Below are 144,179 nucleotides of genomic sequence, written 5' to 3' on the forward strand. Positions count from 1 at the left end.
GGCGACAGTGCCCCGGGGTCAGGAAAGCGAAGGCTTCTACTCACCTGTCTTCCTGCTGAAAAAACCGAATGACTCCTACAGAGCAATCATAAACTTAAGAGACCTAAACAGACATGTTTCTTACAAAAAATTCAAAATGGAAACCATCAAATCCACAATCAATCTGTTGTATCAGGACTGCTATATGGTGACCCTAGACCTGGCCAACGCCTATTATCACGTCCCCATCTACAAAGAAACTCAAAAGTACTTGAGGTTTGCGATCTATCTGTGCAGCCGTCTTGTTCATCTTCAATTCCAAGTACTTCCATTCGGCCTTTCATCTGCCCCTCGGGTGTTCACGAAAGTTATGGCGGAAGTATCGGCCTACCTCCATCAGCAGGAGATCCTGTTCATCCCCCTATCTGGACGACTTCCTGATAGCTGCTCATTCTCCGGAAAACCTTCTCAGCGACTTGCAGGTAGTCAGGAACACGCTTTAATCCCTGGGGTGGATGTTAAACCTAGAAAAATCGGACCTCATTCTCACCCAGAAGAAAGAATTTCTAGGGGAGCTAACCACTGAAGCGATAACACCAAATTATTTCTGGGAATACAGGCTACATTTTGAGACCTTTATGGTCGTCCGGAGACCTTCCTGAAAGAAATTATTTGCTGGTAAAAGATCGCGGCCGTGTACTAGGCCAGGCCGCCAGACCCCGGCTTGGATTTCCGGCACCCGTGGCACTTCTATCTCCACAAAGAGTACTCTGCAGGCACGAACAGGACCTAGCGGAGACCCGACAGGCGAGACCAGCACAGAAAAGTTCTAAACAACGCTAGGAAGACTCCGAGAAAATATCAGTTGTGGCCTGGTGAGTTGCATTAAGCCTCGGGCAAAGTTACTACCGAGAGCCGGTAAACCTCCGAGCGACACCTCCTGAGGGCCTTAACGCTCTTCCTGCTTCCTATATAACCCAGAGGAGACTCTGCGTTCCTTTTAAACAGAGTATCACGAGGGGCGGAGCTAACCAATGGCCGGGTAAGACGTGCTTTACCTCGGCTCCCGACCGACTCCAACTTTAAAGCCTGACAGGACACCATCCGCCTCGCTGACCACATGACAGGTCGCAGGAGAAGACCCTCATCGACGCCCGCTCCGACACGCCGCAAAACGGGAGCGATTTCCCGCTTCTTCGTCCCCTCCAGCCAGACAGACGCTGACCGAGGGGAAGACAACTCTCCCAAGATGGCGGCGAGACAGGTCAGAGCGGCGTCCCCCACGCACCATGAAGATGCAGGCCCACAAGCCCCAGAGTCACCACAACAGCTGAGGGGTACACCTACCGGTTCGCCGGTATCCTATGCTGCGGCAGCAAGCTCCGGCTCGTCGGCGGCTTCATCCCCGCCATACACAGGGTCGTTTTCAGCAGCACCTCAGGGACATTCTTCTAGAGGCCGCTGCTCCCAGACCTCGATCTTGGAGTCAGGGGCATCCATAACCCCACAGAGAGAGGATGAGGACTGGGACTGGAAGGTTCACCTCAAATCCCTCCCCACCAGGCATGAAATAGATGCCTTATTTTCCAGGCTGGAAACTTCTCATAAAAGAGATATGGAGGCCTTGCAGCATGACTTAAAGCAGGTGGGTCAGAGGGTAGAGGAGGCAGAATCCATGCAGGAACAAGTGCTGGGGGTCCTGGAGTCACACCAACAAGTCATCCAGACACACTCTGCGCAGATCCAAGATATCATCACACATTTAGACGATATTGAAAATAGAAATAGGAGGAATAACCTACGCATTAGGGGCCTTCCTGAAGATATTTTACCACAAGATCTTGAGAAATGGGCCACTTCCTTCTTCAATACATTGATGTCCAGAGAACCAGGACAATCTCTTGAAATAGATCGTATCCACAGAGCCCTTGGTCCTAAACTAAGCGATCCTAATCGCCCCAGAGATGTCATATGCCGTATACATTTCTTTAAAGATAAAGAGGCCATCCTGAAAGCTGCCAGATCTGCAAGCAAAATCATGCATGCTGACAAAGAAGTCATCATTCTACAGGATCTAGCCAGGCGTACCCTGCAGCTACGCAAAGCACTGAAACCGTTACTGACAGCACTCAAAGCCAAGGACATTCCTTACAGATGGGGATATCCATTTCAATTGTCCGCTACTAAAGAAGGGAGGTCAGCTGTATTCAGATCCCTTGATGACCTCGCCAACCTCTGTGCAGCGTTTGATATCCCGCTGCTGGAGTTGCCGGATTGGCCTAGTCCGAAGCAACCCATTCCCATCCCACAGAGGGAAAGATGGCAGACGACCTCACCTAAGCAGAAGAGGACCTCTAGACGTGAGCCTAACCCTAACGACTGACTGTTGGGACATTCTCGCTCACCCACCTGAGGGGATCTACACCCTCCTGTTGCCTTTATTGTTCTATACTGTTATAGAAATTATGTGCATATCATTTTCTTATGTATAGGTCTCCTAGACCTATACACACACCTGTCCTGTTATATATTCAGCAAATGTTATTTCTGCGTTATTATAAGTTGGAGTCCAGTAAGGAGACGGTTGGTCCTTGCTTTCTCCCCACCCCACTTAGGGACCGCAGCACACACCGCTGCGAAAGACCTCAGTTGTCACCTAGCACCCTTGGAACCGACGATGTTGGTTCTTCCAAATAAGATTTATTTGCTTTATATGTGCACTGCTCTGTGTTTAATTGTTCCCCTTGTTGTCTTCCTTCCCTCATGTGTCCTTCCCCATACTCCTACTACATCTCAGATAGTACTGGCAGAATATGGGAGATTATGCTTCCCTCTCACTAATATTCCTCAAAATGGCACCCATATCGTTTTGCACTTTTAATGTCAGGGGTTTCAATAAACCCGAGAAACGGAGTCAGATCCTATACAACCTCCATAAGAAGAGAGTTATGATTGCTATGATACAGGAGACTCACTTTAAAGCAGGCGCCGTTCCCAAATATGCCAACCGTTATTATCAGAATTGGTTTCATGGTCCTAATCCCACTAGCAGATCAGGGGGAGTCTCTATAGGACTCCACAAATCATTCAGCTATACAGTTTTATCCTCTGAGATAGACCTAAAGGGCAGGTTTGTTTTCATTAAGCTCTCTGTGGATCAGTCTGTCATAACTATAGCTAATGTCTATTTTCCTAACCAGGGACAAACAACTTTTGGATCCAAGATCCTGAAAAAACTATCCAAATTTGCAGATGGATCCCCAATCATACTTGGAGGCGATTTCAACCTGGTGATGGACCCACTGCTGGATTCCTCATCTGGTAAGTCCTCGATCTCCCCGAGTTCTCTGCGCAGTTTTAAATCCGAGCTCATGGCACTTCGCCTGGTGGACCTATGGCGCATTTTGCATCCAGGTGTCAGGGATTATAGCTTCCACTCTCCAATCCATAATAGCTATGGTAGACTCGATCACATATTTATATCTCAACAGCTGCTGGACTCTGGGCCTAAATGCTCTATTGACACTCGCCTGTGGTCTGATCATGCACCGGTGTGTGGCATTATTTCCTCCCAACCTTCTTACACCCGGCCCTTCTCATGGAGACTGAATGATAACCTGTTATCAGATGTAGCCTGCCTAGCAGACATTAGGAAAGCTATTACCAACTTTACTAATGATCATCTAACGGATTTGACCGCCCCCCCTATTAAATGGGAGGCCCTCAAATGCGTGCTTAGAGGGGTGTTTATTTCACATGGATCCAGATTGAAGAAGGAACGGTCCCACAAATTGAAATCTCTTATATCTGACCTTGCCATAAAAGAAAACCTAAACAAAAATTCCCCTTCTGACAACCTAAAATCAGACATTTCTCTAGTTCAACACCAAATATTGCAGATCCTAGACCAAAAATCATTATGTTTTAGAGATAAAATTAGACACGGGTTCTTTGAGTATGGTAATAAATGTGGAAGCTGGCTAGCTAGGGCCTTACATCCCCGAACTGCTCTGACTCACGTGCCATCAATTAATACAGGTACTGGAAGCTCTGTACACAACCCAGTAGATATCACAGCGGAATTTCAATCCTATTATGCATCCTTATATAATTTACCAGCATCCGCTCTCTCACGAGAACCCCTTAGTGATGAAACTCGTGAATACATAACCCAATTTGGCCCTACACCTATATCTGACGAGGATACAGCCACGTTGGAAGATGATTTCACCCTCCCTGAGCTAGAGTCAGTGATCAAGAACCTGAAGAATGGGAAATCCCCAGGCCCTGATGGATTGACCTCACGGTTCTATAATATTCTCCGAGAAGACCTTACACCCCTATTGGTTGAAACCTTTAATTCCATCGCACCAGATTGTCCATTTACACGACAGGCACTCCAGGCACATATCACAGTCATCCCCAAACCAGGCAGGGACCCAGCGTCATGCTCTAATTACAGGCCTATCTCCTTGCTCAATGTGGATCTCAAAATGTATGCCAAGCTTTTGGCTCTGAGGCTCCATCCCCACATTCCAGGTTGCATACACAAAGAGCAAGTAGGATTTGTACCTAGACGAGAAGCCCGAGATAATACACTTAAAACGCTAGGGTTAATAGCGAGAGCACAACAAACCAAAATTCCACTATGCCTTCTCGCTGTAGACGCTGAGAAGGCGTTTGATAGGGTGAGCTGGCGGTTCTTAGAGGAGACCCTACGCCACGTTGGCCTAGGAGACAAAATGATCTATAGGATATTAGCTCTTTATTCCTCCCCTTCAGCCTGTGTTCGTGTTAATGGACTTCTTTCTGCCCCTTTTGAGATCCGGAATGGAACACGTCAAGGGTGCCCCTTGTCCCCCTTTTTATACACCCTTGTGATGGAATCCCTGGCTAATGCTCTTCGGGCAAATCCCTCCATCGCGGGTCTCAAGCTGGGCAATAAAGAGCACAAACTGTCCCTGTTCGCAGATGACCTGCTTATTTACTTAACCTCTCCCAGGATTAGCCTGCCCTCGATTCTTCGCGAATTTGATCTTTTTGGGCGCCTTAGTAACTTCAAAGTTAATGTGCAGAAATCAGAGATTTTGAACATAAACATGCCCCAACGGGAAGCAGATTCCTTAAGGGACTCTTTCTCCTTTAAGTGGACCTCCCAACATATTAAATATCTAGGAGTACATATCCCAGCCAACTTGACACATGTTTTTAAACTTAACTATCTACCTTTGCTTAGAGCTATTGAATCCAGTTTCCATAAATGGACTTCACTCCAGATTTCTTGGTTTGGGAGGATTAATGTGGTGAAAATGGACATTTTACCGCGTCTTCTATACTTGTTTCAGACGATCCCATGCAAAATCCCTTTAACCTATTTTGCTAAGATCAGGAGAATGGTATCGGTTTTTGTATGGAAAGCACCCAGAGCTAGACTAAGTTATAGCTTAATATCTCGTTCTAAAGCCCGGGGGGGTACGGGACTACCAAATTTTAGCTCATACTATAAAGCGACAATCATGAATTGTGTGCTTGATCTATGTCACAACCGCTCTACTAAACTATGGGTAGAAATTGAGCATGAAATGGCTCCACATCTAGCCACTGGAATCTTTTGGTTGTCCCCTACCTCCTTGAATTCATTATCTAATTCGCAATCCCCGATGCTTCTATATTCCTTGGCTAGGTCCTGGGCTAAATTTGCGGGTAAACTTGGCCTTATACATTCTCCTGGTCCTCTCACGACACTCACGGGTCATACAGATCTCCCCACAGGCTTGAGTCAACTCCCAGCTTTAGGAGACCATAATAGACAACCAATCAAATTAATAGACATATATAAACAGAATGGTTTACTCCCTTTGGAGGATCTTTCCCACATTATTCCTGCAAGCCCTGGGCGTTGGCTCCTCTACTTTCAGTTGCGAAGCTTCATTAAATCCCTGATACCTGGATCGCGGTCATGTCCCCCCTTAACTGAATTTGAAAAGATGTGCACAGCGAGGTCAGCTCCTGATCATGCTATTTCTCATTTATATGCCATGTTGAACTCTGGGGAGAAAGAGGACTCTTCCACAGATACCCAGGGAACTAAACTCAAATTCATGTCTGATTGGGAATCGGAACTGGGAGCCACCTTCTCTGTAGACCAATGGTCCAGATCTCTCCTCTTCACTCACAAATTAACGGTGTCTTGTAATTTACAGGAACTCAACTATAAAATCCTTAGCAGATGGTATAGGACCCCAGTGCGATTACACCAATTTTATCCTCAGGTATCTGATGCATGTTGGAGATGTCTTAATGCAAGGGGATCCATGACTCATATTTGGTGGGACTGCCAGGGTGTAGCCCCACTGTGGCAGGAGATCTTTGACTTATATAATTTCTTATACAAAGCCACTATTACACCCTCACCTGCGTTAGCTCTTCTATCCATGTTCTCAGGGCGGATCTCACAGATTAAGAAGGGAGCCCTCCGATTATTTATCCTAGCTATGAGACAGATAATTCCCCGTCAATGGAGGTCTACAGAGAGTCTTTTGAGAGTGACCTGGTCTAACGCCCTGGACTCACTAGTTCATATGGAAGAATTAAGCGCTAGGGATTTAGGATCTGCTACAGCCTTTAGGGGGACTTGGGACCCATGGAATCAATTTCGTACCTCCACATCTTTCCATGATTGGTTGACAACAGGTATTGTACCCGGTAATAGCTCCTAAATACTAAACTAAGTAGAATCTCCTATCCTGTCCTATACACCTCTCCCCCTCCCCTTCCCTTGTGTATATGTCTTGGTTTTGGTCTGTCATGTCTTGTGATGTCTTCCCGGTCTTATGTGGTTATTAGTCTGGAAGTTAGAGAATAAATGCCGTGTATGCTCTTAGATTCATTTATGGAAGCCCCAACGGCACTAATACTTGAAATTTTGTTCCATAAGACTAATTATTGAATGTAATACTACCTCAGACTTATTGGTATGTTCAGTTTTTGACCTTGTACTTTACTGTTTTGTATACTCATTGGATGTATTTATACATTATTCAATTATACGATTTAATAAAATAATGATTGAACCGTAAACAGAGTATCACGGTCGGCGTGACTATCACATACGTGACACAGAGGGAGGGAACAAGGAAGGCCCTGCCCAAGTGAGAGGGAAGGTGGTGACCCCTGACTCACCTAGCGGCTGGCACCTGACTGCCCTGACGTCCCTAGACGGGTTCCTCACCCGTACGCCGATCACGTGCCTAAAGCCCTGGCTTTCCCTAAGCTGAGCCCTAGATAGTGAACAGGGCGGTGGGAACACTAGTCCGCACCACTAGCTCTAAAGGAAAACACCAAGGGAAGGACAGACAATACAAACTCAACATATAATCCCAGATGGGCGACAACAGGAGACAACAAGAAGCCCAACAGGGATCCGGAGGGTAGCACTCTGGAACGACAACCAGGATTCACAACTCCAGTGGGTCAGTATAGATGTCCAGGCAGGAAGCTCTATAACTGGCAACTAGAGAAGAGTGAGGGGAGAATATAAGGAGGTTGGGAGTGGCAGACAAGAAACAGCTGAGGAGGAGAAGCTACGGATCCCTGATTGAGACAAAAAGGATAGCAAGGCAAACACAGAAAACAATCACTAAGAAACAACGTGATCTTTAGATATAGAGCGCGCAGCCACCCGCTGCGACCTCCTGACCCCGGGTATAACGGAGTCAGACGTGGCTCTTGATACCCTCGTGACACAGAGACACAGATAGTGAGATCTGAGATCGCGGTCCGACTGGGCTCAAAGCCGCAGTCTAGATTCCTGGCCACATTAACACTGCTCCCACCAGAATACATAATCGGATAGATCCGGAGGTGCCTTGACTATCTGGAGAGGCAATGAACTGTTTGTGACTACCTGTTACTGCTACCTAACATCCCTGGGAGAGAAACTGATATTGTGGCCTGATAAAGCCTGTGACTCCCGTCCTAAATACAAAGCCCTGAGCTGTGTACAGAGATACTATTGAGCAGAACTAATTGCAGGCCCACAAACTGCCTGGAAATAATACAGTTGAAACAAGGAAGATCCCAGCTTTTTTTTTTTTATAATGTGAAGAAATACCAATGATGCCTGGCCTCTGACTTAACCAAGTACATACCCTCTCATGTGCAAAAAATAACATGTACTAAAACAGCAGTCTTCTATATCTCCTCCCACATAGAAGTTCCTTAAGGACTGATTGCAACTAACACCACTTGATAACAGCGTTTCCTCGATTGGGGGGGCGGAGCTAGCTGCAGAACTGAGAGGAAGCATCTTGGAAGAGCTCTGCAAGCAGTTTGAGAAATATGGAGTTAATTCAGCACATCATAGACTGATTCTGTTAAAAAATACAGATTCTGGTCCAGGACACTGCCTGGAACCCAGAGAGACAACTTTTGTTGGGTTCTGAGGTGATTTAAAACTGCGGCCTACACCACACCGTGAAGCCTGGGACTCTGTTTAGGCGCCTAGCCTCAAAAGACAGGCTGATTTCCGGTGGTTCCCGGTGCTTCTGCCGCTTAGGAGCACCAGTGGTCCTCCAGGACTGCCTTATTACCGGCGGAGATCCTCATTGTAAGGGTAATTTCACCCCGTTTGTGAGGACAAGACCTGAAGAATGTCGCGGCGCATAGTGGAGGAAAGATACCCGCCCGGAGCGCTCACCACCCGACTATCACCCACCCCAAGCTGACCGGATGGCAAGCTAAGGTCAGTGAACATAAGCTGCCGCTCCAGAGACACACAGTGGGTCCTCTGTATACACCACATTGCCGCGGGTGTCCAATGAGAAAATTACTCAACATGCCTCGCATCTTGAACATACGGTTAAATATCAACAAAAATAAATGTACGAGTTACGTTTGCACATTGATGACCTTGAGAATAGATCCAGGCGAGAGAGGCACCGCTGCAAACAGTGATCACAAGCTGCCGCTGGATCGCATAAGCATCGCATAATCACCACATCGCTGCGGAGGTCCCACTGCTGGCTAGAAACACAGCACAGCAAAGTAACTGCAGAGGTGACTCGCTGAATGTGACTCCCTGAGCGCTCTTAGTATCGGAGCTGACAGGCGAGCAGAGGCGGCCAAGCGCATAACATAATAGCGCATAACACAATTGACACTGGGGAATCTGCTGGATGTGAGCCTCAGTGTCACTTACATAGACCGGCTTCAGCGCTGTGCAGCAGCGCTAACATCAAAGCGCTCATAATAACAGCATTAGCACCTAGTCAAACAAAGCTAGTGAAAAGTTAATCACCCACTCACATCAAATATCGCTGATTCTGGGGGTTAGGATAACATCAGATCATTCTAACCAGCCACAAGATCTACATTACTTGCCTCTGCTTGGTTTTCTTAAACAAGACAGACCCCAGCTCTTGACTGTAATAATGTGAAGAAATAATAGAGATGCCTGACCACTGACTTAACCAAGTCCATACCACTGTCACAACTAGACAGCTGAGAAGCTCTGACAGGAGCTTTCCAGATCCTCCTCCTTGAGTTTCTTTGTTTTGGTTAAGTTCCTCATCTCGTTAGTCTATCTCAGCTGTCATGCAGTTGGACTGATTGCTTCCCTTTAAGTTCCTCCCCATGATGCATTAGGTTGCGGCTTATACAACTTCCTGGAGTGTGTGTGCATGCTGTTTCTATTCCTCAGTCCTCTGCAAGATAAGTGCTGTTCCTTTATTTGTGATTTTCTGTCTGCTGGATTTTCAGGTGACCCTGACTCCCTCCGTGTCTTGTGTAGGGAGTCGGTGGTCGTGTCCCCTCACTATTGTAGGGTCTTCAGGTATTAAATAGCCGAGGTACGTGGATATGCGCCCATCCACCTTTGGGGTGTTCGCATAGGCTGAGCAATTAGGGAGAGTGGCAGTTCTCATGTAGGGGTCTCCCTTTTGTTCCTTAGTTGTGGATCCAGTGAGTCATTAATTGTATTGCATTGTCTTGTTTCCTGTACACCATCCGTGACATTATAAGCCGCCAAAACCGTCTCAAGCATGGATCCGGTTTCACTTTTGGCTGAGCGCTTCCAGGGTCTTTCATTGGAGGTAGCTGATCTCCGTAAGACTTTTTCTCAGTTTCAAGTGACCGGTTCAGCTTGCGTTCATGGAGTTTGTTCTGAGCCTAAGATCTCGCTCCCGGATACGTTCTCCGGGGGTAGTGAGTATTTTGTGCGTTTTAGAGAGGCTTGCAAACTCCATTTTCGCCTTCTTCCCCATTCCTCTGGTGATGAAGAACGGAGGGTGGGGATCATTATATCGCTGCTCAGGGGTAACGCTCAATCCTGGGCCTTTTCGCTGCCGGAGGGGGCACGGCCCCTCTGTTCAGTGGATGAATTCTTTTTAGCCCTGGGTCAGATATATGATGATCCGGATCGTATTGCTCTGGCTGAGTCTAGACTACGTCTGTTATGCCAGGGTAAACAATCCGTAGAGATATACTGCTCAGAATTTCTGAGATGGGCAGCTGATACTGGTTGGAATGATGCTGCACTCCGAAGTCAATTTTGCCATGGTCTTTCAGAGGGATTGAAAGATGCATTTGCCTTTCATGAGAGACCTACCTCCTTGGATTCTGCTATGTCTCAGGCCGTTCGTATTGACAGGCGTCTTAGAGAGAGAGGAGAGATCTCTCCTTCCTGTCATACTCAGTTCCGGGACAGTGCAGCTGTCTCTTTCTGTGCGCAGGGGTCTCAGTCGCTGTCAGCCCCTTCTGAGCAGGAGCCCATGCAGCTGGGGTTGATTGCCTCTGACAATACAAGATTCAGCCCGCATGGGAGGGTTTGTTTTTGTTGTGGAGGTATAAATCATTTGGCAAATGTTTGTCCCTCTAGGAGATTCAGGCAGTTTTCTGGGAGTAATAAAGAAACAAAAAGGAAAAAATCTTTTAAAAATGTTCCGTCTGTTACTATTGGCAGGGTTGAGGCGGAAATTGAAAGGTTTTCCGTTTGCTTGTAGTTCCCGTTTTGTCCTGCCTGCTAGGGTGGCGCTAGAGAGCAAGAGCATTTTATGTGAGATTTTTGTGGATAGTGGAGCAGCTGTCAATCTCATTGATAATCAATTTGCAATAACTCATGGTTTTCAGGTATGCACTTTGGGAAAGGATATTCCTGTTTTTGCTATTGATTCCGCTCCACTTTCTCAGAAATCATTAAAGGGCATAGTTCACAATATTCGTTTAATTGTGAGTGATGCTCATGTTGAGGATGTGTCATGTTTCGTCCTTAGCGGTTTGCCTACTCCTCTAGTGTTGGGGCTACCCTGGCTCACTAAACATAACCCCACCATTGATTGGCAAGCGAGGCAAATAAATGGTTGGAGTGACTTTTGCAGAGAGAATTGCCTCATGACATCTGTTTCTGAGGTTTCTACTAAGACTGTACCACCTTACCGCTCTGAATTTTCGGATGTCTTCTCTGAGAGTGGAGTTCAGGATTTGCCCCCGCACAGGGAGTACGATTGCCCTATTAATCTCATCCCAGGCGCCAAACTGCCTAAATCTCGTTTATACAATCTTTCCCAACCTGAGAGGGTCGCTATGCGTGCTTATATCTCTGAGAGTCTGAGAAAAGGACACATACGACCCTCGAAGTCACCTGTTGCCGCTGTTTTTTTCTTTGTTAAGAAAAAAGATGGTTCTTTAACCACCTCCGGACCGCTGTACGCACAGACGCGTCCTGGAGGTGGTTGATTCATTCCGCCTGGACGCATATACGCGTCATCTCGCGAGACGCGAGATTTCCTGTGAACGCGCGCACACAGGCGCGCGCGCTCACAGGAACGGAAGGTAAGAGTTGATCTCCAGCCTGCCAGCGGCGATCGTTCGCTGGCAGGCTGGAGATGTGTTTTTTTTAACCCCTAACAGGTATATTAGACGCTGTTTTGATAACAGCGTCTAATATACCTGCTACCTGGTCCTCTGGTGGTCCCCTTTGTTTGGATCGACCACCAGAGGACACAGGCAGCTCAGTAAAGTAGCACCAAGCACCACTACACTACACCCCCCCCTGTCACTTATTAACCCCTTATTAGCCCCTGATCACCCCATATAGACTCCCTGATCACCCCCCCTGTCATTGATTTCCCCCCTGTCATTGATTTCCCCCCTGTCATTGATTTCCCCCCTGTCATTGATTTCCCCCCTGTCATTGATTTCCCCCCTGTCATTGATTTCCCCCCTGTCATTGATTTCCCCCCTGTCATTGATTTCCCCCCTGTCATTGATTTCCCCCCTGTCATTGATCACCCCCCCTGTCATTGATCACCCCCCTGTAAAGCTCCATTCAGACGTCCGCATGATTTTTACGGATCCACTGATAGATGGATCGGATCCGCAAAACGCATCCGGACGTCTGAATAAAGCCTTACAGGGGCGTGATCAATGACTGTGGTGATCACCCCATATAGACTCCCTGATCACCCCCCTGTAAAGCTCCATTCAGATGTCCGCATGATTTTTACGGATGCACTGATAGATGGATCGGATCCGCAAAACGCATCCGGACGTCTGAATGAAGCCTTACAGGGGCGTGATCAATGACTGTGGTTATCACCCCATATAGACTCCCTGATCACCCCCCTGTCATTGATTACACCCCTGTAAAGCTCCATTCAGATGTCTGCATGATTTTTACGGATGCACTGATAGATGGATCGGATCCGCAAAACGCATCCGGACGTCTGAATAAAGCCTTACAGGGGCGTGATCAATGACTGTGGTGATCACCCCATATAGACTCCCTGATCACCCCCCTGTCATTGATTACCCCCCCTGTCATTGATTACCCCCCTGTAAAGCTCCATTCAGACGTCCGCATGATTTTTACGGATCCACTGATAGATGGATCGGATCCGCAAAACGCATACGGACGTCTGAATGAAGCCTTACAGGGGCGTGATCAATGACTGTGGTCATCACCCCATATAGACTCCCTGATTACCCCCCTGTCATTGATCACCCCCCTGTAAAGCTCCATTCAGATGTCTGCATGATTTTTACGGATGCACTGATAGATGGATCGGATCCGCAAAACGCATCCGGACGTCTGAATGAAGCCTTACAGGGGCGTGATCAATGACTGTGGTGATCACCCCATATAGACTCCCTGATCACCCCCCTGTCATTGATTACCCCCCTGTAAAGCTCCATTCAGACGTCCGCATGATTTTTACGGATGCACTGATAGATGGATCGGATCCGCAAAACGCATCCGGACGTCTGAATGAAGCCTTACACGGGCGTGATCAATGACTGTGGTGATCACCCCATATAGACTCTCTGATCACCCCCCTGTCATTGATCACCCCCCCTGTCATTGATCACCCCCCCTGTCATTGATCACCCCTCTGTAAGGCTCCAGACATTTTTTTGGCCCAAGTTAGCGGAATTATTTTTTTTTTTTTTCTTACAAAGTCTCATATTCCACTAACTTGTGTCAAAAAATAAAATCTCACATGAACTCACCATACCCCTCACGGAATCCAAATGCGTAAAATTTTTTAGACATTTATATTCCAGACGACTTCTCACGCTTTAGGGCCCCTAGAATGCCAGGGCAGTAGAAATACCCCACATGTGACCCCATTTCGGAAAGAAGACACCCCCAGGTATTCCGTGAGGGGCATATTGAGTCCATGAAAGATTGAAATTTTTGTCCCAAGTTAGCGGAACAGGAGACTTTGTGAGAAAAAAATTAAAAATATCAATTTCCGCTAACTTGTGCCAAAAAAAAAAATTTTCTATGAACTCGCCATGCCCCTCATTGAATACCTTGGGGTGTCTTCTTTCCAAAATGGGGTCACATGTGGGGTATTTATACTGCCCTGGCATTCTAGGGGCCCCAAAGCGTGAGAAGAAGTCTAGTATTCAAATGTCTAAAAATGCCCTCCTAAAAGGAATTTGGGCACCTTTGCGCATCTAGGCTGCAAAAAAGTGTCACACATCTGGTATCGCCGTACTCAGGAGAAGTTGGGGAATGTGTTTTGGGGTGTCATTTTACATATACCCATGCTGGGTGAGAGAAATATCTTGGTCAAATGCCAACTTTGTAAAAAAAAATGGGAAAAGTTGTCTTTTGCCAAGATATTTCTCTCACCCAGCAAGGGTATATGTAAAATGACACCCCAAAACACATTCCCCAACTTCTCCTGAATACGGCGATACCACATGTGTGACACTTTTTTGCAGCCTAGGTGGGCAAAGGGGCCCATATTCCAAAGAGCACCTTTAGGATTTCACAGGTCATTTACCTACTTACCACACATTAGGGCCCCTGGAAAATGCCAGGGCAGTATAACTACCCCACAAGTGACCCCATTTTGGAAAGAAGACACCCCAAGGTATTCCGTGAGGGGCATGGCGAGTTCCTAGAATTTTTTATTTTTTGTCACAAGTTAGTGGAAAATGCTGATTTTTTTTTTTTTTTTTTTTTTTTTTTCATACAAAGTCTCATATTCCACTAACTTGTGACAAAAAATAAAAACTTCCATGAACTCACTATGCCCCTCACGGAATACCTTGGGGTGTCTTCTTTCCAAAATGGGGTCACTTGTGGGGTAGTTATACTGCCCTGGCATTCTAGGGGCCCAAATGTGTGGTAAGGAGTTTGAAATCAAATTCTGTAAAAAATGACCTGTGAAATCCGAAAGGTGCTCTTTGGAATATGGGCCCCTTTGCCCACCTAGGCTGCAAAAAAGTCACACATCTGGTATCTCCGTACTCAGGAGAAGTTGGGGAATGTGTTTTGGGGTGTCATTTTACATATACCCATGCTGGGTGAGAGAAATATCTTGGCAAAAGACAACTTTTCCCATTTTTTTTTTATACAAAGTTGGCATTTGACCAAGATATTTCTCTCACCCAGCATGGGTATATATAAAATGACACCCCAAAACACATTCCCCACCTTCTTCTGAGTACGGAGATACCAGATGTGTGACACTTTTTTGCAGCCTAGGTGGGCAAAGGGGCCCATATTCCAAAGAGCACCTTTCGGATTTCACAGGTCATTTTTTACAGAATTTGATTTCAAACTCCTTACCACACATTTGGGCCCCTAGAATGCCAGGGCAGTATAACCACCCCACAAGTGACCCCATTTTGGAAAGAAGAGACCCCAAGGTATTTCGTGATGGGCATAGTGAGTTCATAGAAGTTTTTATTTTTTGTCACAAGTTAGTGGAATATGAGACTTTGTAAGAAAAAAAAAAAACAAATCATCATTTTCCGCTAACTTGTGACAAAAAATAAAAAGTTCTATGAACTCACTATGCCCATCAGCGAATACCTTAGGGTGTGTACTTTCCGAAATGGGGTCATTTGTGGGGTGTTTGTACTGTCTGGGCATTGTAGAACCTCAGGAAACATGACAGGTGCTCAGAAAGTCAGAGCTGCTTCAAAAAGCGGAAATTCACATTTTTGTACCATAGTTTGTAAACGCTATAACTTTTACCCAAACCATTTTTTTTTTACCCAAACATTTTTTTTTTATCAAAGACATGTAGAACAATAAATTTAGAGCAAAATTTATATATGGATGTCGTTTTTTTTGCAAAATTTTACAACTGAAAGTGAAAAATGTCATTTTTTTGCAAAAAAATCGTTAAATTTCGATTAATAACAAAAAAAGTAAAAATGTCAGCAGCAATGAAATACCACCAAATGAAAGCTCTATTAGTGAGAAGAAAAGGAGGTAAAATTCATTTGGGTGGTAAGTTGCATGACCGAGCAATAAACGGTGAAAGTAGTGTAGGTCAGAAGTGTAAAAAGTGGCCTGGTCTTTCAGGGTGTTTAAGCACTGGGGGCTGAGGTGGTTAAGACCTTGTCTGGATTTCAGGGAGCTGAACAGTATCACTATTCGTGACCCTTATCCGCTTCCTCTGATCCCTGACCTGTTTAACCAGGTTGTTGGGGCTAAAGTCTTTTCCAAATTAGACCTAAGAGGGGCATACAACCTGGTCAGGGTCAGAGAAGGAGACGAATGGAAGACGGCTTTCAATACCCCTGAGGGCCATTTTGAGAATTTGGTTATGCCTTTTGGTTTGATGAATGCCCCAGCCGTTTTTCAGCATTTCGTGAACAGCATTTTTTATCATTTAATGGGAAAATTTGTATTCGTGTATTTGGATGACATTTTGATTTTTTCTCCTGATTTCAAGACTCATAAGGAACACTTACGTCAGGTCTTGCTCATCCTGCGGGAGAATAAATTATACGCGAAACTGGAAAAATGTGTGTTTGCAGTTCCAGAAATTAAATTTCTGGGGTTTCTTCTCTCCGCTTCTGGTTTTCGCATGGACCCCGAGAAGGTCCGCGCTGTGCTTGAGTGGGAGCTTGCTGAGAATCAGAAGGTGCTGATGCGTTTTTTGGGCTTTGCCAATTATTACAGGAAATGTATTTTGAATTATTCCTCTGTTGTTAAACCACTCACTGATATGACCAGAAAGGGGGTAGATTTTTCTTCCTGGTCGGTAGAGGCGTGTAAGGCCTTTTCTAATATCAAGGAGAGTTTTGCTTCCGCTCCCATCCTGGTACAACCTGATATTTCGTTACCCTTCATAGTTGAGGTTGATGCTTCTGAGGTAGGGGTGGGTGCGGTCTTGTCTCAGGGTTCCTCTCCTGCCAAATGGCAACCATGTGCCTTTTTCTCGAAGAAACTCTCCTCCGCAGAGAGAAATTATGATGTGGGAGATAGGGAATTGTTGGCTTTTGAGGAATGGCGCCATTGGCTAGAGGGAGCCAGACACCCTATTACCGTGTTTACTGACCATAAAAATCTGGCCTACCTGGAGTCAGCCAAGCGTCTGAACCCGAGACAGGCCAGATGGTCTTTGTTCTTTTCAAGGTTTAATTTTGTTGTCACGTTCCGCCCTGGGGTTAAGAATGTGAAGGCAGATGCCCTGTCACGTTGTTTTCCGGGAGGTGGGAATTTTGAAGACCCGGGTCCCATTTTGGCTGAAGGTGTGGTGGTCTCTGCTCTTTTTCCTGAATTGGAGGCAGAGGTGCAGGCAGCCCAGTCAGAAGCTCCTGATCTTTGTCCTCCTGGGAGGTTGTTTGTGCCTCTCGCTTTGAGACACAAGATTTTTAAGGAACACCACGATACGGTCCTTGCTGGGCACCCGGGGGCAAGAGCCACACTGGATCTCATCGCTCAGAGATTCTGGTGGCCTGCGCTTCGTAAGTCGGTTGAGGGTTTTGTGGCAGCTTGCGAGACTTGCGCTCGTGCCAAAGTCCCTCATTCACGGCCATCAGGTCCTCTCCTTCCCTTACCCATTCCTTCCCGTCCTTGGACACATCTGTCCATGGACTTCATAACAGACTTGCCTCGTTCCTCGGGGAAGACTGTGATTCTGGTGGTGGTGGACCGTTTTAGCAAAATGGTGCATTTCATCCCTTTTCCTGGTTTGCCCAATGCTAAGACGCTGGCGCAGGCATTTATTGACCACATTGTCAAATTGCATGGTATTGCTTCAGACATAGTCTCTGATAGGGGCACGCAGTTTGTTTCCAGATTCTGGAAGGCTTTCTGTTCTCGCTTGGGGGTTCGGTTGTCATTCTCTTCTGCTTTCCACCCGCAGTCGAATGGTCAGACAGAGCGCGTCAATCAGAATCTGGAGACATATCTGCGCTGTTTTGTGGCGGAGAATCAGGAGGATTGGTGTTCTTTTTTGCCCCTTGCTGAGTTTGCTTTAAATAACCGTCGTCAGGAGTCCTCTGATAAGTCACCATTTTTTGGTGCATATGGGTTTCATCCGCAGTTTGGGACTTTCTCGGGAGAGGGGTCTTCTGGTTTACCTGATGAGGACAGATTCTCCTCGTCTTTGTCATCTATTTGGCAAAAGATTCAGGATAATCTAAAGAGCATGAGTGAGAGATATAAGCGTGTGGCAGATAAGAGACGTGTGCCTGGTCCGGACCTGAATGTTGGTGATCTGGTGTGGTTGTCTACCAAGAATATCAAATTGAAGGTTCCCTCCTGGAAGTTGGGTCCTAAGTTTATTGGGCCTTACAAGATCCTGTCTGTCATCAATCCTGTTGCCTACCGACTTGATCTTCCTCAGACTTGGAAGATCCATAATGTTTTTCATAAGTCCTTATTGAAACCTTATGTTCAACCTATTGTACCCTCGCCTTTGCCTCCTCCTCCGATTATGGTTGATGGAAATCTTGAATTTCAGGTCTCTAGGATTGTGGATTCTCGTCTTATCCGCGGTTCCCTCCAGTACCTCGTTCATTGGGAGGGTTATGGTCCTGAGGAGAGGATGTGGGTCCCAGTGACTGACATTAAGGCCACTCGTCTCATCAGGGCTTTCCATAGGTCCCATCCTGAGAAGGTGGGCCCTGAGTGTCCGGAGTCCACTCGTAGAGGGAGGGGTACTGCCACATTTAGACAGCTGAGAAGCTCTGACAGGAGCTTTCCAGATCCTCCTCCTTGAGTTTCTTTGTTTTGGTTAAGTTCCTCATCTCGTTAGTCTATCTCAGCTGTCATGCAGTTGGACTGATTGCTTCCCTTTAAGTTCCTCCCCATGATGCATTAGGTTGCGGCTTATACAACTTCCTGGAGTGTGTGTGCATGCTGTTTCTATTCCTCAGTCCTCTGCAAGATAAGTGCTGTTCCTTTATTTGTGATTTTCTGTCTGCTGGATTTTCAGGTGACCCTGACTCCCTCCGTGTCTTGTGTAGGGAGCCGGTGGTCGTGTCCCCTCACTATTGTAGGGTCTTCAGGTATTAAATAGCCGAGGTACGTGGATATGCGCCCATCCACCTTTGGGGTGTTCGCATAGGCTGAGTAATTAGGGAGAGTGGCAGGTCTCATGTAGGGGTCTCCCTTTTGTTCCTTAGTTGTGGATCCAGTGAGTCATTAATTGTATTGCATTGTCTTGTTTCCTGTACACCATCCGTGACAACCCTCTCATGAATAAGCACAGCATGTTTTGAAAAAAGCTGTCCCTTACATCTCCTTCAACACAGAAGCTTTTCTAAGACGGGCCACATATTACATTAATCTACAGCAACGTCTCTCTATTACTGCTAATACAAGAACATGGGGAAACCAAGAGGATTTACAGAGGAGAATAGACCCTCTAAAACACCGAAAAAATCCTCTGACTCTAATAAGCCTCTAACCTCAGTCCCATTAGAACCCGAATATGCAAGCGGGACCGTGAAGAAAAAAAAGCAAGTTCCTTCCTCCCCAAGGTATGGGCTCGGGGTCCGACAGTGAAGAGGAGGCCTTCTCCCAAGATCAGGATGATCTAAGAAGATACATCAAAACATTACCTACAGCAGAAAATATGAGGGACATGTTCAAAGAACTTACAAGCACTTTAAAATCCGAACTCACGGAAATAAAATCGGATATCAAACAAATATACTCCAGAGTCAATACGCTGGAAGAATCTAATGAAAAAATCAACCAACATGCCTCACATCTTGAACAAACAGTCAAATCCCAACAAAAAGAAATGTATGAACTAAGTTTACATATTGACGACCTGGAAAACAGGTCCAGACATAACAACCTAAGAGTGAGAGGCCTATCAGAAGAAGTGGAGGATAAAAACGTCTCTGAAGTCCTGACAAAGATCTTCTTGGCAAGGAGAGTACCTACGATCTGGGGATCGAGAGGGCCCACAGGGTCTTTAGTCCCAAAAACACACCTAAAGATGCCCCCAGAGACATTCTTTGCTAAATTCTGAGCTTCCGCATCAAAGAAGAAATCTTGAAAAAAGCCTGCCTTGCTAGTAGTATACAATACGAAGGAGGAGAGATTTCAATCTATCAGGATGTCTCAAAATTCACTCTGGATAAAAGAAGACAGCTGATGCCCTTTACCAGAGCCCTCAGAGAAAACGGCATTAAATATAGGTGGTTATATCCATTTGGGATCCTAGTAACCCACAATAGCAGACCTTTTACTATTAGGTTACTTGATGAACTCTCTTCAGTTCTCCCAAAGCTGAATATCGGTCAAATTGAGATTCCTGACTGGACCTCGGGGAACCCTTCAGAAGTATTTCCTGACCTACCTAGAGTGGATAGATGGGAGAAGATCACCACCCCCAAGCAAAGAAGAAATGAAGAATACAAACTTTCTCAACTAAGGGCCCCTAGGAAGAACGTGAGAGGGTTCACACCGGGCTGATGATAGCCCCATATCCTTTTTTGCTTAACTTGCTTTAGTTTGATTCTGAAAATGGGGTGTATGACGCCCAATGTGATTCAAACTGTTTAAATGTTACATTGTTTACTTATGTTGACTTGGTTTGGTCAGTGGTCTTAGTTTCTGGCAAACTAGATCTGAGATCACTCACCTACTTGGCATTTCAAACTGCTAATCTGTAGTTTACTTGCCTATTCCTTGAATTAGACATTATCTTTACGCAAACAAATGCGGTAAGACTCTTGCCAAGATCATACGTAAGGAGAGGGCCATGACAGGTATCCACAAAATTAAATCAGAAACAAATACCAAATTTTTTTAATCCAAAAAAATAGCTGAGGTTTTTAGGGTCTTCTACAGCAGACTCTATAATCTTCGCAAGGAAAAGGACACAGGACTAACACCAAGAGATCTAATAAAAGACTACTTAAAAGATATACAGTTCCCTACCCTTACAAAAGAACAAATTGACAAACGTAATGCCCTGTTCTCCCTCGATGAGATCAAACATTCCATCAACTCTCTAAAAAACGGTAAGAGCCCCAGATTGGATGGATTTTCCTCTGGTTATTATAAAAAATTTAGAGACTTATTGGCCCCACATCTGGAACACCTCTTCAATGGAATTTCCTTAGCTACTCCTTTCAGGCCCGAATCTATGCTTGCGCATATCTCTGTCATTCCAAAAGAGGGCAAAGATGATACTCAATGCGCTAATTATAGACCGATCTCGTTACTTAATAACGACCTCAAACTCTTTGCTAAATTATTGGCAATGAGATTGCAAAAACTAATGGGACACTTGATAGATAAGGATCAAGTGGGTTTCATTCCTGGAAGAGAAACTAAGGACAACACCATTACAGTTTTCCATATCATCCAAAGTGCCAAAATTAAGAATACCACCCTCCTACTGATAACAACGGATGCAGAAAAAGCGTTCAATAGGCTCAATTGGGATTATCTACACAAAGTCCTGAACAAATTAGCCCTCCCAATAAATTTCACTGAGAAAATAATGTCCTTATATACCCACCCTTCAGCCTGCGTCAGAGTTAATGGGATTCTTTCCAAACCTTTCAACATCACTAATGGCACCAGGCAGGGGTGCCCATTATCTCCCCTTCTCTTTGTACTCTGCTTAGAACCCTTCCTAGCAAAAATTAGATCCAACTCTAAAGGCCTTCGCACTAAAAACAAAGAGCATAAAATTACAGCCTATGCAGATGACACATTATTTGCTTTAACAAACCCATTAGATTCCCTACCAGAACTAATTAAGGAGTTTGAGGCATTTAATAGGGTCTCAGACTTTAAGATTAATTTGGACAAATCTGAACTGTTCAACGTTACCCTAAACAATAAAATATGGGATAAAGTAAAAGATTAAGCCCTTTAAAACCAGCACCACAATTCTTTAGATATCTAGGGGTCAAGGTCTGTCTTGATCTTGCAGATGTTTACAGAAGTAACTTTATCCCACTTCTAAAATCTATCAAAATACAGTTAAAAGAATGGGATTCATTATGGTTGTCATGGTTTGGTAGAATCAATTTAATAAAAATTATGATCCTACCTAAATTCCTTTTTCTTTTCCAGACCCTCCCCATAGAAATTCCCAGGGCATTCTTTAAAAAACCTAAGAATCTTATAGCGAAATTTATCTGGCAAGGGAAACATAATAGAATTAAATATAACACACTGACCAGACATGGGAAGAACGGAGGAGCAGGTCTACCTGACATTAAGAACTACTACAAGGCAACCACTTTGTCTAGATTACTAGAATGGGGTGTCTTTTCAGCAAACAAAATTTGGGTAGATATAGAACAAACAAGACTGTTCCAAAGTTAACCTCTCTGCTTTGTTGTGGAAGACCCCTCAATATCTTAAAAACCTTAGTACAACCCAAAATATGATCACTAAACACTCATTAAAAAATGGCATAGTATTAATAGATCCTTAAAACTAATCTCCAAGTTTGATACAAAAACCCCTGTTGCCAGTTTCATCCCTTATACTTGGCATACGCTGGTTAAAACTTTAAAGGAGAACAAACAGTTGGGGAAAACCCATATAGGAGATGTCTTTAGAAACAATACCCTTATCCCCCTAGAAGACTGTCGTAGACTATTTGGACGTAGGGCGATCGCCCCTAAAAAATATGCAACTTTATCTAAGCTGCTGACCAATTGTTTTAACGAGCAGACTGAACCTGTTGAAGATAACCTTTTGGCCTCCTTGTTGCACAAGAATACAATAGGAGATCACCTAGTGTCCAAATGTTACAAAGTGGTCAGCAAAACAGATAGTTTGCCCTCGTATATAGAGAATTGGAACAAAGAACTTAATTCTCTATTCAATAATACGGAAACAGAACACATTTTAAAAAATCCCCTTACTATCTTTAAATCCTACCTTTATCAGGAAATGCAGTACACGTTAACAACTCGCTGGTATAAAACTCCGGCCCTAATGCATAGGATCAATCAGGACATATCTGATTGTTGTTGGAGATGCAAAACGGACACGGGTAATTACACACACATCTGGTTTAGATGTTCACGCATCACCCCTTTTTGGGAAGCAATAAATAGAATAGTTAATGAGGTATTTAAAACAAAGTCCAAATTCACAGAAAAATGTATTCTGTTTTTACATATTTGATATTGGTCATGTGGACATAAAATCAGAATTGTGTATACACTTCCTAAATGCAAAGATACTTATACCACGAAACTGATTGCAAGAAGACCCACCGACAGTCAAAGATTGGTTTCTCGAAATCCGGAGAATACAGGACTTTGAAAGACTCAGATGGACTGTTGCGCAAAATTTACAAAAATATAAGGTTATATGGAGTGCTTGGATGGAATACTTGACTCCAGAGAAAGTTTCTCAATTTTTGTCAAGTTGACAGGTTAAAATGTAAAAATTATTTTGCTTTATTTATTATTTAATGTAATTATTCACAAATGATTATTTTGACTGGTACCTCCTTTTCCCTCTCCCCTTCCCCCGTACCCCTCACCCTCCTCAATTTTCAACCCTTCCCCTTTCTCTCCTGTTAACTGTATTACTATGTTACGGTTTGTCCAATAATTTTATCACATCTATTTTGTTAGGAGTGAATTAACTCCAATTGTTTACAAAGCAATTTTTCCTTCTATAAAAATTAAAGTTTACAGATAACAGCGTTTCCTCACTGTTGTTACTACAAGATCATGGGGAAACCAAAAGGAGGAAAACAGACCCACTAAGACACCGAAAAAATCTTCTGATTTCAAGCAAACCTCTAAACTTGGTCCCATTAGAAGCTGAATATGCAAGCGGGGCCTTAAAGAACAAAAGCAAGTTCCTTCCCTCTCAGGGCCTGGGCTCGGGGTCTGACAGTGAAGAAGTCTTTTCCCAGGATCCGGAAGACCAAGATGACCTGAGAAGGTACATTAAAACATTACCCACATCAGAGAATATGAAGGACATGTTTAAAGAACTTACAAATACTATAAACTCTGAACTTGCCGAAATTAAATCTGATATTAAACAAATATACTCCAGAGTCAATATGCTGGAAGAATCCAATGAGAAAATTACTCAACATGCCTTGCATCTTGAACATACGGTTAAATCCCAACAAAAATAAATGTACGAGTTACGTTTGCACATTGATGACCTTGAGAATAGATCCAGGCGTAATAACTTAAGGGTTAGAGGCCTTACAGAACAAGTAGAAGATAAAAATGTCTCTGAGGTTCTGACACAGATCTTTTTGGAGCTTCTTGGCAAAGAAAGTACCTATGATCTGGGGATAGAGAGGGCCCATAGGGTTTTCCGCCCTAAAAACGCACCAAAAGATGCCCCCCGAGACATTCTCTGCTATATTTTGAGCATCCGCCTTAAGGAAGAAATATTGAAAAAAGTCTGTCTTGCTAATAGTATAGAATATGAAGGAGGAGAAATTTCAATTTACCAAGATGTTTCAAAATACACGCTGGATAAAAAACAGCTGATGCCCTTTACCAGAGCCCTTAGAGAGAATGGCATTAAATACAGGTGGCTCTACCCATTTTGGATCCTAGTGACCCATAACAGCAGACCATTTACTATCAGGACACCTGATGAACTCTCTACAGTTCTCCCGAAGCTAAACATAGGCCAAATACAGGACTTCGGTGAACCCTTCAGATGCATTTCCTGACCTACCTATACTGGAAAGATGGAAGAAGCTCACCACCCCCAAGCAAAGAAGAAATGACATATATGATCTCTTTCAACTAAGGGCCCCCAGAAAGAATGTGAGAGGGTTCACACCAGGCTGATGATAGCCTTATATCCTTTTTTCCTACTTTGTTCTAGTTAGACTTTGAAAATAGGGTATATGAAGCCTATTATGTTTCAAATTGATCAAATGTTCTACTATTTACTTATGTTGACTTGGTTGGGTCAGTGGTCTTGGTTTCTGGGAAAACTAGATCTGAGATCACTCACCCACTTGTTTACTCCTTGAATAGGAAATAAGTTTACTTGCTTGCCTACATACACAACTGGTAATCTTCTATCACTTGATTAGTTTATAGTCATCCCCCCTCCCCCAAGTGGCGTGGACTTTAGTACCCTAAACTCTGCTCTGCTGAGAAACTTGAGGTGGCTTTCCCAGTAGACCAGACACAACTTTTTTTTTTTTTTTTCTCCTCCCTTTCTCAGTGCTATACTCTGATATTGAGGTGTACTGAAAAATGTTGGTTCATATCAGTTCAAGTTTACACCAGTCAGTAAGACTTAAAGTTATTGTCCTTTTACCTCACTTACAATGACAGAGCTTACTTGTTACATATAACGCAAATGGTTTAAATATTCCGTCCAAAAGAGGCATTATCCTGAAAATATTCCACACAAAAAAGATAGATATACTTTTCATACAGGAGACCCACTTTAAAAGATCCTACACCCCCAGAACCAAACATCATTATTACACGCAATGGTTTAATGCTTGTTCGCCTACCCAAAAAAGAAAAGGTGTTTCCATAGTGTTTAATAAACATCTTAAGTTTACTAAAACAGACATCTTAGCTGATCCTGATGGTAGATTTATATTCATTAAAGATAAAATTGGGGAGAGAATGTTCATCTTTGCCAATATCTATGCCCCAAATGACAAACAATCCTCCTTTTTTTAAGTTGGTATTTAATAGGTTAGATCCATTCTTGGATGGGACTCTGATTTTAGGAGGAGACTTTAACGTTGCATTGGAACCCAACGTGGATACATCCCCTGGTAAGTCCAAAGTTCCATTCCGCCGACTCAGAATGATCAAACAACTGTTTCAGCAATACCAATTGGTCGATGCCTGGAGGGCAATTAACCCAACAGTCAGAGACTTTTCATACTTTTCTAAGATGCACCAGTCCTATTCAAGAATCTACTACATATTAATTGGCCAAAGAGAATTAGGTAATATTAAAAAGATAGAATATGAACCAATGCTGTTATCTGATCATGCCCCCCTCCGAGCAAGTTTCCAATTTGGTCCATGCTTTAAAACACCTGGGACCTGGAGACTTAACGAAAGACTATTAGCCAAAAAAGAGAATGTTGACGCTCTCACCTCCCATCTGAACAATTTTTCTAAAGAGAACCTTGGGGATCATGACTGTGATATGCTAACGTGGGAAACACATAAAGCAGTCCTTAGGGGTCTTTTGATACAGATGGGAGCGATAGATACAATCCTATCAAAAAACTGGAGATGCTTCACAAAGTGTCTCTCTGTAAAAAAAAATGGAAGGGGAGTTAACACTACTAAAAAAACAACTTAAAGAACTACTTAATAACCACTTCCAAAAGTTCCTATTCATGTCCAAGTTCAAACATTATCTCTACGCAAACAAATGCGGTAAGACTCTTGCCAGGTTCATACAAAAGGAAATTAAGTCAGAAAGAGAAACTGAAGTGTTCAAATACCAAAAAATAGCTGAAGCTTTTAGAGTCTTCTATAGCAGACTTTACAACCTTCACAAAGAAAAAGATAAGAGCTTAGCTCCAAAAGACCTTATCAAAAGATTACTTGAAAGATGGGCAGGCCCCTAACCTCACAAAAGAACAAATAGATAAGCTTAATGCCCCGTTCACTCTTGATGAAATCAAACACTCTATAGATTCTTAAAAAAATGGTAAGAGCCCAGGGCCAGATGGGTTTTCCTCTGGCTATTATAAGAAATTCAGAGATTTGTTGGCCCCACATCTGGAACACCTCTTTAATAGAGTTTCCTTAGCTGCTCCTTTCAGGTCCGAGTCTATGCTTGCTCATATTTCTGTTATCCCAAAAGAGGGAAAAGATAGCACTCTATGTGCAAACTATAGACCGATCTCGCTACTCAATAACGACATTAAACTCTACGCCAAACTATTGGCAATGAGACTACAAAAACTAATGAGGCATCTGATTGATAAAGATCAAGTGGGTTTCATTCCTGGAAGAGAAACTAAGGATAATGCCATTAAAGTTTTCCACATGATCCAACATGCAAAACTTAATACCCCCCTCTTACTTATAACAACAGACGCTGAAAAAGCCTTTGATAGGCTCAATTGAGCCTATCTCCACGCAGTTTTAAGTAAACTAGCCTTTCCGACGAATTTTATTGAGAAAATAATGTCCTTATATACCTCCCCTTCAGCCTGCATCAGAGTCAATGGGATCCTTTCAAAACCATTCAATATCTCTAATGGTACTAGGCGGGGATGCCCATTATCTCCCCTTTTATTTGTCCTCTGCCTAGAGCCCTTCCTTGCAAAAATCAGATCCAACCCCAAAATAAAAGGTCTATGCACTCAAAACAAGGAGCATAAAATTACGGCCTACGCAGACGATACCCTGTTTGCCTTAACAAATACGTTAGACTCTTTCCCATAATTGATTAATGAGTTTGATTCATTCAACAGGGTCTCTGACTTCAAAATTAACTTGAATAAATCTGAAATGTTCAACGTTACCCTAAATAGCAAAGTATGGGAGAAGGTTAAAAGACTAAGCCCCGCAATCCTTTAAGTATCTAGGGATCAAGGTTTGTCGTGATCTTTTGGATGCCTATAGAAGCAACTTCATCCCACTTTTAAAATCCACTGAAATACAGCTAAAAGAATGGGACTCATTATGGCTGTCCTGGTTTGGCAGAATTAACTTAATAAAAATGATCTTGCCAAAATTTCTGCACCTTTTCCAAACCCTTCCCATAGAAATTCCCCAAGAATTTTTCAAAAAAACAGAGAACCTCATAACGAAATTTGTCTGGCAAGGGAAACAAAACAGGATTAAATACAATACATGGGAAAAATGGAGGAACAGGTCTACCTGACATTGAAAATTATTATAAGGCGATCACTCTGTCAAGATTGCTAGAATGGGGTGTTTCCCCAGCAAACAAAATTTTGGTAGACAGAACAGGACTGCTCTAAAGTGAACCTTTTTGCCATGTTGTGGGAAACCCCTCAATACCCAAATAACCTTAATAAAACCAAAAACTGATTACTAAACACTCATTAAGAAAGTGGCATAGTATCAACAGATCCTTAAAATTACTGCCTAATTTTGATATAAAAACTCTGATAGCTAGCTTCATTCCTAACACTTGGCATACGCTGGTAAAAATTTTAAAAGAAAACAAACAATTAGAGAAAACCCCTATAGGAGATGTTTTTAGACACAATACTCTCGTTCCTCTAGAAGATCTCTGTAGACTGTTAGGACATAGGGTGATCTCTCCCAAACAACACACAATACTATCTAACCTTTTGATTAAATGGTTTACTAAGCAGACTGATCCTGTAGAGGATAATCTTCTGACCTCTTTGCTCCACAAAAATGAAACAGGTCAAAAATGCAATTAGTCAATAAAACAGATAAATGGAACAAGGAATTTAACTCGCAATTTAACAATATGCAAACAGAACACATTTTGAAAAAATCCCTCACTGTCTCTAAATCTTATCACTATTAAGAAATGCAATATAAAATAACAACTCGCTGGTACAAAACTCCAGCCCTAATGCATAAGGATCAACCAGGAAATATCGGATTGTTGCTGGAGATGTAAAAAAGAAACTGGTAACTACACACATCTGGTGCAGATCCCCACGCATTATTACTTTCTGGGAAGCTATAAATAAGATAGTAAATGATGTATATAAAACGAAGTCCAAGTTCACAGAAAGATTCATATTGTTTAACATATTTGATGTTGGCCATATGGATATAAAATCCAAACTGTGTATACATTTCCTAAACGCTGCAAAGATCCTTATAACCAAGAAAATGGTTACAAAAAGATCCGACGGTTAAAGAGTGGTTCCTGGAAATCCAGAAAATACAGGACTTTGAAAAACTTAGATGGACTGTTACACAAAATCTGCAAAAATACAAGGACATATGGAGCGCTTGGTTGGAATATTTGACTCCAGAGAAAGTTTATCAATTACTGTCATACTGATCTGTTTAATTGTACAAAACATTTTGTCCAAAGTGATAATACACATTGTATTAACTTACATATGAATATTTTGACTGGTACCTCCTTACCCTCTTCCCTCTCTTTCTCCCCCCCCCCCTCTTTTTATGTTCACTCTTCCCTTTTCTTCCTTGTTGGTTGCATTATTTTGTTCTTGTCTTGCTGTAAAGCATTATTTACTCTTATAAATAAAAAATTTACAAGAAAGAATTTCTAGTTCTCCTGGATTCCGGTGTAATGACATCTTTTCTCCCAGAGAGAAAAATTCAGGACCTGAGATAAAAAATACTGTCATTCCAGTCGTTACCGAAAGTCTCCTTCAGACAAATTATCACTATCCTGGGGCTGATGACTTCAACCATTCCCTCCGTCAAATGGGCACAGTTCCACAGCAGACCTCTACAAAATGTTCTTTTATCAACCTGGAACAAAAGCTCCCTTTCCCTGGACAGAAAAGTGTCACTCCCATTTCAGATCAGAACGACTTTAATCTGGTGGTTAAAGAAAGATCACTTGACTCAAGGAGTTCAATGGAGACCGCAGAACCCAATTGTGATCACCACCGACGCGAGCAGTTTAGGTTGGTGGCTCACTGCGGAGACCTGGTTGTCCAGGGAGTTTGGAAGCAATCGGACCTTCCAACGTCTTCAAACATGAGGGAACTTCAAGCGATTTTCCTGGCCCTAAAAGCCTTTCAATCGACCATACATCAAAAAGACGTACAAAAAAAATTCAGACAGCAGTGGCCTATGTAAACAAGCAGGGGGGCACGAGAAGCAAAAACCTCAGCCAGACTACTTGCCTTTTGTTCTCCTGGGCACAGGTCTGGATAAACTCGATATCAGCAGTCCATCTCAGAGGAAAAGAAAATCAGCTGGCAGACTACCTGAGCAGACAACCCCTAAAGTCAGGAAAATGGTCCCTGAACAAGAGGGTCTTTCAACTTCTGTGCGAAAAGTGGGGTACTCCAATCCTGGATCTTTTTGCCTCCAGAGCGAACAGGCAAGTAGAACATTTATTTTCCCTGTCCTTTCGGGACAACCCAAACGGAGTGGACGCATTATCGAATCCCTGGCCTCCCCCCCCCCCCCCTATATATCTCTAATCCCCAGAACCCTAGCCAAAGTAATGGAGGACAGATGCGAGATAATCTTGGTAGCTCCATTCTGGCCAAGGAGGACTTGGGTTTCCCCTGTTGTTAAGCCTAGCCAAAGGGAACTTCTGGACGCTTCCTCGAATCCCGGACCTTCTTCTTCAGGGCCCTGTCTATCATCCGGATGCACGGCAGCTGAATCTGACAGCCTGGAGACTGAGCATTCCCTCCTAAGAGCTAGGGGTCTATCAGATGCGGTAGTCAACACTCTTCTGTATATCCGCTAGCCGATTACCTAAAAAATCTACCTTAGGGTCTGGAAAGTCTTTTTGCGATTTTCAGAGCATTGCTGGGATCCTTCAGAAAAAACTGAAATTAAAACAATTCAGGGGGGGGGGGCGGAGCTGACTGCTGGGCTGAGCAGACGCATGCTTGAGGAGCTCCTGCTCTATAAGTATTTTTTTCTTACTTAAACTGCCCTTATTATCAAATCTGAGGCATTTTCAACATAAATAAGTGGGGCTGACACTCGGGCACCCTTATTTCATTATCTTTATAGCCAGGAACATCGCTACATAACCGGAGGCCTGAACTTAAGCTGACACGGGTGTGAGCGCTCCCGGCCGGGAGCCGAAGCCTACAAAGAGAAAAGAGTACCGCTTACTAAGTTTGCAGGGCTATGCAGACTAACCGCACCTGAGGCAGACACCCGGACCAGCGATAACCAGGAACTACCCCCTGCACACGGGGGTCAGCGTGATATACTGCGGGAACAAGGCCGCGATCGTGACCGGTGAAAGTGGTTCCGGCTGAGAGCCGATGCCGATCAGAGGAAGGTTGTGCCGCTCTATTGAACCTGCAGGGCTCTGCAGGCTAGCGGAGATTGAAGCAGGCACCCGGGCCATCATAAACCAGAAAGGCATCCTCTACCAAGTACCTAAGGGGGACCAGTAAAGGCTCCGTTGGCACCGAGATCTAAATTGAGCCGGGAGCCGGGGCCCGAACTTCCGGTCTGGGCCCGCAGCAGGCTTAAGAAGAAGCACCGTATTTTAACAGCAGCGGAGCCAAGAACATAGCCAGAGGCTAATATTATTACAGAAGACTGCTGCGGAAACCTCCTATTCCCCACCTGCGACCCGCAGCAAGCGACTTCTAAAACTCTATCAGATAACAAAGGGCACTCATCATAAGAACACCGGGGGCCTGACTGCTGCAGACGCCGGGGATTGAAGTTCCGGTTTGAGGCCGCTGCAGGCCGAGGAAGAAAGGAGTTCCTACATTGTACCGACAAGGCTCTGCTGTCTCTGGGCCATTAACAGGGACACCCGCAGCAGTGGAGGGACGCTCTTTCTCCATCGGGACCCCGCACCATCACAGGCATTAACAAGCACCAGCACCACTGACATTGAGGTGCTGCAACATATCCCTCCAGATAGCCTCTGCTAGTGCCGTGAATATCGGAGCCTGAAAAGCAGCAGACGCAGGGGACTGAACTGCCGATCTGGAGCTGCTGCCAGCAGGAGAAGAGAAGGGCGGCAGCATCGCATCTACTGAAGTACTGCAAAATGCAGGGGACTGCCTGAATCAACCGAGGTAGCAGAGTACTGCGCACTTTCTACCAGAGCCCCACTGTAAGCACGGCCAAGTGCTCAAGTAAACGGGATCTTGGTCCGCAAGTAATAGAGAGTGCCACCGGCCAGAGAAGAGAGGAGTTTCCGCACTAGCAAGCCAAAGCCGCCTCTAATTTTATAGAACCAGAGGTAGCAGAAGACTGAAACAAACACCAGAGACATATCTGAGGCTATCAACAGCTAATTTGTGACTGAAGCAGCTACCGATCCATAAGAGAATCATCACTTTCAGCCTGAGATCCACTACATGGGACACCCGATCTGCCGGTAAGGACAAATAGCCTAATACTTACATCGGGACCCAGACTGTGGTGGGAGCAGGGCTTTGAACTTTGGGTCTGAGCGCTGGGCTGATTGAATAAGAAATACCAGGCTGTTGCACATTGCTGCCTGCAAACAGGAGGGATCCTTAGCGCTTGTGTGGGTCCATAAACTCAGGACCAATACATATAACATATAGCTAACCTTGTGGGTGAAAGACAGCAAAGTCACAAGAGTGCAGCTGGTACCTGAATTGATCTCACAGCTGACAAGGGGTGTCTGCTATCTATAAAGTGAGCGCATCATCATCACCTGCTCACTGTTCTGATAATAGACTGTACAAGTTCACCCTCAGTCAATCTCACTTAGACAAAGTTTTTAACACCTTCTATTTAACTCTGACTAAAGAGGAATACAGAGCCCTAGCTGCAAATTACTAGAGGGCGTCATACAGAAGTTCCGCTAAGTGATATTTTGCACTATTTTCAGCTCACGGTTCTTAGCTTTTTGTACCCAGCTAACAGTACTCAACTCTTTGTATTCAGCCTATTGTACTCAGCTCATTGTACTCAGCTTACGGTACTCGGCTCATTATATCCAGCGCATTGTACTCGGCTCCTGTACTCAGCTCATTGTGCTCAGTTTACTGTATTCAGCACATTGTATTCAGCACATTGTACTCGGCTCACGAACAACTACCTCAAGTCCTAACTAAAAAGTGAACGATTAAAACTGCTGATAACAGAACTGCGGCTGCGCCCAGCCTCAGCCTAAGCACTACTGAAATGTACATTTTTAACAGTAGAAGGAAGAATCAGCATCAAAATACAAGTCTACATACACAGCTGAATCAACTCTTCTATGTGACAATAGCTGTAGGATTTTATACCCGGCGCCTGTAAATCTTCAACATGGGCAAAAATAAGCCAACAATGGAAGCCTCTAGCAAAAGTAAAACGCCAAAGAAAAATCCAGAAAATACTAAGCAGACTGTCATTAGAGCTGCTGAAGCCATAACTAGTGGATTAGAAAGTGAAGAAGAATGTGAAACAAATACTCTCAATGAAGTAAAAAACTATGTTAGGGCCCTTCCTACAACGGAGTGTATCAAAGGGCTGTTCAAAGAATTCTCTTCCACCATTAAAGAAGAACTTTCTGAAATAAAGGCAGACCTGCACCAAATTGCTTCCAGAACCAATGCGGTTAAAAAAATCAACAAACACATTAATACAACATGCTGAACATATGGAAAAATACATCCAAAATCTACGTAGCAAAATGTATAAACTAAAGCTGCACTTAGATGACCTTGAAAACAGGTCAAGAAGAAATAACATAAGAATCAAAGGACTGCCTGAGACCGTTCTTGATAAAGACATACACTCTGTGCTGACGCAGCTTTTTAACGAATTACTGCAGCAAGATGAAAAAACTGAACTTTTCATTGAAAGAAAATATTGAGTCTATAGACCAAAGCATATACAAACTGACATTCCTCGCAATGTTTTGTGTTATCTTCAAAGTTTTAGGAGAAAAGAAAGTATCCTGCAGTGGGCCAGAATTGCCAAGAAAATTGTCTGGGAGGAGAGTGAAATATCTTTTTATCAAGATATCTCAAGATTTACCTTATATGTCAGAAACTTATCACAACCACTCACAAGAGAACTGAGGGATAAAGGTATTAAATACAGTTGGATTTTCCCGCTGGGACTACTCATTACCCATCAGAGCAGGACATACACCATCAAAATACCAGATGACATCCCTCCTGTTTTACAGAAACTGGACCTTACGAAGATACAAATCAAAGACTGAACTATAATGGATGACAATGAAGTCCCTTTTCCTGCCCTCCCACAACATGAAACCTGGCAGGTGGCGACTCCAACACAATCCAAGAAATAAAAAACATCTGAAAAAACATTTCCTAAAACCCCTTATAAAAGCCAGAGGATGTTGGTTGGAGATTGATGCAAGATTTGACCCTTACTACAGTTGATTGTTCTACCAGAGAACTTATTTGATAAGTTTTACTTGAATGATAGTGGTACTATCATTTAAATGGAACTCTAACAAATGCCATTTCAATGTTACTAGTTTGAAAATTATTGCACTTTCTTATTCATTGTAATGTACCCATGTTACCTTAACGCTGAAACAATTTAGTATTTTTTCAATACAGGCAACGGGGACAATATGTCCCTAGCTTACACCTTTTACAGTTCAGAGTATTTTATTTACTTGTGACCCTTTTGCAATCAGACCCCCTTGATGGTTTGATGCAGGACGGTCACCACATTCAATTCCTTTAGGAGAATCCCCCCCCCCCGGGATCTCCTGTGAAACAAGCCGTTACGAAGCCAGGCCCTTTTTGGGTGCATTTGCTAGCCCAGACACTGCCTGAGGCTTTTCTTAGTTATCACTGCTGTACAAGAAGCTCATGCTTGAGATGTACAGCCCCAGCAATTCTTTTACAAATGTTACTTTGCTTTATCTTGCCTTTCTAGTTGAATTGAAGTTATGTGTCACATGTGGAAAAATTATTGTTTTCTCTAATTCATTATGCAGGACTTCGTAGTCGTGTCTTATAACGTCAATGGATTCAACAGCCCTCAAAAACGGTCACAGATCCTGAGATACTTAAAAGAAAACAAGGTAGGTATTGCCATGATACAGGAAACGCATTTCAAAAAATCTCTTACACACCACAATCCAAAAATAATACATATACAATATGGTACAATGCCAGCACTCCAATGAGGAGAAGGAAGTGAGTGTCTGTCCTAATAAACAAAAATCTAGACTTAAAGATAAGATAATCGATGAGGAAGGAAGGTTTATATTAATAAAAGGTTGGATTAAAAATAAACTTATCTCTATAGTCAATGTTTATGTCCCAAATGTAGAACAAACAAGATTTTTGAAACCTATCTTTAAAATAGTAGACTCGTTCCAGGAAGGAACTTTGGTTATGGGAGGGGACTTTAATGTTACCTTGGAACCCCACATAGATACTTCTAGAGGTAAAACTTCATTCTCATACAATAAGCTAAGAATAATTAAAAAACTACTCCAAGAAAGACAATTAGTTGATGCTTGGAGGTATAGTAATCCAAAGAAAATGGACTATTCATACTTTTCCACAGTCCATAATCAATATTCAAGGATAGACCAAATTTATATCAGACAATATGACCTAAATATTATACACAAAGCTAAATATGACTATTTCTTACATTCAGACCATGCCCCACTTTTTATTAGTTTAAATATTTGGGAAGACTCTCCCCAAACTTTTAATTGGGGACTTAATGACTCGTTGTTAAAATCTGATGTGGATGTTAATTACATAGCAACCCAAATCAAATACTTTTTTGAAGAGAATAAAAAAGAAGATGTCTCATGGGCGAACGTTGTGGGAAACACACAAAGCAGTCATTAGAGGTCATCTAATGCAGTTGGGGGCCAGGAAAAAGAGAGAGAGAAAACAAAAAATAACAGACTTAACTTCCAAAATACAAAAACTTGAGAAAACACACAAAATGTCTTGTGCCAGAGAAACGGAGAAAGAACTAATGCAACTCAGAATGGAGCTCAGAGAAACCTTAAATTATGAATCAGAAAGGTACCTCTTTATGAATAAATATAGGCATTTCATAAATGCAAATAAATGTGGAAGGGATCTGGCAAGAATGATCCAAAAACAGAGAAACAAAGCCATTATTCATAAAATTAAGAACGAGAAAGGTGAGATGGAGCAACTAACGGAAAAAATAGCTATAACCTTTCATAACTTCTTTGAGAAGCTTTATAATCTTAACGCCAATGGTTCGGTCCCTGTTACATCTGATAAAGATATACAAGATAATTTGAACCAAATAAAGCTGCCTTGTCTTAATAAACTACAAAAATAACTATTATCCGCCCCTCTGACACAAAAATAAATTGATGAAGCAATTAGTAACCTCCCATCTGGTAAATGTCCAGGTCCTGATGGATTTGGTATATCGTACTATAAAAAATACAAGGAAATTCTTATTCCCCATATAATTGATTATTTTAACGAGGTCGGCCTAACTGTAAACTTCAAAAATGAAACACTAAAGGCAAACATCTCATTCCCAAAGAGGATAAGGACCCTACCTTGTGTCAAAACTATAGACCAATTTCATTGTTAAACAACAACCTCAAAATATACGCAAAAATATTGGCAAGTAGACTGCAATTTTTTTTATCTAGTATTGTTAATCCTGAGCAGGTTGGTTTCATGCCAGGAGGGGAGGCCAAAGATAATATAATTAAAAGCTCTATTTGCTATAGAATATAGCAAAAAGAATAAAATACCCACTGCGTTGATTTCTTCTGAAGCATAAAAAGCCTTTGACAGGCTCAATTGGAAGTTTCTTATGGCCTCTCTTTCTAGATTTGGACTCCCTGACATATTTATTAAAAAGATCCAAGCACTGTATACTACACCTACTGCCAAGGTGTTAGTTAATGGAATAGCTTCACAGCCCTTCGCGATCCAAAACGGCACAAGACAAGGTTGCCCACTGTCCCCAATACTATTTATATTGTCCTTGGAACCCCTGCTTGCAAAAATCATGCAAAACGAGAAAATTACGGGCCTAGAGACCAAGAAAATGATACATAAAACCAAAAAAGAATAAACCCAGTTGCAAAAGCAGATAGCGATACTGAACCCCCAGCCTGCTGTCACAAAGATTGAGAATGACCTTACCAAAATCATATTGAATAGAGATCCCCTTCAGCATGGAGTTTCGAGATTTTATTTAATCATGAATAGGGTCGGATCACCCCCACCGTACCTCGGCAGTTGGTGGAATGAACTTAAAAAATCCTTTAATGAAAAGGAAACACAAATGATTCTGCAGTCTTCTATACCAAGAGTGACCTCGACCAGACTCCAAGAAGCACATTACAAACTTGTTACTAGATGGTATAGAACCCCTGCATGTGTGTATATATATATCCCTCTACAGAAACTATCTAGGGTCGGGAATTAACCGGGTGCTGTCATAGGCTCAAAGAAAACTGATTACCGGGAAGTGTAATCCAATCATTCTTTCTCGCTTATGACAGCACCCCTGGAGAATAGGCAAGAAAAATAAAATTTTCGGGTGGGACCACAGCCTGAAGTACTTTACGACCACATGAAAGACCTTCATTAGAAGGTAACTATAGTCTATAATGCCTAAAAAAAAGTATTTGGAAAGCTCCAGGTAGCTGCCTTAAAGATCTGCTCTATAGAGACTGAAGCTCTCACTGCCCATGATGTGGAGACTGATCTCGTAGAATGAGCCCCAACCCCCGAATAACTCCCTTAGAAGAGTAGGCTAAGGAAATGGCCTGTCTAATCCACCTAGCAATAGTCTGAGAGGAGGCTGCCGATCCTTTCCTTGCTCCCTGAAACAAAATTAACAGACATATGGAGGATCTCCAAGGCTGAGTGACCTGTAGATTATTGTAAGATACACCTCCTAACATCCATACAGTGGTATGCAGACTCCTTATTTTTTGGGGAAGCACAGAAGGAAGGCAACACGATCTCCTGAGAACGATAAAAACGTGAAGAGACACTTGGTAAAAAAGAAGGATCAGGCAAAATCACTACCCGATCCTCCAGGATCACCAAATAGGGAGGGTCAACCGAGAGGGCAGCAATCTGACTGACCCTTCTAGCCGAGGTAATGGCCAGAAGGAAGGCAAGCTTAAGGGTGAGCAACTTATGGGAAATTTTATCGATAGGCTCGAAAGGGTCAGAAGTGAGAGCAGAGAGGACCAAGTTTAAATCCCAGGGGGAACTCTATGTTTACATACCGGAGATAATTTAGACACTGCCATTAAAAATCTTTAACTTGCTAATCTGCTAACTTGAATTCAAACAAAGCGCTTGAGGCTGAAATCTGGACCTTCAAAGTGCTAGGCCTACGTTTTTTTTCTTCCACCCCTCTTGTAGGAAATCTAACACAAGCGGGATGTCAGGCGGTTCTAGCACATCCACAGTTTTTTTTGCGAATCTGAAAAAGGTGCTCCAAACCCTAAGGTAGATCTTGGAAGTGACCCTTTTCCAACTGGCCAACCACTACTTCCTCAGAGAGACCACTTTTCTTTAAAATCTCCCTTTCAATAACCAGGCAGTCAGGTGCAGATTTCTCACCTCTGGGTGAAAAAGTGGGCCATGAGATAGAAGCTCCTGGGATTCTGGAAGTACCCAAGGTGTTGCTATTGACATTTTGCGGAGCCAGGAAAACCACACCCTTCTCGGCCAAAAGGGAGTTATCACTATTACCGTGGCCTCCTCCTCTCTGATCTTCTTGAGGACCCTTGGAAGGAGCTTTAGTGGGGAAAAGGCATACAAAAGACCCTGCCTCAAAGACTTGGCCAGAGCATCCACTGCTCTCGGATGTTCCTCTGGAGAAAGAAAAAAAGAAGACCTCTACTTTTCTGTTTGACCTGGTGACAAAGAGATCTATCTCCGGAGTACCCCACAAAGCTGCTACTTTGTTGAAAATCCCCTGATCTAGGGACCACTCTCCCTGGTATAGCTGATGACGACTGAGGTAGTCTGCTTTCATATTGTCTGAACCTTTTAGATGAACTTCAGAAAGAGATAATAAAGAAGCTTCTGCTAGGCTGAAAATCTGATGAGTGAGAGACATTAAGCCCTGAGCCCTTGTCCCTCCCGGTCGGTTTATATAGGCCACTGCTGTCGTGTTGTCTGAATAAACTTTTAAGTTTCTGCCCCTGATGACCAGAAGACTCAGTATCAAGGCTATCCTGATCGCATCCAACTCCCTGAAATTGTGCGACTGGGAAAGAGATCTTCTGATCCAATTGCCTTGCAACAGCAGGGACCCCACATGGACTCCCCAACCAGAGGGGCTCGCATCCATGGCTAAGGAGAGAACCGCCTCCCTTGGTCCAAGGAACTTCTCTCTAAGTTCTTTAAATCCATCCACCAGCCCAAAAAATCTAGGGTCTGAGAGGACAGAGACATCTCCCTGTCCAGAGAGGGGAGACTCCCATCCCAGTGCTGCAGAATATGAAGCTGAAGAGACCTTGAATGATACTGGGCGCATTCCACTCCTGAAATAGCGGATGTCATGAGACCCAGCACCGACATAGCCTCTCTTCTGGTGACTGACTGAGAGGAATGAAGAAGCTGAACTCTTGACGTGATCAGTAAGCCTTTCTGCAGGGGTAGTAGGCACTTCTGGGAAGTGCAGTCCAGAATCATTCCCAGAAAACTGCATCTCTGGCTTGGTCATAGACTGGATTTTTCTAGGTTTATCTCCCATCCCAGCCTCTCTAGAAGTTCTCTCAACCAGGCAATCTGACCCTGAAGAATCTGATCTGACCAGGCCACCAGCATAAAATCCAGGTCCAGGTATGGTATAATGATGATCTCCTGCTCCCTGACGTGGGCCATCATTTATGAAATAATCTTTGTAAAGACCCTCGGAGCCCAAAGGGTAATGCTCGGAACTGAAGATGCAGAATTTTCTTTTCTAACTGGATCGCTACCCTCAGAAACCTCTGGTGGCTGGGATAAATGGGGACATGATAGTATGCATCTCTCAGGTCTACTGTGGCCATGAAGCAGTCCGGGAAAAGATTGTTCACTACCGATTTGATAGACTCCATACGAAATCTCTCATACTGCAAAAATTGGTTTAAACACTTCAAGTTTATTATGGTCTGAAACCAGCCATTTGATATTTTGACCAGAAAAAGAGTCCAATAAAACCCCTCTGTCAATTCCTGCTCTGGGACTCTTACTAGCATGTTTTTCTCTATCTGGGAAAAAACCTCTGATATGATGGCAGAATGTTTTGCGGGATCTGAATGGAAATCTGTAATTACAAATTTTCCTACTGGAAGACTTTGGAATTTTAGTTTTAGGCCCTCCCCTATCACTGACTTTATCCAGGGGCTGTTGGAGATCCTCTGCCATTGATGTACAAAGAGGGACAGACAACCCCCAACCGGTGCCCTGGTGGTAATGTGACTGCTTTTCTGAGGCATCTGACACAGAAAAAAAAAAAACGCTATTCTTCTTGATCAGACCTGCAAACTGTCTTGCTCTTTCTTTCCCCTTAAAGGACCCTTTGTTAAATCTGGGACTGAAAGATCTTTTGGGTGGCTGACTATCAGAGGGAAAGCCCTTCTTCTTGTCTGAGGCCTTTTCTAATAAATATCAAGAACAGGCCCAAACAAGAATTCTCCCTGACAAGGGATAGCGCACAGTTTTGCCTTGGAAATTGTTTGCCTTTTGCCTTGGTCTCCGTTCCAGCCCTTTAACCAAATAGCCCGCCGGGTAGAGTTGGATAAGGCTGAGGCCCTAGCGGAAAATCTCAAGGTATCCGCAGAAGCGTCAGCTAAAAAATCCAAGGCGTCGTTTATAATAGGGAAGAAAGAAAGTAATTTCTCCCTAGGGGTACCCCCTCTAATGTGAGCCTCTAACTCCCCCATACAAATTTTCAGGGACCTGGCAACAGATGTAGCGGCAATGGCAGGTCTAAAAGTTGCAGCAGAGGCTTCCCAATTCTTCTTTAAAAAAAAACTCTGCCCTTCTGTCTATTGGGTCCCTGAGTGAACCCATATCCTCAAAGGGGAGAGCGGCCTTTTTGGACATTTTTGCTACAGGGGCATCCAGCTTTGGGGCTCTATCCCAAGGTGAAGACAATTCCTCCTTGAACGGATACTTCCGCTTCACTGAAGAGAAAAAGAAGAATTTCCTATCTGGTCTTTTCCATTCTCTGGCAATCACCCCCTGAATGTTCTTATGCACATCAAACACCTTCCTCTTCTTGGGGCCTAACCCTTCAAACATTGAATACTGGACTGAATGCTGTGGCTTCTGATTCTCCAAACCCATCGTAGCCCTAACCGCCTTTACTAGGGAGCTAGTGTTCTCCACATGAAAAAGTGGTCTCCCTGCAGCCTCTTCTTCAGAAGAATTGTCTGATGACCTCCACTCTCCTTCCTCCAGACCCAAAAGTATCTCACTGTCACTGGAGGGGGAGTCCTTAGCAGCAGCAGAAGTAGTACTGGGACGGTGCTTTATCAAACCGATAACAGACTCTCTGACTTCTTTACATATCATTTGTTTAATGCTGTCCATTAAAGACGGAGTTTCCTCCTCCATTAACTTGCTGATACATTATTGACATAGGGGTTTTGCTCAAGCAGAAGGAAGCTTCTTCTTACATACATCACATCCCCGTTTCTTTACTCTGGAGGGGTTCTTAGAAGACTCCTTTGATACCTAAGCAACAAAAAATACAGATGAGCATATAAATAAATAATATTCATGCTGGGGTAAAACCCCTCTTACCCCACCCTGGTACCGATGTATAATTGGTGGTCTCAGTGGGTTCTGCGCGCTGAGCTTGCTCCATGTATCACACAGCCTGAATGGAGGTACTGCACAAGCTCTTCTCACCCAGCGTGTCAGTGAGCTGACTGGGCCTCTCTCCTCGGCGCGCACAGCTGGCATCCCTCCCCTTCCGGTCCATAGCATAGCTTCCTCCCACTGCCGCAACCTGGAAGAAAAGGCTGAAGCACCAGCCAGTGAACGTGCGTGCCAGCGGCCGAACATGGCCACAGAGGTTCGCAGGAGCCCAGGAAGGTTAGGACCCTCTCAGGAACCAGGACGTAAGGGGTAAGGATAGAGAAGAGAGCCCAGACTTTTGCAGCTGCTCCCGGGGGAGAACTTACGCTGCACAAGGTAACCCTCCACACACTGTTTCAATAGCTGGGGCCCCCAACAGCTCTCTCTGCTAACTCTTCTTCCAGCGGATCCGATTACCTCCAGCCCCTTAGGACAGGAAACCGAACTGGAGATAGAGGGGATGGTTCCTAATGGTAATATTTGAGACTGTGGTCCCGACCAGGTCCTCCCATGTAGTTCTGGGCTGCTTTCTGACCTTTCTCAGAATCATCCTTACCCCACGAGGCGAGATCTTGCATGGAGCCCCAGACTGAGGAAGATTGACAGTCATCATGTGTTTCTTCATTTTCTAATAATTGCGCCAATAGTTGTTGTTTTCTCACCAAAGCTGCTTGCCTATTGTCCTGTAGCCCACCCCAGCCTTGTGCAGATCTACAATTTTGTCCCTGGTGTCCTTAGACAGCTCTTTGGTCTTGGCCATGGTGGAGAGGTTGGTGTGTGATTGAGTGTGTGGACAGGTGTCTTTTATACAGGTAACAAGTTCAAACAGGTACAATTAATACAGGTAATGAGTGAAGAGTAGAAGGGTTCTTAAAGAAAAACGAACAATCATACAATGTGATTTTTCTGGATTTTTTTTTATTTTATTAGATTCTGTCTCTCATAGTTGAAGTGTGCCTACAATAACAATTACAGACCTCTCTATTCTTTGTAGGTAGGAAAACTGGCAAAATCACCAGTGTATTAACCCCTTAAGGACTCAGCCCTATTTCACCTTAAGGACTTGGCCATTTTTTGCAAATCTGACCAGTGTCATTTTAAGTGCTGATAACTTTAAAACGCTTTGACTTATCCAGGCCATTCTGAGATTGTTTTTTCGTCACATATTGTACTTCATGACACTGGTAAAATGAAGTAAAAAAAAAAATCATTTTTATTTATAAAAAAATACCAAATTTACCAATTATTTTTTTTAAAAATTGCAAATTTCCAAGTTTAAATTTCTCTACTTCTATAATACATAGTAATACCTCCAAAAATAGTTATTACTTTACATTCCCCATATGTCTACTTCATGTTTGGATCATTTTGGGAATGATATTTTATTTTTTGGGGATGTTACAAGGCTTAGAAGTTTAGAAGCAAATCTTGAAATTTTTCAGAAATTTTTGAAAACCCAATTTTTAGGGACCAGTTCAGGTCTGAAGTCACTTTGCGAGGCTTACATAATAGAAACCACACAAAAATGACCCCATTCTAGAAACTACACCCCTCAAGGTATTCAAAACTGATTTTACAAACGTTGTTAACCCTTTAGGTGTTCCACAAGAATTAATGGAAAATAGAGATACAATTTCAAAATTTCACTTTTTGGGCAGATTTTCCATTTTAATAATTTTTTTCCAGTTACAAAGCAAGGGTTAACAGCCAAACCAAACTCAATATTTATGGCCCTGATTCTGCAGTTTACATAAACACCCCAAATGTGGTCGTAAACCGCTGTACGGGCACACGGCAGGACGCAGAAGGAAAGGAATGCCATACGGTTTTTGGAAGGCAGGTTTTGCTGGACTGTTTTTTTTTACACCATGTCCCATTTGAAGCCCCCTGATGCACCCCTAGAGTAGAAACTCCATAAAAGTGACCCCCATCTAAGAAACTAAACCCCTCAAGGTATTCAAAATAGATTTTACAAACGTCATTAACCCTTTAGGTGTTCCACAAGAATTAATGGAAAATAGAGATACAATTTCAAAATTTCACTTTTTTGGCAGATCTTCCATTTTAATAATTTTTTTCCGGTTACAAAGCAAGGGTTAACAGCCAAACCAAACTCCATATTTATGGCCTTGATTCTGTAGTTTACAGAAACACCCCATATGTGGTCGTAAACCGCTGTACGGGCACACAGCAGGGCGCAGAGGGAAAGGAATGCCATACGATTTTTGGAAGGCAGATTTTGCTGGACTGTTTTTTTGGACACCATGTCCAATTTGAAGCCCCCCTATAGTAGAAACTCCAAAAAAGTGGCCCCATTTTAGAAACTACGGGATAGGGTGTCAGTATTGTTGGTACTAGTTTAGGGTACATATGATTTTTGGTTGCTCTAGATTACACTTTTTAAGAGGCAATATAACAAGAAATAGCTGTTTTGGCACAGTTTTTATTTTTTGTTATTTACAACATTCATCTGACAGGTTAGATCATGTGATATATTTATAGACCAGGTTGTCACGGATGCGGCGATACCTAATATGTATACTTTTTTTTTATTTATGTAAGTTTTACACAATAATATTTTTGAAACAAAAAAAAAATCATGTTTTACGGTCTCCATATTCTGAGAGCCATAGTTTTTTTTTTCAGTTTTTGGGCGATTATCTTAGTTAGGGTCCCATTTTTTGCGGGATGAGATGACGCTTTGATTGGCACTATTTTGGGGTGCATATGACTTTTTGATCGCTTGCTATTACACTTTTTGTGATGTAAGGTGACAAAAAATGGTTTATTTAGCACAGTTTTTATATAAAAAAATTTACGGTGTTCATCTGAGGGGTTAGGTCATGTGATATTTTTTTCAATACGGACGCGGCGATACCTAATATGTATACTTTTTTTATTTATTTATGCACCGTATTTTTCGCCCCATAAGAAGCACTCCCCCACGCCCCCCAAAAGTGGGGGAAAAGTGCCCCTGCGTCTTATGGGGTGAATGCTGGCAATTTACATCGCAGTCTGCGAGGCTGCAGCATCGCAGACTGCGATGTATTAGTGAGGAGGGTCTATAGTAGGCGGGGAAAGCGGCGGGGCTGTGCAGGCACTGTACTCTGGCCCCGCCGCTCAGTATGTACTGTATTATACGTAGTGTTAATCATCATATCTAAACTGCGCTCCCCATGTGTACCGTACTTACCAGTACACATGTCACGCTCCTGTAGTAAGCACTAGCAGCTACATACTGAGCGGCGGGGCCAGAGTACAGTGCCTGCACTGCCCCGCCGCTCTCCCCGCCTACTACAGCCCCTCCTTAGGGATCTGTGGATGGGATAATGATGGGGGGGGTTCTGTGGATGGCATTATGATGGGGGGTCTGTGAATGGCATTATGATGGTGGAGGGATCTGTGGATGGCATTATGATGGTGGAGGGATCTGTGGATGGCATTATGATGGTGGGGGGGATCTGTGGATGGCATTATGATGGGGGGTCTGTGAATGGCATTATGATGGTGGAGGGATCTGTGGATGGCATTATGATGGTGGGGGGGATCTGTGGATGGCATTATGATGGGGGGATCTGTGGATGACACATATAGCAGTGTCATCCACAGATCCACTACCCCATAAAAGTGCCATCCACAGATCCCCCTCATCATAATGCCATCCACAGATCCCCCCCACCATCATAATGCCATCCACAGATCCCCCCACCATCATAATGCCATCCACAGATCCCCCCACCATCATAATGCCATCCACAGACCCCCCATCATAATGTCATCCACAGCTCCCCCCCATAACAGTGCCACCCACAGATCCCCACATAACAGTGCCATCCACAAATACCCCACCCCATAACATAATAGTCTCATGCACAGACCGCCATTAGTTCAAACCCACCAAAAGCACACCTTTTGGTTAAAAATTTTATTTTTCTTATTTTCCTCCTCAAAAACAGCTTTTTTTTAAAAAAAAAATAAGTTTTAGTGTCTCCATATTCTGAGCCATATTTTTTTAAATTTTTTGGGCGATTGCCTCAGGTAGGGGCTCATTTTTTGCGGGATGAGGTGACGGTTAGATTGGTATTATTTTGGTGGGAAAATGCCTTTTTGATCGCTTGCTGTACTTTTTGTGATGTAAGGTGACAAAAAAATTGTTTATTTAGCACAGTTTTTATTTTTTATGGTATTCATCTGAGCGGTTAGGTCATGTGATATGTTTATAGAGCCGGTCGATACGGACACGGCGATACCTAATATGTATACTTTATATGGGGAAAATTACGTTTTTGTTTATTTTTACTTGAAACTTTAAAAATTTTTGGGGGAAAACTTAAATTTTTCACTTAATTTTTTGTCCCACTTTGGGACTTGAACTTTGGGGGGGTATATTCCTTTACAATGCATTCCAATACTTCTGTATTGGAATGCATTGGCTGTATGAGTAATACTGTGTGTATTACTCATACAGCTTCCGGCCTGTGAGATCTAGGGGGCTGGATCTCACAGGCTCTTCACCGGAAGGCAGCGCGATCCCTTACTTAGACATCGCGCTGCCTTCCATGCAGCCCAATGGCACCGCCGCACAATGACCCCCCCCCCGGCGTTGTGACAGGATGCCCGCTGAATGATTTCAGCGGGCATCCTGTTCTGATTAACCCCCGCCGCGCCACAATCGCGGTTTAAACCCATGACGTACCGGTACATCATGGGTCCTTAAAGCGAACCTTTCACCTCATTTTCACTTTATAAACTAGCAACAGTACCTTATAGATTATCTTGAGTGTGTTGTTATCCATGTTAGTGCCGCTTTCCTGGGCTCTTTATACTTTAAAAAATCGTCTTATAAACTTCACATTCGGTGCTCCAACAGTCATGCAACCAGTCAAGGGGGTAGCCCTTCCATCTCCTCTGGCCGTACCGCCCCTGCCCTAACCCCTCCTCTATGCTCCTAACTGACAGCCGGCTCAGTCCCCGGGACGGCGCTTCCGAAACCTGCGCATGCGCCGTCCTCCTGATTCGCCGCGCGATCCCGTCTTTCTTGCTGACAAAAGCGCGATCATGTAAGAGAATCGCGCATGCACCTTACGCGATGCCGGCCTGAATGAATAAATAAAGGGGGTCATTTATTACCCTGAAATACACCTATATTAGCCAGGTCTAAAAAGTGGGCGTGGCAGGGGATGGATCAGGAGGTCCGTCTCATTCATCATTTTGTACGGCTGTTTTAGTTATGGCAAAATGGTTTAAATGTAAGCCAGCAAGGAAGTAGTCTTTACTTTAGACTGGCGCTTGATGCGACAAAGTTATGTGGAGGCCTGCGCCTTTTCATAACTTCGGTGGATCCACCGCCAGATATAGGGGTTATTAAGACCAGCATCTTAAATGCCGGTCTTAATAAATGGCCCCCAAAGTTTCTAGTATGACAATTCTGGACGTGGTTGCAGCAAGTGATGTCCAAACCCAGGTAGTCAAGAAGTTGTTCTGCCCACTTTTCTTCCCCCGCCCTTCAAAAGAAAGAAATTAAAGGTGAATAGGTATCAGGTAAGTAAAAGGTGAATTAAATAAAAAAGTAGTGACTAATAAGAAAAACGGTATAAATCTGGTATCACTGTAATTGTACGAACCCGCACAATAAAGGTAACTGAATGCCATGAAAAAATCTGTAACACCATGTTGGCGTAGTCTATTTCCATTGGTTTTTTCAAACAGCAACCGCATGCATCACAATGTGGACTCCCATTGAAAACAATGGGATGCGGTTTCTGTACAGACACAGTTTTCAGTGTAGTCTTTTAGAAATTGATGAGTTAAATGGTTTTTCCGGGTGTTTAATATTGATGCCATATACTCAGGATTGGTCAGTATCAGATTGGTGGGAGTCCAACTCCGAGCAGCCGATCAGATGTTTGAAGAGGCCAGTGACATCACATGGCCTAGTTGCAGCTTAGTCCCATTCAAGTGAATGGGGTTGACCTGCAATACCGAGGACAGCCACTATCCAATGTATGGTGCTGTGCTTGGTAAGCTATGAGAAGTTCACAGTGCTCACTGGAGCATCAAGGCCTTGTCAAACAGCTGATTGGTGGGGGTGCCGAGAGTCTAACCCCCCATTAATTAGGTATTGATGATCTATCCTGACTATGCAGGCAGGGAAAATGGGCAAACATAATGGCCGCATAGTGGCTAGTACTCGTGTGATAGAGATGTGTGACTTTTATTCTATATTTTTGTATCTCTAGGACTGTAATGAGTTAACTTTTCAACTTACAAGTGCCTCCCACCCCCCTCTTTGTTTCAAGGCTGGAGAAGAGAGGGGGGGGGGGGGGCAAAGAGCTGTGCTGTGGGCAATGTCTGGTTTCTCATCTTTGTACAGGTGTCCCAAGGGAGGTATATAGACTGTGGAGGAATGCATAAGCCAATCATATGACTTGATGATATGTATATATTATTCACTGCCTATAGAGAAGCACCTCCTTGAAGTGTCACATATGACGTATGCAGTATTATTGTTAGAATAGACGCCATTATAAGATGGCGGATACTTAGATGTTTACATTAGTTCACATTCCAAAGTGGTGCGCAGATGTTAGAGTGTTATCTCTGTTTCTCTCATCTCTTTTTCCTTTTTGACCAATGAAACAATGTTTAAGCCTCAGAGAGGACTGCCCTCTTCTGAAGATGTATATACCACTTACTCTTTGTAATAAAAGATAGAGATTGCTTTGACCAGCTTCTGTGTCAGTGTCCAGTCTCCCAACCACGCGTGGATATTAACCCCCTGGGGGTACATTGATTTGGAGTACCAGAGTGCATCTCAAATGCTCTAATTTAGGGCGACTTTAACACGTGTCTTGCAGCATTGCGGTCCTAGGTTCAAACCAAGGACAACATCTGCATTGAGTTTGTTCTTTTGGTGCTTGCGTAGGTTTTCACCAAGTACTCCAGTTTCGTCCCACACTCCCAAGACGGACTGATTGGGAATCTAGATTGTGACCCCTCTTCTGGGGACAAAGAGTGATGGTAATGTCTATAAAGCGCTGTGGAATATGTTGGTGCTATATAAGTAGGAAGACAGAGGACCAAATTATGACAACTGGATCAGAGAATCTCAAAAACAGCAGGTCTTTTGAGGTGTTCCTAGTATGCAGTACTTAGTACCTTCCAAAAATAGTCCACATGGTAGGAATCTGCAGCAAATCAATAATTAGTACCTTCCAAAAGTGGTCCTCACAAGGTAGTAAATCTGCAGCAGATTAGGAGTAAAATCGTTCAGACAAAAACGGCTGGTGAAAATGCGCAGCACAAGAGTTTCCACTGCAGGGTTTCTCAACAGCATGTGGATTGGATTACTTAAAATCTCATCCACTTTGCAGGAACTGTAGAATGCTGCAGATTCGCCGACTACAAATCCACAGTGCTTATACCACATGTGAACATACCGTTAAAGGGGTTGTTCACCCCCCCCCCCTTTCGATCAGACCCCCAACATGGAACAGATCTGTGAAGGGAATCATACTTGCCCCTGCCATTCGGATCTGGCTTCTTTGTTCTGCTCTCCCCATGCAAACATCTGGGTTCAAGTGGATCACGTAGCTGCTGCAGCCAATAACTGGCTTCAGCGGTGACATGTCTCCTGTGCATCATGTGACCCAGTGGATCAGGTTAAGTATGGTTCCCTCTGCAGGTCCAGCCACGTTAAGGGGAGATATGACTAAAAGAACCCAAAGGGTCAACAACCCCAGCACTGCTGCACCAGTCCTCCCTGCCAGACGTTATTTACATGACTGCTGCAGTGGCATGCCTGTATACAACACGTGACTACTGCAGATAATCAGTTGTCTCATGCCATATACTGCTGCCGGCTGAACTGACAAGTAACCTTGAAATTAGCAATTGTTTAATTTCAAAGAGAACTTGTCACATTAAACATGAAATCTGTCAGCGGCATGTTATAGATCAGGAGAAGCTAAGCAGATTGATATGGTTTTTTTTTTGGAAAAGATTCACTAAAACTTGTAATTTTTACATTTAGGCTAGGGCTACATGTGTTGCGTGACTTCTTGCCACTGTGACATGCAGCGATGTGACAATTGCAAAAAATCCATCCAATGTCACGAACCTACGGGTGTGAACCCACTGTGCCACATTGCCTACCTCCTCTAAGGGCGTTGTCTAAGTGTACCCCTCGATCTTCATAGTACCCCTGATGGTGGGGATAGACTATCCCGAGGGGAACACCAGGTTGCTACCTCTTGAGGGGAATAGGCACACGAGGCAGCTGGTCTAGGAGGTACCTGAGAAAGGTACCAGAGGTACAGGCGTTGTCAGCAGGCTGAGTTGTAACCAGGCGCAACAGTGCAGGACCGAAGGATGAGGCAGAGGTGAAGTCAAACAAGCAATAGGTAGGACCACAAGCAGATATCAGGACCCTTAGCAGGACACAAGGACCTTGACACCGAGGCAACTGGGAAGGGGGCTGAGCCACTTTTATACAGTCAGGTCCATAAATATTGGGACATTGACACAATTTTACCATTTTTGGCTCTATACACCACCACAATGGATTTGAAATGAAACTAACAAGATGTGCTTTAACTGCCGACTGTCAGCTTTAATTTGAGGGTATTTACATCCAAATCAGGTGAACGGTGTAGGAATTACAACAGTTTGCATATGTGCCTCCCACTTGTTAAGGGATCAATTCCTACACAGTTCACCTGATTTGGATGTAAATACCCTCAAATTAAAGATGACAGTCAGCAGTTAAAGCACATATTATTTGTTTAATTTCAAATCCATTTTGGTGGTGTATAGAGCCAAAAATGTTAGAATTGTGTCGATGTCCCAATATTTATGGACCTGACTGTATGTGCAGGAGAGCTAGGATTGGTTGGCGAGGCGCACAAGCCCTTAAGGAAATGCTGCAGGAAACAAGCAGCAAGCATGCTGTGGCCAGGGCTGAAAGGAAACACTGGCAGTAGATCACCCCTAAACACGGCGCCCGGGACCGCGGCGGTAAGTAGGGGGAACAGCGGCCGCTGTTACATCCAAGTTCAATTTTTTTTGTGACTCTCGCAGTTGCAGCGTGTTGCATTGCAGCACCTTTGACTATCATTGCAAAAAATGTTCACTGACTTTAAGCGAGAAGTCACACAACAAATGTTGCCATGTAGCTGTACTCTTTTTGTCACATGATTTTTAGCCATAGCCATTTATCCATGCTCATTTTGGGCTTTGAAGTCAAGTAGGCGGTCCTATTAGTGATTGACAGCCATCCCTCTATGACTGTGTATATAGGGATAGCTGTCAATCACTTATAGGACAACCTCCTTGACTTCAAAGAATGAGCAGGAATATAAATGTATAAATTACAAGTTCTACTGAATCTATTCCTATAAAACTGCATACCAATTTGCTCAGCTTCTCTTAACTTGTGAACACAATACTTCCCATGTACACTGTTGCAATCAAATTGGAAAGTCTTCAGATCCTTTCATTTTTTTCCCCACATTTTGTTATGTTGTGGCCTTGTGCTAAATAAATAAAAATAATCAAGTTTTTACCCATCTCAATACCTCATAATGATAAAGTAAAAATAAAAATTTTTAAATCTTTGCTTTTTGATTGAAAAGGAAAAACTATAATATTGCATAGACATAAGTGGGACTCGCAGACTCTTCCGTCCTCCCATTGCTAGCATGGTTAAATGCTGGAGTTAACTGGTGAGTTGTCTGTGAGTCGGACCTCACACTCCTGTAATTCGCCTACTGGCCCCTGGTATTGCCCATACGGCTCAGGTAGGTGAGTGTTAGGACCCGACCTACTTGAGAAACCTTGGCGCAGTGCTCGGGCTCAGACATGTCCTCCACAGTAAGATATGTTGGCTAATTTCTCAATTTTAACATCAGTTTGAGGGTTGAGTAAGACCGCAGAGTGCACCTGTCTTTGCTATTATTATATTGTCATAAGTATTCAGACCCTTTTTCTCAGGACCTAGTTGAAAAACCTTTGGCAGCAATTACAGCCTCCAGTTTTCTGATGCCACAAGATTTGCACACCTAGGTTTGTGGATTTTCTGCCATTCTTCTCTGCAGATCCTCTCAAGTTCAGTCAGGTACAGTCTGTGGACAGTCATTTTCACGTTTCTGAAGAGATGTTCGATTGGTTTCAAGTCAGGGCTCTGGCTGGGCCATTCAAGGACATTTACAGAGTTGTCCCTAAGCCACTTCTGTGTTGTCTTGATTGAGTGCTTAGGGTCATTGGGGACCGTATTCCACCTGTCTATGATAACCAGTCCAGAAAACTGGTGTAAAAGATGATGAATGTGGCAGGGCAGTTGGCCCCGTCACCTTCTCACCATGCCACCTTTTTGGGAAAATAGCAAGGTCGGCAGAAAAGCTGCACTTGTGCAAAAACAAACAGCGATTAAAAAGTTGCAATCTTGCAGTTTGGGCCTTTTTTTTTTTTACACAAAAGTGGCGTCAAAATCAGCCCCATTTGTCATTTTATTTTATATCAAATCATTTTTATTAACAAAATAATTATTACAGATACACTGTTCGCGTATCACATCTTAAAAGAAAATAAAGATATTTGGTACAATTGTATTCTGTCTGATTATTTTATATATCTATAATAATACAAGCCCTCTGTGCCTGCGCTGGGTCAGTGCGCATGCACGGCGCGCTGGCCAATAGAATCATAGTGCACCACACAGCCGCCCGGACCTCCCACAGACCAATCGGCACACGCCGCCACCATCCAGTCCCCGTGCTCCCTCCTGTCACCTGCACGTTACATGTATACTCAGTCGTCCAGCAGCCTCACAGTCCACACAGACGGGAGATCCAGACCGTGGTTGCTTCCGCTCATTAGGCGACTTAACATCATCCCGAAACCAGGCACACAACTTGTACACATCTATTCCGGGTCACAGTGCACCTGCCGGGCTGTGCTGCAGACACAGCCCGCCTCTACAATCTAGCTGACCAATCAAAAAAGTTGAAAATGTGATTGATGGCTAAGGAGCCAATAGGAGAACAGAATCGGGAGAGAAAGAAGCACTCTTCACTAATTGGTGTAAGAGGTTTTGAATCCCCATCATCGCAAGGGGGTTACCTAGAGCAGAGACCACCTCAGCAGGGGCACAACAGGTGGTGGAGGTGGCATGAGCACAGGCACCAGAGGGAGGAAGGGCATCTGGAGCAGGGGCACTACAGAGAGGAGGCAACTGAAGGAGGGGCCCTGAGGGGGCATCTGGAACTAAAGGGGAGGCACTTGGAGTAGGGGTACTCGGGGAGGGGGGTCCTGGATGCAGGGAGAGTAGGGGCTCTGGGGAACACCTGCAGCAGAAAGAGGGAAGCTGGAGCAGGGGCAACTGATGGGAGTTACCTGGAGCGGGAGCAACTGATAGGCGTTACCTGGAGCAGGGGCAACTGATGGGGGTTACCAGGAGCAGGGACAACTGATGGGGGTTACCTGGAGCAGGGGCAACTGATGGGGGTTACCTGGAGCAGGGGTAGGATCACTAATGGATGGACACTAGAGCAGGAGTATTACTACTAGAGGCAAATATGCGGCAGCCCCCTGCACTCAGCACCTGATGCCGCCGCCTCTACAGTATACACAGAACATCCTCCTCCGAACTCCCCTCAGAGCTGAGCCCTGGGGAGCAAGTCCTCCGTCGGGTGGCCTCACGCAGAAGTGCCCGGGCTCTGGAAGAGGAGGGAGCAGCGTGCAGACCACGGGATCTGGTGATGGCACCACTGCGGGTGCTGGAGCTGTACAGCAGCATCGGAGGCATGCATTCCAACCTGTCAGGTAACGGGTGCCCCGGGCCTCCGTGCGGACACCTGGAGCGCCGTGTGCTGATGGGTCGGCATGCCGCGCATGCACAGTTTAAATATCCGCACACACGCACGGACCCGGAGTACGCACACAGGGCTTTTATTATTATACATTGTGTTTGAGGGAATCAATGGTACAAGCTATCTCTTATAATAAAAGCCCTGTGTGCGTGCTCTGGGCTGCGTGTCTGTGCGTGTGTGCCGATAATTGAACTGCACATATGCGGCGAGCCAACCAATCATCACATGGCGCTCCACACACTGCGCACACCTGCGTGCCGCCCAATCACCGCTCGCAGGTTATGGTGTGCTCTCCACGTCGGAGAACCGCCATTACTGTCCGTGCATCACAGAGCCGCACAGTCCCAGCACTCTCAGCCACAGATAGCAGCCACTGCCAGCAGTCTCAGCCACCAGTCGCTGCCAACAGTCTTAGCCACCAGTCAGTACCACCAGCCACAGTAGTCTCAGCCACCAGCCAGTGCCAGCTGTCTCAACCATCAGTCAGTGCCAGCAGTCTCAGCCACCAGTCAGTGCCAGCCGTCTCAGCAATCAGTCAGTGCCACCAGTGACAGTGCCAGCAGTCTCAGCCACCAGTCAGTGCCAGCTGTCTTAGCCATCAGTCAGTGCCAGCCGTCCCCTTGCCATTCAATATCGACTTTTCCTACTAATATTTATGCTAGGGTTGTTGCGATACCAACATTTGGTTCGGTTTTGATACCATAAAAAAGTATTGCAATACTCAATACCATTCGATACCACACCACGCGAAAAAAAATCAAACAGTCCTATCCTTTGGGGGGGCAAAGTGATAAAACAAAATATATTTAAAAAAAGGGGAAATCACGCAGTTTTGTTTTTTTTTTTCTGTTACGGTGTTCACCGCATAGGAGATTTTTTTCATATTTTAATAGTTTGAACTTTTCAGAAGTGGCAATATGTGATATGTTTATTTATTGTTTACTGTATATATTTTATATGTAAAATTGGGAAAAGGGGTGATTTCTACTTAATATTCTATTGTTTTTTTTGTGTGTTTTTTTTTAACTGCCGCGGAACGCAGCTCCCTGTCACTGAGGTCGGGTGCAGGCTATGTGATTCTGCCACCGCACCCGGCCCCTGTATCTGTTTTAGACGTTAATCTTTCATTGATGGCGCAGTGCGCCCGCCCCTTTCTCTCCTCATTGGCAGAGGCGGCACAGGGGGAGGGAGAGAGTGACTCCTTCTCCCCTGTGCTGCTGAGGGAACATGGCGTGCGCTGACAGCAGCGTGCTCCATGCTCTCTGATACTGGGCTATGCAGTAGCGCAGCCTAGCATCGATAAAAGGCAAGTCCCCACACCGAACAGATACCGGGACAAAAGTATCGATATTTCTATACCCGAAACAACCCTAGTTTATGCACTACTGTTCTAGCCCCGGTTATTGTAACAGGTTTAATGTCTAGTGTATATATATATATAGAAGAAAAATGTGGCAGCACCAATTCTCAATATGAACAGCGGGTGCTATGTCCAAAGGTGTCACTGCTTACCCACAAATGTAGATGGAAACGGACAGCACATCCAGTAGAAAAAATAAATAATTTATTGGACCACAGTGGCACAGTGAGGCGACGTTTCGGCTCAAAACACAGAGCCTTGAGAAAGGCTCTGTTTTGAGCCGAAACGTCGCCTCATTGTGCCACTGCGGTCCAATTAATTAATTATTTATTAATTATAAATTTTTTCTACTGGATGTGCTGTCCGTTCCCATCTATATATATATATATATATATATATATATATATATATATATATATTGTAGGAGAGTATCTGGGGTGGTGGTAGACGGGAGGTACGTGCCACCGGGGGTCCTGGCCCCGATGGAGTAAGAGCCGGAAAAGTGCATTTTGCAGCGGATCCGGGCCGGCTCTTATTGGGAGCAGGCAGATATGCGGGCGGGTGCCTGTCTCCCCACGGTCCAGGCCAGGTTTTGCAGGGAAGGGTTAAATCCCGACCAGCAACAAGGGTGTGGTGCGCAGTGTGGAGCTTCTGTGTTCTCTGGCTGTGAGAGTAAGAAGTGGAGGTGAGCTGGGCTGTGTGCTGAGGCCTGTAAAGGAGTGGGCAGGGACCCGCAGCTGAATCCAGGAGGGATCCGTGTCCTGTGGCTAGAAGCAGGACCCATGGACTTACTTCACCAAGGAGAAAAAGGTGACATTACTCCTGGCTTTAAATAGACTTTGCTTTATGTGACTGAAACAGGCCTCAAGTAGCCTGCAGCAGGGACTTGCTGTGTTTGAACTATTATTTTGCTGTGTGTGACCACCCTCCCTATGAACTGCACCGTCTTTCACAAATATGCACCGTGTGAATAAACAAAGCATTGTGTTTTACACCAAGACCGGTCTGTGTTGCCTCTATACTGCACTCGCTACCACTGCCTACCAGAGCGGATCCCCACTATATATATATATATATATATATATATATATATATATCTCAAATACAAAGAAGTCTCCCCAACCCCTCACTCACTCCAGCAGTGTCTTTCCTCCTACTTTCCCCTTTAAATCACAATATGACTAAGGCCTCATGCACACGACCGTCGTGTGCATCCATGGCCGTTGTGCCGTTTTCAGGTTTTTTTTGCGGACCCATTGACTTTCAATGGGTCCGTGGAAAAATCGGAAAATGCACCGTTTTGCAGCCGCATCCATGATCCATGTTTCCTGTCCGTCAAAAAAATATGACCTGTCCTATTTTTTTGACGGACAACGGTTCACGGACCCATTCAAGTCAATGGGTCCGTGAAAGAACATGGATGCACACAAGATTGGCATCCGCGTCCATGATCCGTGGGCATAGGTTACTTTCATACAGACGGATCCGAAGATCCGTCTGCATAAAAGCTTTTTCAGAGATGAGTTTTCACTTCGTGAAAACTCATATCCGACAGTATATTCTAACACAGAGGCGTTCCCATAGTGATGGGGACGCTTCTAGTTAGAATATACTACGAACTGTGTACATGACTGCCCCCTGTTGCCTGGCAGCACCCGATCTCTTACAGGGGGCTGTGATCCGCACAATTAACCCCTCAGGTGCTGCACCTGAGGGGTTAATTTTGCATATCATAGCCCCCTATAAGAGATCAGGGGCTGCCAGGCAGCAGGGGGCAGACCCCCCTCCCTCCCCAGTTTTAAATTAATTGGTGGCCAGTGCGGCCCCCCTCCCTCTCTCCCCAGTATTATATTCATTGGTGGCCAGTGCGGCCCCCCGGCCCCCCCTCCCTCTATTGTAATATCATTGGTGGCCAGTGTTCGGCCTCCCCCGCCCCCCCCCCTCCCTCCCTTTATTGTATTATCATTGGTGGCCAGTGTGCGCCCCTTCCCCCCCCGGGCACCCCTCTATTGTATTAATATCATTGGTGGCCAGTGTGCGGCCTCCCCTCTCCCCCTCTCCCCCCCCCCCCCGATCATTGGTGGCAGCAGAGAGTTCCGTTTGGAGTCCCAGTTTAATCGCTCTGGGGCTCCGATCGGTAACCATGGCAACCAGGACGCTACTGCAGGCCTGGTTGCCATGGTTACTTAGCAATATTACAATATTAGAAGCATCATACTTACCTGCTGCGCTGTCTGTGACCGGCCGGGAGTTCCTCCTACTGGTAAGTGACAGATCATTAAGCAATGCGCCGCACAGACCTGTCACTTACCAGTAGGAGTAGCTCCCGGCCGGTCACAGACAGCGCAGAAGGTAAGTATGATGCTTCTAATATTGTAATATTGCTAAGTAACCATGGCAACCAGGCCTGCAGTAGCGTCCTGGTTGCCATGGTTACCGATCGGAGCCCCAGTGATTAAACTGGGACTCCGATCGGAACTCTCCGCTGCCACCAATGATCGGGGGGGGGGGGGGGGGAGGCCGCAACTGGCCACCAATGATATTACAATAGAGGGAGGGAGGGGGGCCGGGGGGGGCGCACACTGGCCACCAATGATAATACAATAAAGGGAGTGAGGGGGGGCCGGGGGTGGGGGCCGCACACTGGTCACCAATGATATTACAATAGAGGGAGGGAGGGGGGGCGGGGAGGCCGCACACTGGCCACCAATGATATTACAATAGAAGGAGGGGGGGCCGCACACTGGCCACCAATGATAATACAATAAAGGGAGGCCGGGGGAGGCCGCACACTGGCCACCGATGATATTACAATAGAGGGAGGGGGGGGGGGCGCACACTGGCCACCAATGATATTCAAACTGGGGAGGGAGGGGGGTCTGCCCCCTGCTGCCTGGCAGCCCCTGATCTCTTACAGGGGGCTATGATATGCACAATTAACCCCTCAGGTTAATTGTGCGGATCACAGCCTCCTGTAAGAGATCGGGTGCTGCCAGGCAGCAGGGGGCAGTCATGTACACAGTTCGTAGTATATTCTAACTAGAAGCGTCCCCATCACTATGGGAACGCCTCTGTTAGAATATACTGTCGAATATGAGTTTCACGATCAAACTCATATCCGACAGTATATTCTAACATAGAGGCGTTCCCATGGTTATGGGGACGCTTCAAGTTAAAATATACCATCGGATTGGAGAAAACTCTGATCCGATGGTATAATAGGGACTCCTGACTTTACATTGAAAGTCAATGGGGGACGGATCCGTTTGAAATTGCACCATATTGTGTCAACGTCAAACAGATCCGTCCTCATTGACTTGCATTGTAATTCAGGACGGATCCGTTTGGCTCTGCACGGCGAGGCGGACACCAAAACGACATTTTTTTAATGTCCGTGGATCCACCAAAAATCAAGGAAGACCCACGGACGAAAAAACGGTCACGGACCAACGGAACCCCATTTTGCGGACCGTAAAAAAATACGGTCGTGTGCATGAGGCCTAAGAGACAACCAGTCACTCTATAGTTTATCAAATTTTTCCTCTTTTTTTTTTTCACACAGCAACATATATTAACCTTTATCCGGAAGTCCTCCAGTGATGGAGGCTTCTCCTGTATCCAGTGCAAGGCTATCAGTTTCCTGGCTACATATAACATCCGCCCCACTGCTACCTTTCTATATTCATCTGTCCCAATTTTATATATATAGCCTAATACACATATTTTGGGATCCACTCTCACCAAGAATACTTAATGTATTGTCTCCGATATGCCTTCCCAATATCTGTTCAGACTCTGACATTGCCACAGCTGGCTCCAGTAAGCATCTTGGACATCTAGCATCAATTCTGACTCCAATATGATGTAAAAATTTTGGCGTTTTGTACACTATGAATTTCCCTTGTTCACTCGGCGAATCAATAGAACCGCTTGTAAAATGTCTTCCCATTGTTCTTGTGCTATCTTCCCCAGATCACTCTCTCACTTCTTCATTCGTGTCAACGGAAGGGACTCTAAAAATGTATCGATTAGTAATGTGTATAGCGTACATATCAAACCTCTGTTATCTCCCCCAGTGAGCGTTAATTTTTGGGCCATCTCTAACTTAATATTAGTGCCTTTTTTTAATCGTGGTATCATACGCATGACGCAGCTGAAGATAATGAAAAACCATTGTACGAGGGATCTGGAATTTCTTCTGTAGGTCCGTAAAGGACCTGAATACTCCATTATCTAATAGATCCCCTATCCTAAAAGAAACTCCGGTTGCTCCATAACGGAGCTAATTCACTGATACCCAGGACCCCTCTCAGCTACTTAACCTTTGCCCATACTTTTTTTCATAAGCCCTATTAAGGGTAGATGGTCCTCCACACTATATATCCCTGCGCCCTCAAGTATCCATATTAGATCTCTCTCTCCTATTTTTTTGCTGCAATATCTGACTAGTCATATCCACCAATGTATAATCCTTCTACCCTTTAAAATGCTGACATTGCGCTGCTAAATAATAAATCCAAGGATTTGGTACCGCTAGCATCCCCCCCCCCCCTCAACGTTTTTGCGTAATGCAGTGTCTCCAATTTAATCCTTGGTTTACCTCCTCTCCATATTACGTCTCTGAATATAGCATTCATTTTATGAAATCTGTCCAAGGGTAGCCAAACCGGGGCATTGTGAAGCATGTACAATAGTTGCGGCATCATTACCATCTTGAGATTAACTCTACCCACAACTAAAAGGAATAGTTTACACTATACTTTAGTCTTCGCTCTAAATTTCCCCAACAATGGACACAGGTTTAAGTCTTCAAAGTCCCTTAGCCTAAGAGATATGTGAATTCCTAACTACTTAATACTTTCCACACAGGGAATATTATTAGCTATGACCGTTTCAGACACTACCTGTCCATCAATAAGCATCAGTGCTGTTTTTTGCCAATTAATCGTAAGCCCCGAGAGTCTACCAAACCGGTCTATAAGCGACAAAGTAGCTGTTATAGAAGACGCCGTATCTGCCAGGAATAGTAGAGTATCATCGGCATATAACGCGATTTTATTATGTATCTGTCCGTATTGAAACCCCCTAATATCTGGAGATTTATGCACTGCTGCCGCTAGAGGTTCAATGGCTATAGCAAATGGCAAAGGCGAGAGCGGATACCCCTGTCTAGTCCCCCTAGCCAATTGAATGTAGTCAGACACTCCCCCATTAGCCCTAATCCGCGCTTTCGGGGTTGAGTACAAGACCTGCACCCATTTGATAAATCTCTGTCCAAAGCCCATACATCTCAATGTAGCCCAGAGAAACTGCCATTCCACACTGTCAAATGCCTTAGCGTCATCGAGAGAGAGAATAGCTCTATCTCCACTATTATCCACCTGCATTTGCAGACCTTTAAATACTCTTCGTATATAAATAGCCGTAGATTTCTGGGGTATAAAGTCTGTCTGATCTGAGTGGATAATGTTAAGAATCACCCTGGACAAACGCTTCGCTAAGACCTTTGCTAATAGTATGACATCTGACGTTAACAGGGATATCGGTCTATACGAGTCTGGAGTACGAGGATCATTCCCAGGCTTTGGAATCTCTACTGTCAGGGCCTCCTGCATAGACGGTGGGAGCGAGCCCGTCTCTAGCGAGTAATTGAAGACTTTTAATAATTCTGGCAGCAATATTCCCTGGAAACTCTTTTATATTTCCACTGGGATACCATCCGCACCCAGAGCTTTGTCATTGGCCATATCTTTTAGAACCTCTTCTAATTCCTCCAGAGTAATAGGCTCCTCTAATTTTTCCCTATCATCTGCCGCTAATGTAGGCAACTCTGCCTCCCTAAGGAATGTTAAAAGCTCATCCTCCGAGGCAGAGGCCCTAGAAGTATATAGGGAGGAGTAGAAATCCTTAAATATTCTCAGGATATCTCCTGTGCCCACAAAGGCCTTCCCCTGATGATCCATTAGTTCCGTTATGCATGATTATCCCTGTTGGGCCCTAGAAATGACAGCTAACATATGGCCTACTCTTTCCCCTTCTGCAAATATGCAATGCTTATAGAAGATACGTATCCTATCTGCGTCCTGTATCAGATGACATCTTAGTTGTTCCTGTGCCGCTCTAAATGATCTGCTGGTAACCTGTGAAGGTGATACTCCAAAGGCCTCCTCCGCCTCCGTTACGGCTTCATCAGCCCTTATATCCGCTTCTTTAGATCTAGTTTTGTGGGCACTAATCGCCTTAATCTAGTGATGCTCAACCTGCGGCCCTCCAGCTGTTGTAAAACTACAACTTCCACTATGCCCTGCTGTAGGCTGATAGCTGTAGGCTGTCCAAGCATGCTGGGAGTTGTAGTTTTGCAACATCTGGAAGGCCGCAGGTTGAGCATCCCTGCCTTATTCAATAGCCCCCCTCATATACCTTTATAGTATCCCATACAGTATGTCGGGATGCCGTTCCCGCATTAAAATGAAGTATTCTGTAATAGATTCAGCCATACCAGTCAGGTCACCTAGGATCTGTAGCCATACCGCATTACATTTCCACAATTTCGGCCCCGGCCTAATCCCCACCAGATTCAGTTTCACCTTCAATATAGAGTGGTCTGATAGCGCTCTAGGCTGATATTCAGAGGATTGGATAAACTGAAACATTGCATCATTTACTAATGCCAAATGTATTCGGGATAAGGTCTGGTATGTGGGCAAGCTGCAAGAGCATATACGTAGCATATACGCAGAATGTCTCACTCTCCATACATCTAACAGCCCTACCCTACCTCATGATATTGCATAGCGCAGAACTTCCTGGAGATATCCAAGCGTCCCCACTCTACATCTATCCAGTCGGTCATACGGAGTACAGTTATAATCCCCTAAAAGCAACCATGGAGTTCCCGAATATTCTGCCAAAATGTCTAGGATCATTCTCAAAAGAGTTGATGCAAATAGCGGGGGACTATATATCACCACAAACCTCATCTGTATCCTTTCTGTAGTGCATAGTGTACAAACAAACCTCCCTTCTTCATCTAGGAACTCCTTAATACATTGAAATCTAACACTCTTATGTACTAGTATACTAACTCCCCTGGAATGGGAGGAAAACACCGCATGGGCCGCATATCCTACCCACGGCTTCTGTAGCCAATGTATTGTGTTCTTAGTTTTAATGCATCTCTTGTAAGCAGTATATAGCCGGCTGAAACCGTGACAATTAATTAAAAATACTATGCCGCTTATTCATGTCAGCCATGCCCCTCACATTCCAGCTGAGTATCCTAATCATATGTGTCATATTGCCAAAACTTAATATAAAAGTAAAAGTGATCCCCACCCATTAAGATCATCCATATCACTAGTTTAATGTGCCGTATTGTCCCTATAGCCATGCCAGAGTAGTGAGTACCGACCCCCCCTTCCCCCATAATTCTAAATCAGTTCCTGAATAGGGCATTTCCTAACCAACTTGCCCACCTTAGTAAATAGCATGTTCAACCGTTCAATTTCCAAACACACAAAGGGAAAAAAAACACAATGAAAACTGTTAACCATGAACAGCACTGTCTGTGTGACTCACGCTCCTGCATCAGAAGAACTGATGTTATAGTGTTCATCAGTGTCCCATCCGTGGAACCGTCCTGAGACGAGTAGATCTCTCACGCCTCAAAGTGGTACTGACGGATAAAAAATAAACAAAAGGGGAAAGAACAAGGAAAGAGAAAAAGAAAGGAAAAATAATCTGGGAAGGGCGGAAATATAGAAATTTTTCAGGACATCCTAGAGTATCAACGGCATATCTTTTTCTTAAGTGCTGACTTCTCAAGTGACCTTGTTCTTCTCCCTCAGTTGACTTTCATGACAGTCCAGCCAATGTGCCGCCTCTTCTAGGTCTTCAGAGAACCCATAGCCACCACTGTCAGTTTAGCCGGGAATAACATGGAGTATTGGATTTGCAAATTCATTAATCTTCTCTTGACATCCAGGAAACGTGTCCTCCCTTCTGGGACTCTGTAGAATAGTCCGAGAAGATAGAAATCTTTGCTCCATTTATGACCAGGTCTAGATTATTCCGTGATTGATGCAATATGGTGTCTCTATCTTTAAAGTGCAGTATTCTAGCAAATATTGGTCTCGGTGGTCTGCAAGGTGGTAGTGGCCTTGTGTACTCCATAGCATATGCTCCTTCTGTTTTTTCTGGGATCCCCACTATTCTGATATTGTTACGGCGAGATCTATTTTCCAAGTCATCCGCCTTAGCAAATAGGGCAGCTATATCTCTTGCCATTGATTTAGTCGCCATCTTGAGAGGCCTAACCTCATCCTCCACTGTCGACACTCTTTTTTTCCAGCTCTGAGGTTCTCATGGATTTTATGAATATCGTGCCTCATCAGGGATATATCCTCCCACAGACTGCCCACTTGAAGGTTGAGGGCCTTAAGAGTGGAATTGCATATGGCTACTGCCATCATAATATCTTTAAGGGTAGGCTCCTTATCAGTAGGGTTGAGAGGGGTTCCTTTCTCCTGTGCATGGTCTGATGATACAGTGACCTGTTTGCCAGTATCCTTCTCCCCCTCTTCATCTGTTATTCGTTCCTCCTGATCTGAGGAGGACATATCAGCCACCTTGCATTGGGACCAGTCTTTTGTCCCTTCTGACACCTTTGCGAACCTGCTGAGGCGCGCTGCCGCACTCCGGCTCACTGCCTTATGCTGACCCTCCTCCTCCTCCACACCGGCGCCATGTTGGATGCACTCTGTTTTGTCCGGGCGCCCGCTGCTTTTCCCCCCTCTTTGGCATGTTATTAGACATGTAGGCTCTTCCTCTTACCCCCAGGTACCTCTCAAGGTGATTTTCGTTCAGCGGGTGGTCATGGCGTACAGGATGGCGGCAGGAGTGCTCTGATTTGCGTCTCACGCCATGCTCTGTTAGGCCCCCCCCCCCCCCCCCCCCCAATTTGTCTTCTTAAAAGGTGAACCTTCGTCCCAGTCTGAGGTCCAGAGCACTCTGGATAAGGGTTTCATAAGAATATCTTAATAATTGCTCTATTCAGCTTTCCCTTAACCCTGACCAGTCTTCCCGTCCCACCTGTTGAACCCCCCGCAACCCCCCAGCATGATGCTGCCACCATTCTTAACTGTAGGGATTTTACTGGGGAGGTATTAAGCAGTGCCTGGTTTTCTCCAGACATAATGCTTAGAATTGAAGCCAAATGTTCAGTCTTTGTTTCATCATCAGACCAGAAAATCTTGTCACAATCTGAGAGTCCCTTAGGTGCTTTTTGTGAACTCCTGGCGGGCTTTTATGTATCTTTTACATAGGAAAGGTTGTTTTTGGCCACTCTTCAATAAGGCCAAGATTGATGAGTGCTGCAGTGATGGCTGACCTTGTGGACATTTCTTCCATCGGCCCATTGGATTTTTAGAGCTCAGTTAGAATGACCATTGGGTTCTCGGTCACCCCTCTTACCAAGACCTTTCTCTCATGATTAGTTTCGTGGGGCGGCAATCTCTAGGAAGGGACCGGGTTTTTCCAAACTTCTACATTTAAGAATTATGGAGGCCACTGTGCTCTTGGGAACTTTCAATGCAGCATAAATCTTTTTGTACCCTTCTCCAAATCTGAGCCTCCACACAATCCTGTCTTTGAGCTCTACAGACAGTTATTTCCTCATCATGGCTTTGATTTAGCTCTGATATGGAATGTCAGCTGTAAGACCTTATACAGACAGGTGGGTGCCTTTTCAAATCATGTCCAATCAACTGAATTTACCACAGGTGTACTCCAATCAAGGTGTAGAAACATCTCAAACATGATCAATAGAAATGGAAGGCCCCCAGAGCTAAATTACAAGTGTCATAACAAAAGGTTTGCATACTTATGTTAATGTGAATCGTTAGTTTTTGCTTTGCAAACATTTCTAAAATGCCCTTTTCCCTTTCTCAGGGAATTGAGTGCAGGGGATAATGTTTTTTTTGTTTTTTTTTTTTTGTATGAAGTTGCAACATAACAAAATGTGAGAAAAGTAAAAGGGCCTGAAGAATATTCAAATGCATTGTATACAATGAAGGGGTATTCTGGTCCACAGGATAGAGGATACCTGTTAGATTGGTAGAGGTCCAAAAGCTGGTTGACTGCTGCTCCATTTAATTTGTATGGGACTGCTAGAGATAGCAGTGTATAGCGCGTGACATTCCCATATGAAACCTGCTCGCTGTCGGACCTCCACCAATCTTACAGATATCCCCTATCCATCAGGCATAGCTGGGGCGTCTATCATTTTGATGAAAAAATATATATATTTTCCCCATCAAATGTGGTGGAATCTATGACAGAGATCTGATGGGGCTGAGGTCAGGGCTCTGTGTCACACCAAACTTAACCAAATATGCCTTTATGGACCTTGCTATGTACACCGGGGAACAGTCATACTGAAACAGAAAGGGACCTTTCCAAAACAACAGTGAGACCCCAAAAAGTGGAAGCATACAATTCTCCAAAATGTCTTGGTATGCTAAAGCATTAAGATTTCCCCTCACTGGAACTAAGAGGCGCCAAACCAGACTAACTCATCAGAGATGTGATTCGCCACTCCACAGAACACGTTTCGACTGCTCCCGAGTCCAGTGACAGCGAGCTTTACACCACTTCATCTGACGCTTGGCATTGTGTGTGGTGATGTAAGGCTTGCATGCAGCAGCTATAACCATTTCATGAGGCTCCTAGCACACTGTTTTTATGCCGATATTAATGCCAGAGGAAGTTTGGAACTCTGCAGTTATTGAGTGAGCAGAGCATGGGCAACTTTTATGCACTATGGCACTGATTTATCAAGGCAGAGTTGATAGGCCCTGCGCTGTTGGAGGAGAAAATCAATTCATGATGAGGCGCAGGCCTTGTCATCAATTAAATGCCACTTCCAGCAGTCCATGTGCCAGACTTGAATCTGCTCTAGCTCATAATTGGTGAAGATTTCAGTCATCATATATGCCAGTTTCTGGCTTAAGTGAATATAAATGTACAGAGGCCAATGACCCTGCCATGCACCATCCTTACACCTCCTTTTCAGAAACTGGTGAACGCAACGTAAAAACTCCAACCGAGTGTTGTGACTTTAATACAAAAAACCAGGCATAACGAAATGGTAAATCTCTCCCTATGTGCCGCAGCACTCGGCGACCCCACTCTGTAACTTTATGTGGTCTGCTACTTTGTGGAGATTTGCTGTGGTTCATAAACATTTCTACAAAGAAATTTCACAAACTCAAATTCAGAGAGCTCTTTAAAACGAGACATTGTTTTTACCAATATTTGTAAAGGCAGACTGCATGACTAGGTTTTGGATGTTATATACCTGCGGTAATGGGACTAAATGAAATGCCTGAATTCAGCGACCAAGGCATGTGTTCCAATATTTTTGTCTATATAGTGTACATAACCAGCAGATTTCCATTTGGGAGCTTTATAGAAAATACAAGTTGACAACTTTGTGTAAACTGCAAAAACAGGGTTACACATTACTACATAATTTTGATTGCAGAAGTACAGTGCAATGTAGTATAAACTATTCACAGAGACCATAATAGACCAGCCAGTCTTAGTTCTATAAATGTCGCAGTTTTATATTATAGGATCTTCTTCCTGTAGTGTGACTATATTTGCTTTTTATTCAATAAAAACTACTGTTTAATAAAAGTAAAGTCTGTTGCGAATTGTAGACATGCTGCGGCCTTTCACTGCAGATTTCATCCATTGCAATGCAAATGTTGAAATCTGCACCGTAATCTGCAATGAAATCCCCATATAACACATGTAGTATGCTGGTTCAACAGCATTACATTTACATGAAGTGGGAATATAGCCAAAGGCCCCTTTCAGATGAGCGAGTTCCACGCATCGGACTGGCAGCGTTAGTATGGGGCAGCTCCCATCCTGACCTCCCAACACTGACGGGTCGCATAGCATTATATTGATTTATGATGCTATGTAACCCTTAGAGGTCTTAGGACAGCATTATGTCAGTGTTATCTAATACATTCCACAACTGTAAGGGTAACATAGTATCATAAATCAATATACACTGCGTGCAGAATTATTAGGCAAATGAGTATTTTGACCACATCATCCTCTTTATGCATGTTGTCTTACTCCAAGCTGTATAGGCTCGAAAGCCTACTACCAATTAAGCATATTAGGTGATGTGCATCTCTGTAATGAGAAGGGGTGTGGTCTAATGACATCAACACCGTATATTAGGTGTGCATAATTATTAGGCAACTTCCTTTCCTTTGGCAAAATGGGTCAAAAGAAGGACTTGACAGGCTCAGAAAAGTCAAAAATAGTGAGATATCTTGCCGAGGGATGCAGCACTCTTAAAATTGCAAAGCTTCTGAAGCGTGATCATCGAACAATCAAGCGTTTCATTCAAAATAGTCAACAGGGTCGCAAGAAGCGTGTGGAAAAACCAAGGCGCAAAATAACTGCCCATGAACTGAGAAAAGTCAAGCGTGCAGCTGCCAAGATGCCACTTGCCACCAGTTTGGCCATATTTTAGAGCTGAAACATCACTGGAGTGCCCAAAAGCACAAGATGTGCAATACTCAGAGACATGGTCAAGGTAAGAAAGGCTGAAAGATGACCACCACTGAACAAGACACACAAGCTGAAACGTCAAGACTGGGCCAAGAAATATCTCAAGACTGATTTTTCTAAGGTTTTATGGACTGATGAAATGAGAGTGAGTCTTGATGGGCCAGATGGATGGGCCCGTGGCTGGATTGGTAAAGGGCAGAGAGCTCCAGTCTGACTCAGACGCCAGCAAGGTGGAGGTGGAGTACTGGTTTGGACTGGTATCATCAAAGATGAGCTTGTGGGGCCTTTTCGGGTTGAGGATGGAGTCAAGCTCAACTCCCAGTCCTACTGCCAGTTTCTGGAAGACACCTTCTTCAAGCAGTGGTACAGGAAGAAGTCTGCATCCTTCAAGAAAAACATGATTTTCATGCAGGACAATGCTCCATCACACGCGTCCAAGTACTCCACAGCGTGGCTGGCAAGAAAGGGTATAAAAGAAGAAAATCTAATGACATGGCCTCCTTGTTCACCTGATCTGAACCCCATTGAGAACCTGTGGTCCATCATCAAATGTGAGATTTACAAGGAGGGAAAACAGTACACCTCTCTGAACAGTGTCTGGGAGGCTGTGGTTGCTGCTGCACGCAATGTTGATGGTGAACAGATCAAAACACTGACAGAATCCATGGATGGCAGGCTTTTGAGTGTCCTTGCAAAGAAAGGTGGCTATATTGGTCACTGATTTGTTTTTGTTTTGTTTTTGAATGTCAGAAATGTATATTTGTGAATGTTAAGATGTTATATTGGTTTCACTAGTAAAAATAAATAATTTAAATGGGTATATATTTGTTTTTTGTTAAGTTGCCTAATAATTATGCACAGTAATAGTCACCTGCACACACAGATATCCCCCTAAAATAGCAAAAACTAAAAACAAACTATAAACTACTTCCAAAAATATTCAGCTTTGATATTAATGAGTTTTTTGGGTTCATTGAGAACATGGTTGTTGTTCAATAATAAAATGAATCCTCAAAAATACAACTTGCCTAATAATTCTGCACTCCCTGTAATGTTATGTGACCCCCTCAGTGCTGGGAGGTCAGGTGGGAGCTGCTGCATACTCACGCTGCAAGTCTGATGCGTGGAACTCGCTCATCTTAAAGGGGCCAAAAAAGCAGCATCCATCATCTGAGGAGCCTTAAACTAAATAGGCCCCATGCACACAACTCTCCGGGTGTTGTATGGTTAACTTGACCACTGTACCACCCAGTAAGCTATCCGCTTTTCTCTACCTCAAGGTGAAATCACTTCACATCTTGACAATATAAAAACCTATATGTATTATTTTAAGTGCTCATTCTACTATTATGTGTACAGTAAAAGTCCTATATTAGCACCTTCAGAAAATACTGATAATCCTGCTTACACCAAAAATTTCATGCCAAGTTATCTGAAGCGCCTAACTATTGGCAGCTCCACAAAGAGCTTCAGTGGTCCCAGACAGAAGTTCATGTTGGCATCTGAAGATTATAGGAAAGTTTCCAAGATAGCATTGCTGTTAAAAGGATTCTGACTGATCTAGAAGGACACAATATTTTTCTTCCCTGCAACAGTAGAAATATTTTGGTTACTATACCTTCTGTAACATGTGAAACTAATTATATCACGAGGTATATGAAGACTGTAAATGCTCATCCTGATAATCGGCCCATGTAAAGGTCCTGCGATCACCCAATGAATAAGCAAACTCTTGTTCATCAGGTCAAATAATTGTATATGCTTCAAACAAAGAATCTGTATGGGCATGAGTGACTGCAGTGGCCATCACTCATCCCATACAGTGGAGGTGGCTCACAACTCCTCTGATGAGAAGGCAATGATTGGGAGGATACAGTTTTGTCCCGATCACTGCCTGCTCAGTCGGCACATGTAAATAAGCCATTAGTCACAATGCAAGAGTAACAGCTCAGATGTCTGTAACATGTCACCTGGAAGTACAGCTTAGCCTAAATGAGGTATCTGTATCTAAAACATTTCCTATGTAAAAGAAGCTGATTGCAGGCTCAGCCTAAATGAAGTCTCTATATCTAGAAAAATTTTCATATAAGGAACCTGGAAGCAGAGATTAGCCTATATGAAATCTTTTTATGTACATCATGTTTCATGTGAAGAATCCGGAAACAGGTTTTTAGCCTGTGTGAAGACTCTGATGATAAAGTTCAGATCTCTGAATGAAACATTTTGCACAATCACAGTAAGGGAACGTGCAGTCAACCTGGTGAGTCTGAGGATGAGCCACGAGGCCGGCTTTTTTGCTGAAGCCTTTCCCATAATCAAAGCACAGATATGGCTTTTCCCGAACATGAATTTTCTGATGTCTCTTCAGATGAGTTTTCTGTATGAAAGACTTCCCACAACGAGGACAAACATGAGGCTTCTCCCCGGTATGAATTTTGTGATGACGAACAAGCACTGATCTATGACTGAAGCATTTCCCACAGTCTGGACATGGATAGGGTTTCTCTCCTGTATGAAGTCTCTGATGATAAATTAGATCAGACTTCTGGACAAAACACTTCCAGCATTCAGAACATACGAACGGCTTCTCCCCAGAGTGAATTTTCTGGTGCCTGACCAGCACCGATTTATGTGTGAAACTTTTACTACACTCAGAGCAGGAATATGGTTTCTCTGCAACATGACTCTTCAGATGAGAAACTAGATTGACTTTTTTGCTGAAACATTTGCCACATTCAGGACAGGGGAACATATCATTTTCTCTTTGAGGTGCGCCAGGTAGAATTATATTACATTTTTCTGAAAAAAAAGGATCAGATGATAGCTCTGAGCTGTGAAACGCTGGATAAATAAACGAGATGTTATTTCCTGGGGAAACTTGTATATTGTTCTTATCTTCTATTTCATAATCTGTAGATAAAAAAAGACATCCCTCCACAGTATTCTGGACAGTCACACCAGCTGCTGTGGAGAGAAGAACATTTGTAGAAAACACAAGCAGTCAGTAAGCATTGCATCTTTCCATACATACTGCATTATATACAGTTAGGTCCATATATATTTGGACAGAGACAACATATTTCAAATTTTTGTTCTGTACATTACCACAATGGATTTTGAACAAAACAATTCAGATGCAATTGAAGTTCAGACTTTCAGCTTTAATTCAGTGGGTTGAACAAAATGAATAAAATGTGAGGAACTAAAGCATTTTTTTAACTCAATCCCTTCATGTCAGGGGATCAAAAGTAATTGGACAAATTAAATAATTGTAAATAAAATGTTAATGTTGGCAATGACTGTCTGAAGTCTTGAACTCATGGACATCACTTGACGCTGTATTCTGTATTTCCTCCTTTTTAATGCTCTGCCAGGCCTTTACTGCAGCAGTTTTCAGTTTGTTTGTTTGTTGCCCTTTCTGTCTGAAGTGTAGTCTGTCACAGAGGAGGTAAAGGAGTAAACACCACACGGACAACCAGGGGTAGAGGGAAAAGCCACTAGGCCTTAACGCTAGGGAAGGGTCACCACCTAAAGAACCCTACTCCTGGCCCTGACTCCTAACCGTATGGGCACCCCTTGAAGGTAGAAATGCCCATACACAGTAACCTGGAGACCCTGACGAGCCCTAAAGATATTGGCAGGGTTGAGACAACTGTTCCTTCCAAGATGAAGGAACAAGCGTCTCCCTGAGGCCTAGTAACCACAACCAAGGGGAAAAGACAAAATACAAACAAGCGAGACACTTCTGTTGTAGAAGGATGAGCTTTTTCCAAAACAAAATTAAGCAATCTACCGCATAGTCAGAAGGGTGGGGTCAGACTATAAAGGGTAGTCTGAATCAAGAGAAATCAAGGAGGCGGTTAGATTCCTCCACGCTCAGCCAGTCTCCTTGATCTCCTGACATCAGTCACTTGAGGGACCATGACATAGTCTTTAACAAGTGAAATGCATGCTCTATTGGGTTCAGATGAAGTGACTGACTTGGCCATTCAAAAATATTCCACTTCTTTGCTGTAATAAACTCCTGGGTTGCTTTGGCTTTATGTTTTGGGTCATTGTCCATCTGTATTATGAAACGCCGACCAATCAGTTTGGCTGCATTTGAGCACACAGTATGTCTCTGAAAACCCCAGAATTCATCCGGCTGCTTCTGTCCTGTGTTGCATCATCAATAAACACTAGGGACCCAGTGCCTCTGGCAGCCATGCATGCCCAAGCCATCCCACTGCCTCCGCCCAGATTTACAGATGATGTGGTATGCTTTGGATCATGAGCTGTACCATGCCTTCGCCATACTTTTTTCTTTCCATCATTCTGGTAGAGGTTGATCTTGGTTTCATCTGTCCAAAGAATGTTGTTCCAGAAGTGTTCTGTTTTTTTAAGATGTTTTTTTTTTTAGCAAAGTCCAATCTAGCCTTCTTATTCTTGAGGCTTATGAGTGGCTTGCACTGTGCAGTGAACCCTCTGTATTTACTTTCATGCAGTCTTCTCTTTATGGTAGATTTGGATATTGATATGCCTATATCCTTGAGAGTGTTGTTCACTTGGTTGGCTGTTGTGAAGGGGTTTCTCTTTACCATGGTAATTATTCTGCGATCATCCACCACTGTTGTCTTCCATGGGCATCCAGGTCTTTTTGTATTGTTGAGGTCACCAGTGCTTTCTTTCTCAGGATGTACCAAACTGTAGACTTTGCCACTCCTAATAGTGTAGCAATTTCTCGGATGGATTTTTTCTGTTTTCGCAGATGAAGGATGGCTTGTTTCACCTGCATGGAGAGCTCCTTTGACCGCATGTTTACTTCTCTGCAAAATCTTCAAAATGCAAGCACCACACCTCAAATCAACTCTAGGCCTTTTATGTGCTTAATTGAGAATGAAATAATGAATGAATTGCCCACACCTGCCCATGAAACAGCCTTTGAGTCAATTGTCCAATTACGTTTGGTCCCTTTAAAAACAGGGTGCCACATGTAAAGGAGCTGAAACTCCTAAACCCTTCATCCAATTTTAATGTAGATACCCTCAAATGAAAGCTAAAAGTCAGGACTTTATGTCCATTATATAACTATAACTTGAATATATTTTAGTAAACTGGTAATAAAAACAAAATTTGTGTCAGTGTCCAAATATATATGGACCTAACTTTACGAGTGCGTGTTTGATAAATCATGTGTTCATAGAACTTCTGGTTCCCGGCTTGTTTAATTTCGTCTGGGGTTTGGACGGGGTCACGTGCACTGCTGCAGCCAATGACTGTCCTGTTGGGTCATGTACCACTTGGGCACATGTCACTTCTGAAGCCAGTAATTGGCCGCAGCAACAGCAAACAACACAACATCCAAACTCAAGACGGAAGTAAACCAGTTTGCCAAGTGAGTATGATTTTTTACATTAGGTACCACGTGCTACAGGGGCTAATTAAAAATGCCCATAATCCTGTAAAATTTCTTTATGGACGTGGCTTATTTAGGACTTTAGGATGGAGTGTTTTTTTTTTTTTTAACTCAGCATTTCAAAAACCATAACTTTTTATTTTTTCCTCAATATAGCCATGTGAGGGTTTACTTTTTGCAAGACTAATTGCACATTAAATGGCACCATTCTGGGGTACTTATAGTGTACTGTATAACTTTTATTATTTTTATTTTATAGCATGCACCATGCTGTATTAATGACATAGCAACATTATACTCTGGGTCAGTGCGATTATGAAGATACCAAACTTATAAACTTTTTTCTCAGCTTTTCCTAAGCCAGTGATGACACATTCATCTATTATCATCTATAGGTGGCCTAGGAGCAGCTCAGCCTCGGAGAAGTGAATGGCGCTGAGCGCGATACCAAGCACTGCCACTATACAATATAAGGCTCTGTGCTTGGTAAGCAGGTATAGGAATGCCTATACCTTCTCAAACAACTGAAAGGAGGGATTCCCAGGTGTTGGACCTCCACTGATCAGATACTGATGACCCATGCAGAGGATAGGGCCTCAGTATTAAAATCTCAGAAAGCCCAATTTAAAGGGGTTTTCCGGTTTGCATCAATATCCTTTAAAATGATGATTTAGGAAGGTAGCTTTACTTTTTAATGTATTTCTTTTAATTTTATTGTCCATATTTTCCGTTCAGAGTTGAGATCACACAACCATGTCCATGAAGCTATTTATTTCCTGTGACATTATGTCCACGGGTGTGTCAAAACAGCAACAGGGGCAGTGGTAGTTAAATGTCTATGTAACTAGCTGGGAGGGAGGAACTATAAGCTAGCCAGGCGTTTTTATGGGCGGTGCTGCAGCTGTGGCAGAAAAAGGAGAAGTGCATCATGGGTTTGGTTGGATACAGGAAAAGGAAGTGCTACATACAGGATGTACAAAAAACAGAGTGATATGTTTACATGGCGAAAACAGGACAAGAGAGTTCAAATTGTAACTACATGAGCATATCTGTTAAAAAGCATAGTAATCTCAGAATACCACTTTAACTCTTTCGCTACCAGAGCCATACATGTACGGCAATGGAGCGATGTGCGAACATGGCCGGCAAGTGTCTGCTGTTTCAAACAGCAGAGACCTGCGGCTAATTACTGTGACCGGCAATAATGTTGATTGCGGTAATTAAAGGCTTTAGATGCAGTGATCAAGTGAGATCACGGCATCTAAATGCGCTAAATCACGGCATCTAAATGCGCTTCCTACGGCCACTCCCTGTGGCCAATGGGGCTGTCGGTAGTTGTTCTGAATGCTATCAGCCTTGCAGACCAGGCTGATAGTATTCATGCTACAATTCTTATTTTGGACACTAAATAGCAGACCAACATAAGTCATTTTAAAAATCCGATTGTACAAAATAAAAACACTTAATTTATAGGCTCATATATGAGCTTTAAAATCATTACAAAAATTTTTAAACAAATGTAAAAAAATAAATATATAAAACGTTTAATCACTTAAGGACCACAGGTTTATACCCCCCTAAAGACCAGGCCCTTTTTTACAAATCGGCACTCCACAACTTTAGCGGTTTATTGTTCGGTCATGCAACTTACCACCCAAATTAATTTTACCTCCTTTTCTTCTCACTAATAGAGCTTTCATTTGGTGGTATTTCATTGCTGCTGACATTTTTACTTTTTTTGTTATTAATCGAAATTTAACGATTTTTTTGCAAAAAAATGACATTTTTCACTTTCAGTTGTAAAATTTTGCAAAAAAAACGAGATCCATATATAAAATTTGCTCTAAATTTATTGTTCTACATGTCTTTGATAAAAAAAAAATGTTTGGGTAAAAAAAAAAAATGGTTTGGGTAAAAGTTATAGCGTTTACAAACTATGGTACAAAAATGTGAATTTCCGCTTTTTGAAGCAGCTCTGACTTTGTGAGCACCTGTCATGTTTCCTGAGGTTCTACAATGGCCAGACAGTACAAACACCCCACAAATGACCCCATTTCGGAAAGTAGACACCCTAAGGTATTCGCTGATGGGCATAGTGAGTTCATAGAACTTTTTATTTTTTGTCACAAGTTAGCGGAAAATGATGATTTTTTTTATTTTTTTTTTTTTCTTACAAAGTCTCATATTCCACTAACTTGTGACAAAAAATAAAAAGTTCTATGAACTCACTATGCCCATCACAAAATACCTTGGGGTCTCTTCTTTCCAAAATGGGGTCACTTGTGGGGTAGTTCTACTGCCCTGGCATTCTAGGGGCCCAAATGTGTGGTAAGGAGTTTGAAATCAAATTCTGTAAAAAATGACCAGTGAAATCCGAAAGGTGCTCTTTGGAATATGGGACCCTTTGCCCACCTAGGCTGCAAAAAAGTGTCACACATCTGGTATCTCTGTATTCAGGAGAAGTTGAGGAATGTGTTTTGGGGTGTCTTTTTACATATACCCATGCTGGGTGAGATAAATATCTTGGTCAAATGCCAACTTTGTATAAAAAAATGGGAAAAGTTGTCATTTGCCAAGATATTTCTCTCACCCAGCATGGGTATATGTAAAATGACACCCCAAAACACATTCCCCAACTTCTCCTGAGTACGGAGATACCAGATGTGTGACACTTTTTTGCAGCCTAGGTGGGCAAAGGGGCCCATATTCCAAAGAGCACCTTTCGGATTTCACTGGTCATTTTTTACAGAATTTGATTTCAAACTCCTTACCACACATTTGGGCCCCTAGAATGCCAGGGCAGTATAACTACCCCACAAGTGAACCCATTTTGGAAAGAAGAGACCCCAAGGTATTCGCTGATGGGCATAGTGAGTTCATGGAAGTTTTTATTTTTTGTCACAAGTTAGTGGAATATGAGACTTTGTATGAAAAAAAAAAAAAAAAAAAAAAATCATCATTTTCCACTAACTTGTGCCAAAAAATAAAAAATTCTAGGAACTCGCCATGCCCCTCACGGAATACCTTGGGGTGTCTTCTTTCCAAAATGGGGTCACTTGTGGGGTAGTTATACTGCCCTGGCATTTTCCAGGGGCCCAAATGTGTGGTAAGTAGGTAAATGACCTGTGAAATCCGAAAGGTGCTCTTTGGAATATGGGCCCCTTTGCCCACCTAGGCTGCAAAAAAGTGTCACACATCTGGTATCTCCGTACTCAGGAGAAGTTAGGGAATGTGTTTTGCGGTGTCATTTTACATATACCCATGCTGGGTGAGAGAAATATCTTGGCAAAAGACAACTTTTCCCATTTTTTTTATACAAAGTTGGCATTTGACCAAGATATTTCTCTCCCCCAGCATGGGTATATGTAAAATGACACCCCAAAACACATTCCCCAACTTCTCCTGAGTACGGCGATACCAGATGTGTGACACTTTTTTGCAGCCTAGATGCGCAAAGGTGCCCAAATTCCTTTTAGGAGGGCATTTTTAGACATTTGGATACCAGACTTCTTCTCATGCTTTGGGGCCCCTAGAATGCCAGGGCAGTATAAATACCCCACATGTGACCCCATTTTGGAAAGAAGACACCCCAAGGTATTCAATGAGGGGCATGGCGAGTTCATAGAAATTTTGTTTATTTGCACAAGTTAGCGGAAATTGATATTTTTTATTTTTTTCTCACAAAGTCTCCCTTTCCGCTAACTTGGGACAAAAATTTCAATCTTTCATGGACTCAATATGCCCCTCACGGAATACCTGGGGGTGTCTTCTTTCCGAAATGGGGTCACATGTGGGGTATTTATACTGCCCTGGCATTCTAGGGGCCCTAAAGCGTGAGAAGAAGTCTGGAATATAAATGTCTAAAAAATTTTACGCATTTGGATTCCGTGAGGGGTATGGTGAGTTCATGTGAGATTTTATTTTTTGACACAAGTTAGTGGAATATGAGACTTTGTAAGAAAAAAAAAAAATAAATTCCGCTAACTTGGGCCAAAAAAATGTCTGAATGGAGCCTTACAGGGGGGTGATCAATGACAGGGGGGTGATCAGGGAGTCTATATGGGGTGATCACCCCCCTGTCATTGATCACCCCCCTATAAGGCTCCATTCAGATGTCCGTATGTGTTTTGCGGATCCGATCCATGTATCCGTGGATCCGTAAAAATCATACAGACATCTGAATGCAGCCTGACAGGGGGGGTGATCAATGACAGGGGGGTGATCAGGGAGTCTATATGGGGTAATCACCCCCCCTGGAAGGCTCCAGGGAGACGCCTGTATGTGTTTTGCGGATCCGATCCATCTATCAGTGGATCCGTAAAAATCATGCGGACGTCTGAATGGAGCTTTACAGGGGGGTGATCAATGACAGGGGGGTAATCAATGACAGGGGGGTGATCAGGGAGTCTATATGGGGTGATCACCACAGTCATTGATCATGCCCCTGTAAGGCTCCATTCAGACGTCCGTATGCGTTTTGCGGATCCGATCCATCTATCAGTGGATCCGTAAAAATCATGCAGACGTCTGAATGGAGCTTTACAGGGGGTTATCAATGACAGGGGGGTAATCAATGATAGGGGGGTGATCAGGGAGTCTATATGGGGTGATCACCACAGTCATTGATCACGCCCCTGTAAGGCTCCATTCAGACGTCCGTATGCGTTTTGCGGATCCGATCCATCTATCAGTGGATCCATAAAAATCATGCGGACGTCTGAATGGAGCTTTACAGGGGTGTGATCAATGACAGGGGGGTGATCAATGACAGGGGGGTGATCAGGGAGTCTATATGGGGTGATCACCACAGTCATTGATCATGCCCCTGTAAGGCTCCATTCAGATGTCCGTATGTGTTTTGCGGATCTGATCCATGTATCCGTGGATCCGTAAAAATCATACGGACATCTGAATGCAGCCTGACAGGGGGGGTGATCAATGACAGGGGGGTGATCAGGGAGTCTATATGGGGTGATCACCCCCCCTGGAAGGCTCCAGGGAGACGCCTGTATGTGTTTTGCGGATCCGATCCATCTATCAGTGGATCCGTAAAAATCATGCGGACGTCTGAATGGAGCTTTACAGGGGTGTGATCAATGACAGGGGTGTAATCAATGACAGGGGGTGATCAGGGAGTCTATATGGGGTGATCACCACAGTCATTGATCACGCCCCTGTAAGGCTCCATTCAGACGTCCGTGTGCGTTTTGTGGATCCGATCCATCTATCAGTGGATCCGTAAAAATCATGCGGACATCTGAATGGAGCTTTACAGGGGTGTGATCAATGACAGGGGTGTAATCAATGACAGGGGGTGATCAGGGAGTCTATATGGGGTGATCACCACAGTCATTGATCACGCCCCTGTAAGGCTCCATTCAGACGTCCGTGTGCGTTTTGCGGATCCGATCCATCTATCAGTGGATCCGTAAAAATCATGCGGACATCTGAATGGAGCTTTACAGGGGTGTGATCAATGACAGGGTGGTAATCAATGACAGGGGAGTGATCAGGGAGTCTATATGGGGTGATCAGGGGCTAATAAGGGGTTAATAAGTGACGGGGGGGGTGTAGTGTAGTGTAGTGGTGCTTGGTGCTACTTTACTGAGCTACCTGTGTCCTCTGGTGGTCGATCCAAACAAAGGGGACCACCAGAGGAGCAGGTATATTAGACGCTGTTATCAAAACAGCGTCTAATATACCTGTTAGGGGTTAAAAAAAATCAGATCTCCAGCCTGCCAGCGAACGATCGCCGCTGGCAGGCTGGAGATCAACTCTCTTACCTTCCGTTCCTGTGAGCGCGCGCGCCTGTGTGCGCGCGTTCACAGGAAATCTCGGCTCACGCGAGATGACGCCAATCGGCGTTAGTGTGACCTGGGAGCGCCGCAGAAATGACGCCTTTCGGCGTTAGCGTGACGGTAAGTGGTTAAATCACCCCCCTTTCCGTATAATAAAAAAAATACCTAAATAACAATAAATCTAAACATCCTGGGTATCACCACAAACGAAAACGACCATACTATTAAAATATTTTAAAAAATCAAATACGGTGAATGGCATAACAGAAAAAAGGGTCAAAATGGCAGATTTGCAATTTTTTTATCGCTTCGCTTACCCCAAAAATTGCTATAAAATGTGATCAAAAAGTCACACATACTCCAAAATGGTATCAATAAAAACTATAGATTGTCCCGCAAAAAATGAGACCCTATACAGCTCAGTAGACATAAGTATAAAAGAGTTATGGGGGTCAGAATATGGTGATGTAAAAAAGTTTTTTGTTTTATTTTCAAAGTCTAAATTAATTTTTACACTATTTAGACACATAAAACCTATACATATGGGGTATCGTTGTAATCGTACTGACCCAGAGAATGAAGGGCATGGGTCAGTTTTGCCGCAAACGAAACACCGTGGGGAAAAAAAACGTGGAGGAATTGCGTTTTTTCCCCGATTCCACCCCATTTGGAATTTTTTAACTGCTTCCTACTACAATGTATGCCATAATTAATGGTGGCATTAGAAAGTACAACTTGCAGACACAAGAAAAGAAACACCATATACAAGGCTGCACCTCTAATTATAAAAATATATAATTTATTAGAAAACACAAAGCCCAAACATTAAAATCATTGTATACAATTACAGTACCATGTGTGGACTAAACATATGTCCAACACACTTGCCTACAACAGCCAGTTTCTAGGTAGAAACATACGTATGCAGCCAAAAATTATACATTATACACAAGTAGAGCACCAAAAAATGTAATACTTATCATATAAGATAATCAGCAAGTATGGTGTGTAGGTCAAAATACGCCCCAAGTGTATCGCCAGGTCAAACTGGCTTCCTCAGTGGTCCATAAGTCAGAGCAAATGTGCCCAGTATAAATACATGAATCCATAATGAGTAAACGAGTGTCACCTGTTAGAAGCAAGGGGATGGATGGTAAAACCACACTGATGTTCCCGATGCAGGACCCATATCCTTACATCTTTACACGATGGCGCCGTCTAGTTTAGATCAGCGCCCCGAGAGTACCATCAGCGCATTTTGGTTTTTACATTTATTTTTAACAGGTGACACTCATTTACTCATTATAGATTCATGTATTTATACTGGGCACATTTGCTCTGACTTATGGACCCCTGAGGAAGCCAGTTTCACCTGGCGATATGCGTGGGCCATATTTTGACCTACATACCATGTTTGCTGATTGTCTTGTATGATAAGTATTGCATTTTTTGGTGCTCTACTTGTGAATAATGTATCATTATTGGCGGCATACGTATGTTTCTACCTAGAAACTGGTTGTTGTAGGCATGTGTGTTGGACATATCTTTAGTCCACACACGGTACTGTAATTGTATACAATGATTTTAATGTTTGGGCTTTGTGTTTTCTAATAAATTATATATTTTTACAATTAGATGTGCAGCCTTGTATATGGCGTTTCTTTTCTTGTGTCTACATGGTTGTGTTTTAATACCGTGGCTTGCACTCTATGTGGTTTACTTGGTGTGCCCCCTAATCTAAGTTCTTTGTCAGAAAGTACAACTTGTCCATCAAAAAATAAGCCCTCATACAGCTATGTGAACGGAAATCTAAAAAAAGTTATGGCTCAAGGAAATTAGGGAAGAAAAATGAAAACGAAAAAACGAAAACAAAAAGCAAAAACCTTCCTCTTATACCCTTTAACCAAAGGGTATAAGAGGATTTTAAAACTGATGGCTTATTCTCAGGTTAGGCTATCAATATGTGATTGGCGAGAGTCCAACAACTTGCCATCCAACTGCTCCGCAGTAGCTCCAGCACCAGAACTACACAGTTGTTCACTATGCAGTAGAAGAAGCTGGTTACTGCAGCACTGCTTCCATTCACTCCAATGGCTCTACCTCCTAAGGAGAGGCCATCAATATTAAAATCATGGAATGACCCTTTAACTCCTTAAGGACACAGCCTTATTTCACCTTAGGGACCAGGCCATTTTTTGCAAATCTGACCAGTGTCACTTTAAGTGGTGATAACTTTAAAACGCTTTGACTTATCCAGGCCATTCTGAGACTGTTTTTTCGTCACATATTGTACTTCATGACACTGGTAAAATTGAGTCAAAAAAATGCATTTTTATTTATTAAAAAAAAATACCCAAATTATCAAAAAGTTGTAAAAAATTGCAAATTTCCAAGTTTCAATTTCTCTACTTCTATAATACTTAGTAATACCTCCAAAAATAGTTATTACTTTACATTCCCCATATGTCTACTTCATGTTTGGATCATTTTGGGAATGATATTTTATTTTTTGGGGATGTTACAAGGCTTAGAAGTTTAGAAGCAAATCTTGAACTTTTTCAGAAATTTTCAAAAACCAAATTTTTAGGGACCAGTTCAGGTCTGAAGTCACTTTGTGAGGCTTACATAATAGAAACCACCCAAAAATGACCCCATTTTAGAAACTACACCCCTCAAGGTATTCTAAACTGATTTTACAAACGTTGTTAACCCTTTAGGTGTTGCACAGGAGTTATTGGCAAATAGGAATGAAATTTGAGAATTTAAATTTTTTGGCAAATTTTCCATTTTAATTTAATTTTTCCAGTAACAAAGCAAGGGTTAACAGCCAAACAAAATGCTATATTTATTGCCCCGATTCTGTAGTTTGCAGAAACACCCCATATGTGGCCGTAAACTACTGTACGGGCATACAGTAGGGCGTAGAGGGAAAGGTGTGCCGTATGGTTTTTGGAAGGCAGATTTTGCTGGACTGGTTAATTTGAAGCCCCCCTGATGCACCCCTAGAGATGGACACTACGGGATAAGGTGGCAGTTTTGTTGGGACTATTTTTAGGGTACATATGATTTTTGGTTTATCTATATTACATTTTTGTGAGGCAAGGTTACCAGAAATAGAAAATCTAAAATTTCATCTCCATTTGCCAATAACTCTTGTGGAACACCTAAAGGGTTAACGACGTTTGTAAAATCAGTTTTGGATACCTTGAGGGGTGTAGTTTCTTAGATGGGGTCGCTTTTATGGAGTTTTTACTCTAGGGGTGCATCAGGGGGGCTTCAAATGGGACAAATGTGCCAAAAAAAAAGGCCATCAAAATCTGCCTTCCAGAAACCATACGGCGTTCCTTTCCTTCTGCGCCCTGCCGTTTGGTCATACAGCAGTTTACGACCACATATGGGGTGTTTCTGTAAACTGCAGTATGAGGGTAATAAATATTAAGTTTTGTTTGGCTGTTAACCCTTACTTTGTTTTTGGAAAAAAACGGATTAAAATGGAAAATTTGCCCAAAAAATTGCTTTTTTGGCACAGTTTTTTTTATTTTTTATCGTGTTCATCTAAGGGGTTAGGGGGGGGATATTTTTATAGAGCAGATTCTTACGGACGCAGCAATAATATGTCTACTTTTTTTATTTTATTTATGTTTTACACTATATTATCTTTTTATAAACAAAAAAATAATAATTTTAGTATCTCCATAGTCTAAGAGTCATTTTTCTAGTTTTTAGTCGATTATCGTAGGTAGGGGCTAATTTTTTTTTTGCAGGATGAGAGGACGGTTTTATTGCCACTATTTTGGGGGGGTATATGACTTTTTGATCGCTTGCTATTACAATTTTTGTGATGTAAAGTGACAAAAGATGAAAATTACTCTTACCGGTAATTGGATTTTCCTTTAGCCTCCACAAGGTGGAGGGTTATCCCGCCTTCTTTAGGGACAGGAAATTGTTTTCGAGACAAGCCAATAAAGGGCCCCCTCCCTCTTACCTTGCCAGTTAGTAACCTAGTACTCAGAGATAGATGCAAAACAATCTAAATTTAATAAGGTATATAACATCAACAATATAAACAGTATCGCTCAATATAGAAGGTCAGGATCTTTTCTCCTGAGGGTAATGGAACCAAATGTCACATAATCGAATATATCCCCCTTTTTCTTTTTTTTTTTTTTTTTTTTTTTTAGGGGGGTAAATTCTGTTGTGGAGGCTAAAGGAAAATCCAATTACCGGTAAGAGTAATTTTCATCTTTTCCCCGAGCCTCCACAACGGCACTACGTGGAGGAATAACATAGGAGACATGATCAGGGTGGGACAACTGCCGACAGGACTTTGCGTCCAAAGGATAAGTCTCTATTTGTAGAGACGTCCAATTTATAATATATAAAAAGGTGCCAGGATTGGACCATGTGGCTGCCCGACATATTTCTTCTATCGAGGCCGAGGCCCCTTCAGCCCAGGATGTGGCCAATGCCCTGGTAGAGTGGGCTTTCAATAAAGGTGGAGGAGCAACCCCTTCCATCTCGTAGGCTAGAACAATGCAGGCCTTGATCCATCTAGAGATGGAAGTCTTGCTAGCTGCCTGGCCCCGATGCAGACCGAGATACTGTACAAGTAGCTGGTTGGATTTTCTTAGATCCTTCGTAGCCTCCATTTACTGTAGGACGCATCTCCTAACGTCCAGGTTGTGAAACAGTTTTTCCTTCTCTGAGGTCGCCTAGGAACAAAAGGAGGGAAGAGTAACTTCCTGTTGACAGTGGAATTTAGTTACAACCTTAGGAAGAAATTCAGGAGCATGTTTTAATATGATTCTATCCTCCAGAATCATAAGATAAGGAGGTAGGATGGAAAAGGCCTGGATCTCCCCTAGTCTTCTTGCTGTAGTGATGGCTAACAAAAAAACTGTCTTGAGAGTCAATGTTCTCAAGGAGATTTCTGTTATAGGTTCAAAGGGCGGATACATTAGTCTGGATAGTACCAGATTTAAATCCCAGGGCGGGACTGAAGACCTTAATTTTGGGCGGATTCTACTTGCCCCCTAAGGAACCTTTTGATAACATTTATGTCCGTTAGTTTGCTGTTTAAAAATGCACTTAGCTGCTACCTGGACTTTTAAGGTACAAACCAGATTTCCAAAAAGTTGGGACACTATACAAATCGTGAATAAAAACTGAATGCAATGATGTGGAGGTGCCAACTTCTAATATTTTATTCAGAATAGAACATAAATCACGGAACAAAAGTCTAAACTGAGAAAATGTACCATTTTAAGGGAAAAAATATGTTGAATCAGAATTTCATGGTGTCAACAAATCCCCAAAAAGTTGGGACAAGGCCATTTTCACCACTGTGTGGCATCTCCCCTTCTTCTTACAACACTCAACAGACGTCTGGGGACCGAGGAGACCAGTTTCTCAAGTTTAGAAATAGGAATGCTCTCCCATTCTTGTCTAATACAGGCCTCTAACTGTTCAATCGTCTTGGGCCTTCTTTGTTGTACCTTCCTCTTTATGATGTGCCAAATGTTCTCTATAGGTGAAAGATCTGGACTGCAGACTGGCCATTTCAGTACCCGGATCCTTCTCCTACGCAGCCATGATGGTGTGATTGATGCAGAATGTGGTCTGGCATTATCTTGTTGAAAAATGCAGAGTCTTCCCTGAAAGAGATGACGTCTGGATGGGAGCATATGTTGTTCTAGAACCTGAATATATTTTTCTGCATTGATGGTGCCTTTCCAGACATGCAAGCTGCCCATGCCACACGCACTCATGCAACCCCATACCATCAGAGATGCAGGCTTCTGAACTGAGCGTTGATAACAACTTGGGTTGTCCTTGTCCTCTGTGGTCCAGATGACATGGCGTCCCAGATTTCCAAAAAGAACTTCGAATCGTGACTCGTCTGACCACAGAACAGTCTTCCATTTTGCCACACTCCATTTTAAATGATCCCTGGCCCAGTGAAAACGCCTGAGCTTGTGGATCTTGCTTAGAAATGGCTTCTTCTTTGCACTGTAGAGTTTCAGCTGGAGATCACGGGCATCCAGTATGGTTTTACGGCCTTGACCCTTATGCACAGAGATTGTTCCAGATTCTCTGAATCTTCGGATGATGTTATGCACAGTTGATGATGATAGATGCAAAGTCTTTGCAATTTTTCGCTGGGTAACACCTTTCTGATATTGCTCCATTATCTTTCTGCGCAACATTGTGGGAATTGGTGATCCTCTACCCATCTTGGCTTCTGAGAGACACTGCCACTCTGAGAAGCTCTTTTTATACCCAATCATGTTGCCAATTGACCTAATTAGTGTTAATTGGTCTTCCAGCTCTCCGTTATGCTCAAATTTACTTTTTCCAGCCTCTTATTGTTACTTGTCCCAACTTTTTGGGGATTTGTTGCCACCGTGAAAATTGGAATCAACGTATTTTTCCTTTAAAATGATAAATTTACTCGGATTAAACGTTTGATCTGTCATCTACGTTCTATTACAAATAAAATATTGACATTTGCCATCTCCACATCATTGCATTCAGGTTTTATTCACAATTTGTTTAGTGTCCCAACTTTTTTGGAATCCGGTTTGTACTTCTGCCTGAAGGAAGTCCAGGATTAGCGCCACCTGTAGTTCTCCGGAAGGATCATATTTGCCGCTGCTAAACCGCAGAAAAGATTCCCAGGCTCTCAGATATATTCTTGATGTGACTGGTTTTCTACTTTGCAAAAGGGTGGATATTACTGCCTCTGAAAAACCTTTCCCTCTTAGCATACGACTTTCAGCCTCCAGGCTGTTAAGCGAAGCTGGGCGACTCTGGGATGAACAACTGGGCCCTGAAACAACAGATCCGGTCGAGGATGGAGGATCCAAAAGTCTTTCCCTGCTAGGTTCTTTAAGACTGGGAACCATGTTCTTCTGGGCCAGAACGGAGATATTAGTATGATCTGGGCATTCTCCTCTGTGATCTTGGCTAAGACCCTTTGTATCAGGGGAAATGGTAGAGCAGCTGCTGGGGCCAAGGTGTTGACAAGGCGTCCACTCTCAGGGGACGATCTAGAGCTGACAGGGAGAAAAAGTCCCTGACCTGTGTGTTCTTCCTTGTGGCAAACAGGTCGACACTTGGAGTGCCCCACTTGGAACAAATTTGGTTGAAGACCTGTTGGTTCAGAGTCCATTCTCCTGCTCGTGCTGAGGAAATCCGCCACTTGATTTTCTTTTCCCCTCACATGGGCTGCGGACAGAGATAGATTTTTCTCTGACCAACTTAGGATTTTCCCTGTCACCGAGGATAGAGAGCGACTTTTTGTTCCTCCCTGTTTGTTCAGGTAGGCCACAGTCGTTGAATTGTCCGATAGGATTTTTACATTCCTCAGGAGGATGAAAGGAGCGAAGGCTTTCAAGGCTTCCCACACCGCGGTCAGCTCTCTCAAGTTTGACGAGGCTTGTTGTAGGTGAGATCCCCATTAGACCCTGCTCCAACTGTTTTTCCATATGGGCTCCCCACCCCTGTTGGCTGGCGTCCGTAGTAATGACGACCTGATTCCATGCCACGCCTCGAGAGATTTGTTTGATTCGTCCACTAAGATAAGGATGTTTTTACACGAGATGGGATTTTTATCCTTTTGTTTAAGGAGGTTTGCTTTTTGTCTCAGTTCTTTAGAAGAAAGGCCTGAAGTGTTCTTGTATGGTACTGGGCCCATTTTACCGACGGGATTGTCGAAGTCATAAGACCCAGGATTGTCATTATATCCCGGAAAGAGGGAAGTTTCTGTCTTCGGAACTTCTCGGTGTTGGAAATCAAGGTGTCATGTTTTTGTTCTGGAAGAAAGGAGGTCATCAGCATTGAGTCCAGCAGAACTTCCGAAAATATACTTCTTCGTGAGGGAAGCAGACATGATTTTTCCCTGTTGACCATCCATCCTAGGCTGGTCAGGGTCTTCAGTATAATCTGAAGGTGACGAAGCAGCAGGTCTTCCGATGGGGCCGCGATCAAGAAGTCGTCCAGGTATGGGATGAATAAAATCTCTGCCAGATGAAAATATTTTGCCACTTCCGTCATGATTTTTGTGAACAGCCTCGGAGCGGAACTGAGGCCAAATGGAAGGACCTGGAACTGGTAATGACATAGAGATCCTTTGAACCATACCGCCATCCTCAAAAACTTCTGGTATTTTTTTCGGATTGGAACATGGTAATAGGCATCTGCCAGGACTAATGTTACCATGTAACAATCTTTTGGAAGGAGGTTGGTCACGGATTTTATCGTCTCCATTTTTAACTTTTTGTACACTATGTACTTGTTTAAGGTTTTCAAATGTATTATTGTTCGGAAGGAGCCGTTCGGTTTCCTTACAAGAAAGGTTGGTGAATAAAATCCTTCCTTCCGTTCTTCCACTGGTACAGGAACGATGGCCCTCTTTTCCAACAGGAGCGATATTTGTAGGTCCATTGCCTTCTGGTTTCCGCTTTTAATTTTGTGTTCTCCATATACCGGTCTGGTGGATAATGGCTGAACTCCAGACTGTATCTTTTTTCTATCACCTCTAGTACCCAGGGGCAGGCTTGGATATTTTCCCAGGCAGAGTGGCAAAAACTGAGCCTTCCCCCTACGGCCCTCCTGGCGTCATTGGGAGGATGTACGGGTGGACTTGTCGGGGTTAAACAAGAACCCATTTCCTTTTCCTCTGGTAGATTGCCATGACGGTCCTAAATCCTTCTTCTTTTGATCAAATCTACCACGTCTTTGGTGCTGAAAGGAACGCCTCTTGTAAAAAAAACTTTGATTCAGTGGGAAAGCCCTTTTTCCTATCCGATGACTTTTCTAAGATATCATCCAGAGCCGTGCCAAAAACTCTATCCCCTTCGCCTGGCAAAGAACAGAGCTTATTTTTTGACGACGTATCTCCTGACCAGGTAGGTAACCATATTGCTCTTCGTGAGGCGTTTGACTGTTCTGGCAGATAGTCTTACAATGTCTGCCGAAGCATCGGCAATAAAATTGGTAGCCTGCTTCAGTATAGGGATTGAAGCAAGGAAGTCTTCTCTAGGGGTGCCGGACTCAATATGTTCCTCTAGCTGTCCCAACCACAGAGACGGGGTTCTGGTGGTGTAGGTTGCAGAGATACCTGGTATCAATATAGCGGTGGAGGATTCCCATGTCTTTTTTAGGAGACTTTCACATTTTTTATCCATGGGATCCTTAAGAAGACCCAGATCTTCAAAGGGTAAGGCAGATTTTTTTTTAATCCTTGCCACGGGGGCACCCACTCTAGGAGTCTTATCCCAGGTGGCCGAGTCTTCTTCCGCAAACTGATATTTTCTTTTAAATATCTTAGAGGCGGATTGTCTCTTTTCAGGCTCTTTCCACTCAGTTTGGATTAAAGACTTAATATTAGCATGGACAGGAAAAATATGTGTTTTATTGTCCCCCAGAGCTGCAAACATCTGATCCTGTACAGATAGTGGCTCTTTTGCTTCTTCTAGATTAATGGTGGCTCTGATAGTTTTTAACAAGGATTTTGTCTCTTCCACTGAACACAGAGGTCGACCATAGGCGTCTTCCGAAATATCAGAGTCTGAACCGGATGAAATTTTTCCTTCATCTAGGTCAGAATCTTGCTCCATAATATGGGTGCTATAAGTGGAAGGTCTGGGCGGTATGGAAGATAGCTTTGCTTCTACAGCTGCCCCAACTTCTTCCTTAATCATGCTTCTCAGACTTTCCACCAGGGAAGGGGTTTCCTCTGAGACCACTTTGTCGCAATATTTCTGACATAAAGGTTTTTTATATGAGCCAGAGAGCATTTTCTTGCATATGGCACATCTTCTTTTGATGGACAGTTCCCTTTTTAGAGGTTTCTCTCCCATAGGAGACATAAAACGGCAGGAATAGTTTCATTTAAGAAATTTTTTCTCTTTTTTTTTATTATTTTTTTGGAACCGCCACCAAAAGAAAATGGGTGCAAGCTTAAACATAACTTAATAGTGCGTAAAAAACACCCCAAATACATAGAACAGGGAGGAGGCTTACCGGGCTAGAAGGCCTGGAGGTGTCTGTGGGCTTTTTGGGGGGAGTCTCCTTCGGCTTGCATCATTCTGGTTAGTCCTGGTTAGAGGAGCGCTTGGTAGCTGCACGAGGACGCCGGCAGCCCGCACTTCCTCTTCCTTAGTACTGCGGAGCTCCGCCCCTTCCTATGCGCCGAGCGGCCCCTTCTGATGACGCAATAACCCGCGTCACAGAGGCGCGCGGCAGCTATAGGAGGATTATGGGAGCGTTCCCAGGCCCAGGAACGCTCCCCCATGCCACACAGAGATGCCGGTTCCACAGGAACGCGGGGATACAGCCCGGGGTGACCAGCCTAAGCTGGGATTATACCTAAGGGAAGGAGGGACCACACTGCCGTATCCCACGATCCTTTCCCCTGCGACGGCCCTCCGGCAGCACCGGGTTAACAAACCTTAAGGCCGCGCGAATACTAGCTGGTGCACGAGTTCCCGACCTTCTGAGGGACAGGAAAACAACTGGCAAGGTAAGAGGGAGGGGGCCCTTTATTGTCTGGTCTCGAAAACTATTTCTTGTCCCTGAAGAAGGCGGGATAACCCTCCACGTAGTGCCGTTGTGGAGGCGTGGGGAAAAATACCTTTTTTTGCACAGTTTTTATTTTTTTACAGTGTTCATCCGAGGGGTTGGGGGGAGGGTATTTTTATAGAGCAGATTCTTACGGACGCGGCGATACCTAATATGTCTCCTTTTTTTTTATTTATGTTTTACACTATATTATATTTTTATAAACAAAAAAAAAACATTTTAGTATCTCCATAGTCTAAGAGTCATTTTATTTTTATTTTTTAGCCGATTATCTTAGGTAGGGGCTCATTTTTTGAGGGATGAGAGGACGGTTTTATTGGCACTATTTTGGGGGGCATATGACTTTTTGATCGCTTGCTATTACAATTTTTGTGAGCGTGTTCATCTGAGGAGTTAGGGGGGTATTTTATAGAGCAGATTATTAAGGACGCGGCAATACCTAATATGTCTACTTTTTTATTTTATTTTAGTTTTACTAAATAATTTTTTAATTTTTTTTTAGTTTTAGTGTCTCAAGTCTGAGAACCAGTTTTTTTATCCGATTGTCAGTGGCTAAATTGGGATATAAATTTACTACTCCATGGAAGTGTGGTACTCCCTAAAGCAACCGTCAATGCAGAGGCACAGATGATCGGGGCACGTGTCCCACTGTGTAGTGGTGTCCTTCCGTATCCCCCTCCTGCGACACACACTGCACTTTTTTTGGTCCGTCCCTTCTTTCCAGTATGGGGGACCACACCTGGAAAGTGTTGGCCAGGGACGATCCCGGCGCCTCCAGTTCCCGAGGTACTCCGGTCTGCTCTTTCCCGGTCAGAAAAGATCAGGGCCTTGAGGACTGCCTCATAGAACTGAAGGAATGTCCCTGTGTTGCCAGCACTCCGAGACAGCACAAAAGAGTTGTACAAGGCAACCTGCACTAAGTAGACCACAACTTTTTTTGTACCATGCCCGGCTTTTGCGCATGGCGTTATATGGCTTGAGGACTTGATCAGAGAGATCAACTCCTCTCATATACCGATTGTAGTCGACGATACAATCGGGCTTGAGGACAGTTGCCATGGTACCTCGCACAGGGACAGGGGTGATGCCGTTACCATGAATTGTGGACAGTACAAGGACATCCCTCTTGTCCTTATATCTGACCAGCAACAGGTTTCCAGTGGTAAGGGCACGGGTCTCACCCCTGGGGATAGGTACCTGGAGGGGGTGGGCAGGAAGGCCGCGTTGATTTTTCCGCACGGTCCCACAAGCGGACGTGGATCTGGCGGCGAGGGACTGGAACAAGGGGATACTAGTATAAAACTTATCCACGTACAGGTGGTAACCCTTATCTAGCAGTGGGTGCATAAGGTCCCACACAAGTTTCCCGCTAACACCCAGAGTGGGGGGACATTCTGTGGGTTAAATATGGGAATCTCGCCCCTCGTACACACAAAACTTGTAAGTGTACCCTGAGGTACTCTCGCAAAGTTTGTACAGCTTCACGCCATACCTCGCCCGCTTTGAGGGAACATACTGGCGGAAAATGAGTCTCCCCTTGAACGCAATGAGAGACTCATCAACCGTAACCTCCCTTCCAGGTACATAGGCCTGTACAAATTTGGCCCCAAAGTGATCGATGACCGGCCTGATTTTGTACAGGTGGTCCTAGGGGGGGGGGGGGGACATGCTGCATTATCTGAATAATGCAATCATTTCCGGATGGCCCTCAAACCGGGTACGTGTCATGGCAGTACTGTAAAGTGGGGTCTGGTAGAGGACGTCCCCACTCCAGTAATGCTTGACACTAGGTTTCTTGACTGGGCCCATGTGCAGCACGAGGCCCCAAAATGTCCTCATCTCGGCTGCACTGATTGGGGTCCAGCCACAGGGCCTAGCCAAAAAGGAGCCCGGGTGTTGAGCAACAAACTGTTGGGCGTACAGGTTTGTTTGCTCCACCATTAGATTTACAAAGTGGTCACTGAAAAAAAGTCGTATTCAGTGAAGCCCACTGTGGAAATCTGGATTCCTGGTTGGCCTACAAAATCAGGAATCACGGGCTCAAAACGCTCTGGGGTACACCAGACAAGTTCACCGGCAGGGGCCTCCGGTGGATTTAACTGGTGGGCCGGAAAACTAGTACGAGCCCCAGAGCTGCTCGTACTAGGGTGGGCCACAGGGTCACTAGCATGGAGGGCCCCTTGCTCCGCCGCCTTGGGGGCTCATCATCATCGCTAGATGAGGAGGAGGACACGGATGACAACAGGAAAGTGGGGTCATCCTCGTCCTCACTAGGACTCTCGGACTCTGAGGCAAGCTGGGCGTATGGCCATCCAGCGGGCCATAGGGGAGTGTGTGTCTGCGTGTGTGTGTGTGTGCGCGTGCGTGTAAATCTTTATTCAGTGTGCGTGTGTGTTGGGGCCACGGGTGTTCGCGAACTCACCCTAAATCTAACAGACAAAAAGAAAAAAAAGACCAACAAAAAAAAGGGCAAAAAAATTGAAAAAAAATTAAAATCTCAAAACCGCTGATCAACCGTCCGAAGTTGATCAGCGGTGGGGTGTGCGATGCGCTAACAGTGGCCGGACGCTAAGAGTGCCGGCCACAGTCAGCGTACGCACAAATAAAAAAACTGCCTGCGCCCCAAAAAAGTTGTGGGGGGGGGCAGGGGGGCAAGCTGCAGCACCCCTGGGGGGGGTCTAGGGTCACACCATGCTGTGGACCCCAGACACCCGATTTAGGGTGATGCAATCACAAACTTTTTTTTTTTACTTCCACTAACTTTCCCTTTTATATCCCTGCCTAACCCAACCTTTCCCTAGTCTTTCCCAAAGTACCTGATTGAACAGATGGGGGGTGCTAAGGTACAGATCGGGTGCTGGGCACAGATGGGGTGATTCCTGGACAGATGGGGGGTGCTGAAATCCGACGACGTGCAGCACTCCTCTCTCCTCTGCTCCCCGGACACAAAAGGAGGAGGAGAGGAGTGCTGCTCTAATTTAAACCACCCACCCACCTACCAATCAGAGCCGATCCTGAGAGGTGATGTCACCCGGAAACGCAGCAAACCGCAGGTCTAAATTGACCTGCGGTTTGCTGCCATCGCCTACACGGGGGAGTCACAGGACCCCCCGGCGCATTGTCCCCAGGTGCCTGCTCAATGATTTGAGCAGGCATCGGGTTCCGATCACCGCCCGCCGGTGATCGGAAATACACAGGGCGTACAGGTACGCCCTGTGTCCTTAAGTACCAGGATGTCAGGGCGTACCTGTACGCCCTGTGTCCGTAACAGGTTAAGTACCAGACTAGGCCTCGTCCTTTAAGTGAATCTGTTGTGCCGATTTTGGACTATTATCTACAGAAATACATGTGTAGTACTGCATATATGGAGTCCACTTCACCGTTATTGGTTTTCCTACTGCCCCCCATTCCTCCGCTGTCAGCACACAAAGATGCACTGAAATGCACAGTCTGGACTGCTGTGGTGTAGGACTCAGGTGCACATGCATGGCAGTCCTGACAATGTATTTGTCACGGATGGTGTTGCAGAAAGCTGGAACTTATAAATAAACATCCGACTGGCTTGATCCCAAACTAAGGAGCATATGGGTGAGCCCTATAAAACCCCTAGAGCTCTCCCTGACTGCTATGCCCATGCAAAGGTCTTTATGGTAGACGATTGCATGCCCACGTACCTAATACTATGTGACACCTGAAAACCCTGTAATAGTGAGGGGACACGACCACCGACTCCCTGCACTTAATACGGACGGAGTCAGGATCACCTAGAAGCAAGCCAACAAGGAAACTCAAATAAAGGAAAAGGACTTATCTGAGGAATCAGCAGTAGCAGCCTCCAGCAGTGAACAACTCATCCAGGAAGAAGTATAAACCGCAAAGTGAGGCAGTATGGGAGGGAATATAAAGGGAGACAATTAGTGTAAATAGGTGACAGCTGGGAGAAGGAAAGGAGAGGACAAAGTGAAACCAAAACAAAGAACGTCATGCAAGAGGTAGAGAAGAACGTCTAACAGACCTTCTCACAGAACTGGCGGTGACAGTATTTCAATGTGGCTCTGAGCGCTGACTACGAGAGAAAAGGGGGCAATAGGAAAACAGTTGCAGAGAGCAGAACCTCTAGGGGTAATGGCAACGACCCCATTGCTCCTAGATGCTTATTCACATATATTAAAATATAATTTTTCTCAGCAATGTGGGCACATATGAACATGGGACCAGCACAGATGCCTTCAGCTGCCAAGCGCACATGTAACAGGTCAGCCAGATGCCCTTTAAGAACTCTCATCTAGGCTGTGTGAAAAACAAATAGCAGCAGAAATTGACCTGCCAAGTGGAATTTAAATCGGCACCACGTGAATGTATGCTGCGGACATTCACTGTGGATTGCATGGGGTGAAATAAGCAGCAAATCCGCAATCCATATGTAACAGAAGAGTATTCTGCCACGGATTTGGAGAGGATTTTGCTGTGGAAGTGCAGAGCTGAGGAAATTTTGTCCCATGCTGATATAAGGCCTCATGCACACGACCGTTGTGTGCACCCGTGGCCGTTGTGCCGTTTTCCGTTTTTTTTCGCGGACCCATTGACTTTCAATGGGTCCGTGGAAAAATCGGAAAATGCACCGTTTTGCAGCCGCATCCGTGATCCGTGTTTCCTGGCCGTGAAAAAAATATGACCTGTCCTATTTTTTTCACGGCCAACGGTTCACGGACCCATTCAAGTCAATGGGTCCGTGAAAGAACACGGATGCACACAAGATTGGCATCCGTGTCCGTGATCCGTGGCCGTAGTTTAGTTTTTATACAGACGGATCCGAAGATCCGTCTGCATAAAAGCTTTTTCAAAGCTGAGTTTTCACTTCGTGAAAACTCAGAACCGACAGTATATTCTAACACAGAAGCGTTCCCATGGTGATGGGGACGCTTCTAGTTAGAATACACTACAAACTGTGTACAAGACTGCCCCCTGCTGCCTGGCAGCACCCGATCTCTTACAGGGGGCCGTGATCAGCACAATTAACCCCTTCAGGTGCGGCACCTGAAAGGGTTAATTGTACTATCATATCCCCCTGTAAGAGATCAGGGCTGCCAGGCAGCAGGGGGCAGACCCTCCCCCCCCTCCCCAGTTTGAATATCATTGGTGGCCAGTGCGGCCCCCCCCCCTCCCTCTATTGTAATAATTCGTTGGTGGCACAGTGTGCGCCCCCCCCCCCCTTCCTCCCTCTATTGTAATAAATCGTTGGTGGCACAGTGTGCGCCCCCCATTGCCCCCCCCCCCCCCCCCTCTATAGCATTAACAACGTTGGTGGCCAGTGTGCAGCCTCCCATCTCCCCCCCCCCCCCCCCCCCATCATCATTGGTGGCAGCGGAGTTCCGATCGGAGTCCCAGTTTATTCGCTGGGGCTCCGATCGGTAACCATGGCAACCAGGACGCTACTACAGTCCTCGTTGCCATGGTTACTTAGCAATAGTACAATAGTAGAAGATTAATACTTACCTGCTGCTGCGATGTTCGTGTCCGGCCGGGAGCTCCACCTACTGGTAAGTGACAGTGACAGGTCTGTGCGGCGCATTGCTAAATGAACCGTCACTTACCAGTAGGAGGAGCTCCCGGCCGGACACGAACATCACAGCTCCCAGGTAAGTATGAATCTTGTACTATTGCTAGTAACCCGCTGCCACCAATGATCGGGGGGGGGGGGGGGGGGGGGGGGGGGCGCAAGATGGGAGGCCGCACACTGGCCACCAATGTTGAAAATGCTATAGAGGGAGGGGGCCAATGATTTGCACCAACGATTTATTACAATAGAGGGAGGAAGGGGGGGGGGGGGGCGCACACTGTGCCACCAACGAATTATTACAATAGAGGGGGGAAGGGGGGGGGGGGCGGGGGGGGGCACACTGTGCCACCAACGAATTATTACAATAGAGGGAGGAAGGGGGGGGCGCACACTGTGCCACCAACGATTTATTACAATGGAGGAAGGGGGGGGGGGGGGCCGCACTTTCCACCAATGATATTCAAACTGGGGAGGGGGGGGGGGGGGTCTGCCCCCTGCTGCCTGGCAGCCCTGATCTCTTACAGGGGGATATGATAGTACAATTAACCCCTTCAGGTGCGGCACCTGAGGGGTTAATTGTGCTGATCACGGCCCCCTGTAAGAGATCGGATGCTGCTAGGCAGCAGGGGGCAGTCAGGTACACAGTTTGTAGTATATTCTAACTAGAAGCGTCCCCATCACCATGGGAACGCCTCTGTGTTAGAATATACTGTCGGAAATGAGGTTTCACGATCTAACTCATATCCGACAGTATATTCTAACATAGAGGCGTTCCCATGGTGATGGGGACGCTTCAAGTTAAAATATACCATCGGATTGGAGAAAACTCCGATCTGATGGTATAAAAGGGACTCCGGACTTTACATTGAAAGTCAATGGGGACGGATCCGTTTGAAATGGCACCATATTGTGTCAACGTCAAACGGATCCGTCCCCATTGACTTGCATTGTAATTCAGGACGGATCCGTTTGGCTCCGCACGGCCAGGCGGACACCAAAATGACTTTTTTTTCATGTCCGTGGATCCGCCAAAAATCAAGGAAGACCCACGGACGAAAAAACGGTCACGGATCACGGACCTACGGACCCTGTTTTTGCGGACCGTGAAAAAAAACGTTCGTGTGCATGAGGCCTAACCTAAAGTACTCTACGGAGGATACGGTAGATCAGGCAGTACTGTGTAAAGGAAACCGTATGACGCCCTAGCAGCATGTTTACATGTTACAGTTATGCAGCAGATCTGCCTTTGTAGATTTTCGTACAGTACCAGCAAAGTCAATGAGATTTTAAGGAATTTCAACCTCACAACACAAAACTGCAAATTGACCTTTAGTGTGGATTTGAAATCTGCAGCACATCAATGTATATGGTTGATCGCCACCAGATTTCACCCTCTGCAATCAAAATCTGCATGTAATTCACATGGTTTTCGCCCCGGATCGCAGCAAAATCCACAGTGATATTTTCTGCTGTGTTTTATGTCCCCGCTGAACGTATCCTTTGACCCATCTACAATATGCTGGAGGACCATTATACTGTTGTCTTAGTAACCATACAAACAGATCAGTCAGATTTGAATTTTCAACTGTAAAACAAGAATGCTAGCAAAACAGCAAAAGTACTATTTAACCCCTTCTACCCCGGGCCAGTTTTCGCCCTCCTGCCCAGGCCATTTTTTGCAAATCTGACATGTGGTAATAACTTTGGAACACTTTTATTTATCCAAGTCATTCTGAGATTGTTTTCTCATGACACATTGTACTTCATGATATTCTAAATTTGAGTCAATATATTTCCCCTTTATTTATGAAAAAAATCCCAAATTTACCAAACATTTAGAAAAATTCCAATTTCTCTGTTTTTAACCACCTCAGCCCCCAGTGCTTAAACACCCTGAAAGACCAGGCCACTTTTTACACTTCTGACCTACACTACTTTCACCGTTTATTGCTCGGTCATGCAACTTACCACCCAAATGAATTTTACCTCCTTTTCTTCTCACTAATAGAGCTTTCATTTGGTGGTATTTCATTGCTGCTGACATTTTTACTTTTTTTGTTATTAATCGAAATTTAACGATTTTTTTTGCAAAAAAATGACATTTTTCACTTTCAGTTGTAAAATTTTGCAAAAAAAAACGACATCCATATAGAAATTTTGCTCTAAATTTATAGTTCTACATGTCTTTGATAAAAAAAATATGTTTTGGTAAAAAAAAAATGGTTTGGGTAAAAGTTATAGCGTTTACAAACTATGGTACAAAAATGTGAATTTCCGCTTTTTGAAGCAGCTCTGACTTTCTGAGCACCTGTCATGTTTCCTGAGGTTCTACAATGCCCAGACAGTACAAACACCCCACAAATGACCCCATTTCTGAAAGTACACACCCTAAGGTATTCGCTGATGGGCATAGTGAGTTCATAGAACTTTTTATTTTTTGTCACAAGTTAGCGGAAAATGATGATTTTTTTTTTTTTTTTTTTTTTCCTTACAAAGTCTCATATTCCACTAACTTGTGACAAAAAATAAAAAGTTCTATGAACTCACTATGCCCATCAGCGAATACCTTGGGGTCTCTTCTTTCCAAAATGGGGTCACTTGTGGGGTAGTTATACTGCCCTGGCATTCTAGGGGCCCAAATGTGTGGTAAGGAGTTTGAAATCAAATTCTGTAAAAAATGACCTGTGAAATCCGAAAGGTGCTCTTTGGAATATGGGCCCCTTTGCCCACCTAGGCTGCAAAAAAGTGTCACACATCTGGTATCTCCGTACTCAGGAGAAGGTGGGGAATGTGTTTTGGGGTGTCATTTTATATATACCCATGCTGGGTGAGAGAAATATCTTGGCAAAAGACAACTTTTCCCATTTTTTTATACAAAGTTGTCATTTGACCAAGATATTTATCTCACCCAGCATGGGTATATGTAAAAAGACACCCCAAAACACATTCCTCAACTTCTCCTGAGTACGGGGATACCAGATGTGTGACACTTTTTTGCAGCCTAGGTGGGCAAAGGGGCCCATATTCCAAAGAGCACCTTTCGGATTTCACTCCTCATTTTTTCCTGAATTTGATTTCAAACTCCTTACCACACATTTGGGCCCCTAGAATACCAGGGCAGTATAACTACCCCACAAGTGACCCCATTTTGGAAAGAAGACACCCCAAGGTATTCCGTGAGGGGCATGGCGAGTTCCTAGAATTTTTTATTTTTTGTCACAAGTTAGTGGAAAATGATGATTTTTTTTTTTTTTTTTCCATACAAAGTCTCATATTCCACAAACTTGTGACAAAAAATAAAAACTTCCATGAACTCACTATGCCCATCAGCGAATACCTTGGGGTCTCTTCTTTCCAAAATGGGGTCACTTGTGGGGTAGTTATACTGCCCTGGCATTCTAGGGGCCCAAATGTGTGGTAAGTAGGTAAATGACCTGTGAAATCCGAAAGGTGCTCTTTGGAATGTGGGCCCCTTTGCCCACCTAGGCTGCAAAAAAGTGTCACACATCTGGTATCTCTGTATTCAGGAGAAGTTGAGGAATGTGTTTTGGGGTGTCTTTTTACATATACCCATGCTGGGTGAGATAAATATCTTGGTCAAATGCCAACTTTGTATAAAAAAATGGGAAAAGTTGTCTTTTGCCAAGATATTTCTCTCACCCAGCATGGGTATATGTAAAATGACACCCCAAAACACATTCCCCAACTTCTCCCGATTACGGAGATACCAGATGTGTGACACTTTTTTGCAGCCGAGGTGGGCAAAGGGGCCCATATTCAAAAGAGCACCTTTCGGATTTCACAGGTCATTTTTTACAGAATTTGATTTCAAACTCCTTACCACACATTTGGGCCCCTAGAATGCCAGGGCAGTATAACTACCCCACAAGTGACCCCATTTTGGAAAGAAGAGACCCCAAGGTATTCGCTGATGGGCAAAGTGAGTTCATGGAAGTTTTTATTTTTTGTCACAAGTTAGTGGAATATGAGACTTTGTATGAAAAAAAAAAAAAAAAAAAAAATCAGCATTTTCCACTAACTTGTGACAAAAAATAAAAAATTCTAGGAACTCGCCATGCCCCTCACGGAATACCTTGGGGTGTCTTCTTTCCAAAATGGGGTCACTTGTGGGGTAGTTATACTGCCCTGGCATTTTCCAGGGGCCCTAATGTGTGGTAAGTAGGTAAATGACCTGTGAAATCCTAAAGGTGCTCTTTGGAATATGGGCCCCTTTGCCCACCTAGGCTGCAAAAAAGTGTCACACATGTGGTATCGCCGTATTCAGGAGAAGTTGGGGAATGTGTTTTGGGGTGTCATTTTACATATGCCCATGCTGGGTGAGAGAAATATCTTGGCAAAAGACAACTTTTCCCATTTTTTTATACAAAGTTGGCATTTGACCAAGATATTTCTCTCACCCAGCATGGGTATATGTAAAATGACACCCCAAAACACATTCCCCAACTTCTCCTGAGTACGGCGATACCAGATGTGTGACACTTTTTTGCAGCCTAGATGCGCAAAGGTGCCCAAATTCCTTTTAGGAGGGCATTTTTAGACATTTGGATACCAGACTTCTTCTCACGCTTTGGGGCCCCTAGAATGCCAGGGCAGTATAAATACCCCACATGTGACCCCATTTTGGAAAGAAGACACCCCAAGGTATTCAATGAGGGGCATGGCGAGTTCATAGAAATTTTTTTTTTTTGGCACAAGTTAGCGGAAATTGATATTTTTAATTTTTTTCTCACAAAGTCTCCCGTTCCGCTAACTTGGGACAAAAATTTCAATCTTTCATGGACTCAATATGCCCCTCACGGAATACCTGGGGGTGTCTTCTTTCCGAAATGGGGTCACATGTGGGGTATTTATACTGCCCTGGCATTCTAGGGGCCCTAAAGCGTGAGAAGAAGTCTGGAATATAAATGTCTAAAAAATTTTACGCATTTGGATTCCGTGAGGGGTATGGTGAGTTCATGTGAGATTTTATTTTTTGACACAAGTTAGTGGAATATGAGACTTTGTAAGAAAAAAAAAAAAAAATTCCGCTAACTTGGGCCAAAAAAATATCTGAATGGAGCCTTACAGAGGGGTGATCAATGACAGGGGGGTGATCAATGACAGGGGGGTGATCAATGACGGGGGGTGATCAATGACAGGGGGGTGATCAATGACAGGGGGGTGATCAATGACAGGGGGTGATCAGGGAGTCTATATGGGGTGATAACCACAGTCATTGATCACGCCCGTGTAAGGCTTCATTCAGACGTCCGGATGCGTTTTGCGGATCCGATCCATCTATCAGTGCATCCGTAAAAATCATGCGGACATCTGAATGGAGCTTTACAGGGGGGTAATCAATGACAGGGGGGTGATCAATGACAGGGGGGTGATCAGGGAGTCTATATGGGGTGATCACCACAGTCATTGATCATGCCCCTGTAAGGCTTCATTCAGACGTCCGGATGCGTTTTGCGGATCCGATCCATCTATCAGTGCATCCGTAAAAATCATGCGGACATCTGAATGGAGCTTTACAGGGGGGTAATCAATGACAGGGGGGTGATCAATGACAGGGGGGTGATCAGGGAGTCTATATGGGGTGATCACCACAGTCATTGATCATGCCCCTGTAAGGCTTCATTCAGACGTCCGGATGCGTTTTGCGGATCGGATCCATCTATCAGTGCATCCGTAAAAATCATGCGGACATCTGAATGGAGCTTTACAGGGGGGTAATCAATGACAGGGGGGTGATCACCACAGTCATTGATCATGCCCCTGTAAGGCTTCATTCAGACGACCGGATGCGTTTTGCGGATCCGATCCATGTATCAGTGCATCCGTAAAAATCATGCGGACATCTGAATGGAGCTTTACAGGGGGGTGATCAGGGAGTCTATATGGGGTGATCACCACAGTCATTGATCATGCCCCTGTAAGGCTTCATTCAGACGTCCGGATGCGTTTTGCGGATCCGATCCATCTATCAGTGCATCCGTAAAAATCATGCGGACATCTGAATGGAGCTTTACAGGGGGGTAATCAATGACAGGGGGGTAATCAATGACAGGGGGGTGATCAGGGAGTCTATATGGGGTGATCACCACAGTCATTGATCATGCCCCTGTAAGGCTTCATTCAGACGTCCGGATGCGTTTTGCGGATCCGATCCATCTATCAGTGGATCCGTAAAAATCATGCGGACGTCTGAATGGAGCTTTACAGGGGGTTGATCAATGACAGGGGGGTAATCAATGACAGGGGGGTGATCAGGGAGTCTATATGGGGTGATCAGGGGTGATTAGGGGTGATCAGGGGCTAATAAGGGGTTAATAAGTGACGGGGGGGGGGTGTAGTGTAGTGTAGTGGTGCTTGGTGCTACTTTACTGAGCTACCTGTGTCCTCTGGTGGTCGATCCAAACAAAGGGGACCACCAGAGGACACAGGTAGCAGGTATATTAGACGCTGTTATCAAAACAGCGTCTAATATACCTGTTAGGGGTTAAAAAAAACACATCTCCAGCCTGCCAGCGAACGATCGCCGCTGGCAGGCTGGAGATCAACTCTCTTACCTTCCGTTCCTGTGAGCGCGCGCGCCTGTGTGCGCGCGTTCACAGGAAATCTCGCGTCTCGCGAGATGACGCGTATATGCGTGACTGTGCGCAGCGCTGCCACCTCCGGAACGCGATCCTGCGTTAGGCGGTCCGGAGGTGGTTAAAGCAGAAAGTAATACCTCATAAAATATTTATTACCTAACATTCCCCATATGTCTACTTTATGTTGGCATCATTTTGTAAATGTCATTTTATTTTTTTAGGACGTTAAAAGGCTTAGAATTTTAGAAGCAATTCTTAAAATTTTTAAGAAAATTTCCAAAACCCACTTTTTAAGGACCAGTTCAGGTCCAAAGTCACTTTGTGAGGATTACATAGTGTAAAACCCCTATAAATGACCCCATTGTAAAAACTACACCCCTCAAGTTACTCAAACCTGATTTTACAAAATTTGTTAACCCTTTAGGTGTTTCACAAGAATTAAAGGAAAATGCAGATGAAATTTTACTTTTTTGGCAGATTTTCCATTTTGATCAATTTTTTTCTTTAACAAATTAAAGGGTTAACAGCCAAACAAAACTAAATATTTATTACCCTGATTCTTTACAGAAACACCCCACATGTGGTCGTAAACTGATGTAAGGGCACACAGCAGGGCGCAGAAGAAAAGGAGCGCCATATGGTTTTTGGAAGGTAGATTTTGCTGGACTGGTTTTTAGATGCCATGTCCCATTTGAAGATGCACCCTTACAGTAGAAACTTCCAAAAAGTGACCCCATTTTAGAAACTAGGGGATAAGGTGTCAGTTTTATTGGTACTATTTTGGGGTACATATGATTTTTAATTGCTCTATATTACGTTTTTTGTGAGGCAAGGTAACCAAAAAATGGCATGGTTTTTATTTTTTACAACATTCATCTGATCATGTGCTATTTTTATAGAGCAGGTTGTTGCGGACATAATGATATCAAATATGTCTACTTTCTTTGTTTGTTTGTTTCAGTTTTACATTACAGTTTTACTTTTTTTTTTCTGCCGATCGTCTTGTGCAGGGGCTCGCTTTTTGCAGGAAGAGTTGACATTTTTATTGGTACCATTTTTGGGTACATATGATTTTTTTAATCATTCATTATTACACTTTAAGGAGCAAGATGACCCCAAAAAATTTTTGCCACAGTTTTTATTTATTTATTTTTACAGCGTTCACCTGAGGTGTTAGGTCATGTGACATTTTTATAGAGCAGATCGTTATGGATGTGGCAATATCTAATATGTATACATTAAAAATGATGTTTGAATGTCTCCATGTTCTGAGAGCTATAGTTTTTTAAATTTTTTGAGGGATTTTCTTATGATGGGGATCATTTATTGTGGGATGAGGTGACGGTTTTATTGGTACCATTTTGTGGGACATACGCCTTTTTGATTACTTGGTGTTGCACTTTTTGTGATGTAAGGTGACAAAAATGTTTTTTTTTTTTTATGGTGTTTATTGGACGGGGTGGATATATTTATAAAGCCGGTCATTATGGACGCAGTGATACCTAATATGTGTGTTTTTTCCCCTTTTTTTTATTATAAAATCAGAGGAAAGGGGCACTTTTTTCATTTTTTTACTTGAAACTTTATTTTTTTATGATCCCCTCTGCAATGCATTACAGCCTGGGGCTGGATCTCCTCGGCCCCCATAGAAGGCAAGTCACTGCTGACCACGGCATTGAAGAGGTTAATCCGCCGGCATCGGATTTTACAGCGATGCTGGCGGATACAGCAGGGTGGATATTAGGGACTGTCGGGCCCCTGCAGTGATCAGGCGCACACCGCTCTGGTGCCCGCCCGATCACTAAGACATAATAGTACATCAAAATGCGGCAAGTCACTTGTCGCCATGACGTACTATTACGTCATATGGCGGGAAGGGGTAAAGCGTCTGGCCACTCTATTTTCCCAAGTGTGCTGGAAACACACTTACTACTATAACATTATTGAAAGAGCATCACTGATGTCTTGATTTGTATAGTGCCAAGTTCCAACATGGCTGCTTATGGCAGGGCAATGGGCCAGACCTGTCCATTGAATAACACGCACCGCATGTGAGGCTAGCCCATGAGTGTCATGCACAGTGTAAACAAGCACTAAGTGATAACTGGAGGCACTGGCACATGGCAGATATAGGGGATTCTGGTGCCAGTATACAGTTTAACGTTTCGATTGGCCAACCCCTTTAAGCCTCGCGCTGCCACAATAAAATAAAAAATAAACAAACAGCTCCAACCATTGTAATGTGAAATTAAGGACACCAAATAACAGAGTAATTTTGAAATATGTTGCTCTGCTAGGTAAGAAATGTAGAGATGATAGTTTGAAAAATACTAGTAAGTGTGGGCAGGCAGAATGATGCCCCCAAGGCTAAGACCAATGAGTATGTGGCGATCTGTCGCATCTTTTGCCTGGCAGCAAGCAATGGGGATAGCACAGAACCTCCACTAGGAAGGATAATTTCCTTATTACTTTGTCCTGACTGAGAAAGGTGTAGAATGGTGACTGCGTTTGGCTGCCAGCTATCTGTTATAATGCCCCAATACATATGCATAATCTTGGCCGAGCATACATATGTAGTAAATGGGAGCAGAAGTGGATGTGGCGTGTCTGGAGGCCCCTTGCAGACTGCTACGCTCCTCCCCCATCAGTCTATAAACCCCACTCTCCGCTTTGTAGTTAAACTGCTCTACAGCTGTCAAGGGCCCCTCTTTCACCTTTGGCCCCTGTACAGCTGAACTGGCTGCACAAGCAATGAATGGCAAAGGAGAGAAAGCTTCTGCCAGACTCCTCTGGCAGCAGCTTATCTCCCCTCTAACAAAGGATCGGGCAATACATCTAATGTGTATGCCAGCTTTACTCTTTTTCTGTGTCTTTATTACTTACCTTTACTGGAATTTGTAGGGGTGTCCTTCTTTCCTGACTGCAGATCACCTGTCCCATAAGTTTCTTCCAACCCTTCTATAACTTCAACTTTAATACCAACAAAACCTTCATCCTAGATAATCCAGAGAACAAGATTTTCCATAAATCAAGATCAAAGGGGTTGTCCTGTACATTACAAGCGATGGCCTATCCTCAGGAGTCTGACACCCGGCCCCACCAGCAATCTCCCGTTTCAGACTAGCACTGGAAGTACAAACCATCATATAGTGGATGGAGCTGGTAGCTGCAGTGCTGCTCCCACATACTACAATGGGAGAAGGACTGCAGTAACCACTCTGCCCACTACACAATGGATGGAGCCCTGTGGTACTGGCACCAGAGCTACTGCACCAGATTGTTAGAGGTGTGGGGTGTCAGACCCTCGCCATCACTTGTAAAGGACTGGACAACTCCTTTCATTATACATGCTAAGAATTCATAAACTGTACAGTGTTATTTCCCGAATAATTCATTTTGGAATCTGACAAGAAGTCAGTTCAGCCTACCTGACAGTCCTGAGAGACAATGCGATTTTCATCTGGACCATCCTGAAAATTCACAAGGCTGGGACGTCTCTTTGGTGAATTTTCATAACTGGATTCATCTGTCGATTAATCACACAAAAACTGTGTTTTAACACACTGTGATAGGTACATTGTGATAACTAAATGATGGTTGTATCTTTGTGACCATCAAACCTACTCTCCCCTTTACATCCAGTCTTACCCAGTGATATGAGAGGCTGGTGATTCTCCATCATGACGTCCTTGTACAGATCCCTGTGTTCTTCTAAATACTCCCACTCCTCCATGGAGAGATAGACAGTGACATCATGACTCCTTATAGGAACCTGACTTACAAAATGATACAGTCATCATCCAGACATAGAAGAGTTATGAAACTGCCAAAAAGCAATGGTTGCTATGGGCAACAAAGACAGTTTTTGTTTTAGAGATTTTCACAGATCTGCCCCGATACTCCAGACAGCGCTCACCTCTCCAGTCAGCAGACAAATGATCTTGTTGGTGAGGTCTAGGATCCTTTGCTCATTGTTAATTTCATGTATCAGTGAGAGAGATGATGCTTCCATCATGGGGCTCATTGTCCTGTTCCATGCTCCTGACATAAGTGGGCAGTTGCTCGGGGTGACTGGCTCTCCTGATGTCTTTTTCACTACTGTGGACTCCTGATAAAAATGAAAAAAATATGACTACATTTATAAACATAGGTGTAGTATTCCAACAGTTACCCTCATCTTCCCTCGGAGATAAGAGGGATGTCATCACTTCCAGAATCACTGACCTCTCCAGTAAGTATGTAGATGATCTCCAAGGTGAGATCTAATATTCTCTCAGTTATGAGACCCTTCCCGTTCTCCATCATTAAGACCTTAAATATGGAATCAGGCCTTCATGGATCTAATCAAATATGAGGTACCTTCTGCAAAACAGGAACAATAATACCATGGATTATGCAATAAAGGAAACTGCATATTTTAAAATATATAACTTTCCTTCTAGTAAAAACAGTACATAGGGTCTGCTTCTTTAAGGGGGGGGGGGGGGGGGGGATCTAGAATTCTTCAATCTCTGGGTATGACCTTAAAATCCTACAATGTTTTTAGGGAGGATTTACTGGAGTCACAAACTCTTGAGAGATACCTTTTTTATCATGACTTATCAGTATTATTATTGTCTATATTCATATATTAATATATTCTAACAGTTCTGGAGACTATAGAAGAGGACCGCAGCACAATCAAGTCAAGTCAAGCTTGAAAAAGACCATGTAAGGTCAAAACATTGCACTTCTTTGGTGAATAAACTGCAAAATTGAATTGAAGACTTGAGTGTGCCGCAGTCCTCTTCTATATTCTGGATAAAGTTATGGGACAGTGTATTGTGTGTGTATGATACTATGTATGACATTCTGTATCCTTTGACATATATTTGCAGACATGCCTGGCAGAGATTTCATTCTACAGATGGACACTGTAAAGTGCTCTTCTTCTGGTATCCACAGGTCCCTTGGCAGGGTCCACTGAAGACCGGCATACAAATAAAATAAATTCTAGTTTAGGAGACTGCACTGTTCACGTTGATTATTATATTTTGCTTTCAGATTTATGTTAGCTGGTACTGTGATGGTGGGCCATTATATACTATACAGACTAATATATAATAATATATTATAGCCAAATGAAAGAGTCACATACAGTATATTGGACTGTACTGGAGTGAGAGCGTGATGTTTTTTACATAAGACTGTATGTTGGAGGGGGCTGAAGGGAGCAAAGTGTTGTTATTTCATGGGATTGTATGTTGGAGGGGCTGAACAGAGGGGAGAGATGTTATTTAGACTAGTAATGGTTCCCCTGCGTAAATACTAACCCCTTAGGGTCCATTCACACGTCCGCAAATGGGTCCGCATCCGTTCCGCAATATTGGAAACGGGTGCGGACCCATTCATTCTCAATGGGGCAGGAATGGATGCGGAGAGTACACTATGTGCTCTCCGCATCCGCATTTCTGGAGCACGGCCCCGAACTTCCAGGCCGCGGCTCCGCAAAAAAAATAGAACATGTCCTATTCTTGTCCGTAATTGCGGACAAGAATAGGCAGTTCTATGGGGGGTGCCGGCCGGGTGTATTGCGGATCCGTAATACACCATGGACGTGTGTGGACCCTTAGGCCGTGTTCACACCTCTGCTGTTTATTTCTGTAGTTCTGCTCTGTTAGTGGAGCAGAACAACAAAAACAATGGAATGGCACATAACTGACAAGAACAGAGCTGAGAAGACTCTATTAACTATGATGATATCCGCAAAGAAAGAAATGGGGGTTAGTCAGCACTTACCAATGCGCAGGTGCACGTCTCCATGGCTAAAGGCACAAAAGCAAAAACAAACAATGCTACAGTAGTCTGCAAACACAAATAATCAAGTAAATACAACAGTGCGGCCACACTCACTATAGAAAATGTACTAATACTAAGTTATAAATGTGAGATTCTTGGCAAATACATTTTGTACAAAATTATTTGTGCCTGTCCGACAACGACAAGGTGATCTCTTTAGGACAGGAATCTACACTAAATACCACCTCCTCTTGTGCAATACTGGCCTCCATTAACCAGTTGCCGCAACTGTAACGCCGAAAGGCGTCATCGCGGTGGCTCCCTCAGGCTACGCTAACGCCGATTGGCGTCATCTCGCGTACACAGGCGCGCGCGCTCACAGGAACGAAAGGTAAGAGAGTTGATCTCCAGCCTGCCAGCGGCGATCGTTCGCTGGCAGGCTGGAGATGTGATTTTTTTAACCCCTAACAGGTATATTAGACGCTGTTTTGATAACAGCGTCTAATATACCTGCTACCTGGTCCTCTGGTGGTCCCCTTTGTTTGGATCGACCACCAGAGGACACAGGCAGCTCAGTAAAGTAGCACCAAGCACCACTACACTACACTACACCCCCCCCCCCCGTCACTTATTAACCCCTTATTAGCCCCTGATCACCCCATATAGACTCCCTGATCACCCCCCTGTCATTGATTACCCCCCTGTCATTGATCACACCCCTGTAAAGCTCCATTCAGATGTCCGCATGATTTTTACGGATCCACTGATAGATGGATCGGATCCGCAAAACACATACAGGCGTCTCCCTGGAGCCTTCCAGGGGGGGTGATCACCCCATATAGACTCCCTGATCACCCCCCTGTCATTGATCACCCCCCCTGTCAGGCTGCATTCAGATGTCCGTATGATTTTTACGGATACATGGATCGGATCCGCAAAACACATACGGACATCTGAATGGAGCCTTATAGGGGGGTGATCAATGACAGGGGGGTGATCACCCCATATAGACTCCCTGATCACCCCCCTGTCATTGATCACCCCCCCCTGTCATTGATCACCCCCCCTGTCATTGATCACCCCCCCCGTAAAGCTCCATTCAGACGTCCGCATGATTTTTACGGATCCACTGATAGATGGATCGGATCCGCAAAACGCATACGGACGTCTGAATGGAGCCTTACAGGGGAGTGATCAATGACTGTGGTGATCACCCCCCTGTCATTGATTACACCCCTGTCATTGATCACCCCCCTGTAAAGCTCCATTCAGACGTCCGCATGATTTTTACGGATCCACTGATAGATGGATCGGATCCGCAAAACACATACAGGCGTCTCCCTGGAGCCTTCCAGGGGGGGTGATCACCCCATATAGACTCCCTGATCACCCCCCTGTCATTGATCACCCCCCCTGTCATTGATCACCCCCCCTGTCATTGATCACCCCCCTGTCATTGATCCAAGCTCCATTCAGATGTCCGCATGATTTTTACGGATGCACTGATAGATGGATCGGATCCGCAAAACGCATCCGGACGTCTGAATGAAGCCTTACACGGGCGTGATCAATGACTGTGGTTATCACCCCATATAGACTCCCTGATCACCCCCTGTCATTGATCACCCCCCTGTCATTGATCACCCCCCTGTCATTGATCACCCCCCTGTCATTGATCACCCCCCTGTCATTGATCACCCCCCTGTCATTGATCACCCCTCTGTAAGGCTCCATTCAGATATTTTTTTGGCCCAAGTTAGCGGAATTTTTTTTTTTTTTTCTTACAAAGTCTCATATTCCACTAACTTGTGTCAAAAAATAAAATCTCACATGAACTCACCATACCCCTCACGGAATCCAAATGCGTAAAATTTTTTAGACATTTATATTCCAGACTTCTTCTCACGCTTTAGGGCCCCTAGAATGCCAGGGCAGTATAAATACCCCACATGTGACCCCATTTCGGAAAGAAGACACCCCCAGGTATTCCGTGAGGGGCATATTGAGTCCATGAAAGATTGAAATTTTTGTCCAAAGTTAGCGGAAAGGGAGACTTTGTGAGAAAAAAAATAAAGAAAAAATCAATTTCCGCTAACTTGTGCCAAAAAAAAAAATTTCTATGAACTCGCCATGCCCCTCATTGAATACCTTGGGGTGTCTTCTTTCCAAAATGGGGTCACATGTGGGGTATTTATACTGCCCTGGCATTTTAGGGGCCCTAAAGCGTGAGAAGAAGTCTGGGATCCAAATGTCTAAAAATGCCCTCATAAAAGGAATGTGGGCCCCTTTGCGCATCTAGGCTGCAAAAAAGTGTCACACATCTGGTATCGCCGTACTCAGGAGAAGTTGGGCAATGTGTTTTGGGGTGTCATTTTACATATACCCATGCTGGGTGAGATAAATATCTTGGTCAAATGCCAACTTTGTATAAAAAAATGGGAAAAGTTGTCTTTTGCCGAGATATTTCTCTCACCCAGCATGAGTATATGTAAAAAGACACCCCAAAACACATTGCCCAACTTCTCCTGAATACGGCGATACCACATGTGTGACACTTTTTTGCAGCCTAGGTGGGCAAAGGGGCCCACATTCCAAAGAGCACCTTTAGGATTTCACAGGTCATTTACCTACTTACCACACATTAGGGCCCCTAGAAAATGCCAGGGCAGTATAATTACCCCACAAGTGACCCCATTTTGGAAAGAAGACACCCCAAGGTATTCCGTGAGGGGCATGGCGAGTTCCTAGACTTCTTTTATATTTTTTGTCACATGTTAGCGGAAAATGATGATTTTTTTATTTTAATTTTTTTCCTTACAAAGTCTCAAATATCTTGGCAAAAGACAACTTTTCCCATTTTTTTATACAAAGTTGGCATTTGACCAAGATATTTATCTCACCCAGCATGGGTATATGTAAAATGACACCCCAAAACACATTCCCCAACTTCTCCTGAATACGGAGATACCACATGTGTGACACTTTTTTGCAGCCTAGGTGGGCAAAGGGGCCCATATTCCAAAGAGCACCTTTCGGATTTCACTGGTCATTTTTTACAGAATTTGATTTCAAACTCCTTACCACACATTTGGGCCCCTAGAATGCCAGGGCAGTATAACTACCCCACAAGTGACCCCATTTTGGAAAGAAGACACCCCAAGGTATTCGCTGATGGGCATAGTGAGTTCATGGAAGTTTTTTATTTTTTGTCACAAGTTAGTGGAATATGAGACTTTGTAAGGGAAAAAAATTTAAATAAAAAAATCATCATTTTCCGCTAACTTGTGACAAAAAATATAAAAGTCTAGGAACTCGCCATGCCCCTCACGGAATACCTTGGGGTGTCTTCTTTCCAAAATGGGGTCACTTGTGGGGTAATTATACTGCCCTGGCATTTTCCAGGGGCCCTAATGTGTGGTAAGTAGGTAAATGACCTGTGAAATCCTAAAGGTGCTCTTTGGAATGTGGGCCCCTTTGCCCACCTAAGCTGCAAAAAAGTGTCACACATGTGGTATCGCCGTATTCAGGAGAAGTTGGGCAATGTGTTTTGGGGTGTCTTTTTACATATACTCATGCTGGGTGAGAGAAATATCTCGGCAAAAGACAACTTTTCCCATTTTTTTATACAAAGTTGGCATTTGACCAAGATATTTATCTCACCCAGCATGGGTATATGTAAAATGACACCCCAAAACACATTGCCCAACTTCTCCTGAGTACGGCGATACCAGATGTGTGACACTTTTTTGCAGCCTAGATGCGCAAAGGGGCCCACATTCCTTTTAGGAGGGCATTTTTAGACATTTGGATCCCAGACTTCTTCTCACGCTTTAGGGCCCCTAAAATGCCAGGGCAGTATAAATACCCCACATGTGACCCCATTTTGGAAAGAAGACACCCCAAGGTATTCAATGAGGGGCATGGCGAGTTCATGGAAGTTTTTATTTTTTGTCACAAGTTAGTGGAATATGAGACTTTGTAAGAAAAAAATAAAATAAAAAAAAATCATCATTTTCCGCTAACTTGTGACAAAAAATAAAAAGTTCTATGAACTCACTATGCCCATCAGCGAATACCTTAGGGTGTCTACTTTCCGAAATGGGGTCATTTGTGGGGTGTTTGTACTGTCTGGCCATTGTAGAACCTCAGGAAACATGACAGGTGCTCAGAAAGTCAGAGCTGCTTCAAAAAGCGGAAATTCACATTTTTGTACCATAGTTTGTAAACGCTATAACTTTTACCCAAACCATTTTTTTTTTACCCAAACATTTTTTTTTTATCAAAGACATGTAGAACAATAAATTTAGAGCAAAATTTATATATGGATGTCGTTTTTTTTGCAAAATTTTACAACTGAAAGTGAAAAATGACATTTTTTTGCAAAAAAATCGTTAAATTTCGATTAATAACAAAAAAAGTAAAAATGTCAGCAGCAATGAAATACCACCAAATGAAAGCTCTATTAGTGAGAAGAAAAGGAGGTAAAATTCATTTGGGTGGTAAGTTGCATGACCGAGCAATAAACCGCTAAAGTTGTGGACTGCCGATTTGTAAAAAAGGGCCTGGTCTTTAGGGGGGTATAAACCTGTGGTCCTTAAGTGGTTAAATGCATGGAGAGGAGGCTACAGCTTTATACCTGCACTAATTAAAATCAGCCTATGGGACAGACAGGTTAGGTCACATTTATGATGTAGCATTAGTACATTTCTATAGTGAGTATGGCACTGTCGTATTTACTTTATTGTTTGTGTTTGCAGATTGCTGTTGCATTATATTTGTTTTTGCTTTTGTGCTTTCAGTCATGGCGATGTGCAGGGTACTTTCACACTAGTGGCAAGTAACTCTGGCAGGCTGTTCCGACGGGTGAACAGCCTGTCGGATCCGTGCTGCCGCTAGTGCACACGTGCCCCCGGACTACCGCTCCAGCCCCATTGACTATAATGGGGTAGGCCAGAGTTCTGGTGGCAGCACGGCAAACATGCAGAGAGGCGGACAGAATAAGTGTCGTCGTTTTATTCCGGCCACCTCTTGGCATGTTTGCCGTGCTGCCGCCAGACTCCCTTGCATAACGGAAACGGGACGGATCCGTTTTGCAGCCCATAGACTTCTATTATGACTAATGAATAACTGAATGCCTCTAAATGCATTCCGTTATGCATTCCGTCACAGAATTGCATTATGTAGTATAAAGACCAGCACTCCGTAATTCCAATGATGAAAAAAGGTTTCTTTTATTCGTCACCCATGTGTGACGAATAAAAGAAACCTTTTTTCATCATTGGAATTACGGAGTGCTGGTCTTTATACTACAAATATTCAGGTATCTACCTCTTGACCGCGCACCTGGACCGCGACTGATGCGCAGTGCCGCCCATTCATTTATCTTATAGAATTGCATTATGGTCCGTGATAACGGAATCCATAACTCAATTCTGCTTTTACCACCAAACGAAGCGTGAACAGATTTCAAAATATTAAATTCGCTCATCTCTAGATGCCAGGATGGCATCCACAGAGGTAGATTTAGTGTAGGTTTCTGTCCTAAAGAGATCGTCTTGCTGTTGGCGGACAGGCACAAATAATTTTGTAGAAAATGTATTTGCCAAGAATCTCACATTTATAACGTAGCATTAGTACAATTTCTATAGTCAGTATGGCACGATTGTATTTATTTTGTTGTTTGCAGAGTTCTGTTGCATTGAGTTGCAGCCATCCAGAAGCTTTTCTAAGATGTTGCATTTTTCCTGTACTGCGCCTAAGTACTAGCAGCAAAGTGGCAAATGCCTTTAATTTAGTGATTAATATTAATAATGTATTATTAATAGTGACATAGAAGTTACTACTCTTCCAGCATGGAGACTGATTTCTGGCATAAATTGCATGGAGCAGGAAAGAGTCACATTATGTTCCACTGCAACATAAGAAGACAACCTGGCGTAGCTCAGTATCTGCTCTGTGTAGACGAATATGACGCACGCCATTGTAAAGTTACATTCAGATGTCCTATTAGGTGGTAGACCATATGAGAGCAAAGAAAAAGTGGAGCAGTTACCTATAGCAACCAATCTGGTTCAGCTTTAATTTTTACAAAGGGCCTCTGAAGAATGAGATGGTATATGGTTGCTATGGGCAACTGCTTCATTTTTTTTCTCTCCTTGTAACAGTTTTGGTAACTAAGGCTTAAGGCTACATTCACACAAACGTATTTTGTTTCCATGTTCGTTCCATTTTTCTTTTGCGGATTGGATGAGGACCCATTCATTTCAACGGTTCCACAAAAAATGCAGACAGGACATCGTGTGCTGTCCACATCCGTGTGTCCGTTCCGTAGCCCCGCAAAAAATATAGAGCATTTCCTATTCTTGTCCGTTTTGTCCATTTTGCAGACAAGTATAGGCATTGTTGCAATGGATCTGCAAAAGAAACTGATGCAATACGGATGCCAAAAGGACGTCATCCACATTTTTTGCGGATCAGTGTTTTGCGGACCGCAAAACACATACGGTCATGTAAATGCAGCCTAATAATAACAAAATCAACACTAACAGCTTCAGCCGCAGACGGTAAATAATAATTTAAAAGAAATTAAATATGATGTATTGTAAATTATACAATAATAATAGTAGTTACTACAAACAATATAGGATTATTATTTAGTGGGTCTTGTAATAACTCATATCCTGTAACAATATTTTATTTATTCTCATGCTCCTATTATTCATCAGAGCTTTATTATTGATTACCAATAATATGTCATTACAAGAGATGTCACAATAGAACTGTAAGAAATCCAGCAATTACCTGCAGGAGGCTCAGAGCCGAGTCGCACACAGCTCCTCTACAACTGCCCAGTGACACAGGAAATTAAAGAAGGCATGCTGGGGATTGTAGTCATCCATGGGCAGAAGAGGATTCTGGGAGTTATCACTTATACAAAAGAAGGTTTTGTACTGAAGTATGAATAACCACTGGTAGGATGGATTTGCCACGTCTGTCCACAACAAAATGGCCGCTATATATATACTCCTGACAATCGGTGCAATTCACTGTGTTCCAGTTCTCTCTCTAGTTTTCTTTCGGGGCGGATGATGTCTCTCGCGACTATGTGCGGTACAGTTCAGGATCCTGGGCTGGTAGAGTACACTGTATATTTTTTTTTTTTATGTCCGAGTCACCCAACTCTGATTCAAAAACCACCAAGGATCGGACTGAAGTGGTAGTGATAGCTTCCGGTGCAGAGGTGAAGCGCAGGAAGCTAGGAGAGACATTGCTGTGACTGGCAGCAGCTACGGGCAGCTGTTATATTCCAGGGACTTGTTATTTAGCAATAAATAAAGGGTGTCATAATTGTGAATGTTTGCCACTGGAAAATAATGCCTGCTGCATTTCTTTAGCTGCCTTATGCACCTCCGCTCATGTTTTTTTTTAGGGTTTTACTTCATTAAGGAACAAAACACTAAATGAAATGTGCAACCAAGACCGTAGGAATGTGGTGATGGTTAATATGGAATCTGTTCCTCTGTAAGCATCTCTTGCAGAGCCCCAAAAAGGAGGACATATGTACCAGCTGTACATATATAATTATATACAGGGAATGCCCAGGTTATACCAGCATGGTCCATGTCACTATATACATGAAGATGTATAACTTATACCAGCTGTACATATATAATTATTTACAGGGGATGCCCAGGTTATACCAGCATGATCCATATCACTATATACATGAAGATATATAACTTATACCAGCTGTACATATATAATTATTTACAGGGGATGCCCAGGTTATACCAGCATGGTCCATATCACTATATACATGAAGATATATAACTTATACCAGCTGTACATATATAATTATTTACAGGGGATGCCCAGGTTATACCAGCATGGTCCATATCACTATATACATGAAGATGTATAACTTATACCAGCTGTACATATATAATTATTTACAGGGGATGCCCAGGTTATACCAGCATGGTCCATATCACTATATACAAGAAGATGTATAACTGATACCAGCTGCCCAGCTGTACATATATAATCATATAAGGAGATACCAGGTTATACCAGCATGGTCCATATCACTATATACAAGAAGATGTATAACTTATACCAGCTGTACATATATAATTATATACAGGGGATACCCAGGTTATTACAGCATGGTCCATATCACTATATACAAAAAGATTTATAACTTATACCAGCTGTACATATATAATTATATACAGGAGATGCCCAGGTTATAACAGCATGGTCCATATCACTATATACATGAAGATGTATGACTTATACCAGTTGTACATATATAATTATATATAGGAGATACCCAGGTTATTACAGCATGGTCCATATAACTATATACATGAAGATATATAACATACCAATTGTGTATATATTTAATTATATATAGGAGATACCAGGTTATTACAGCATGGTCCATATCACTATATACAAGAAGACGTATAACTTATACCAGCTGTAGATATATAATTATATACAGGGAGTGCAGAATTATTAGGCAAGTTGTATTTTTGAGGATTAATTTTATTATTGAACAACAACCATGTTCTCAATGAACCCAAAAAACTCATTAATATCAAAGCTGAATATTTTTGGAAGTAGTTTTTAGTTTGTTTTTAGTTTTAGCTATTTTAGGGGGATATCTGTGTGTGCAGGTCACTATTACTGTGCATAATTATTAGGCAACTTAACAAAAAACAAATATATACCCATTTCAATTATTTATTTTTACCAGTGAAACCAATATAACATCTCAACATTCACAAATATACATTTCTGATATTCAAAAACAAAACAAAAACAAATCAGTGACCAATATAGCCACCTTTCTTTGCAAGGACACTCAAAAGCCTGCCATCCATGGATTCTGTCAGTGTTTTGATCTGTTCACCATCAACATTGCGTGCAGCAGCAACCACAGCCTCCCAGACACTGTTCAGAGAGGTGTACTGTTTTCCCTCCTTGTAAATCTCACATTTGATGATGGACCACAGGTTCTCAATGGGGTTCAGATCAGGTGAACAAGGAGGCCATGTCATTAGATTTTCTTCTTTTATACCCTTTCTTGCCAGCCACGCTGTGGAGTACTTGGACGCGTGTGATGGAGCATTGTCCTGCATGAAAATCATGTTTTTCTTGAAGGATGCAGACTTCTTCCTGTACCACTGCTTGAAGAAGGTGTCTTCCAGAAACTGGCAGTAGGACTGGGAGTTGAGCTTGACTCCATCCTCAACCCGAAAAGGCCCCACAAGCTCATCTTTGATGATACCAGCCCAAACCAGTACTCCACCTCCACCTTGCTGGCGTCTGAGTCGGACTGGAGCTCTCTGCCCTTTACCAATCCAGCCACGGGCCCATCCATCTGGCCCATCAAGACTCAGTCTCATTTCATCAGTCCATAAAACCTTAGAAAAATCAGTCTTGAGATATTTCTTGGCCCAGTCTTGACGTTTCAGCTTGTGTGTCTTGTTCAGTGGTGGTCATCTTTCAGCCTTTCTTACCTTGGCCATGTCTCTGAGTATTGCACACCTTGTGCTTTTGGGCACTCCAGTGATGTTGCAGCTCTGAAATATGGCCAAACTGGTGGCAAGTGGCATCTTGGCAGCTGCACGCTTGACTTTTCTCAGTTCATGGGCAGTTATTTTGCGCCTTGGTTTTTCCACACGCTTCTTGCGACCCTGTGGACTATTTTGAATGAAACGCTTGATTGTTCGATGATCACGCTTCAGAAGCTTTGCAATTTTAAGAGTGCTGCATCCCTCTGCAAGATATCACACTATTTTTTACTTTTCTGAGCCTGTCAAGTCCTTCTTTTGACCCATTTTGCCTAATAATTATGCACACCTAATATAGGGTGTTGATGTCATTAGACCACACCCCTTCTCATTACAGAGATGCACATCACCTAATATGCTTAATTGGTAGTAGGCTTTCGAGCCTATACAGCTTGGAGTATTACAACATGCATAAAGAGGATGATGTGGTCAAAATACTCATTTGCCTAATAATTCTGCACGCAGTGTATAAGAGATACCCAGGTTATACCAGCATGGTCCATATCACTATATACAAGAAGATGTATAACTTATACCAGCTGTACATATATAATTATATACAGGAGATACCCAGGTTATTACAGCATGGTCCATATCACAATATACAAGAAGATGTATAACTTATACCAGCTGTACATATATAATTATATATAGGAGATATCCAGGTTATTACAGCATGGTCCATATCACTATATACAAGAAGATGTATAACTTATACCAGCTGTAGATATATAATTATATATAGAAGATGCCCAGGTTATAACAGCATGGTCCATATCACTATATACATGAAGATGTATAACTTATACCAGCTGTACATATATAATTATATATAGGAGATACCCAGGTTATTGCAGCATGGTCCATATCACTATATACAAGAAGATGTATAACTTATACCAGCTGTACATATATAATTATATATAGGAGATACCCAGGTTATACCAGCATGGTCCATATCACTATATAAAAGAAAATGTATAACGTACATAAGTTAGCGAGACCAATTTAGAGTCAGTTTGGGTTACCTTGCAGCTTGATAATCATAAGGTAACTCGTGTTGGTGTGATATATAGACCTCCTAGCCAACTCAAACAGACTTTTCTAAAATTAGATTAGTGGTATACGAGTCCCTATCAGATTGGAACAGTTTCAATGGAGTCCAGGAGAAATGGGACTACTTAAAAGTGGCACTATTGAAGGCAACAGAAAATTGCATTAGGCTTGTCAGTAAAAGAAAAAAAAGGAAGAGACCACTGTGGTACTCCGCAGAAGTGGCCAAAATCATTAAAAACAAAAAGATAGCATTTAGTAATTATTAAAAAAAAAACGAGGATGACAGGCAAATTTATAAGATTAGGCAGAGAGAGGCCAAACAAGTTATAAGAGCTTCTAAAGCACAGGCAGAAGAGAAATTATCTCAGTCAGTGAAAAAAGGCGAAAAGACATTCTTCAGATACATAAATGAAAAAAGGAAACTAAAACAAGGAATTACCAAATTAAAAACAAAAGAAGGAAGGTATATGGAAGAAGATAAAGAACTAGCTGACGGCCTCAATGAATACTTCTGTTCAGTTTTTACAAAGGAAAATGAAGGAAAAGGACCTCAGTTAGGAAAGAAGACTAATGAATCTTTTGATGCATGTGTCTTTACAGAGGAAGAGGTTCTAAGTCAGCTGTCTAAAATTAATACAAATAAGTCACAGGGGCCTGATGGGATACACCCAAAGCTATTAAAAGAGCTCAGCGGTGAACTAGCAAAACCATTAACAGATTTATTTAACCAATCACTGGCAACACGAGTCGTCCCAGAAGATTGGAAATTGGCAAATGTGCCCATTCACAAGAAAGGTAGTAGGGAGGAATCGGGGAACTATAGGCCAGTAAGCCTGACATCAATAGTGGGGAAATTAATGGAAACCATACTTAAGGAGAGGATTGTGGAACATCTAAAATCCCATGGATTGAAAGATAAAAAACAGCATGGGTTTACTTCAGGGAGATCATGTCAAACTAATCTTATTGATTTTTTTTTGATTGGGTGACTAAAATAATAGATGGCGGAGGTGCAGTAGACATCGCTTATGTAGACTTTAGTAAGGCTTTTGATACTGTCCCACATAGAAGGCTTATCAATAAATTGCAGTCTTTGTGCGTGGACTCCCATATTGTTGAATGGATTAGGCATGTGCCCCCCAGCCTCTGATCAGCCTCTCATGTGCCCCCCAGCCTCTGATCAGCCTCTCATGTGCCCCCCAGCCTCTCCCTCTTATCAGCCCCCTCTGGTAACTCAACACACACCCCCCCCCCCCGTATTAATCATTGGTGGCAGTGGCCACAGGGTCCCCCTCCCCCCCCCATCATTGGTGGCAGTGGGCAGTGCGCCCCCTTCCCACCCCAGTATTAATCAATGGTGTCAGTGGCCACAGGGTCCCCCTCCCATCATTGGTGGCAGTGGGCATTGGTGGCAGTGAGCAGCATTATACTCACGTGCACCGTGGCCGCCGGGCGCTCCTTCTTCTGTCTGTGCGGCACATTGCTAATGCTTTATAGCATTAGCAATGCGCCGCACAGACCTATGAGAAGAAGGAGCGCCTGGCGGCCACGTCGCACGTGAATATAATGCTGCTCACTAACATACCATGGCAGCCAGGACTTCAGTAGCATCTTGGCTGCCATGGTAACCGATCGGAGCCCCAGCATTACACTGCTGGGACTCCGGTCGGAACTGCCCACTGCCACCAATGATGGGGGGGGAGGGGGACCCTGTGGCCACTGCCACCAATGATTAATACGGGGGGGGAGGGAGGGGGGGCCCACTGCCACCAATGCAGAGACTGAAGAACATTCCCGGCACCCGACCTCTGACAGGACGCCGTGATCCGCGCAATTAACCCCTCAGGCAGTGGTATCGGGGACATTTGTACGAGTACAAGTACTCTGCAAATGTCCAGTATCGGTTCATGCTGGGGCTGGCGGCCGCGGACGTAGATTTAGAAGCGGTCAGCGCACATGACCGCTAGTGATGAGCGGCAGGGGTCATATTCGAATTCGCGATATTTCGCGAATATTTCGTAGAATATTCGTCGAAAATTCGCAAATTCGAAAATTCACGTTTTTTTTTTTACAAAAAAAATCGGAAAGGTAATGATTGTGTAATATGCGAATTTTCGGAATTCGAATTTTCAGATTCGAATTTTTTATTGCAAATTTTTCAACTTGCTAAATTGCTCTATTCGATTTTTTTAGAATATTCTCTATATTGCTATAACTTCATTTTTTAAAATATTCGTAATATTCTAAAACAAGAATATATAGCAATATAGCGAATATTCAAAAAAAACGAATATAGAGCAAAATTCGCAAACACTACTACTCCTAAATAGTGATGAGCGGCAGGGACAATATTCGAATTTGCGATATTCTGCGAATATATGGTAGAATATTCGCGAATATTCGTATTCCAGATATTTGTTTTATTGCGAAAAATCTGTAATAAAATAATCGCATAATGCGAATTTTAATGCGAAAAAAAAAGGTGTTGGTCAAAAATGAGTATATAGCACTACAGAATATACTGCTATATATTTGTTTTTAGAATATCCGTCATATTTTCCATCTGAACAAATGATTCCTCCCTGCTTAACATGCTTGTGGTCAATGAGTCATTGGCCCACAAGCAAGAAGCAGGGAGGAATCATGACTTTAGATGTTGAAAAAAGATGAATATTCTAAAAAACTAATATATAGCACTGTAGTATATAAATTTAAAAACAGGCACTCATCATCTAACAGTTTAAAATAGTTTTAAATTTATTATTATTAAAATTACACAAATTACCCCTACAATTTTCAGCGATTAAAATATTCACAATATTCTGCAATGATAAATATTCTGCGATTGTTTTGATCTCGAATTTTTCACAATTAAGAAAATAACTGTGCAGTGTGAAAATATTCAATATAATAAATATTCGACAATGTATCCCTTAGTGCTTAAACATATTAGCAAATAATCAAGTGATTTTGCGTGTACAAATATAGAACTTATCCAAATAAAACAATAATTTTAATAAAGGTGATTATACTTTCTTCCCAAAATAATTGTCACTGATGTTATGTGGTAATATAGGCAATTGCTTATGTGACGAAAAAGTTATTTGCGAATTTAGTATGTAAAATTCGATATGAGCAGATAAATCGGGGAGGTCCGTTATCTTAAATAAGGCTGGCGTCTGGGGCGTCCCCCTTGCACAGCCTCTTACCTGTTCCCTCCGTTCACTGCTCTCCAGGCTGGGTCTTTTTAAAAAGTATCTGGACTCCTGCGATAGTTTGCAGTCTTTCACTGACAATTATATTTTCCAGCTATGTAAAACATAGACCTCGATGTCTCACACAAGAGGTGTCTGCAATCTTCGCCGCAGGATAGCAGCTGTAGCTTAAGGTCAGCTCAACTCAGATGCTGGTTTCACTCTGGTTCGAGTGTAAAATGCTCTTAAAGGGCCCAGTGTCCTGTATAAAGTCTCAATCAGAATATAGAATATAGTCACTTTGTGGTGGTCTTAGGTGGGTAGTTGTAGATCCAAACACGGCCAGACGCGTTTCGAGGTACCTTTTTATTATAATTATTGTTTTATTTGGATAAGTTCTATATTTGTACACGCAAAATCACTTTATTATTTGATAATATGTTTAAGCACTGTCGAATATTTATTATATCGAATATTTTCACACTGCACAGTTATTTTCTTAATTGCGAAAAATTCGAGATCAAAACAATCGCTGAATATTTATCATTGCAGAATATTGTGAATATTTTAATCGCAGAAAATTGTATATTACACATGCTGATCAGCCTTTATGCTTGGAAAGAGTACTGATTTTAATTTACATAGCCTGATCTATAAAAACAAAGGTACACATACAGCAGTTATCATGAGTCAAGAGAAATATTAGTATAGAGCCTAAGGCCTTTGACTCTGTGGAGTTGAGATACTTATGGGCGGCGATTCTTTCTGGTCCTTCTCAGAGATTAGTGTCAAATGGGACAAAAGCCATCTCCTGGTAGTAGATATGCCGGCAATGGATGTGGTGCTTCCGCCTCCACTGCAATGGGTTAACCAAACAGACTATCTAGGGGTATGCGTGAGCAGACAAGTAGATACATATTACATGGATAATGTCTTCCCATTAATGCAATTGTTGAAGGATAGCTTTGAAATGGGAACCTCTCCCTCTTACACTAGTGAGCAGAATCAATTTACTTAAAATTAAAATGCTTCTGAAATTCCTATCTTTTTCATGACTCTCCCACTCTGATTGATCGTCGCTTTTTTCTGTCTCTGTAAACACTTCTTGGAAATTCTATGGGTGGGCTCTGTTCCTATAATAAAACAATTTCTCTGCCGGTACTTCGTTATTTCTATTACTATTATTTAGCCATACACTTAGTGTATGACCGTTAGTGGTTGACCGCTACTGATTATAATCCCACAGTGGGTCTGGAACACAGAGTGCTTGGCCGACTAGATCTCTGCAGACATTTTTTTTGAGAGGTGTTACTATAGACCGTCTCTCTCTCCCTGCACCCATGATGGTTAGCCTCCAAGTGTGGACTCTTTCTTTGAAGCGCATCCCTGACGAGATGACGAAATGGTCTCCAAACACTCCCTTATGGCTTAACCCCTGACTTCCCTATTTTGTACGATTTCCTAATATCCAGATTTGGAGTAGACACGGTATCACTACTCTGACGCATATTATGGATGCCTTGCAGTTCCCAAATACTGCTCTCTATAATTATCAACCGCTTAAGCATGCCTTCCAAGGACAATTTGGAGGTTTACCTTTCTTTCTTACCTCTCCACTTATGGGAGAGCATGGTGCAAAATAAAAGCCTGTGTCTGCCTTTTTATGGGTATCTGACTTGAAGTTTTGCACCAATGCAGGATAAGATAATTATGAAATGGCAGGAAACATTCCCGATCTAAATGAGATTATTTTAAAGGGGTTGTCCGGGCTTTTACTATTGATGACCTATCCTTAGGATAGGTCATCAATATCAGATTGTTAAAGATAGGAGGAGACAGCCTGCGCAGTGCGCATGTGCCATTTATCTTCCTGTTCACCACTGCTGTCTATAGGCTTTGCCCTAGACAGCAGCAGCGGACAAGAAGGGAGAAGGCACGTGTGCACTGCGCACTCTGTCTCCTCATACAGCTGATCGGACTCCCGCCAATCTGAGATTGATGACCTATCCTGACGATAGGTCATCATTAGTAAAAGCCTGCACAACCTCTTTAAGAGTCTTTAGAGTGCTTCATGTCCTAGAGACAAACTGGTACAAGTTAAATTTACCCATAGAATATATTATACTCCACACAGCCTCTATGTCATGGGTGCTTTACCATCAGCTGAATGCCCCAGGTGTCTACTGAAAGATGGTATGATGCTGCATATGTTCTGGGACATATTAGAATTTATGGAGACTTATTTGACTACCCTGAATATATTACACCCCATAGTGCGCCTTTTAGCTTGGTAGATGACCTCCCCCTCATTGTGGCGCTGCACACCTTACATCAACTCTTAGTTTATTAAGCTAAAAAAAGTTATCTTCTAACTGGAAACACCTGAAGACACCTACTAAATCTCCTTGGATTAGAGAGGTTAACAATGTACTTCCACTCCCTTACCTAGCTCGAGGCTGTTTGACAAGGTTTGGGGTCCCTTGGTTAAGTATTTCTACCACCGGACTGAGTCCCTTGATTCCTTAACACCACCCCCCCCTCCTTTTTTTTTTTTCGCTCTCCCTCTTGTTTTGTTCTGGTTACTGTTTATAAAGTTTCCTTATTTCAGCTACTGATAGTGGTTGGGCTTTTAGTGTATATAGATTAGGCTACTTTCACACTCGCGTTTGGTGCAGATCCGTCATGGATCTGCACAAACGCATCCGTTCAGATAATACAACCGCTTGCATCCGTTCAGAACGGATCCATTTGTATTATCTTTAACATAGCCAAATTGGATCCGTCTTGAACACCATTGAAAGTCAATGGGGGACGGATCAGTTTTCTATTGTGCCATATTGTGTCAGTGAAAACGGATCCATCCCCATTGACTTACATTGTGTGTCAGGATGGATCCGTTTGGCTCAGTTTCGTCAGACGGACACCAAAAGACTGCAAGCAGCGTTTTGGTTTCCGCCTCCAAAGCAGAATGGAGACAGAACTGAGCCACACTGATGCATTCTGAGCGGATCCTTAGCCATTCAGAATGCATTAAGGGCAAAACTGATCCGTTTTGGACCGCTTGTGAGAGCCCTGAACAGATCTCACAAACGGAAAGCCGAAATGCCAGTGTGAAAGTAGCCTTACTAGCAAGAACTTTATTGCCCTTGCAAACATTGTTTAGTGATGTTTAGTTGTGATGGGGAATAGAAAATAACTAAAGAGCTGGTATTGCAATCCTTCTATGATGTACTGTCAATATGTACGAAACTGTGTACTCTTTATTGTTATGATATGCACAATATATATGAACTGGATCCTTGCTCCTTTGTCTTTTTTGAATAAATGTTCTTTAACCCTTTCATGACCAATGGTCATTGATGCCCGAGTGTCCAGGTCAAAATTTACAAATCTCACATGCGTCACTTTATGTGGTAATAGCTTTGGAACACTTTATCCAAGCCATTCTGAGATTGTTTTCTCGTGACACATTGTACTTCGTGATAGTCATATATTTCACCTTTATTTATGAAAAAATTTCTATTTCTCTGCTTCTAAAACTGAAAGTGATACCTCATAAAATATTTATTACGGGACTTCCAGTTCCAGCGCTGGGATGCAAGCAGCGGAGCGAAGGAGATCCGGTACTCGCCCGCCTGCAAACTGCCCTCATTCCTCCTACAGTGACGTAGGGGGACAATCCACGAGCGCCCGGGACCCCTGACCTGCCGAAGTATACCTTTCATGGATCGTTATCTCCTACGGAGCGGCGGTCAGAGCCACACTTCACTAAGCAGTGCAAGAGGAGCGCAGAGCAAGATGGCGGACACGCGCCCTCACCAGAGTCAGTGCCGGAGACACAGGAAAGGGGTGAGTCACCTATACACAGCCTATGGTGCCCTCTGCTCCCCCTAATATAGACTATAAATCCTTAGCCATTGAAGTGGCCATCCACCTGGCTCCCGATATCAGGGAGACACTAACTAAAACGCTGTCAGCCTCCTTACAACAGCGCCATGAGGCCATTGCGCAGCATGATGTAAAACTGGAGGAGCTAGAGCATAGGACACTATCTCTAGAGGCAGACAATGCCAAGTATGCACATGCAATGAACGAACTGTCTAAACAAAATGGCATATTGCTGGACCGAGTGGAAGACCTGGAAAACCGGTCGCGGCAAAACAATTTACGCCTCCTGGGCCTCCCTGAATCTATTAAACTGCAGGCTTTAAAAGGTCTTTGTGAACTAGATCTTCCGCGGGCTTTGGGACTGGACGGGTGCCATAAGGTGGAGCGGGCCCATAGGATTGGACCCATGCCGAAGACCCGAGCGAGAAGACATAGCGGGCCGTCTAGTGATACACCTAGACCGCGCCAGGTGATAATGAAGTTCCTAGACCATTGGGACAAGGAGGCTATCCTTAAAGCATTCAGAATCAGGAAGGGACCACTAAAGCTCTTAGGCCATACAGTCTTATTATTTGCAGACTATTCATCGGCTGTGGCGAAGAAAAGGAGAGAATTCAGCCATGTTTGTTCTATACTGCATAAGAGGCAAATAAAATTCCAGCTTATGTACCCGGCTAAACTCTGTGTCACTCACGCAGACGGCTCTACTATCATCTTCCACGAACTGTCGGCGGCGGAAGAGATGGTGGACTCTTTGCAAAACAGAAGGGGTGAAAGAGACCCAGAGCAGACAAGGAGAACCGATTCACGACGCCGGGACAGATCTAAAGGGGAGCGTCGCAGAAAGGAGTCCAGCATAGACAAAGACCGAGGAACTGGGACTGGGCGCAAAAGATCTCCCATGAGAGGCGACTCCTCATACCTGAGGAGATGACTGATCAGTTTATGGCAGATGCCGTGGTTTGACACGAGTATCCTTTTTCCGTTGTGGGGAGAGTAGTGTAACAGAATAATCTCCACATGACGGATGGTTTCACCTTCCCGCCCCAGGAGACGGGGAGCGTGGTGATACTGTTGGTTGGCTCCGTTGGGAGCTATATGTTCCTGTTCAAGTGTCGGTAACTCGTTATATTTGCTGGGCATTTTCTTGAGGGGTTCTGGGTTTCTTAGTTTCAAAGTTACGGTTCAGAAAGGTGGACGAGGGCCGCAACCCAGAAAAAAGGAAGTTCTATTTAAGGCTACTTTCACACCTGCGTTAGGTGCGGATCCGTCTGGTATCTGCACAGACGGATCCGCACCTATAATGCAAACGCTTAGATCCGTTCAGAACGGATCCGTTTGCATTACCATGAAGAAAAAAAAATGCAAACGGATCCGTTTTGACTTTACATTGAAAGTCAATGGGGGACGGATCCATTTGTAAATTGAACCATATTGTGTCAACTTCAAATGGATCCGTCCCCATTGACTTACATTGTAAGTCTGGACGGATCCGTTTGCCTCCGCACGGCCAGGCGGACACCCGAACGCTGCAAGCTGCGTTCAGGTGTCCGCCTGCTGAGCAGAGCGGAGGACAAACGGTGCCAGACTGATGCATTCTGAGCGGATCCGCATCCACTCAGAATGCATTAGGGCTGGACGGATCCGTTCGGGGCCGCTTGTGAGAGCCTTCAAACGGAACTCACAAGCGGAGCCCCGAACGCTAGTGTGAAAGTAGCCTTAGAATTTGAACTTAGTTGCTGCTCTAACTTAAGGGAAAAGTAATTTGGGTGGGCAGGGTAGGAACGGTTATACTTGTAGTAGGGAATAGTTATACCAGTATTTTTACCTTTCTGGTTGTCCTATTGATATTTGGTTATTAGTGGGTGCCTGAAAAGAAGCACAATATGAAAATAATCTCTTGGAATATCAAGGGCTTGAGATCGCCACATAAAAGGGGGATGATTCTCAGACATCTTAAGAAGCTCAAGCTTGATGTTCTCCTACAGGAAACCCACCTGGGGAGAACGATTTTGCTAGGATGAAGAAGCTATGGGTAGGCACAGTAATAGGATCCCCTGCAACTCACAGGAAAGCGGGGGTACTAAAATTGATCAATAAACAACTGAATTGTACTGTTGTACAGCAATCTGTAGATACCTTGGGTAGGTGGGCACGGGTACTTCTACAAATCCAGGAAACTCAGTACAGCATTTACAACATTTATGGCCCGAACTCCAATAATGGTCTTTTTTTTCAGGGACTTGGAGGCGTCTTTACTGGGTGACACGTGTATGAACAAGATCATTGGAGGCGACTTTAACTCAGTGGTTAATGGGGTGGAGGATCGAAGACAATTGGGTGATGGACCTCAGGACAATGTTCTACAGCCGCTGATGAGGGGCACCGGACTGATAGACCCATGGCGCCAACTTCATCCAGATGACCGGAGTTTCACGTTTTACTCGAATCCGCAATCCTCTTGGTCTCGAATTGACTATATATTTCTACCTCACTCCTTGATGCACAAGGTGAAAAGGGCGGAGATTGGGGACATTGTAATTTCAGACCATGCACCGGTTTCACTTTAATGGATAAATATCCAAGAGGGCCAGACTACATATGGCGCTTTCCCTCTCTCACCTGTGCTTAGGGGAGGAGTTTTTAGAAAAGCTTAGTATGGTGGGAGGAGTACAAGGCAGATAACGAAGCCCATATGAATACCCCGGGCCTGTTCTGGAGAGCAGCTAAGGCGGTAATGCGGGGGAAAATTATGGGATACGTGAATGGTATCAAGAGAAAAGCCCAACTCTCCTTCAACCAGGTGAGTCAGAAAGTCAGGGAGGCCTATCTTATTTTCACTGCCAATCGAAACCAATAGAAGAGATGGGTTGAAGAACGTCAGATATTTGAAAATTGTGTGAAAGACAGAGAATCCTTGAGGCATTCAGAAATGGAAGTCAGGATGTATAAATATGGTAACAAGTCTGGGAAACTATTGGCCAACCTGGCAAAAGGTATGAGACCCCCCAGTATATTTCGAGACTGAAGGATTCTAGGGGTAACATAGTCCATGACCCAGCGGAAATTAATTGCGACGGTCACGTACACTACACACAGGGGGGAGGATAGTGACCACTGCTCTCCACCCTCACCCCTGGCCCTGCCTACTTGCCTCGCAAGTCCTAATGACAGGGGACAACTAGACGGCAGTCCCTAACTTAGGATACATGCTGGGAAGACAGACAAGACAAATAACGGAACATGAATGGACCGGGTCAATACCTCGAGAGCTACGCAGTACTGAGGAATGAGCAGAGAATAGTCAGGAAAAGCCGAGGTCAAATACCAGGAGAGAAACGAAGTACAACAGGAGTCCGCAAAGAATCATCAGGTGGAAGCCGGGGTCAGGATACCAGGAGAGATGCACAGTACAGGAGGAGCAGGCAAAGGATAGTCAGGGAACAGGATCAGGTAGTATTCAATAGTCCAACAAATAGCCAGGAACCTAGAATTAACAGGCAACCTGTGGCCAGCAGGCTGCCTGTATTCATAGTGGGGTCTGAGGGTCATGTGACGTGGCGTCACATGACCGACAGACAGACAAGTCGAGCACCGAGTGATCAACTCGGCGCTCAAGGCAGACCTAGGAGCAGGGAGCCTCCCAGCTAGCAAAGCCGCCCTGGGAACGAGGCCAAACACAGATCCTCGCTCCCGTAGCTAAGCAGCAGGTCTGCGGCTAATGGGAGACAGAGTGCGCCTTTGGCGCCCCGTGACATTAATTCTATGGTGGGGGCGTATTATGAGACCCTATATAAAGACGAGGCGCATTGTGACTTGACGGATTCTCTCCTCACCAGGGTCAATATACCTAGACTTATGGACGAACAACTCCAAACTTTGAATGCAGAGATTTCCATACAGGAACTGCAGGGAGCCATTAAGCATTTAGGTAACTCAAAGGCACCAGGCCCGGATTGATTTACCGGGGAGTATTATAAGGCACTGATAACCCAGATATCGCCAGTTCTTGTGGAGCTATTTAACGGCGTCTTTCAAGGCCGTATGCCGTTGGACAATGAAAATATGTCCTATATGAAACTATTATCCAAGCCAGGGAAAGACCTCTTGCTTCCGGGGTCATATAGTCCTATAACATTGATAAATGTTGACGCCAAGATTGTGGCAGATCGTCTTGCCAAAATATTGCCCCAACTGATAGGGTCTGAACAAGTGGGGTTTGTCCAGGGTAGATCTGCAGTGACGAACATTAGGATGGTCTTGACAGTTCTGGACAGGGTGCATCATCTGCCCAAGAAGGGGGAGCTCCCAGCCATGCTCACCTTAGACGCCGAGAAAGCATTCGACAATGTTCGATGGGCATGGCTGGGAGCGGTACTGGACAGGATGGGGTTCTCTGGTGCTTTCAGGACATGCTTATCTCAGATGTACCAAAACCCTAAAGGCAAGGGTCTATACCCAGGGTTTTTTATCTAAACCTTTCAATCTCCAGAAGGGAACATGCCAGGGCTGCCCCTTATCGCCCCTTTTGTTTAATCTAGCCCTGGAGCCGTTAGCTAGGGAATTGTGTAGCTCTAATGTTTTCAAGGGGATCAGGGTTCGGGAGGCTCAGGTGAGGGCAGCATGATGTAATATTGTTTCTTTCCAAACCAAAAGACCATCTGGGGAGAGTGATGGAACTGTTAAAGGGATTCGGACGATATTCCGAATACTCGATCAATACATCCAAATGTGAATTGTTACCATTGACACAGGGTGACAACGGGTCCTATATTGGATCCCTGGGGCTTGATATCACGAAAGTCTTGTCACAAATCACCTACCTAGGGATCAAAATAGGAAGGTCTCCGCATTCTATTTACCAATTAAATTACTCTCTATTGCTGTCCAAAATTAAAAGTGACTTAGAAAGATGGCAAAACCTTCCCCTTTCTCTGATGGGGCGATGTCACCTGATCAAGATGATGGGGGCGGCGAAGCTGATGTACCCTCTCCAAACCATACCACTGCTTCTACGCCATGCAGATGTGACGGAATTAGAGAAGAAATTTGTTTGTTTCCTTTGGGGTGGGAGGAGAGCTAGAATTTCTTTAAAGAAACTGAAGCTCCGCAAGGGACAGGGTGGCCTTAACTTCCCAGATCTACGAGGGTATAACTTGGCATGCCTCAGCAGGCACATAATAGACTGGTCCAATGCGACGTCTTACTACTCCAATTTGCATATAGAACGACAGCTTGCAGCTCCATGGGACCTGATGGCCCTCTTGCATACCGGGATATCTAAAATCCCTTGTATTGCAAGGAGGTCATTGATTCTGCGTGACACAATTATCACATGGAAAAATATTAGGAAATTGTACGGTCTTTCCTACTAGTTTTCCCTATACAGGGCAATCCCATTCTCCCCCCTGGGAATGGCGATAAATACTTTAAGTCCTGGGCGATCAAGGGGGTGAGCAAGATAGGAGATTTGTTACATGAGCGGGTGAGAAGCTATGGTAGGAAACATAGAAACATAGAATGTGTCGGCAGATAAGAACCATTTGGCCCATCTAGTCTGCCCAATATACTGAATACTATGGATAGCCCCCGGCCCTATCTTATATGAAGGATGGCCTTATGCCTATCCCATGCATGCTTAAACCCCTTCACTGTATTTGCAGCTACCACTTCTGCAGGAAGGCTATTCCATGCATCCACTACTCTCTCAGTAAAGTAATACTTCCTTATATTACTTTTAAACCTTTGCCCCTCTAATTTAAAACTGTGTCCTCTTGTGGTAGTTTTTCTTCTTTTAAATATGCTCTCTTCCTTTACCGAGTTGATTCCCTTTATGTATTTAAAAGTTTCTATCATATCCCCTCTGTCTCTTCTTTCTTCCAAGCTATACATATTAAGGTCCTTTAACCTTTCCTGGTATGTTTTATCCTGCAATCCATGTACTAGTTTAGTAGCTCTTCTCTGAACTCTCTCTAGAGTATCTATATCCTTCTGGAGATATGGCCTCCAGTACTGCGCACAATACTCCAAGTGAGGTCTCACCAGTGTTCTGTACAGCGGCATAAGCACTTCACTCTTTCTACTGCTTATACCTCTCCCTATACATCCAAGCATTCTGCTGGCATTTCGTGCTGCTCTATTACATTGTCTTCCCACCTTTAAGTCTTCTGAAATAATTACTCCTAAATCCCTTTCCTCAGATACTGAGGTCAGGACTGTGTCAAATATTCTATATTCTGCCCTTGGGTTTTTACGCCCCAGGTGCATTATCTTGCACTTATCCACATTAAATTTCAGTTGCCAGAGTTCTGACCATTCTTCTAGTTTTCCTAAATCCTTTTCCATTTGGCGTTTCCCTCCAGGAACATCAACCCTGTTACCTATCTTTGTGTCATCAGCAAAAAGACAAACCTTACCAGCGAGGCCTTTTGCAATATCACTTATGAAGATATTAAACAAAATCGGTCCCAGTACAGATCCCTGTGGAACCCCACTGGTAACATGACCTTGTTTTGAATGTTCTCCATTGACTACCACCCTCTGTTGTCTGTCACTCAGCCACTGCCTAATCCACTCAACAATATGGGAGTCCATGCTCAATGACTGCAGTTTATTGATAAGTCTTCTATGTGGGACAGTGTCAAAAGCCTTACTAAAATCTAGATATGCGATGTCTACTGCACCTCCACCGTCTATTATTTTATTCACCCAGTCAAAAAAATCTATAAGATTTGTTTGACATGATCTCCCTGAAGTAAACCCATGTTGTTTTTCATCTTGCAATCCATGGGATTTTAGATGTTCCACAATCCTATCCTTTAATAGGGTTTCCATTAATTTGCCTACTATTGATGTCAGACTAACTGGTCTATAGTTGCTCGATTCCTCCCTACTACCTTTCTTGTGAATGGGCACGACATTAGCCAATTTCCAATCTTCCGGGACGACTCCTGTTACTAATGATTGGTTAAATAAATCTGTTAACGGTTTTGCCAGCTCACCACTAAGCTCTTTTAATAATTTTGGGTGTATCTCATCAGGCCCCTGTGACTTATTTGTCTTCACCTTAGACAGCAAACTTAGAACATCTTCCTCTGTAAAGATACATGCATCAAACGATTTATTAGTCATTCTTTCTAGTGGAGGTCCTTCTCCTTTTTCTTTTGTAAAAACTGAACAGAAGTATTTATTAAGGCAGTCGGCTAGCCCTTTATTCTCTTCTACATACCTTCCGTCCTTTGTTTTTAATTTAGTTATTCCTTGTTTTAATTTCCTTTTTTCATTTATATATCTGAAGAATGTCTTATCCCCTTTTTTCATAGACTGAGCTAGTTTTTCTTCTGCCTGCGCTTTAGAAGTTCTTATAACTTGCTTGGCCTCTCTCTGCCTAATCTTGTAGATTTCCTTATCTTCATTGCTCTGGTTTTTTTTATAATTACAAAATGCTAGCTTTTTATTTTTAATGATTTGGGCCACTTCTGCTGAGTACCACAGTGGTCTCCTCCTTTTTTTGCTTTTACTGACAAGTCTAATGCAATTTTCTGTTGCCTTCAATAATGCACCTTTTAAGTAGTCCCATTTCTCCTGGACTCCATGTAATCCGTTCCAGTCTGATAAGGACTCATTTATGACTAATTTCATTTTTGAAAAGTCTGTTTTTCTAAAATCTAAAACTTTTGTTTTTGTGTGGTGGGACTCTTTCACAGTTCTTATATTAAACCACACTGACTGGTGATCACTAGATCCCAAGGTTTCGCCTACAATGACATCATATACCGAATCCCCGTTTGTGAATACCAAATCCAAAATGGCCTCCCTCCGGGTTGGCTCCTCAACCACTTGTTGTAGAGATAACCCCAGTAGGGAATTTAGAATATCTGTACTCCTGGTAGAACTTGCTATTTTGGTTTTCCAGTTTATATCTGGAAGATTGAAATCTCCCATAATGATAACTTCTCTAGTAAAGGATTTATCTAAAGAATGGCAACGAAATAAATTCGACACCCTTACCGAGAACAAAAATAAAACCTCAATCTCACTGTTGTACAATACAGTCGTGGCCAAAAGTTTTGAGAATTACATGACTATTGGAAATTGGAAAAGTTGCTGCTTAAGTTTTTATAATAGCAATTTGCATATACTCCAGAATATTATGAAGAGTGATCAGATGAATTGCATAGTTCTTCTTTGCCATGAAAATTAACTTAATCCCCAAAAAAACTTTCCACTGCATTTCATTGCTGTCATTAAAGGACCTGTTGAGATCATTTCAGTAATCGTCTTGTTAACTCAGGTGAGAATGTTGACGAGCACAAGGCTGGAGATCATTATGTCAGGCTGATTGGGTTAAAATGGCAGACTTGACATGTTAAAAGGAGGGTGATGCTTGAAATCATTGTTCTTCCATTGTTAACCATGGTGACCTGCAAAGAGACGTGTGCAGCCATCATTGCGTTACATAAAAATGGCTTCACAGGCAAGGATATTGTGGCTACTAAGATTGCACCTCAATCAACAATTTATAGGATCATCAAGAACTTCAAGGAAAGAGGTTCAATTCTTGTTAAGAAGGCTTCAGGGCATCCAAGAAAGTCCAGCAAGCGCCAGGATCGTCTCCTAAAGAGGATTCAGCTGCGGGATCGGAGTGCCACCAGTGCAGAGCTTGCTCAGGAATGGCAGCAGGCAGGTGTGAGCGCATGTGCACACACAGTGAGGCGAAGACTTTTGGAAGATGGCCTGGTGTCAAGAAGGGCAACAAAGAAGCCACTTCTCTCCGAAAAAAACATCAGGGACAGATTGATCTTCTGCAGAAAGTATGGTGAATGGACTGCTGAGGACTGGGGCAAAGTCAAATTCTCCGATGAAACCTCTTTCCGATTGTTTGGGGCATCTGGAAAAAGGCTTGTCCGGAGAAGAAAAGGTGAGCGCTACCATCAGTCCTGTGTCATGCCAACAGTAAAGCATCCTGAGACCATTCATGTGTGGGGTTGATTCTCATCCAAGGGAGTGGGCTCACTCACAATTTTGCCCCAAAACACAGCCATGAATAAAGAATGGTACGAAAACACCCTCCAACAGCAACTTCTTCCAACAATCCAACAACAGTTTGGTGAAGAACAATGCATTTTCCAGCACGATGGAAAAGTGATAAGGCAAAAGTGATAACTAAGTGGCTCGGGGACCAAAACTTTGACATTTTGGGTCCATGGCCTGGAAACTCCCCAGATCTTAATCCCATTGAGAACTTGTGGTCAATCCTCAAGAGGCGGGTGGACAAACAAAAACCCACTAATTCTGACAAACTCCAAGAAGTGATTATGAAATAATGGGTTGCTATCAGTCAGGAATTGGCCCAGAAGTTGATTGAGAGCATGCCCAGTCGAATTGCAGAGGTCCTGAAATAGATGGGCCAACACTGCAAATACTAACTCTTTGCATAAATGTCATGTCATTGTCGATAAAAGCCTTTGAAACGTATGAAGTGCGTGTAATTCTATATTTCACTACATCACAGAAACAACTGAAACAAAGATCTAAAAGCAGTTTAGCAGCAAACTTTGTGAAAACGAATATTTGTGTAATTCTCAAAACTTTTGGCCACGACTGTACACTCAGTGACACCTGGGAAGATCAAATATCTGCAAGTTTATTTAAAAAGTGGGGTGACCGATTAGGGGTGATGGAGGTCGGACTAGTGGCTCGCTCTGGCATTCAAGCTGTGTATAGGGCAGTCTTAAGGGGGGGAGGGGGGAGTGTCAGGGTTGAAAAATGAAAATGTCTGTTTTCTATGTTTCAACTTTTTTTATGAACAAATGAAAAATGTGCAATTGTACTTGAACTGTATACTTTATCTTCACTGTTCGGATTATGCTGTATCAATGTGGCATAGCAACAATAAAATATTGTAAAGAAATATATATATATTTATTACTTAACATTTCCCATATGTATACTTTATGTTGGCATCATTTTGAAAATGTCATTTTCTTTTTAGGACGTTAGAAGTCTTAGAAGTTTAGAAGCAAGTCGTAAAATTTTTAAGAAAATTTCCAAAACCCACTTTTTAAGGACCAGTTCAGGTTTGAAGTCACTTTGTGAGACATAGTGGAAACCCCCCATAAATGATCCCATTGTAGAAACTACACCCCTCAAGTTACTCAAAACTGATTTTACAAACTTAGTTAACCCTTTAGGTGTTCCACAAGAATTAAAGGAAAATGGAGATAAAATTTCAAAATTTCACTTTTTTGGCAGATTTTCCATTTTATTACATTTTTTTCTTTAACACACTGAGGGTTAACAGCTAAACTAAACTCAATATTTATTACCCCGATTCTGCGGTTTACAGAAACACCCCACATGTGGTCGTAAACTGATGTAAGGGCGCACTGCAGGGCGCAGAAGTAAAGGAACGCCGTATGGTTTTTGGAGGCAGATTTTGCTGGACTGGTTTTAGATGCCATGTCCCATTTAAAGCCCCCCTGATGCATCCTTACAGTAGAAACTCCTAAAAAGTGACCCTATTTTGGAAACTAGGGGATAAGGTGCCAGTTTTATTGGTACTATTTTGGGGTACATAGGATTTTTAATTGCTCTATATTACGTTTTTTGTGAGACAAGGTAACCAAAAAATAGCTGTTTTGGCACAGTTTTGTTATTTAAATTTTTTTACAACATTCATCTGACAGGGAAGATCATGCGCTATTTTTATAGAGCACGTTGTTATGGACACAATGATATCAAATATGTCTACTCTGTTTCAGTTTTACATAATAAAGCATTTTTAAAAAAGAAATTATGTTTTTGTGTGTCCATTTTCTGAACGCCATATTTTTTATATTTTTCTGCCTATCGTCTTGTGCAGGGGCTCTTTTTTTGCAGAAACAGTTGAGGTTTTTATTGGTACCATTTTTGGGTACATATGATTTTTTGATAATTAATTATTACACTTTATGGAGCAAGGTGACCATAAAATTGGCTGTTTTGGAACAGTTTTTATTTATTTATTTTTACAGCGTTCATCTGAGGGGTTAGGTCATGTGACAGTTTTATCGAGCAGATCATTACAGACATAGCAATACCTAATATGTATACTTTTCCTTATTTATTTAAGTTTTAAACAATAATAGCATTTCTGAAACCCAAAAAATTATGTTTTAGTGTCTCCATAGTCTGAGAGCCATAGCTTCTATATTTTTTTGGCGATTGTCTTAAATAGGGTATAATTTTTTGCGGGATGAGGTGACGGTTTGATTGGTACTATTTTGGGGGGCATAAGCATTTTTGATCACTTGGCTTTTTTGGCACTTTTTCATTTTTTTACGGTGTTCACCTGAGGGGTTAGGTCATGTGACATTTTTATCAAGCATGTTGTTACGCACGCGGCGATACCTAATCTGTACACTTTTTTAAAATTTCACTTATAACACAATAATTGCAAATTTGAAATTAAAAAAATTATGTTTTAGTGTCTCCATGTTTTTTTATTTTTCGAGCGATTTTCTTATGTAGGGTCTAACTTTTTGCGGGATGAGGTGACGGTTTTATTGGTACCATTTTGTTTGACATACGCCTTTTTGATCCCTTGATGTTGCACTTTTTGTGATGTAAGGTGATAAAAATGGCTTTTTTTGACAGTTTTTATTTTAATTTTTCATGGTGTTTATCGGACGGGGTCGATCATGTGATATATTTATAGAGATGGTCGTTACGGACGTGGTGATACGTAATATGTGTATTATTTTTTTTCATTTTTTATAGGAAAAGGCAATTATTTTTTTCATTTACATTTTTATTTATTTAAACTTTTTTTTTTTTTTATCAAGTAGTCTCACTTGTATCTTGAAGATCCAGTGGGGCTGATGGCTGTACTATACTAAAGTATATTACTATAAGATTTCCTGTAGGTGGCAACACCGGACACCTTTGCAAAGCAACCATCGGGCGCTGCCATAGAGCCCCCTCCCTCTATAATCCCCATGGATGCCGCTGCCGCGGCATCTAAGGGGTTACAGCAGAGTGTCAGCATACAGCTGACACTAGCTGTTGATGTCGGCGGCTCAGGAATGGAGCTGCCGACATCAAATAAAGCAGGGGGCAGCGCTGGAAAGCAGGGGAAGGGGGGTACAGTCAGCCAGCATTGAGGGGGCACAGATGGGGCAGGATGCATGGAGGGGGGAACCGCATCAGGGGCAGGATACATCGATATGGATGGGGGGGGAACCACATCAGGGGCAGGCGGGGAGAGATAGCGGAGGCAGGGCTCACAGGGGGGGATGGAGGCGCACAGGGGAGGTACAGATCGGAGGGCACGCAGATCAAAAGCATGAAACTGGCATTTTAACACTGCCGCGATCCGATTAGTTAGTCTGCACAGACTAACCAATCAGATCGATTGCCGGCAAGGGACCACTCTGATTGGTCCCTTGCCGGCATTACTGCACTGTATGCTGTCCGCAACAGCAGCAGGACAGGGGCAGAAGCTTTAATGCAAGCGTTTTGCAGCGCTTGGATTAAAGAACTGCCATGACGTCTATACACGTGCTAGCTGCACGGGGTATGTTCAGCTAGCACGTATATAGTCGTATGGCAGCCGGGAAGGGGTTAAAAAAAAAGTGAAACATACAGTACAGACCAAAAGTTTGGACACCCCTTCTCATTCAAAGAGTTTTCTTTATTTTCATGACTATGAAGGCATCAAAACTATGAATTAACACATGTGGAATTATATACATAACAAACAAGTGTGAAACATCAGAAAATATGTCATATTCTAGGTTCTTCAAAGTAGCCACCTTTTGCTTTGATTACTGCTTTGCACACTCTTGGCATTCTCTTGATGAGCTTCAAGAGGTAGTCCCCTGAAATGGTCTTCCAGCAGTCTTGAAGGAGTTCCCAGAGATGCTTAGCACTTGTTGGCCCTTTTGCCTTCACTCTGCGGTCCAGCTCACCCCAAACCATCTCGATTAGGTTCAGGACCGGTGACTGTGGAGGCCAGGTCATCTGGCGCAGCACCCCATCTCTCTCCTTCATGGTCAAATAGCCCTTACTTTCAAAGTTTTCCCAATTTTTCGGCTGACTGACTGACCTTCATTTCTTAAAGTAATGATGGCCACTCGTTTTTCTTTACTTAGCTGCTTTTTTCTTGCCATAATACAAATTCTAACAGTCTATTCAGTAGGATTATCAGCTGTGTATCCACCTGACTTCTCCTCAACGTAACTGATGGTCCCAACCCCATTTATAAGGCAAGAAATCCCACTTATTAAACCTGACAGGGCACACCTATGAAGTGAAAAACATTTCAGGGGTCTAACTCTTGAAGCTCATCAAGAGAATGCCAAGAGTGTGCAAAGCAGTAATCAAAGCAAAAGGTGGCTACTTTGAAGAACCTAGAATATTGGGAAAACTTTGAAAGTAAGGGCTATTTGACCATGAAGGAGAGAGATGGGGTGCTGCGCCAGATGACCTGGCCTCCACAGTCACCGGTCCTGAACCTAATCGAGATGGTTTGGGGTGAGCTGGACCGCAGAGTGAAGGCAAAAGGGCCAACAAGTGCTAAGCATCTCTGGGAACTCCTTCAAGACTGCTGGAAGACCATTTCAGGGGACTACCTCTTGAAGCTCATCAAGAGAATGCCAAGAGTGTGCAAAGCAGTAATCAAAGCAAAAGGTGGCTACTTTGAAGAACCTAGAATATGACATATTTTCAGTTGTTTCACACTTGTTTGTTATGTATATAATTCCACATGTGTTAATTCATAGTTTTGATGCCTTCAGTGTGAATCTACAATTTTCATAGTCATGAAAATAAAGAAAACTCTTTGAATGAGAAGGTGTGTCCAAACTTTTGGTCTGTACTGTATATAGTTACCTACATTCAAATAATGATATGCAAAAGTATAACTATTTTTTTGTCCAAACAAATTTTTAATACATAGCTGTCTAATAAATGTCCATATGTAAATTCTCATAAATCATAATATAAATAATGGTGAACAATAACCTGAAAAATAGACAAAAATATTACATCTGTGTCCCTAGAGTAACAATCGGGTTTGGTTCTAGTTTATATTGTATGTGTGGAGTGGTTTTAGGTTGGCTTGGGAGAGTATATGCATTCTCCTCAAAAATATTTACATTATACAGCAATTAAAATAGTTCAATAATTAATCTATTACACTGTTAAATGTCCTCATTGTCATCTCTAACAACTGCACATACCAGCACCAAAAAGGAGATTTTTTGTGAAACTCACCTGTAAAATCTTTTTCTCGTCTTTTCCATTGGGGGTCACAGACCATGGGTATAGCTTAGGCCATTACTAGGAGGAGACACTATGCAAATAAGAAAAAACAGCTCCTCCTCCACTGGCTATACCCCCATGCTCCAACAGGAGGACCTCAGTGCGTGCAAAAGCAGTAGGAGAAGGAGATCAAAAACCAAATATTAACAAAGAAAAGCAGAACCGAGGAACACCGCCATCAGGCCGTTAACCATAAGGTCCCACTAGAATAGAACCAACCCCTCCTGCAACAGACAAGAATGGGTGGGAGCTGTGTCCCCCAATGGAAAAGACTAGAAAAAGATTTTACAGGTGAGTTTCACAAAAAATCTCCTTTTCTCGCCCATTCCATTGGGTGACACAGACCATGGGACGTCCAAGAGCAGTCCATGGGGTGGGAAGACCAGCACCTCCAGAAGGAAAACGTCCAACGGTTAAACAGGAACCACAGCCTGCAATACCTTGCGCCCTAGGGCAGCATCAGCCGATGCCAGAGAGTGCAGCTGGTAGAACTTTGTAAAGGTATGTAAGGACGACCAGGTGGCCGCCTTACAAAGTTGTGATGTAGATGCTCGATTGCTCCTAGCCCAGGAGGCCCCCACCGCCCTGGTGGAGTGCGTGGTAACCCCCGCTGGGGGAACCCTACCCCGGGACCGATAGGCCATGGCAATACAATAGCCGACTGAATCCAGCGAGCCACAGTGACCTTGGAGGCCGCCAGACCCTTACGAGGCCCCTCTGGAACCACAAAAAGGGAATCCGAGCGGCGAAATGGGGCAGTAACCGACAGGTACACCCGTAAAGCACGGACAACATCCAGAGAATGGAGAGCGCGCTCCTTGGGGTTTGCCGGGGCTGGGCAAAAGGATGGCAGAACTTTGTCCTCATTAAGGTGGAAGGCGGAGACCACCTTGGGCAAAAAAGAAGGGACTGGGCGCAGTACCACCTTGTCCTTGTGGAAGACCAAAAAGGGCTCTTTAGAGGAAAGGGCGGCCAGCTCCGATACCCTCCTGATAGAGGTGATGGCCACCAAAAAGACCACCTTCCAGGTGAGAAGACTCAGGGAAATGTCCCTCAGGGGCTCAAAAGGAGCCGCCTGGAGAGAAGACAGAACCAGGTTCAGATCCCAGGGGGGCAGAGGAGGGACATACGGAGGGACCGAATGCGCCACCCCCTGCAGGAAAGTCCTCACCGGACCTAGCAGAGCCAGAGAACGCTGAAAGAAAATGGCCAGAGCGGAGACCTGACCCTTTAGAGAGCTCAGGGACATTCCCATCTCAAGACCCGACTGGAGAAAGGAGAGGACCACCGGAACGGAGAAATGAAGGGGAAAAACGCCCATCTTCTCGCAAAAGGCAAGAAAGGCCTTCCAGGTACGATAGTATATCCGGGAGGAAGCTGGTTTCCTGGCTTTGATCATGGTCTTCACGACAGAGTCCGAGAAGCCCTTCCTCTTCAAGATGGTGGTCTCAACAGCCACGTCGTTAAACAAAGTGGTTGTAAATTCTGGTGGAAGAGATGTCCTTGAGATAGCAGGTCCTCCCTGAGAGGAAGAGGCCACGGAACGTCCGCCAGCATCCGAGTGACCTCCGAGAACCAGGTGCGGCGAGGTCAATCGGGGGCGATGAGGATGGTCGGGATTCCTTCTGCCCCAACCCTGCGAAGAACCTTTGGGAGTAGAGGCAGTGGTGGGAAGACATAGAGGAGTGCGAAGTCTTGCCACGGAGACACCAGAGAGTCCACCCCGTACCACTCTCCCGGATCCACCCTGTTGCAGCTGAGAAAGTCCGCCATCCAGTTTTCGACCCCTGGGATGTACACTGCAGACAATATTGGAATATTGGAACGTGAGCCTCCGCCCACTGGAGGATCCTCTTCACCTCCTGCATCACCGGACGGCTGCGGGTTCCGCCCTGATGATTGGTGTAGGCCACGGCTGTGGCATTGTCCAACTGGATCCTTACCGGGAGACCCGCTAGGAGGGGGGTCCAATGAGACAGAGAGAGGAAAATTGCTCTGAGCGCCAATATGTTGATCGGAAGGCGGGCTTCCACTTCTGACCACACCCCCTGAACCGTCCGAGCCCAGAGAACACTGCCCCAACCCAGGAGACTGGCATCGGTGGTGACGACTGTCCAGGAGATTGGGAGGAAGGATTTCCCCGAAGTCAGATTCTAAGGGGACAGCCACCACGGGAGATCCATGCAAACCCGAGGAGGAAGGCGGATCCGAGAGTCCAGACCCCTCAATGTCCTGTCCCAGAAGGACAGGATCGCCTGCTGCAGAGGCCGAGTGTGAAACTGGGCAAAGGGGACTGCCTCGAAGGAGGCCACCATAAGCCCCAGAACCTGCATGCACTCCCGGATGGAGAGACACAGAGAATGCAGAAGGCGAAACACAGACTCCCGTAGTGTCCATAATCATCCCCAGGAAGGTCACCCTCTGGGAAGGTTGGAAAGAGGACTTCGGGAAGGTGATCAGCCAGCCGAACTGTTGCAGAGTCTGAACAGTGATCCTGACGCTGGCTTCGGCCTGGGGACTAGAGGGAGCCTTTATCAGAATATCGTCCAGGTAGGGTAGCAGAGATATGCCCCTGGTACAGAGAAGCGCCATGAGCGGCGCCAAGATCTTTGTGAATACCCGCGGGGCTGTCGCCAGCCCAAAGGGAAGGGCGACGAACTGATAATGACGGTCGCCAATGGCAAAGAGCAGGAACCTGTGGTGAGATTCTGCGATAGGGACATGCAGATAGGCGTCCTGGATGTCCACCGACGCGAGGAACTCCCCTGGAAGAAGAGAAGCAAGAGCGGAGGGATTCCATCCGGAACCTCCGCACCCGCAGGGACTTGTTTAACAGCTTCAGGTCTAGGACCGGAAGCACTGATCCCTCCTTCTTTGGCACTACAAAAAGATTTGAGTAGAAACCTGCCCCCTGTTCCTCCAGAGGAACTGGGACAACTACTCCCCGGACCAGAAGGGAAGAAACCGCTTGTAAAAGGGCCGAGGCTCGGGCCGGATCCCCTGGAACACGAGAAGGAAAGAAACGTTCCGGAGGTCTGGAAACTAATTCTATCTTGTAACCGGAAGTTACAATTTCCAGGGCCCAGGCGTCTTGAACGTGAGCTCTCCATACATGCTGAAAGGAGAGCTGACGGCCCCCCACCGCAAGTGGTGGGGGCGCCCCTTCAGGCGGAGGACTGCTTGGGAACCGCGGGGCAGGCAGAACTCCCCTGGAACTGTGCCCGCGGGCGCCAGGAAGGTTGAGGCTTAAAGGAAGGCTTCTTGTGGGAGTCCTGAGAGCCGCCGGAGGAGGGGGTTGTCGCAGATCTGTAGGAGGAGAAGCGCCAAAAGGAATGGTTTCTAGAGCCAGAGGGGCGAGCTCTGAAGGTTCGCTTGGATCTAGATTGGGGCAAGTGTGTACTCTTGCCCCCCGTAGCGTCAGAGATAATCTCATCTAGCTTAACACCGAAGAGCCTGGAGGTTAGTGAGGGAGCGCTTGGAGGAAGCGTCGGCGTCCCAGACCTTCAACCAGGCCGAAATCCGCGCAAAGAGAGTGCTGACGTCCAATGAGGCCTCACAGGGGAATATTGTCGCGAGGTCCTGATGATGGCACTGCAACCACACCGAAAGCGCCCTGGCTACCCAGGCCGAGGCGAACACGGGCCGCTGACCTGTACCCGCCAGAGTGAAGATGGCTTTGGAAACAGAGTCCAAACGCCTGTCAACGGAGTCCTGTAGGGAGGACCCGTCCAGGACTGGTATTGCCGTATTCTTAGCCAATCTGGCCACCGGCGGGTCGACCTTAGGAAGAGAAGACCACTGCTGCACGTTATCTGCCGGGAAAGGATAAAGAGTATCCATGCTCCTTGTAGCGGAAAAACTGTGATTAGGGCGTTCCCAAGCCTTTGAAAGGACCTTGGCGAACTCGCCATGAATGGGGAATGTGACTGCCTCCGGTTTTCTGGAGTGGAAGAGGGGGAATTCCTGGCTACTAGCAGAAGGAGGTTCCCCCTGGAGGTCAAAGGTGTCACGTACCGCCGTGACCAAGTCTGCCACCATGGTGGAGAGCTTAGGTGAGGGTTCCGGCTCTGTGTCCTTGTCTGAGCCACACCTTTCCCCTTCAGACCTGTAATCCCTGCGAGGGGGAGAGGCTGAACATGCCTCCAGGCGAGGGGGGGGGAGCAGAGTCATCCGAGGAGCGGTGCTAACCACAGGATCAGTGGACGCCATGCGTTCCATAAAGGCCATGGCTGCGTGTGAGACTTGGGCCAAGTCAGCGGCCGCCCTAGATATGGCAGAGGCCCAGGAGGGCTTCGCGGGCTCCGAAGGGGCGGTGGAGGTACTGGGCTGGATTGGTGGAGGGGGAGGAGGAGGAGGATGATCCTGACCTGAGGCAAGGCAAGAGTCACAGGATCCTGTAACCGATAGTGGCAGGCAGCGTACGTTACAGGATCCCAGTGGGACCTGAGTTGCCGCTTTAGATTTTTGGGGGGCCCCAGGTCTAGGCATGATGGTGACAATCCCGGAGTCAGGGTCTCCAAGCTTTGCAGAACGCTAGAGTCCTACCGTGACCTGTGAGGAACTGGAGGAGCAGCCAAGTGTGGAGAAGCGCTGCAGGCAAAGCGGAAGCGCCAGAGCAGACGCGATAGGCTCCGACCCCCAGTCGCATCACAGATCGCGCGGGAAATATTAAACAAGGAGACCCCGGCTCCGAAAATGGCGTCCTCCGCCCGGAATGAAGGGGTTAAAAGGCCCTGCGAAAACGGGAAAAGGCGTAGCCGCAAGGCGCTGCGAATATCACAGCCCCAAGAAGAAATCCCTCCTCCCTCTCAATCCAGCAGGCCACCCCTGATCCACATGTAAGCCCTAAAGAACCGTGTCACACAGCTAGAACGGGGGGAGGGGGAGATTGCAGGAGAGCCATTGTACTTATCTGAGTCCTGCAGTCTTCACCCTCTGTTCCGGACCAGCGGGGTCACCTCTTCAGTCATCTGGCACAAGGAGTGGCAGTGATCTGGAAAGAGGGCAGGACTAGGTGACGCCAGATCTGGTAGGCCACCGGAGCTGCAGGTCGAGCCCGGTTCCACTTATCTTCTGGGGGGAAGGGGAGGTAGCCGGGGGCGTCCATTCGACCCCAGGGCTCGCTCCACTGAGAGACCAGGGACGCACCATGCGACCCTGCATCCTCTATAGAGAAAAAAACAAACAGGAGAAAAGAAAAAACTACAGGGACAACCCTGCAGGAGCAGGAGTGTCACCTCCTTATCCGACACTAAGCTAAAACTGAGGTCCTCCTGTTGGAGCATGGGGGTATAGCCAGTGGTGGAGCTGTTTTTTCTTATTTGCATAGTGTCTCCTCCTAGTAATGGCCTAAGCTATACCCATGGTCTGTGTCCCCCAATGGAATGGGTGAGAACTAGCCAGATCCTACTCTACCCCCGTGTGTTTTACCTCAATTAAGTTCTGTGGTCCATAAACCTCTATTATTGATGTTTATTTTAGGAATTGTATACAGGATTATCTCATGAAAAAAAGATATCTTCAAATAGAAT

At 44.0% G+C, this 144,179-nt stretch overlaps 1 protein-coding gene across 1 annotated transcript; it reads right to left on the reverse strand.

Moving 5' to 3' along the window:
• Positions 1-68,522: 68,522 nt before the first annotated feature.
• Positions 68,523-113,937, reverse strand: LOC121005092 (oocyte zinc finger protein XlCOF7.1-like). Its single transcript, XM_040437634.1, has 7 exons — positions 113,427-113,937; positions 105,072-105,209; positions 104,764-104,955; positions 104,496-104,619; positions 104,276-104,373; positions 103,731-103,842; positions 68,523-69,875 (listed from the first exon to the last, which is right to left on the reverse strand). Exons 2-7 carry the CDS (start codon positions 105,150-105,152, stop codon positions 69,082-69,084), a joined length of 1,401 nt encoding a protein of 466 aa, XP_040293568.1. The 5' UTR covers positions 105,153-105,209; positions 113,427-113,937; the 3' UTR covers positions 68,523-69,081.
• Positions 113,938-144,179: the final 30,242 nt, after the last annotated feature.

Source organism: Bufo bufo, chromosome 6 (genome assembly GCF_905171765.1).
Source record: "Bufo bufo chromosome 6, aBufBuf1.1, whole genome shotgun sequence".
In the NCBI taxonomy this organism is placed as follows: domain Eukaryota; kingdom Metazoa; phylum Chordata; class Amphibia; order Anura; family Bufonidae; genus Bufo; species Bufo bufo.

Excerpts from the sequence above, each read along its gene's own strand:
- LOC121005092 (XM_040437634.1), bottom strand. The coding sequence starts at position 105,152 with ATGATGGAGAACGGGAAGGGTCTCATAACTGAGAGAATATTAGATCTC. Across the intron at positions 104,374-104,495 it reads CCAGCCTCTCATATCACTGG|ATGAATCCAGTTATGAAAAT; the intron begins GTAAGACTGGAT and ends ATTAATCGACAG. Across the intron at positions 103,843-104,275 it reads TTGTCTCTCAGGACTGTCAG|GATGAAGGTTTTGTTGGTAT; the intron begins GTAGGCTGAACT and ends TGGATTATCTAG.